General features: G+C 54.1%; 8 long non-coding RNA genes across 11 annotated transcripts; all 8 read right to left on the bottom strand.

Moving 5' to 3' along the window:
- Window positions 1-1,737: 1,737 nt before the first annotated feature.
- LOC136304608 (uncharacterized) lies at window positions 1,738-3,237 on the bottom strand. Of its 2 annotated transcripts, XR_010724700.1 has the most exons (6): window positions 3,189-3,237; window positions 3,053-3,094; window positions 2,911-2,955; window positions 2,765-2,808; window positions 2,639-2,679; window positions 1,738-2,554 (listed from the first exon to the last, which is right to left on the bottom strand). It is a non-coding gene; the product is annotated as an uncharacterized lncRNA (long non-coding RNA). The 2 variants fall into 2 exon arrangements; XR_010724699.1 differs by lacking the exon at window positions 3,189-3,237 and having other exon boundaries at window positions 3,053-3,176.
- Window positions 3,238-3,521: 284 nt separating this feature from the next.
- Window positions 3,522-4,873, bottom strand: LOC136304609 (uncharacterized). The gene is made up of 3 exons (XR_010724701.1): window positions 4,772-4,873; window positions 4,593-4,672; window positions 3,522-4,515 (listed from the first exon to the last, which is right to left on the bottom strand). It is a non-coding gene; the product is annotated as an uncharacterized lncRNA (long non-coding RNA).
- Window positions 4,874-6,325: 1,452 nt separating this feature from the next.
- On the bottom strand, window positions 6,326-7,678 carry LOC136304606 (uncharacterized). The gene is made up of 9 exons (XR_010724696.1): window positions 7,614-7,678; window positions 7,494-7,535; window positions 7,350-7,394; window positions 7,214-7,255; window positions 7,070-7,118; window positions 6,938-6,979; window positions 6,713-6,847; window positions 6,526-6,605; window positions 6,326-6,448 (listed from the first exon to the last, which is right to left on the bottom strand). It is a non-coding gene; the product is annotated as an uncharacterized lncRNA (long non-coding RNA).
- Window positions 7,679-8,392: 714 nt separating this feature from the next.
- Window positions 8,393-78,443, bottom strand: LOC136304607 (uncharacterized). 2 transcript variants are annotated; one of them, XR_010724697.1, is made up of 3 exons: window positions 78,192-78,443; window positions 9,180-9,308; window positions 8,393-8,794 (listed from the first exon to the last, which is right to left on the bottom strand). It is a non-coding gene; the product is annotated as an uncharacterized lncRNA (long non-coding RNA). The 2 variants fall into 2 exon arrangements; XR_010724698.1 differs by lacking the exon at window positions 78,192-78,443 and adding an exon at window positions 9,521-9,534.
- Window positions 78,444-96,122: 17,679 nt separating this feature from the next.
- Window positions 96,123-97,397, bottom strand: LOC136304605 (uncharacterized). The gene is made up of 3 exons (XR_010724695.1): window positions 97,096-97,397; window positions 96,810-96,961; window positions 96,123-96,695 (listed from the first exon to the last, which is right to left on the bottom strand). It is a non-coding gene; the product is annotated as an uncharacterized lncRNA (long non-coding RNA).
- Window positions 97,398-99,468: 2,071 nt separating this feature from the next.
- On the bottom strand, window positions 99,469-100,851 carry LOC136304602 (uncharacterized). Its single transcript, XR_010724689.1, has 2 exons — window positions 100,783-100,851; window positions 99,469-99,717 (listed from the first exon to the last, which is right to left on the bottom strand). It is a non-coding gene; the product is annotated as an uncharacterized lncRNA (long non-coding RNA).
- Window positions 100,852-116,191: 15,340 nt separating this feature from the next.
- On the bottom strand, window positions 116,192-118,563 carry LOC136304604 (uncharacterized). Of its 2 annotated transcripts, none has more exons than XR_010724694.1 (4): window positions 118,262-118,563; window positions 117,976-118,127; window positions 117,269-117,404; window positions 116,192-116,459 (listed from the first exon to the last, which is right to left on the bottom strand). It is a non-coding gene; the product is annotated as an uncharacterized lncRNA (long non-coding RNA). The 2 variants fall into 2 exon arrangements; XR_010724693.1 differs by having other exon boundaries at window positions 117,269-117,861.
- Window positions 118,564-120,634: 2,071 nt separating this feature from the next.
- On the bottom strand, window positions 120,635-122,017 carry LOC136304600 (uncharacterized). The gene is made up of 2 exons (XR_010724687.1): window positions 121,949-122,017; window positions 120,635-120,883 (listed from the first exon to the last, which is right to left on the bottom strand). It is a non-coding gene; the product is annotated as an uncharacterized lncRNA (long non-coding RNA).
- Between the last annotated feature and the right edge of the window lie 20,610 nt (window positions 122,018-142,627).

Below are 142,627 nucleotides of genomic sequence, written 5' to 3' on the forward strand. Positions count from 1 at the left end.
AACACTCATTATATCTTGTTTTATTGTTACAGGAAACCCAAAACAAAAGCAGCACACATAAAACATAACAATCGTCCACCGCACACACCTCCTTCAGCATGCGCACCGTGCACCCTCTCTCGCCTCTCAATCCCCTACCGTCAGCACACACTCGCAACGCTCCTCGGGAACGTGGTTCCCGGGAGCCCTGAAAAAATCAGCCTGCCTGACGAAAACCCCGGTCCCTAGGCCGTCGGCACCCAAACTTTGGCGATGAAGGTCGCCTCGCAGACCGGCCGGGACCGAGGAAAAAAAAACCCAGCCGGGGGGAAAAAAAAAAAAACCCCCCCGGCTGGGGATTTTTTATTCTAAGTTTAAAATGTGTTGAAAAACCTGGAAGGCAAAAGTCACACACACAAGGTTAGAACCAGTCAACATGCACACAAACCCACCCTCTCTCACCTCTCAATCCCCTACCATCAGCACACACTCGCACCGCTCCTCGGGAACGTGGTTCCCGGGAGCCCTGAAAAAATCAGCCTGCCTGACGAAAACCCCGGTCCCTAGGCCGTCGGCGCCCAAACTTTGGCGATGAACGTCGCCTCGCAGACCGGCCGGGACCGAGGAAAAAAAAACCCAGCCGGGGGGAAAAAAAAAAAAACCCCCCCGGCTGGGGATTTTTTATTCTAAATTTAAAATGTGTTGAAAAACCTGGAAGGCAAAAGTCACACACACAAGGTTAGAACCAGTCAGCACACACACTCGCACAGGCAAACCCAAGCAGACAGACAAGTCTCAGACATACACAGTCACTCTTCAGCTTACCCAGTAGATTCCAAGAGACTCCGTAGCATCAGCAACCACAGAGAGACTAATCCTGCCCGGAGACCTGCAAGACAACGACAGGTGGTCAACAAGTGCTTACCTGACAGCTAGGCATCATCCCCCCTCAGGGCCCATACCTTCTCTACCCAAAACTCCACAGAAAAAAGATGAACTGCAAAGCCCTACAACTCTTCTACCTAACTGTGACTGTGCCAGGGCAGGGCAGCTCAAGCATAAGTCATACAGTAGGATACAGCAACATCATGACTTAGAGTGCAATACAAACACAGTCACTTTCAATACAATACAAGCACAGTGACTTTGAGTGCAATACAAGCACAGTGACTTAGAGTGCAATACAAACAGTCACTTGCAACGCAAACAGAGTCACTGGCAGTGCAATGCAAACAGAGTCACTTGCAATACAAACAGAGTCACTGGCAATACAATACAATACAGAGTCACTGGCAATACAATACAATACAGAGTCACTTGCAATACAATACAATACAGAGTCACTTGCAATACAATACAATACAGAGTCACTTGCAATACAATACAATACAGAGTCACTTGCAATACAATACAATACAGAGTCACTTGCAATACAATACAATACAGAGTCACTTGCAATACAATACAAACACAGTCACTTGCAATACAATACAAACACAGTCACTTGCAATACAATACAGAGTCACTGGCAATACAATACAAACAGAGTCACTTGCAATACAATACAAACAGAGTCACTTGCAATACAAACAGAGTCACTGGCAGTGCAATACAAACAGAGTCACATGCAATACAATACAAACACAGTCACTTGCAATACAATACAAACACAGTCACATGCAAGACAATACAGAGTCACTGGCAATGCAAGACAATACAGAGTCACTGGCAATGCAAGACAATACAGAGTCACTGGCAATGCAATACAATACAGAGTCACTGGCAATGCAATACAATACAGAGTCACTGGCAATACAAACAGAGTCACTGGCAGTGCAATACAAACAGAGTCACAGGCAATACAATACAAACAGAGTCACAGGCAATACAATACAAACAGAGTCACTGGCAATACAATACAAACAGAGTCACTGGCAATACAATACAGAGTCACTGGCAATGCAATACAATACAGAGTCACTGGCAATGCAATACAATACAGAGTCACTGGCAATGCAATACAAACATAGTCACTGGCAATACAAAACAAACATAGTCACTTGCAATACAAAACAAACATAGTCACTTCCAAGACAAACATAGTCAGTTCCAAGTCAATACAAACAAAACTGCTCACTAGACTAAGTGCCTAAGCTGTTAAGAGGACGCTCCAGAAGCTCGGGAAGCCGAGTGAAGAAAGCGATGACTGCCGGGTGACCGTGGCGATGCCTCCGGATGAAAGGCAACCTCGTCGGGTGAACACGTCCGCTACGCCGCCGAGACTCAAAGACTGCTGACGACGCAAAACACGCTAGAATGCTGAACTGCCCTGCCTGGCAAATGCTCCGGCGAGACCGAGTGGAAACCCTCTCCCATTACTTCAGAGGGACCCAACCCACTAGGGCCCTCTCTTCTAAGCTAATGTGAAATTGCCTCCCACTTCCAAAGTTTTTTCCCCTGCACCCAAACACAAACCCCAACACTTATCTTTTGGAAGACGAGCGGACAAAATCCATCCTCCGAGGACTTCGGCGCTGCCGTATCCAAACTTAGGCTCTGCACCTCCTCTCAATACCTAAGACAACAAAGTACAAACTGTGAAAATTGTGTGACAGGAAACTAATCCCCAGGCTTTCCAAGCACCTCTGCCCCAACTCACCTCAGATACTGATTTGGCTCCACAGTCTACCCAGAGGGTACCTGCAAAAGGAAAAGGTACACATTTAGCATGCTGCTACACACCCCATGCCTATGGATCACCCCTAATGCCTAAAAGCCAACTTACCCGCTTGCCCCTAATCCTTGGCATGTGTAGGACAGTAGCAGCACCTGCAAAGACACAAAGAAAACAGCAGGCTGAGTCACTGAGAAAACACAATCACCACAATCTAACAGAACTCAGTAATACATAAAGCTCAAGCTGATACCCACCAAGTCACTGGCATCCAGGACCAGGAAATCTTGCAAGTGGACCACCTAAAATGAAAGTAAATTAAACAGTGGATGTTAGAGTTACACCAGAAATTGAGACCTGAGCAATGACAGCAGCTTCCATCCACCAGTTAATGCTCACCTAGGCAGCTGATCCTGGACTGCCAAGCTCCCGCTTTACCTCCTAAAAATAAAAACAAAAAACAAGGCTGTAGCAGAGTCACAATGTACATCCCCCTGGCAAAACCAAACTGGGACTGACTTAAACTCACACCCACCTGGCCGCTGCCAGCCTGAGCCACGACAACCTCACAAGCAGACCACCTGAAATAAAACAAAAATCAACAGTGGATGGTTAGACTTGAGGCAGAAATGGAGAGCGGAGCAACAACAACAGCTGCTGTCCACCAGTGAATGCTCACCTGGCCCGCTTCTCCTGGACTGCCAATATCCTGCATAAGCTCCTAAAAACAAAGACAAAGGTCAGGGCTGTATCAGAGCCACCATTTACACCTCCCCTGCAAAGACCGACAGGGACTGACCTTCTCGGGGGAACCGACGCCACCCATAGGGGCTGCTCTGCCACAGGTTTAATCAGTCTGCATCTGAAAGAAAGTTAGGACAAGAGTCAAAGGGCTGCAGGATAACTTGACAGCTCCACACATCTTGGGTCAATCTACAGATCCCACCTAGAAGCCAATGCACCCTGCATTTCAAATTTGTCCTATTACCCCTACACCCAGCTGTGCGGCAGGGCAGAGCAGCTCCGGGCCAAATACACACCCACACCCGTGACACAAGACGCAACAAACAAAGGGACGCGACAGGGAAAGAAAACTCTCGATGAGAGGAATGACCCTGAGGACCGAGAGAACTCGGGAGCAGATGACCGAGGTAAGCTGAAAGGAGAGCTGACCGGGCTCAGAGAAACCTGCAGGAAAAAAGATGCTAAGGGGATGACTTATCCCAAGAACCGCAAAGATGAACACTCGAGAATGCTCCGGTCACACTCTGCTACCTAGCTATGCATTCTTACAAGTCCTAATCCACCGGAATGGATGCTGGTGGTGCTCGGCTGTCAGTACAGCTCAGAACAAGACCTGGAAAGACATTGGACTGGATGCTTCTGAAGAGAGATACGATGCCCATGCCTGCCCGAGCTCCCGAGTCGATGGTCCGAGGGCATCGGCACCTGGCCGAGGAACTGAGAGTCCTGAGAGGCTAAGAGGGATGCCAGGGTTTTTGGTAGGCCCCTTGAAGGGCTAAGGCAAAAGACATGAAACAAAGAGTGCGCAACAAACGAGGGACACGACAAGCACCGGGACTGCTCTGCCCTGCACACCTCAGTGGAGAGATCAAAAGGGAGACTTTCCCTGTAGGAAGCCTAAGGGGCCGCTTCCTGGACAACCCCAGCTCCAAACCCAACTCAAAAACCACTCCCGGTTGAAAGCCGACCCGGCCCCCCACTTTCGTCCCCTCCGTGGCTCGGAGCCCTCCACTTATCTCTCAGACATCTGGAGATGCAGAGTCCAGGCAGGTGAAAAGGAAGGCTGGCTCTCCCTCAGGGAAATTCCTGCTAACACCAGGCTGCTCACTCTTAATCAGCTGCAATAAAGAAAAGCAAACATCACTGTGTGATCTTAGCAGCACAGCACCCAAACCCCAACAATTCTGCTACTCACCATCTCTTGAGAACGCCCAGGCCCTCAAGCCCGCTGCCTCGGCCGTGCTTGGAGAGTCATGCCATCGTCCTGGGGTAGGCCTGGATTAAGAACACACAGGGGATTTGACAGTGCTGAAACTTGACAGGACCCTCTCTCCTCCCTGCCTCCCCAACTCCTCAGCTGTTATCAAAGCCTACCTGGAAAGCAGCTTCAAACAGAGAAATTGAGGCTTGATCACACAGTCCTGTAATGCTTCTGAAGGGCTCCCAAAAAAAGGTGCCCAAGTTCATGATCTCATGGCAGAGGGTACTTCAGCAGAAGAAGAGTGGACCACCTAAAACACAATAATAGAAGCTTAGAGGTGCACCAGAAATTGAGACCTGAGCAATTACAGCCACTTCCATCCACCAGTCAATGCTCACCTAGGCAGCTGGTCCTGGACTGCCAAGATCCCACTTTACCTCCTAAAAATAAAAACAAAAAACAAGGCTGTAGCAGAGTCACAATGTACACCTCCCCAGCAAAACCAAACTGGGACTGACTTAAACTCACACCCACCTGGCCGCTGCCAGCCTGAGCCACGACAGCCTCACAAGCAGACCACCTGAAATAAAACAAAAATCAACAGTGGATGGTTAGACTTGAGCCAGAAATTCAGACGGGAGCAATAACAACTGCTTCTGTCCACCGGTCGATGCTCACCTGGCGCACTTCACCTGGACTGCCAATATCCTGCATAAGCTCCTAAAAACAAAGACAAAGGTCAGGGCTGTATCAGAGCCACCATTTACACCTCCCCTGCAAAGACCGACAGGGACTGACCTTCTCGGGGGAACCGATGAATCCCACAGGGGCTGCTCTGCCACAGGTTTAATCAGTCTGCATCTGAAAGAAAGTTAGGACAAGAGTCAAAGGGCTGCAGGATAACTTGACAGCTCCACACATCTTGGGTCAATCTACAGATCCCACCTAGAAGCCAATGCACCCTGCATTTCAAATTTGTCCTATTACCCCTACACCCAGCTGTGCTGCAGGGCAGAGCAGCTCCGGGCCAAATACACACCCACACCCGTGACACAAGACGCAACAAACAAAGGGACGCGACAGGGAAAGAAAACTCTCGATGAGAGGAATGACCCTGAGGACCGAGAGAACTCGGGAGCAGATGACCGAGGTAAGCTGAAAGGAGAGCTGACCGGGCTCAGAGAAACCTGCAGGAAAAAAAGATGCTAAGGGGATGACTTATCCCAAGAACTGCAAAGATGAACACTCGAGAATGCTCCGGTCACACTCTGCTACCTAGCTATGCATTCTTACAAGTCCTAATCCACCGGAATGGATGCTGGTGGTGCTCGGCTGTCAGTACAGCTCAGAACAAGACCTGGAAAGACATTGGACTGGATGCTTCTGAAGAGAGATACGATGCCCATGCCTGCCCGAGCTCCCGAGTCGATGGTCCGAGGGCATCGGCACCTGGCCGAGGAACTGAGAGTCCAGAGAGGCTAAGAGGGATACCAGGGTTTTTGGTAGGCCCCTTGAAGGGCTAAGGCAAAAGACATGAAACAAAGAGTGCGCAACAAACGAGGGACACGACGAGCACCGGGACTGCTCTGCCCTGCACACCTCAGTGGAGAGATCAAAAGGGAGACTTTCCCTGTAGGAAGCCTAAGGGGCCGCTTCTTGGATGGCCCCGTCTCCAAACCCCCGCCCGGTGGAAAGCCGACCCCGCCCCCCGCTTTCGTCCCCTCCGTGGCTCGGAGCCCTCCACTTATCTCTCAGACATCTGGAGATGCAGAATCCTGGCAGGTGAAAAGGAAGGCCGCCTCTCCCTCAGGGAAATTCCTGCTAACACCAGGTTGCTCTCTCTTAGTCAGCTGCAATAAAGAAAAGCAAACATCACTGTGTGGTCTTAGCACCGCATCGCCCAAAACCGAACAATTCTGCTACCCACCGCCTCTTGAGAACGCCTGGGTGCTCGGGCCCGCTGCCTCGGCCGTGCTTGGAGGGTGATGGCATCGTCAGGGGGTAGGTCTGGATTAAGAGCAGACAAGGGATTTGACATTGCTGATACTTGAGAGGACGCTCGCTCCTCCTCTCCTCCCTGCCTCCCCGACTCCTCGGCCATTATCAAAGACTACCTGGAAAGCAGCTTCAAACGGAGAAATCGAGGCTTGATCACACAGTCCTGTAATGCTTCTGAAGGGCTCCAAAGAGAGGGACCCGGTCCATCACCTCATTGGAGAAGGGACTTCAGCATAATGACAGCAGACTGCCTAAAACAGACAAAAATACAACCTTAGAGTTGCACCAGATATTGAGACCTGAGTGATAACAGCTGCTTCCATCCACCGGACAATGCTCACCTGGGCCGCTTCACCTGGACTGCCAATATCCCTCTTTACCTCCTAAAAAAAAAGACAAAAAACAACGCTGTAACACAGTCATCATTTACACTGCCCCGGCAAAGGCAAACTGGGACTGACTTAAGCACATACCCTCTTGGCTGCTGGTATCCACGACCGGGACATTTCACAAGCGGGCCACCTAAAAATAAGAAAACAAACAGCAGATATTAGATTTTCACCAGAAACTGAGACCTGAGCAACAGCAACCGGTTCTGTCCGCAGATCAATGCTCACCTTGCACGCTTCACCTTCACCGCCAACATCCTGCTTTACCTCCTAAAAATAGAGACAAAGAAACAGGCAGTAACAAGGGCACCAATTACACTGGCCCTGCAAAGACAAACTGCAACTGACGTAAGCTGACACCTACCTGGCCGCTGGAATCCACAAACAGGACATCTCAAAACCAGACCACCTGAAAAAAAAAAAAAACCCAACAGTGAATGGTTACAGTTGCACAAGAAATTGACACCGGAGAAATAACAACTGCTTCTGTTCACCGGTCCATGCTCACCTTGCCCGCTTCTTCTGGACTGCCAATATCCTGCATTAGCTCCTAAAAACAAAGACAAAGGTCAGGGCTGTAACAGAGGCACCATTTACACCTCCCCTGCAAAGACCGACTCAGACTGACCTTCTCGGGAGAACCGACTCCACCGATAGGGGCTGCTCTGCCACAGGTTTAATCAGTCTGCATCTGAAAGAAAGTTAGGACAAAAGTCAAAGGGCGGAAGGATAACTTGACAGCACCAGGCATCTTGTGTCAATCTACAGATAGAACCTAGAAGCCAATAGACCCTGCACTTCAAATTTGTCCTATTACCCCTACACCCAGCTGTGCTACAGGGCAGGGCAGAGCAGCGCTGGGCCAAATACACACCCACACCCGTGACACAAGACGCAACAAACGAGGAGACACGACAGGGAAAGAAAAAATCTCGAAGAGAGGAATGACGCTGAGGACCGAGAGAACTCGGGAGGAGATGATCGAGGTAAGACGGATGGAGAGCTGACCGGGCTCAGAGAAACCTGCAGGAAAAAAGACGCTAAGGGGATGACTTATCCCAAGAACTGCAAAGATGGACGCTCGAGAATGCTCCGGTCAGAATCCTCTCCCTAGCTTTGCATCCTTACAAGTCCTAATCCACCGGAATGGATCGTGGTGGTGCTTGGCTGTCAGTACAGCTCAGAACAAGACCTGAAAAGACAGTAAACTGGATGCTTCTGAAAATAAATGCGATTCCCATGCTGGCCTGAGCTCCCGAGTCGATGGTTTGATGGTATCAGCGCCTGGCCGAGGAACTGAGGGACCAGAGATGCTAAAAATGATGCCGGGATTTTGATGGCCCCTTGAAAAGCCACAGAAAATGACATGAAATACAAGACACTCAAAAGACACAGTGTGCACAACAGACAACTGACAGGACATGCACCGGGACTGGACTGCCCTGCACCACAGCATTGGGATCAAAATTAATGCTTCCCCTTGACAGCTAACGGGATCGCTGAGTGGGGCTGGACGACGCTGCGCGCCGGACCGCACGATGCGGACGGGGACCGTTCTGCCTTGCGTGCCCCGTAGTTACTATTGAAGTATAGCCGTTCCCTTCGGCTGTCCTAAGTGGCCCCTTAAGGGACACCCCTGTCCCCTCTGGTAGCTGTTAAACCGGACCCATAAATTTCTGACACCCCTGTCGTCCTATCTCGAGGCCGTGGCCCCTGACTTATCTTTGAGATGACCGGTAAGGTGAATCCACGTTGGACTGGAAATAAGTCTGTCTCAGAAGGCCCTCCAATCGCCGATTAGCCTCTTAGCTAAGAAAAAGAAAAATTAAAATCGATGCACTAATTTAGCGGCACGTGCGCCGAATCCCGAGGAGGCGGCCGCTCGCCCTCGCCTAAGCGTGCCCGGGTCCTCGAGTCTGTGGCTTCGTCCCGCATCTAAGCCTAGGGCTGTTACAATGTCCGGTACCTGAGTTAGCAGGGGGCAAAACTGTAGGGCAGGTCTGTGAGCAAAACTTAGGTGCTCACATTTACGTATCTTAGGTGCTCTTCTGTGCTATAAGACGCATAAATGCAGCTGCTATTACTTGCAAAAAAGCCTTGGGGGAGGCCCTCAAATGCAGGTCGTTCCTCATTTTGCTGCCTTCAAAACCTGCTAACTCTCAACCGGGTACCCTGAACGTGGTCCTCGCCTTACCGATCGGAAGCCTGGATCTCGGTCGTTGCCTCTGACGTGTACAGTAGCCCTTTTGAGGTGACAAATCTTCTGAAAGAATCTGGAAGATCGTGCTGGATGTGACCTATAACTTCAGGAGTAGTGCTCCTCCTAAAAGAAAATGAGAACAAACCCAGAAATTACAAAAGCGCCTTTCCTCCCCTGAAGGTGCAAACAAAACCCCTGAACTTAAATACTCCCTGTATTTGATAGCATCTTCTTTGTAGTGTCCTCAAAGCTCCTGTTATTTGTAGGTGCCCAAAAACACCTAACAAAAATAAGCTAATAGAGCCTCTTCGCTGAAATGAGAGGAGAGCTCTTACCCTGGCTGATTCCCAGGAGGGAATGAAGCCCCTTGGCAAAAGCTGGGGTTAATATACCCCTGATTGGGCCCGCCCCTCGTTCCCAGAATGCCCGGGAAAAGGGAGGAGGCAACTCCCACGGGGTATAAAAGCTCTCGAAGGAGCTGCAGCTGTTTGGCTCCTCTGACTCAAATGCAAGGTAAGTACAGGGCTCGATAGAGAAAAAAACTCCTTGGGGTAATAAGGCTATTTTTCTGTTTTGGCTGTAATGACTTCAGGCTAGAGGGCAAAAATAAAACTTAGTGTTTTAGTAACATAGCAAGATAGTAATTTGGGTAATTTGCTGTTGACGGGGGTAATTATTCCTGGGTGACTGCAATTAGTATTCCACAAGTGACTAAGTAGGATGACAAAGAACAGTAAGATTATGAATGGTGTAAGGCTCATTAGCACCTCTAAGTAAGGATATCAATGTATTAATTACAAAGGAGAAAAAGAATAAACTCCCAGGTGGTGTTAAGCTTATATATACGCCTGGATAGCTCCCGTCTGAGATAGGTGTTACCGGGGTACCCGTTCGAGTGCAACTGAAGTCCAATTTTAAATCCTTAAAATGCTGAAAAAGGCACGGGTTCCTTCAATTTAAAATTAGCATATGGGCAGTTACCTCTGCTTAAACTGTGACATGGAAAATAAATGGCTTGTGCCCCTTAACTTAATCTCCTAAAATTTTTGAAAAAGAGGAGTTTCCTTCAGTTTAACTCTCTCCAGGGAGGAGAAAAAAGGGGAGCGTTCCCTAAAATTCAAGCCCTTAAAAAGCAGAGACAGCTAGGCCCCTCTGAACTAGCACCTCCCCGCAGGGGTGTGCCCAGGAAACCCTCTGAAGACAGGGGGCATTGTGGGATGAGGTCGAGAAAGGTCCCGCAGATTGTTCGTTCCCCTGCGTGACCCTTCGTCTGCCTGTGAAACGCTGGGGTGCTAGGCTTCCGTTCTGTGGAAGAGAACTGTTCTTCTTGTGGCCGGTGGCCAAGATGGAAGTTCTATCCCCAGAATTCCCTATGTCCTAATTTTGTAATTATTTAGGAAATTTTTCCCAGACTGTAAGCAATTACCAGAAATATTTACTTAGAAATCCTTACTGAATTGTGTATCTGTTGAGGTCTTCTACGTGTCCCTTAAGGAGCTAGGGGAGTTGCCAGGTGACTTATGTCTAATCCTGACCGGCCCGGAGCAAACCGGAGTCCTGCTGCCGGTGGCTGGTCCACCCTAAATTACAGTAAGATATTAATGTAATTTATAAAAATTCCCTTTGCCTACTAAACAAATTTTCCAGGATGATCCAGGGAAGAGATCTGATGCATCCTTAGTTTGGCAAATGCCAGTTCTCAGATCCATCTAGGCAGAAAAGTACTACAAGTATTTGCTTGTTTTTTACTACATCTAGCTGTATGATGAAAATAGATGAATGGTCATTAGGTAAAAACTTTTCAGAGGGCAAAATATTTCACACAGATCCCATTTTGACAGTATGGCAGTTTTGGGGATTAGGAATCCCATCCATAGAAGACATGAAAGAAATGATACTTTGCAACTTGATATTTAGAAATTGTCTTAGAGATGTTATAACTTAATATTCTAACATTATGAAATAGAATGGTTTTGGCATGTTGAAACTGGGTGATTCTGGTATTCCGGAACCCATCCCGTATTTTGCAATGGAGACTTTAAAACGTACATGTTTAATACTTTGAAACCTGGTGAACACCTATATGAAATCCAGGCAGAGTAATGTTTCTGAATCTAGATGGAGAGAGATGAGGGTTGTAGCAATGTTGCAAGCAGATTGACGGACATCTTATAAAAACGACATGTAACTGCTTTCAAATTAGGGGAGTTACTTTTTTCAATCTAGGGCAGGCAGGATTTTTAGGGTCAGAGGAGAAGTATCCCTGCAAAAATTACCGATAGAAGAATATTTCACCCAAACCCAATAAACCAAAAGTAGGATTCAGGGAGGGTACATACTACCAGTGGACTATAAAAACAGACATCAGGACCCTAAGGGGGTGACTTAACTTTCCCACAAAAGGAACGTCCAGTCAGGTCTAAGGCCTTCTACATGGAACTAGACTTCTAGAAAATAGAATTCTGAATGCATCAGCATTGCACCAAGACCCATGCTACTAGAAGCAGAATGCCAGACTGGCCGTGGAGTGCCAAACACCTCCTAAAAACTGAAATCAGGAATGTGATAGGGTGAGTCCAGCTTGCCACACAAAAGGGCCACTGATGTTGAACAGAGCGCTATGCCCAGGAGTGGACTTATGCCATCTACAAATCTAAACATAGCTACACTTCTCCCAGAGCCAAGGTGCCAGAAGCTGGAACCCTAACTGTCCTTCGAGTGCCAAATCTCTCCTACAACCGAACATTACGAACTTCTAGGAGTGAGTTTCTGTTCAATCAGAAGAGAACCACCGTTCCTGCACAGAACTCTCTGCCACGGAGTGGGCTGCCAAATGATAAAATTAACTTCAGCACAGGACATCTGCCAGATCCAAACTGCCAGAAGCTGGAACCCTTACTGTCCTTGGAGTGCCAAATCTATCCTATGAACTGACATCAGGAACCTGATGGGGAGAGTTTAGGTTCCCACGAAAGAGCCACCTTTCCTTCAGTGAGCTCTGTGCCCCAGACTGGGCTTCTGCCTCTTAGAATTCTGAACAACACACTTACTCCCAGATCCACGCTGTCAGTACCTGGAAGCCTGGCTCCCCTGAGACTGCCAAATGGCTCCTTAAAACGAACAATCTGAACCAGGGGGTTTGTTTAGTTTCCCCAGAAAAAGGGACACCATTCCTGCACAGAGCTCTGAGCCCAGAAGTGAGCTTCTGCCACTTACAATTCTGAACACTGCTGCACTTCTCCCATGGCCAAGCTGCCAGAATCTGGAGCCCTAACTGTCCTTCGAGTGGCAAATGTCTCCTACCACCTGATATGAGGAACCTGGTGCGGGCAGTTTAGCTTCCCACCGAACAGAGCCACCACGGCAGCACAGAACTCCCTGCCCCAGAGGGGGCTTCTGCCTCCTAAAAATAAGTTAAGCACAGGATATCTGCCAGACCCAAGCTGCCAGATGCTGGAACCCTAACTGTCCTTGGAGGACAAAATGTCTCCTACAACCTGAAATGAAGGACTTGGAGGAGTGAGTTTAGCTTCCCACAGAAGAGAGCCACCGTTGCTGCACAGAACTCTCTGGAGCCAAATTGGGGTTCTGCCTGCTAAACATAAAGTCACCACAGGACACCTGCCAGATCAAAGCTTTCAAAAGTTGGAAATCTAACTGTCCTTGGAGTGCCCAATGTCTCCTACAACCTGACATTAGGAACGTGGAGAGGTGAGTTTAGCTTCCCACAGAAAACAGCCACCATTCCTGTACAGAACTCTCTGCCCCAGACTGGGCTGCTAACTCATAAAATTAAGTTCAGCACAGGACTGCTACCAGATCCAAGCTCCCAGACGCTGGAACCCTTACTGTCCTTGGAGTGCCAAATCGATCCTATAAATTGAAATCTGGAACCTGATGGGGTGAGTCCAGATTCCCACAGAAAAGGGGCGACACTTCCTGCACAGAGCCCTCTGACCCAGAGAGGACTACTGCCTGCTAAAAATAAATCCACACAGGATATCAGCCAAATCCAAGCTCCCAGAGACTGGAACTCTAACTGTCCTTGGAGTGCCCAATATCTACTACAACCTGACATCAGGAACTTGGAGGGGTGAGTTTAGCTTCCCAGAGAAGAGAGCCACTATTCCTGCACAGAACTCTCTGCCACAGAGTGGGCTACTAACTGATAAAAATAAGTATAGTACAAAACTTCTGCCAGATCCAACCTTAGAGAAGCTGGAACCCTTACAGTCCTTGGAGTGTCCAATGTCTCCTACAACCTGACATTAGAAACTTAGGGGGTGAGTATAGCGTCCCACAGAAGAGAGCCACTGTTCCTGCACAGAGCTCTGTGCCCGGGACTGGGCTTCTGCCACTTAGAATTCTGAACAGTGTACTTACTCCACAACCAAGCTGCCATGAAGCTGAAACCCTAGCTGCCCTTAGACTGCCAAACACCCCCTGCAAACTGACATCAGGAATTTGGAGGGGTAAGTTTAGCTTTCCACAGAAAAGACCCACCGTTCCTGCACAGAACTCTCGGCCACGGAGTGGGCTGCGAACTGAAAAAAATCAGTTCTGCACAGGACTTCTGCCAGATCCAAGCATCCAAAAGCTGGAACCCTAACTGTCCTGCGAGTGCCCAATGTCTCCTACAACCTGACATTAGGAACTTAGTCGGTGAGTATAGCTTCCCACAGAAGAGAGCCACTGTTCCTGCACAGAGCTCTGTGCCACGGAGTGGGCTTCTGCCACTTAGAATTCTGAACAGTGTACTTACTCCCACAACCAAGCTGCCATGAAGCTGAAACCCTAGCTACCCTTAGACTGCCAAACACCCCCTGCAAACTTACATCAGGAACTTGGAGGGGTGAGTTTAGCTTTCCACAGAAAAGACGCACCGTTCCTGCAAAGAACTCTCGGCCACGGAGTGGGCTGCTAACTGAAAAAATAAGTTCTGCACAGGACTTCTGCCAGATCCAAGCATCCAAAAGCTGGAACCCTAACTGTCCTGCGAGTGCCCAATGTCTCCTACAACCTGACATTAGGAACTTAGTCGGTGAGTATAGCTTCCCACAGAAGAGAGCCACTGTTCCTGCACAGAGCTCTGTGCCCGGGAGTGGGCTTCTGCCACTTAGAATTCTGAACACTGCTGCACTTCTCCCATAGTCAAGCTCCCAGAAGCTGGAACCCTAACTGTCCTGCGAGTGCCCAATGTCTCCTACAACCTGACATTAGGAACTTCAGGGGGTGAGTTTAGCTTCCCACAGAAGAGACCCACAGTTCCTGCACAGAACTCTCGGCCACGGAGTGGGCTGCTAACTGATAAAAATAAGTTCAGCACAGGACTTCTGCCAGATCCAAGCATCCAGAAGCTGGAACCCTTACTGGCCTTGGAGCGCCAAATGTCTCCTACAGCCTGACATCAGGAACCTGCTGGGGTGACTTTAGTTTCCCACAGAAAAGACCCACAGTTCCTGCACAGAGCTCTGTGTCCCGGAGTGGGCTTCTGCCACTTAGAATTCTGAACAGTGCACATTACTCCCAGAAGCAAGCTGTCAGAAGCTGGAACCCTAACTGCCCTTGGAGTGCCCAATGTCTCCTACAACCTGACATTAGGAACTTAGTCGGTGAGTATAGCTTCCCACAGAAGAGAGCCACTGTTCCTGCACAGAGCTCTGTGCCCGGGACTGGGCTTCTGCCACTTAGAATTCTGAACAGTGTACTTACTGCCACAACCAAGCTGCCATGAAGCTGAAACCCTAGCTGCCCTTAGACTGCCAAACACCTCCTGCAAACCGACATCAGGAACTTGGAGGAGTGACTTTAACTTCCCACAGAAGAGATCCACCGTTCCTGCACAGAGCTCTGTGCCCGGGAGTGGGCTTCTGCCACTTGCAATTCAGAACACTGCTGCGCTTCTCCCATAACCAATCTCCCAGAAGCTGGAACCCTTACTGGCCTTGGAGTGCCAAATGTCTCCTACAGCCTGACATCAGGAACCTGCTGGGGTGAGTTTACTTTCCCACAGAAAAGACCCACAGTTCCTGCACAGAGCCCTCTGCCCCAGAGTGGGCTTCTGCCACTTAGAATTCTGAACACTGCACATTACTCCCAAAACCAAGCTGTCAGAAGCTGGAACCCTAACTGTCCTTGGAGTGCCCAATGTCTCCTACAAACTGACATTAGGAACTTAGTCGGTGAGTATAGCTTCCCACAGAAGAGAGCCACTGTTCCTGCACAGAGCTCTGTGCCCGGGAGTGGGCTTCTGCCACTTAGAATTCTGAACACTGCTGCACTTCTCCCATAGCCAAGCTCCCAGAAGCTGGAACCCTAGCTGTCCTTGGAGTGCCCAATGTCTCCTACAACCTGACATTAGGAACTTAGTCGGTGAGTATAGCTTCCCACAGAAAAGACCCACCGTTCCTTCACAGAACTCTCGGCCACGGAGTGGGCTGCTACCTGATAAAAATAAGTTCAGCACAGGACTTCTGCCAGACCCAAGCATCCAGAAGCTGGAACCCTAACTGGCCTTGGAGCGCCAAATGTCTCCTACAGCCTGACATTAGGAACTTCGGGGGGTGAGTTTAGTTTCCCACAGAAGAGACCCACAGTTCCTGCACAGAGCTCTGTGCCCGGGAGTGGGCTTCTGCCACTTACAATTCTGAACACTGCTGCACTTCTCCCATATCCCAGCTCCCAGAAGCTGGAACGCTAAGTGTCCTGCGAGTGCCCAATGTCTCCTACAACCTGACATTAGGAACTTAGTCGGTGAGTATAGCTTCCCACAGAAAAGACCCACCGTTCCTGCACAGAGCTCTGTGTCCAGGAGTGGGCTTCTGCCACTTAGAATTCTGAACAGTGTACTTACTCCCACAACCAAGCTGCCATGAAGCTGAAACCCTAGCTGCCCTTAGACTGCCAAACACCCCCTGCAAACTGACATCAGGAACTTGGAGGGGTGAGTTTAGCTTCCCACAGAAAAGACCCACCGTTCCTGCACAGAACTCTCGGCCACGGAGTGCGCTGCTAACTGATAAAAATAAGTTCAGCACAGGACTTCTGCCAGATCCAAGCATCCAGAAGCTGGAACCCTTACTGGCCTTGGAGTGCCAAATGTCTCCTACAGCCTGACATCAGGAACCTGCTGGGGTGAGTTTAGTTTCCCACAGAAAAGACCCACAGTTCCTACACAGAGCTCTGTGCCCCGGAGTGGGCTTCTGCCACTTAGAATTCTGAACAGTGCACATTACTCCCACAACCAAGCTGTCAGAAGCTGGAACCCTAACTGTCCTTGGAGTGCCCAATGTCTCCTACAACCTGACATTAGGAACTTAGTCGGTGAGTATAGCTTTCCACAGAACAGACCCACCGTTCCTGCACAGAACTCTCGGCCACGGAGTGCGCTGCTAACTGATAAAAATAAGTTCAGCACAGGACTTCTGCCAGATCCAAGCATCCAGAAGCTGGAACCCTAACTGGCCTTGGAGCGCCAAATGTCTCCTACAGCCTGACATCAGGAACCTGCTGGGGTGAGTTTTGTTTCCCACAGAAAAGACCCACAGTTCCTGCACAGAGCTCTGTGCCCGGGAGTGGGCTTCTGCCACTTAGAATTCTGAACAGTGCACATTACTCCCAGAACCAAGCTGTAAGAAGTTGGAACGCTAACTGTCCTTGGAGTGCCCAATGTCTCCTAAAACCTGCCATTAGGAACTTAGGGGGTGAGTATAGCTTCCCACAGAAGAGAGCCACTGTTCCTGCACAGAGTTCTGTGCCCGGGAGTGGGCTTCAACCACTTAGAATTCTGAACACTGCTGCACTTCTCCCATAGCCAAGCTCCCAGAAGCTGGAACCCTAACTGTCCTGCGAGTGCCCAATGTCTCCTACAACCTGACATTAGGAACTTCAGGGGGTGAGTTTAGCTTCCCACAGAAGAGACCCACAGCTCCTGCACAGAGCTCTGTGTCCCGGAGTGGGCTTCTGCCACTTAGAATTCTGAACAGTGTACTTACTCCCACAACCAAGCTGCCATGAAGCTGAAACCCTAGCTGCCCTTAGACTGCCAAACACCCCGTGCAAACTGACATCAGGAACTTGGAGGGGTGAGTTTAGCTTTCCACAGAAAAGACCCACCGTTCCTGCACAGAACTCTCGGCCACGGAGTGGGCTGCGAACTGAAAAAAATAAGTTCTGCACAGGACTTCTGCCAGATCCAAGCATCCAAAAGCTCGAACCCTAACTGTCCTGCGAGTGCCCAATGTCTCCTACAACCTGACATTAGGAACTTAGTCGGTGAGTATAGCTTCCCACAGAAGAGAGCCACTGTTCCTGCACAGAGCTCTGTACCCGGGAGTGGGCTTCTGCCACTTAGAATTCTGAACAGTGTACTCACTCCCACAACCAAGCTGCCAGGAAGCTGAAACCCTAGCTGCCCTTAGACTGCCAAACACCCCCTGAAAACCGACATCAGGAACTTGGAGGGGTGAGTTTAGCTTTCCACAGAAAAGACCCACCGTTCCTGCACAGAACTCTCGGCCACGGAGTGCGCTGCTAACTGATAAAAATAAGTTCAGCACAGGACTTCTGCCAGATCCAAGCATCCAGAAGCTGGAACCCTAACTGGCCTTGGAGCGCCAAATGTCTCCTACAGCCTGACATCACGAACTTAGTCGGTGAGTATAGCTTCCCACAGAAGAGAGCCACTGTTCCTGCACAGAGCTCTGTGCCCGGGAGTGGGCTTCTGCCACTTAGAATTCTGAACAGTGTACTTACTCCCACAACCAAGCTGCCATGAAGCTGAAACCCTAGCTGCCCTTAGACTGCCAAACACCCCCTGCAAACTGACATCAGGAACTTGGAGGGGTGAGTTTTGCTTCCCACAGAAAAGACCCACCGTTCCTGCACAGAACTCTCGGCCACGGAGTGGGCTGCTAACTGATAAAAATAAGTTCAGCACAGGACTTCTGCCAGATCCAAGCATCCAGAAGCTGGAACCCTTACTGGCCTTGGAGTGCCCAATGTCTCCTACAGCCTGACATTAGGAACTTAGTCGGTGAGTATAGCTTCCCACAGAAGAGAGCCACTGTTCCTGCACAGAGCTCTGTGCCCGGGACTGGGCTTCTGCCACTTAGAATTCTGAACAGTGTACTTACTGCCACAACCAAGCTGCCATGAAGCTGAAACCCTAGCTGCCCTTAGACTGCCAAACACCTCCTGCAAACCGACATCAGGAACTTGGAGGAGTGACTTTAACTTCCCACAGAAGAGATCCACCGTTCCTGCACAGAGCTCTGTGCCCCGGAGTGGGCTTCTGCCACTTAGAATTCTGAACAGTGTACTTACTGCCACAACCAAGCTGCCATGAAGCTGAAACCCTAGCTGCCCTTAGACTGCCAAACACCCCCTGCAAACTGACATCAGGAACTTGGAGGGGTGAGTTTAGCTTCCCACAGAAGAGAGCCAATGTTCCTGCACAGAACTCTCGGCCACGGAGTGGGCTGCTAACTGATAAAAATAAGTTCAGCACAGGACTTCTGCCAGATGCAAGCATCCAGAAGCTGGAACCCTAACTGGCCTTGGAGCGCCAAATGTCTCCTACAGCCTGACATCAGGAACCTGCTGGGGGGAGTTTAGTTTCCCACAGAAAAGACCCACAGTTCCTGCACAGAGCTCTGTGCCCTGGAGTGGGATTCTGCCACTTAGAATTCTGAACAGTGCACATTACTCCCACAACCAAGCTGTCAGAAGCTGGAACCCTAACTGTCCTTGGAGTGCCCAATGTCTCCTACAACCTGACATTAGGAACTTAGTCGGTGAGTATAGCTTCCCACATAAAAGACCCACCGTTCCTGCACAGAACTCTCGGCCACGGAGTGGGCTGCTACCTGATAAAAATAAGTTCAGCACAGGACTTCTGCCAGATCCAAGCATCCAGAAGCTGGAACCCTAACTGGCCTTGGAGCGCCAAATGTCTCCTACAGCCTGACATCAGGAACCTGCTGGGGGGAGTTTAGTTTCCCACAGAAGAGACCCACAGTTCCTGCACAGAGCTCTGTGCCCTGGAGTGGGCTTCTGCCACTTAGAATTCTGAACAGTGCACATTACTCCCAGAACCAAGCTGTCAGAAGCTGGAACCCTAACTGTCCTGCGAGTGCCCAATGTCTCCTACAACCTGACATTAGGAACTTAGTCGGTGAGTATAGCTTCCCACAGAAAAGACCCACCGTTCCTGCACAGAGCTCTGTACCCGGGAGTGGGCTTCTGCCACTTAGAATTCTGAACAGTGTACTCACTCCCACAACCAAGCTGCCAGGAAGCTGAAACCCTAGCTGCCCTTAGACTGCCAAACACCTCCTGCAAACCGACATCAGGAACTTGGAGGGGTGAGTTTAGCTTTCCACAGAAAAGACCCACCGTTCCTGCACAGAACTCTCGGCCACGGAGTGCGCTGCTAACTGATAAAAATAAGTTCAGCACAGGACTTCTCCCAGATCCAAGCATCCAAAAGCTGGAACCCTTACTGGCCTTGGAGTGGCAAATGTCTCCTACAACCTGACATCAGGAACCTGCTGGGGTGAGTTTAGTTTCCCACAGAAAAGACCCACAGTTCCTGCACAGAGCTCTGTGTCCCGGAGTGGGCTTCTGCCACTTAGAATTCTGAACAGTGCACATTACTCCCAGAAGCAAGCTGTCAGAAGCTGGAACCCTAACTGTCCTTGGAGTGCCCAATGTCTCCTACAACCTGACATTAGGAACTTAGTCGGTAAGTATAGCTTCCCACAGAAAAGACCCACCGTTCCTGCACAGAACTCTCGGCCACGGAGTGGGCTGCTAACTGATAAAAATAAGTTCAGCACAGGACTTCTGCCAAATCCAAGCATCCAGAAGCTGGAACCCTAACTGTCCTTGGAGTGCCCAATGTCTCCTACAACCTGACATTAGGAACTTAGTCGGTGAGTATAGCTTCCCACAGAAGAGAGCCACTGTTCCTGCACAGAGTTCTGTGCCCGGAAGTGGGCTTCTGCCACTTAGAATTCTGAACAGTGTACTTACTCCCACAACCAAGCTGCCATGAAGCTGAAACCCTAGCTGCCCTTAGACTGCCAAACACCTTCTGCAAACTGACATCAGGAACTTGGAGGGGTGAGTTTAGCTTTCCACAGAAAAGACCCACCGTTCCTGCACAGAACTCTCGGCCACGGAGTGGGCTGCGAACTGAAAAAAATAAGTTCTGCACAGGACTTCTGCCAGATCCAAGCATCCAAAAGCTGGAACCCTAACTGTCCTGCGAGTGCCCAATGTCTCCTACAACCTGACATTAGGAACTTAGTCGGTGAGCATAGCTTCCCACAGAAGAGAGCCACTGTTCCTGCACAGAGCTCTGTACCCGGGAGTGGGCTTCTGCCACTTAGAATTCTGAACAGTGTACTCACTCCCACAACCAAGCTGCCATGAAGCTGAAACCCTAGCTGCCCTTAGACTGCCAAACACCCCCCGCAAACTGACATCAGGAACTTGGAGGGGTGAGTTTAGCTTTCCACAGAAAAGACCCACCGTTCCTGCACAGAACTCTCAGCCACGGAGTGCGCTGCTAACTGATAAAAATAAGTTCAGCACAGGACTTCTGCCAGATCCAAGCATCCAGAAGATGGAACCCTTACTGGCCTTGGAGTGCCAAATGTCTCCTAGAGCCTGACATCAGGAACCTGCTGGGGTGAGTTTAGTTTCCCACAGAAAAAACCCACAGTTCCTGCACAGAGCTCTGTGTCCCAGAGTGGGCTTCTGCCACTTAGAATTCTGAACAGTGCACATTACTCCCAGAACCAAGCTGTCAGAAGCTGGAACCCTAACTGTCCTTGGAGTGCCCAATGTCTCCTAAAACCTGCCATTAGGAACTTAGGGGGTGAGTATAGCTTCCCACAGAAGAGAGCCACTGTTCCTGCACAGAGCTCTGTGCCCGGGAGTGGGCTTCTGCCACTTAGAATTCTGAACACTGCTTCACTTCTCCCATAGCCAAGCTCCCAGAAGCTGGAACCCAAACTGTCCTTGGAGTGCCCAATGTCTCCTACAACCTGACATTAGGACCTTCGGGGGGTGAGTTTAGCTTCCCACAGAAGAGAGCCACTGTTCCTGCACAGAGCTCTGTGCCCGGGACTGGGCTTCTGCCACTTAGAATTCTGAACAGTGTACTTACTGCCACAACCAAGCTGCCATGAAGCTGAAACTCTAGCTGCCCTTAGACTGCCAAACACCTCCTGCAAACCGACATCAGGAACTTGGAGGAGTGACTTTAACTTCCCACAGAAGAGATCCACCGTTCCTGCACAGAGCTCTGTGCCCGGGAGTGGGCTTCTGCCACTTGCAATTCAGAACACTGCTGCGCTTCTCCCATAACCAATCTCCCAGAAGCTGGAACCCTTACTGGCCTTGGAGTGCCAAATGGCTCCTACAGCCTGACATCAGGAACCTGCTGGGGTGAGTTAAGTTTCCCACAGAAAAGACCCACAGTTCCTGCACAGAGCCCTGTGCCCCAGAGTGGGCTTCTGCCACTTAGAATTCTGAACAGTGCACATTACTCCCAGAACCAAGCTGTCAGAAGCTGGAACCCTAACTGTCCTTGGAGTGCCCAATGTCTCCTAACACCTGACATTAGGAACTTAGTCGGTGAGTATAGCTTCCCACAAAAGAGAGCCACTGTTCCTGCACAGAGCTCTGTGCCCGGGAGTGGGCTTCTGCCACTTAGAATTCTGAACACTGCTGCACTTCTCCCATAGCCAAGCTCCCAGAAGCTGGAACCCAAACTGTCCTGCGAGTGCCCAATGTCTCCTACAACCTGACATTAGGAACTTAGTCGGTGAGTATAGCTTTCCACAGAAAAGACCCACCGTTCCTGCACAGAACTCTCGGCCACGGAGTGCGCTGCTAACTGATAAAAATAAGTTCAGCACAGGACTTCTGCCAGATCCAAGCATCCAGAAGCTGGAACCCTAACTGGCCTTGGAGCGCCAAATGTCTCCTACAGCCTGACATCAGGAACCTGCTGGGGTGAGTTTTGTTTCCCACAGAAAAGACCCACAGTTCCTGCACAGAGCTCTGTGCCCGGGAGTGGGCTTCTGCCACTTAGAATTCTGAACAGTGCACATTACTCCCAGAACCAAGCTGTAAGAAGTTGGAACGCTAACTGTCCTTGGAGTGCCCAATGTCTCCTAAAACCTGCCATTAGGAACTTAGGGGGTGAGTATAGCTTCCCACAGAAGAGAGCCACTGTTCCTGCACAGAGTTCTGTGCCCGGAAGTGGGCTTCTGCCACTTAGAATTCTGAACACTGCTGCACTTCTCCCATAGCCAAGCTCCCAGAAGCTGGAACCCTAACTGTCGTGCGAGTGCCCAATGTCTCCTACAACCTGACATTAGGAACTTCAGGGGGTGAGTTTAGCTTCCCACAGAAGAGACCCACAGCTCCTGCACAGAGCTCTGTGTCCCGGAGTGGGCTTCTGCCACTTAGAATTCTGAACAGTGTACTTACTCCCACAACCAAGCTGCCATGAAGCTGAAACCCTAGCTGCCCTTAGACTGCCAAACACCCCCTGCAAACTGACATCAGGAACTTGGAGGGGTGAGTTTAGCTTTCCACAGAAAAGACCCACCGTTCCTGCACAGAACTCTCGGCCACGGAGTGGGCTGCGAACTGAAAAAAATAAGTTCTGCACAGGACTTCTGCCAGATCCAAGCATCCAAAAGCTCGAACCCTAACTGTCCTGCGAGTGCCCAATGTCTCCTACAACCTGACATTAGGAACTTAGTCGGTGAGTATAGCTTCCCACAGAAGAGAGCCACTGTTCCTGCACAGAGCTCTGTACCCGGGAGTGGGCTTCTGCCACTTAGAATTCTGAACAGTGTACTCACTCCCACAACCAAGCTGCCAGGAAGCTGAAACCCTAGCTGCCCTTAGACTGCCAAACACCCCCTGCAAACTGACATCAGGAACTTGGAGGGGTGAGTTTAGCTTTCCACAGAAAAGACCCACCGTTCCTGCACAGAACTCTCGGCCACGGAGTGCGCTGCTAACTGATAAAAATAAGTTCAGCACAGGACTTCTGCCAGATCCAAGCATCCAGAAGCTGGAACCCTAACTGGCCTTGGAGCGCCAAATGTCTCCTACAGCCTGACATCACGAACTTAGTCGGTGAGTATAGCTTCCCACAGAAGAGAGCCACTGTTCCTGCACAGAGCTCTGTGCCCGGGACTGGGCTTCTGCCACTTAGAATTCTGAACAGTGTACTTACTCCCACAACCAAGCTGTCAGAAGCTGGAACCCTAACTGTCCTGCGAGTGCCCAATGTCTCCTACAACCTGACATTAGGAACTTAGTCGGTGAGTATAGCTTTCCACAGAAAAGACCCACCGTTCCTGCACAGAACTCTCGGCCAAGGAGTGCGCTGCTAACTGATAAAAATAAGTTCAGCACAGGACTTCTGCCAGATCCAAGCATCCAGAAGCTGGAACCATTACTGGCCTTGGAGGGCCAAATGTCTCCTACAGCCTGACATCAGGAACCTGCTGGGGTGAGTTTTGTTTCCCACAGAAAAGACCCACAGTTCCTGCACAGAGCTCTGTGCCCGGGAGTGGGCTTCTGCCACTTAGAATTCTGAACAGTGCACATTACTCCCAGAACCAAGCTGTAAGAAGTTGGAACGCTAACTGTCCTTGGAGTGCCCAATGTCTCCTAAAACCTGCCATTAGGAACTTAGGGGGTGAGTATAGCTTCCCACAGAAGAGAGCCACTGTTCCTGCACAGAGTTCTGTGCCCGGAAGTGGGCTTCTGCCACTTAGAATTCTGAACACTGCTGCACTTCTCCCATAGCCAAGCTCCCAGAAGCTGGAACCCTAACTGTCCTGCGAGTGCCCAATGTCTCCTATAACCTGACATTAGGAACTTCAGGGGGTGAGTTTAGCTTCCCACAGAAGAGACCCACAGCTCCTGCACAGAGCTCTGTGTCCCGGAGTGGGCTTCTGCCACGTAGAATTCTGAACAGTGTACTTACTCCCACAACCAAGCTGCCATGAAGCTGAAACCCTAGCTGCCCTTAGACTGCCAAACACCCCCTGCAAACTGACATCATGAACTTGGAGGGGTGAGTTTAGCTTTCCACAGAAAAGACCCACCGTTCCTGCACAGAACTCTCGGCCACGGAGTGGGCTGCGAACTGAAAAACATAAGTTCTGCACAGGACTTCTGCCAGATCCAAGCATCCAAAAGCTCGAACCCTAACTGTCCTGCGAGTGCCCAATGTCTCCTACAGCCTGACATTAGGAACTTAGTCGGTGAGTATAGCTTCCAACAGAAGAGAGCCACTGTTCCTGCACAGAGCTCTGTACCCGGGAGTGGGCTTCTGCCACTTAGAATTCTGAACAGTGTACTCACTCCCACAACCAAGCTGCCAGGAAGCTGAAACCCTAGCTGCCCTTAGACTGCCAAACACCCCCTGCAAACTGACATCAGGAACTTGGAGGGGTGAGTTTAGCTTTCCACAGAAAAGACCCACCGTTCCTGCACAGAACTCTCGGCCACGGAGTGCGCTGCTAACTGATAAAAATAAGTTCAGCACAGGACTTCTGCCAGATCCAAGCATCCAGAAGCTGGAACCCTTACTGGCCTTGGAGTGCCAAATGTCTCCTACAGCCTGACATCAGGAACCTGCTGGGGTGAGTTTAGTTTCCCACAGAAAAGACCCACAGTTCCTACACAGAGCTCTGTGCCCCGGAGTGGGCTTCTGCCACTTAGAATTTGAACAGTGCACATTACTCCCACAACCAAGCTGTCAGAAGCTGAAACCCTAACTGTCCTTGGAGTGCCCAATGTCTCCTACAACCTGACATTAGGAACTTAGTCGGTGAGTATAGCTTTCCACAGAACAGACCCACCGTTCCTGCACAGAACTCTCGGCCACGGAGTGCGCTGCTAACTGATAAAAATAAGTTCAGCACAGGACTTCTGCCAGATCCAAGCATCCAGAAGCTGGAACCCTAACTGGCCTTGGAGCGCCAAATGTCTCCTACAGCCTGACATCAGGAACCTGCTGGGGTGAGTTTTGTTTCCCACAGAAAAGACCCACAGTTCCTGCACAGAGCTCTGTGCCCGGGAGTGGGCTTCTGCCACTTAGAATTCTGAACAGTGCACATTACTCCCAGAACCAAGCTGTAAGAAGTTGGAACGCTAACTGTCCTTGGAGTGCCCAATGTCTCCTAAAACCTGCCATTAGGAACTTAGGGGGTGAGTATAGCTTCCCACAGAAGAGAGCCACTGTTCCTGCACAGAGTTCTGTGCCCGGAAGTGGGCTTCTGACACTTAGAATTCTGAACACTGCTGCACTTCTCCCATAGCCAAGCTCCCAGAAGCTGGAACCCTAACTGTCCTGCGAGTGCCCAATGTCTCCTACAACCTGACATTAGGAACTTCAGGGGGTGAGTTTAGCTTCCCACAGAAGAGACCCACAGCTCCTGCACAGAGCTCTGTGTCCCGGAGTGGGCTTCTGCCACTTAGAATTCTGAACAGTGTACTTACTCCCACAACCAAGCTGCCATGAAGCTGAAACCCTAGCTGCCCTTAGACTGCCAAACACCCCGTGCAAACTGACATCAGGAACTTGGAGGGGTGAGTTTAGCTTTCCACAGAAAAGACCCACCGTTCCTGCACAGAACTCTCGGCCACGGAGTGGGCTGCGAACTGAAAAAAATAAGTTCTGCACAGGACTTCTGCCAGATCCAAGCATCCAAAAGCTCGAACCCTAACTGTCCTGCGAGTGCCCAATGTCTCCTACAACCTGACATTAGGAACTTAGTCGGTGAGTATAGCTTCCCACAGAAGAGAGCCACTGTTCCTGCACAGAGCTCTGTACCCGGGAGTGGGCTTCTGCCACTTAGAATTCTGAACAGTGTACTCACTCCCACAACCAAGCTGCCAGGAAGCTGAAACCCTAGCTGCCCTTAGACTGCCAAACACCCCCTGAAAACCGACATCAGGAACTTGGAGGGGTGAGTTTAGCTTTCCACAGAAAAGACCCACCGTTCCTGCACAGAACTCTCGGCCACGGAGTGCGCTGCTAACTGATAAAAATAAGTTCAGCACAGGACTTCTGCCAGATCCAAGCATCCAGAAGCTGGAACCCTAACTGGCCTTGGAGCGCCAAATGTCTCCTACAGCCTGACATCACGAACTTAGTCGGTGAGTATAGCTTCCCACAGAAGAGAGCCACTGTTCCTGCACAGAGCTCTGTGCCCGGGAGTGGGCTTCTGCCACTTAGAATTCTGAACAGTGTACTTACTCCCACAACCAAGCTGCCATGAAGCTGAAACCCTAGCTGCCCTTAGACTGCCAAACACCCCCTGCAAACTGACATCAGGAACTTGGAGGGGTGAGTTTTGCTTCCCACAGAAAAGACCCACCGTTCCTGCACAGAACTCTCGGCCACGGAGTGGGCTGCTAACTGATAAAAATAAGTTCAGCACAGGACTTCTGCCAGATCCAAGCATCCAGAAGCTGGAACCCTTACTGGCCTTGGAGTGCCCAATGTCTCCTACAGCCTGACATTAGGAACTTAGTCGGTGAGTATAGCTTCCCACAGAAGAGAGCCACTGTTCCTGCACAGAGCTCTGTGCCCGGGACTGGGCTTCTGCCACTTAGAATTCTGAACAGTGTACTTACTGCCACAACCAAGCTGCCATGAAGCTGAAACCCTAGCTGCCCTTAGACTGCCAAACACCTCCTGCAAACCGACATCAGGAACTTGGAGGAGTGACTTTAACTTCCCACAGAAGAGATCCACCGTTCCTGCACAGAGCTCTGTGCCCCGGAGTGGGCTTCTGCCACTTAGAATTCTGAACAGTGTACTTACTGCCACAACCAAGCTGCCATGAAGCTGAAACCCTAGCTGCCCTTAGACTGCCAAACACCCCCTGCAAACTGACATCAGGAACTTGGAGGGGTGAGTTTAGCTTCCCACAGAAGAGAGCCAATGTTCCTGCACAGAACTCTCGGCCACGGAGTGGGCTGCTAACTGATAAAAATAAGTTCAGCACAGGACTTCTGCCAGATGCAAGCATCCAGAAGCTGGAACCCTAACTGGCCTTGGAGCGCCAAATGTCTCCTACAGCCTGACATCAGGAACCTGCTGGGGGGAGTTTAGTTTCCCACAGAAAAGACCCACAGTTCCTGCACAGAGCTCTGTGCCCTGGAGTGGGATTCTGCCACTTAGAATTCTGAACAGTGCACATTACTCCCACAACCAAGCTGTCAGAAGCTGGAACCCTAACTGTCCTTGGAGTGCCCAATGTCTCCTACAACCTGACATTAGGAACTTAGTCGGTGAGTATAGCTTCCCACATAAAAGACCCACCGTTCCTGCACAGAACTCTCGGCCACGGAGTGGGCTGCTAACTGATAAAAATAAGTTCAGCACAGGACTTCTGCCAGATCCAAGCATCCAGAAACTGGAACCCTAACTGGCCTTGGAGCGCCAAATGTCTCCTACAGCCTGACATCAGGAACCTGCTGGGGGGAGTTTAGTTTCCCACAGAAGAGACCCACAGTTCCTGCACAGAGCTCTGTGCCCTGGAGTGGGCTTCTGCCACTTAGAATTCTGAACAGTGCACATTACTCCCAGAACCAAGCTGTCAGAAGCTGGAACCCTAACTGTCCTGCGAGTGCCCAATGTCTCCTACAACCTGACATTAGGAACTTAGTCGGTGAGTATAGCTTCCCACAGAAAAGACCCACCGTTCCTGCACAGAGCTCTGTACCCGGGAGTGGGCTTCTGCCACTTAGAATTCTGAACAGTGTACTCACTCCCACAACCAAGCTGCCAGGAAGCTGAAACCCTAGCTGCCCTTAGACTGCCAAACACCTCCTGCAAACCGACATCAGGAACTTGGAGGGGTGAGTTTAGCTTTCCACAGAAAAGACCCACCGTTCCTGCACAGAACTCTCGGCCACGGAGTGCGCTGCTAACTGATAAAAATAAGTTCAGCACAGGACTTCTCCCAGATCCAAGCATCCAAAAGCTGGAACCCTTACTGGCCTTGGAGTGGCAAATGTCTCCTACAACCTGACATCAGGAACCTGCTGGGGTGAGTTTAGTTTCCCACAGAAAAGACCCACAGTTCCTGCACAGAGCTCTGTGTCCCGGAGTGGGCTTCTGCCACTTAGAATTCTGAACAGTGCACATTACTCCCAGAAGCAAGCTGTCAGAAGCTGGAACCCTAACTGTCCTTGGAGTGCCCAATGTCTCCTACAACCTGACATTAGGAACTTAGTCGGTAAGTATAGCTTCCCACAGAAAAGACCCACCGTTCCTGCACAGAACTCTCGGCCACGGAGTGGGCTGCTAACTGATAAAAATAAGTTCAGCACAGGACTTCTGCCAAATCCAAGCATCCAGAAGCTGGAACCCTAACTGTCCTTGGAGTGCCCAATGTCTCCTACAACCTGACATTAGGAACTTAGTCGGTGAGTATAGCTTCCCACAGAAGAGAGCCACTGTTCCTGCACAGAGTTCTGTGCCCGGAAGTGGGCTTCTGCCACTTAGAATTCTGAACAGTGTACTTACTCCCACAACCAAGCTGCCATGAAGCTGAAACCCTAGCTGCCCTTAGACTGCCAAACACCTTCTGCAAACTGACATCAGGAACTTGGAGGGGTGAGTTTAGCTTTCCACAGAAAAGACCCACCGTTCCTGCACAGAACTCTCGGCCACGGAGTGGGCTGCGAACTGAAAAAAATAAGTTCTGCACAGGACTTCTGCCAGATCCAAGCATCCAAAAGCTGGAACCCTAACTGTCCTGCGAGTGCCCAATGTCTCCTACAACCTGACATTAGGAACTTAGTCGGTGAGTATAGCTTCCCACAGAAGAGAGCCACTGTTCCTGCACAGAGCTCTGTACCCGGGAGTGGGCTTCTGCCACTTAGAATTCTGAACAGTGTACTCACTCCCACAACCAAGCTGCCATGAAGCTGAAACCCTAGCTGCCCTTAGACTGCCAAACACCCCCCGCAAACTGACATCAGGAACTTGGAGGGGTGAGTTTAGCTTTCCACAGAAAAGACCCACCATTCCTGCACAGAACTCTCAGCCACGGAGTGCGCTGCTAACTGATAAAAATAAGTTCAGCACAGGACTTCTGCCAGATCCAAGCATCCAGAAGATGGAACCCTAACTGTCCTTGGAGTGCCAAATGTCTCCTAGAGCCTGACATCAGGAACCTGCTGGGGTGAGTTTAGTTTCCCACAGAAAAAACCCACAGTTCCTGCACAGAGCTCTGTGTCCCGGAGTGGGCTTCTGCCACTTAGAATTCTGAACAGTGCACATTACTCCCAGAACCAAGCTGTCAGAAGCTGGAACCCTAACTGTCCTTGGAGTGCCCAATGTCTCCTAAAACCTGCCATTAGGAACTTAGGGGGTGAGTATAGCTTCCCACAGAAGAGAGCCACTGTTCCTGCACAGAGCTCTGTGCCCGGGAGTGGGCTTCTGCCACTTAGAATTCTGAACACTGCTTCACTTCTCCCATAGCCAAGCTCCCAGAAGCTGGAACCCAAACTGTCCTTGGAGTGCCCAATGTCTCCTACAACCTGACATTAGGACCTTCGGGGGGTGAGTTTAGCTTCCCACAGAAGAGAGCCACTGTTCCTGCACAGAGCTCTGTGCCCGGGACTGGGCTTCTGCCACTTAGAATTCTGAACAGTGTACTTACTGCCACAACCAAGCTGCCATGAAGCTGAAACTCTAGCTGCCCTTAGACTGCCAAACACCTCCTGCAAACCGACATCAGGAACTTGGAGGAGTGACTTTAACTTCCCACAGAAGAGATCCACCGTTCCTGCACAGAGCTCTGTGCCCGGGAGTGGGCTTCTGCCACTTGCAATTCAGAACACTGCTGCGCTTCTCCCATAACCAATCTCCCAGAAGCTGGAACCCTTACTGGCCTTGGAGTGCCAAATGGCTCCTACAGCCTGACATCAGGAACCTGCTGGGGTGAGTTAAGTTTCCCACAGAAAAGACCCACAGTTCCTGCACAGAGCCCTGTGCCCCAGAGTGGGCTTCTGCCACTTAGAATTCTGAACAGTGCACATTACTCCCAGAACCAAGCTGTCAGAAGCTGGAACCCTAACTGTCCTTGGAGTGCCCAATGTCTCCTAACACCTGACATTAGGAACTTAGTCGGTGAGTATAGCTTCCCACAGAAGAGAGCCACTGTTCCTGCACAGAGCTCTGTGCCCGGGAGTGGGCTTCTGCCACTTAGAATTCTGAACACTGCTGCACTTCTCCCATAGCCAAGCTCCCAGAAGCTGGAACCCAAACTGTCCTGCGAGTGCCCAATGTCTCCTACAACCTGACATTAGGAACTTAGTCGGTGAGTATAGCTTTCCACAGAAAAGACCCACCGTTCCTGCACAGAACTCTCGGCCACGGAGTGCGCTGCTAACTGATAAAAATAAGTTCAGCACAGGACTTCTGCCAGATCCAAGCATCCAGAAGCTGGAACCCTAACTGGCCTTGGAGCGCCAAATGTCTCCTACAGCCTGACATCAGGAACCTGCTGGGGTGAGTTTTGTTTCCCACAGAAAAGACCCACAGTTCCTGCACAGAGCTCTGTGCCCGGGAGTGGGCTTCTGCCACTTAGAATTCTGAACAGTGCACATTACTCCCAGAACCAAGCTGTAAGAAGTTGGAACGCTAACTGTCCTTGGAGTGCCCAATGTCTCCTAAAACCTGCCATTAGGAACTTAGGGGGTGAGTATAGCTTCCCACAGAAGAGAGCCACTGTTCCTGCACAGAGTTCTGTGCCCGGAAGTGGGCTTCTGCCACTTAGAATTCTGAACACTGCTGCACTTCTCCCATAGCCAAGCTCCCAGAAGCTGGAACCCTAACTGTCCTGCGAGTGCCCAATGTCTCCTACAACCTGACATTAGGAACTTCAGGGGGTGAGTTTAGCTTCCCACAGAAGAGACCCACAGCTCCTGCACAGAGCTCTGTGTCCCGGAGTGGGCTTCTGCCACTTAGAATTCTGAACAGTGTACTTACTCCCACAACCAAGCTGCCATGAAGCTGAAACCCTAGCTGCCCTTAGACTGCCAAACACCCCCTGCAAACTGACATCAGGAACTTGGAGGGGTGAGTTTAGCTTTCCACAGAAAAGACCCACCGTTCCTGCACAGAACTCTCGGCCACGGAGTGGGCTGCGAACTGAAAAAAATAAGTTCTGCACAGGACTTCTGCCAGATCCAAGCATCCAAAAGCTCGAACCCTAACTGTCCTGCGAGTGCCCAATGTCTCCTACAACCTGACATTAGGAACTTAGTCGGTGAGTATAGCTTCCCACAGAAGAGAGCCACTGTTCCTGCACAGAGCTCTGTACCCGGGAGTGGGCTTCTGCCACTTAGAATTCTGAACAGTGTACTCACTCCCACAACCAAGCTGCCAGGAAGCTGAAACCCTAGCTGCCCTTAGACTGCCAAACACCCCCTGCAAACTGACATCAGGAACTTGGAGGGGTGAGTTTAGCTTTCCACAGAAAAGACCCACCGTTCCTGCACAGAACTCTCGGCCACGGAGTGCGCTGCTAACTGATAAAAATAAGTTCAGCACAGGACTTCTGCCAGATCCAAGCATCCAGAAGCTGGAACCCTAACTGGCCTTGGAGCGCCAAATGTCTCCTACAGCCTGACATCACGAACTTAGTCGGTGAGTATAGCTTCCCACAGAAGAGAGCCACTGTTCCTGCACAGAGCTCTGTGCCCGGGACTGGGCTTCTGCCACTTAGAATTCTGAACAGTGTACTTACTCCCACAACCAAGCTGTCAGAAGCTGGAACCCAAACTGTCCTGCGAGTGCCCAATGTCTCCTACAACCTGACATTAGGAACTTAGTCGGTGAGTATAGCTTTCCACAGAAAAGACCCACCGTTCCTGCACAGAACTCTCGGCCAAGGAGTGCGCTGCTAACTGATAAAAATAAGTTCAGCACAGGACTTCTGCCAGATCCAAGCATCCAGAAGCTGGAACCATTACTGGCCTTGGAGGGCCAAATGTCTCCTACAGCCTGACATCAGGAACCTGCTGGGGTGAGTTTTGTTTCCCACAGAAAAGACCCACAGTTCCTGCACAGAGCTCTGTGCCCGGGAGTGGGCTTCTGCCACTTAGAATTCTGAACAGTGCACATTACTCCCAGAACCAAGCTGTAAGAAGTTGGAACGCTAACTGTCCTTGGAGTGCCCAATGTCTCCTAAAACCTGCCATTAGGAACTTAGGGGGTGAGTATAGCTTCCCACAGAAGAGAGCCACTGTTCCTGCACAGAGTTCTGTGCCCGGAAGTGGGCTTCTGCCACTTAGAATTCTGAACACTGCTGCACTTCTCCCATAGCCAAGCTCCCAGAAGCTGGAACCCTAACTGTCCTGCGAGTGCCCAATGTCTCCTATAACCTGACATTAGGAACTTCAGGGGGTGAGTTTAGCTTCCCACAGAAGAGACCCACAGCTCCTGCACAGAGCTCTGTGTCCCGGAGTGGGCTTCTGCCACGTAGAATTCTGAACAGTGTACTTACTCCCACAACCAAGCTGCCATGAAGCTGAAACCCTAGCTGCCCTTAGACTGCCAAACACCCCCTGCAAACTGACATCATGAACTTGGAGGGGTGAGTTTAGCTTTCCACAGAAAAGACCCACCGTTCCTGCACAGAACTCTCGGCCACGGAGTGGGCTGCGAACTGAAAAACATAAGTTCTGCACAGGACTTCTGCCAGATCCAAGCATCCAAAAGCTCGAACCCTAACTGTCCTGCGAGTGCCCAATGTCTCCTACAGCCTGACATTAGGAACTTAGTCGGTGAGTATAGCTTCCAACAGAAGAGAGCCACTGTTCCTGCACAGAGCTCTGTACCCGGGAGTGGGCTTCTGCCACTTAGAATTCTGAACAGTGTACTCACTCCCACAACCAAGCTGCCAGGAAGCTGAAACCCTAGCTGCCCTTAGACTGCCAAACACCCCCTGCAAACTGACATCAGGAACTTGGAGGGGTGAGTTTAGCTTTCCACAGAAAAGACCCACCGTTCCTGCACAGAACTCTCGGCCACGGAGTGCGCTGCTAACTGATAAAAATAAGTTCAGCACAGGACTTCTGCCAGATCCAAGCATCCAGAAGCTGGAACCCTAACTGGCCTTGGAGCGCCAAATGTCTCCTACAGCCTGACATCACGAACTTAGTCGGTGAGTATAGCTTCCCACAGAAGAGAGCCACTGTTCCTGCACAGAGCTCTGTGCCCGGGAGTGGGCTTCTGCCACTTAGAATTCTGAACAGTGTACTTACTCCCACAACCAAGCTGCCATGAAGCTGAAACCCTAGCTGCCCTTAGACTGCCAAACACCCCCTGCAAACTGACATCAGGAACTTGGAGGGGTGAGTTTAGCTTTCCACAGAAAAGACCCACCGTTCCTGCACAGAACTCTCGGCCACGGAGTGGGCTGCTAACTGATAAAAATAAGTTCAGCACAGGACTTCTGCCAGATCCAAGCATCCAGAAGCTGGAACCCTAACTGGCCTTGGAGCGCCAAATGTCTCCTACAGCCTGACATCAGGAACCTGCTGGGGTGAGTTTAGTTTCCCACAGAAAAGACCCACAGTTCCTGCACAGAGCTCTGTGCCCGGGAGTGGGCTTCTGCCACTTAGAATTCTGAACAGTGCACATTACTCCCACAACCAAGCTGTCAGAAGCTGGAACCCTAACTGTCCTTGGAGTGCCCAATGTCTCCTACAACCTGACATTAGGAACTTAGTCGGTGAGTATAGCTTCCCACATAAAAGACCCACCGTTCCTGCACAGAACTCTCGGCCACGGAGTGCGCTGCTAACTGATAAAAATAAGTTCAGCACAGGACTTCTGCCAGATCCAAGCATCCAGAAGCTGGAACCCTAACTGGCCTTGGAGCGCCAAATGTCTCCTACAGCCTGACATCAGGAACCTGCTGGGGGGAGTTTAGTTTCCCACAGAAGAGACCCACAGTTCCTGCACAGAGCTCTGTGCCCTGGAGTGGGATTCTGCCACTTAGAATTCTGAACAGTGCACATTACTCCCAGAACCAAGCTGTCAGAAGCTGGAACCCTAACTGTCCTTGGAGTGCCCAATGTCTCCTACAACCTGACATTAGGAACTTAGTCGGTGAGTATAGCTTCCCACAGAAGAGAGCCACTGTTCCTGCACAGAGCTCTGTACCCGGGAGTGGGCTTCTGCCACTTAGAATTCTGAACAGTGTACTCACTCCCACAACCAAGCTGCCAGGAAGCTGAAACCCTAGCTGCCCTTAGACTGCCAAACACCCCCTGCAAACTGACATCAGGAACTTGGAGGGGTGAGTTTAGCTTTCCACAGAAAAGACCCACCGTTCCTGCACAGAACTCTCGGCCACGGAGTGCGCTGCTAACTGATAAAAATAAGTTCAGCACAGGACTTCTGCCAGATCGAAGCATCCAGAAGCTGGAACCCTAACTGGCCTTGGAGCGCCAAATGTCTCCTACAGCCTGACATCACGAACTTAGTCGGTGAGTATAGCTGCCCACAGAAGAGAGCCACTGTTCCTGCACAGAGCTCTGTGCCCGGGAGTGGGCTTCTGCCACTTAGAATTCTGAACAGTGCACATTACTCCCAGAACCAAGCTGTAAGAAGTTGGAACGCTAACTGTCCTTGGAGTGCCCAATGTCTCCTAAAACCTGCCATTAGGAACTTAGGGGGTGAGTATAGCTTCCCACAGAAGAGAGCCACTGTTCCTGCACAGAGTTCTGTGCCCGGAAGTGGGCTTCTGCCACTTAGAATTCTGAACACTGCTGCACTTCTCCCATAGCCAAGCTCCCAGAAGCTGGAACCCTAACTGTCCTGCGAGTGCCCAATGTCTCCTATAACCTGACATTAGGAACTTCAGGGGGTGAGTTTAGCTTCCCACAGAAGAGACCCACAGCTCCTGCACAGAGCTCTGTGTCCCGGAGTGGGCTTCTGCCACGTAGAATTCTGAACAGTGTACTTACTCCCACAACCAAGCTGCCATGAAGCTGAAACCCTAGCTGCCCTTAGACTGCCAAACACCCCCTGCAAACTGACATCATGAACTTGGAGGGGTGAGTTTAGCTTTCCACAGAAAAGACCCACCGTTCCTGCACAGAACTCTCGGCCACGGAGTGGGCTGCGAACTGAAAAACATAAGTTCTGCACAGGACTTCTGCCAGATCCAAGCATCCAAAAGCTCGAACCCTAACTGTCCTGCGAGTGCCCAATGTCTCCTACAGCCTGACATTAGGAACTTAGTCGGTGAGTATAGCTTCCAACAGAAGAGAGCCACTGTTCCTGCACAGAGCTCTGTACCCGGGAGTGGGCTTCTGCCACTTAGAATTCTGAACAGTGTACTCACTCCCACAACCAAGCTGCCAGGAAGCTGAAACCCTAGCTGCCCTTAGACTGCCAAACACCCCCTGCAAACTGACATCAGGAACTTGGAGGGGTGAGTTTAGCTTTCCACAGAAAAGACCCACCGTTCCTGCACAGAACTCTCGGCCACGGAGTGCGCTGCTAACTGATAAAAATAAGTTCAGCACAGGACTTCTGCCAGATCCAAGCATCCAGAAGCTGGAACCCTTACTGGCCTTGGAGTGCCAAATGTCTCCTACAGCCTGACATCAGGAACCTGCTGGGGTGAGTTTAGTTTCCCACAGAAAAGACCCACAGTTCCTACACAGAGCTCTGTGCCCCGGAGTGGGCTTCTGCCACTTAGAATTTGAACAGTGCACATTACTCCCACAACCAAGCTGTCAGAAGCTGAAACCCTAACTGTCCTTGGAGTGCCCAATGTCTCCTACAACCTGACATTAGGAACTTAGTCGGTGAGTATAGCTTTCCACAGAACAGACCCACCGTTCCTGCACAGAACTCTCGGCCACGGAGTGCGCTGCTAACTGATAAAAATAAGTTCAGCACAGGACTTCTGCCAGATCCAAGCATCCAGAAGCTGGAACCCTAACTGGCCTTGGAGCGCCAAATGTCTCCTACAGCCTGACATCAGGAACCTGCTGGGGTGAGTTTTGTTTCCCACAGAAAAGACCCACAGTTCCTGCACAGAGCTCTGTGCCCGGGAGTGGGCTTCTGCCACTTAGAATTCTGAACAGTGCACATTACTCCCAGAACCAAGCTGTAAGAAGTTGGAACGCTAACTGTCCTTGGAGTGCCCAATGTCTCCTAAAACCTGCCATTAGGAACTTAGGGGGTGAGTATAGCTTCCCACAGAAGAGAGCCACTGTTCCTGCACAGAGTTCTGTGCCCGGAAGTGGGCTTCTGACACTTAGAATTCTGAACACTGCTGCACTTCTCCCATAGCCAAGCTCCCAGAAGCTGGAACCCTAACTGTCCTGCGAGTGCCCAATGTCTCCTACAACCTGACATTAGGAACTTCAGGGGGTGAGTTTAGCTTCCCACAGAAGAGACCCACAGCTCCTGCACAGAGCTCTGTGTCCCGGAGTGGGCTTCTGCCACTTAGAATTCTGAACAGTGTACTTACTCCCACAACCAAGCTGCCATGAAGCTGAAACCCTAGCTGCCCTTAGACTGCCAAACACCCCGTGCAAACTGACATCAGGAACTTGGAGGGGTGAGTTTAGCTTTCCACAGAAAAGACCCACCGTTCCTGCACAGAACTCTCGGCCACGGAGTGGGCTGCGAACTGAAAAAAATAAGTTCTGCACAGGACTTCTGCCAGATCCAAGCATCCAAAAGCTCGAACCCTAACTGTCCTGCGAGTGCCCAATGTCTCCTACAACCTGACATTAGGAACTTAGTCGGTGAGTATAGCTTCCCACAGAAGAGAGCCACTGTTCCTGCACAGAGCTCTGTACCCGGGAGTGGGCTTCTGCCACTTAGAATTCTGAACAGTGTACTCACTCCCACAACCAAGCTGCCAGGAAGCTGAAACCCTAGCTGCCCTTAGACTGCCAAACACCCCCTGAAAACCGACATCAGGAACTTGGAGGGGTGAGTTTAGCTTTCCACAGAAAAGACCCACCGTTCCTGCACAGAACTCTCGGCCACGGAGTGCGCTGCTAACTGATAAAAATAAGTTCAGCACAGGACTTCTGCCAGATCCAAGCATCCAGAAGCTGGAACCCTAACTGGCCTTGGAGCGCCAAATGTCTCCTACAGCCTGACATCACGAACTTAGTCGGTGAGTATAGCTTCCCACAGAAGAGAGCCACTGTTCCTGCACAGAGCTCTGTGCCCGGGAGTGGGCTTCTGCCACTTAGAATTCTGAACAGTGTACTTACTCCCACAACCAAGCTGCCATGAAGCTGAAACCCTAGCTGCCCTTAGACTGCCAAACACCCCCTGCAAACTGACATCAGGAACTTGGAGGGGTGAGTTTTGCTTCCCACAGAAAAGACCCACCGTTCCTGCACAGAACTCTCGGCCACGGAGTGGGCTGCTAACTGATAAAAATAAGTTCAGCACAGGACTTCTGCCAGATCCAAGCATCCAGAAGCTGGAACCCTTACTGGCCTTGGAGTGCCCAATGTCTCCTACAGCCTGACATTAGGAACTTAGTCGGTGAGTATAGCTTCCCACAGAAGAGAGCCACTGTTCCTGCACAGAGCTCTGTGCCCGGGACTGGGCTTCTGCCACTTAGAATTCTGAACAGTGTACTTACTGCCACAACCAAGCTGCCATGAAGCTGAAACCCTAGCTGCCCTTAGACTGCCAAACACCTCCTGCAAACCGACATCAGGAACTTGGAGGAGTGACTTTAACTTCCCACAGAAGAGATCCACCGTTCCTGCACAGAGCTCTGTGCCCCGGAGTGGGCTTCTGCCACTTAGAATTCTGAACAGTGTACTTACTGCCACAACCAAGCTGCCATGAAGCTGAAACCCTAGCTGCCCTTAGACTGCCAAACACCCCCTGCAAACTGACATCAGGAACTTGGAGGGGTGAGTTTAGCTTCCCACAGAAGAGAGCCAATGTTCCTGCACAGAACTCTCGGCCACGGAGTGGGCTGCTAACTGATAAAAATAAGTTCAGCACAGGACTTCTGCCAGATGCAAGCATCCAGAAGCTGGAACCCTAACTGGCCTTGGAGCGCCAAATGTCTCCTACAGCCTGACATCAGGAACCTGCTGGGGGGAGTTTAGTTTCCCACAGAAAAGACCCACAGTTCCTGCACAGAGCTCTGTGCCCTGGAGTGGGATTCTGCCACTTAGAATTCTGAACAGTGCACATTACTCCCACAACCAAGCTGTCAGAAGCTGGAACCCTAACTGTCCTTGGAGTGCCCAATGTCTCCTACAACCTGACATTAGGAACTTAGTCGGTGAGTATAGCTTCCCACATAAAAGACCCACCGTTCCTGCACAGAACTCTCGGCCACGGAGTGGGCTGCTAACTGATAAAAATAAGTTCAGCACAGGACTTCTGCCAGATCCAAGCATCCAGAAACTGGAACCCTAACTGGCCTTGGAGCGCCAAATGTCTCCTACAGCCTGACATCAGGAACCTGCTGGGGGGAGTTTAGTTTCCCACAGAAGAGACCCACAGTTCCTGCACAGAGCTCTGTGCCCTGGAGTGGGCTTCTGCCACTTAGAATTCTGAACAGTGCACATTACTCCCAGAACCAAGCTGTCAGAAGCTGGAACCCTAACTGTCCTGCGAGTGCCCAATGTCTCCTACAACCTGACATTAGGAACTTAGTCGGTGAGTATAGCTTCCCACAGAAAAGACCCACCGTTCCTGCACAGAGCTCTGTACCCGGGAGTGGGCTTCTGCCACTTAGAATTCTGAACAGTGTACTCACTCCCACAACCAAGCTGCCAGGAAGCTGAAACCCTAGCTGCCCTTAGACTGCCAAACACCTCCTGCAAACCGACATCAGGAACTTGGAGGGGTGAGTTTAGCTTTCCACAGAAAAGACCCACCGTTCCTGCACAGAACTCTCGGCCACGGAGTGCGCTGCTAACTGATAAAAATAAGTTCAGCACAGGACTTCTCCCAGATCCAAGCATCCAAAAGCTGGAACCCTTACTGGCCTTGGAGTGGCAAATGTCTCCTACAACCTGACATCAGGAACCTGCTGGGGTGAGTTTAGTTTCCCACAGAAAAGACCCACAGTTCCTGCACAGAGCTCTGTGTCCCGGAGTGGGCTTCTGCCACTTAGAATTCTGAACAGTGCACATTACTCCCAGAAGCAAGCTGTCAGAAGCTGGAACCCTAACTGTCCTTGGAGTGCCCAATGTCTCCTACAACCTGACATTAGGAACTTAGTCGGTAAGTATAGCTTCCCACAGAAAAGACCCACCGTTCCTGCACAGAACTCTCGGCCACGGAGTGGGCTGCTAACTGATAAAAATAAGTTCAGCACAGGACTTCTGCCAAATCCAAGCATCCAGAAGCTGGAACCCTAACTGTCCTTGGAGTGCCCAATGTCTCCTACAACCTGACATTAGGAACTTAGTCGGTGAGTATAGCTTCCCACAGAAGAGAGCCACTGTTCCTGCACAGAGTTCTGTGCCCGGAAGTGGGCTTCTGCCACTTAGAATTCTGAACAGTGTACTTACTCCCACAACCAAGCTGCCATGAAGCTGAAACCCTAGCTGCCCTTAGACTGCCAAACACCTTCTGCAAACTGACATCAGGAACTTGGAGGGGTGAGTTTAGCTTTCCACAGAAAAGACCCACCGTTCCTGCACAGAACTCTCGGCCACGGAGTGGGCTGCGAACTGAAAAAAATAAGTTCTGCACAGGACTTCTGCCAGATCCAAGCATCCAAAAGCTGGAACCCTAACTGTCCTGCGAGTGCCCAATGTCTCCTACAACCTGACATTAGGAACTTAGTCGGTGAGTATAGCTTCCCACAGAAGAGAGCCACTGTTCCTGCACAGAGCTCTGTACCCGGGAGTGGGCTTCTGCCACTTAGAATTCTGAACAGTGTACTCACTCCCACAACCAAGCTGCCATGAAGCTGAAACCCTAGCTGCCCTTAGACTGCCAAACACCCCCCGCAAACTGACATCAGGAACTTGGAGGGGTGAGTTTAGCTTTCCACAGAAAAGACCCACCATTCCTGCACAGAACTCTCAGCCACGGAGTGCGCTGCTAACTGATAAAAATAAGTTCAGCACAGGACTTCTGCCAGATCCAAGCATCCAGAAGATGGAACCCTAACTGTCCTTGGAGTGCCAAATGTCTCCTAGAGCCTGACATCAGGAACCTGCTGGGGTGAGTTTAGTTTCCCACAGAAAAAACCCACAGTTCCTGCACAGAGCTCTGTGTCCCGGAGTGGGCTTCTGCCACTTAGAATTCTGAACAGTGCACATTACTCCCAGAACCAAGCTGTCAGAAGCTGGAACCCTAACTGTCCTTGGAGTGCCCAATGTCTCCTAAAACCTGCCATTAGGAACTTAGGGGGTGAGTATAGCTTCCCACAGAAGAGAGCCACTGTTCCTGCACAGAGCTCTGTGCCCGGGAGTGGGCTTCTGCCACTTAGAATTCTGAACACTGCTTCACTTCTCCCATAGCCAAGCTCCCAGAAGCTGGAACCCAAACTGTCCTTGGAGTGCCCAATGTCTCCTACAACCTGACATTAGGACCTTCGGGGGGTGAGTTTAGCTTCCCACAGAAGAGAGCCACTGTTCCTGCACAGAGCTCTGTGCCCGGGACTGGGCTTCTGCCACTTAGAATTCTGAACAGTGTACTTACTGCCACAACCAAGCTGCCATGAAGCTGAAACTCTAGCTGCCCTTAGACTGCCAAACACCTCCTGCAAACCGACATCAGGAACTTGGAGGAGTGACTTTAACTTCCCACAGAAGAGATCCACCGTTCCTGCACAGAGCTCTGTGCCCGGGAGTGGGCTTCTGCCACTTGCAATTCAGAACACTGCTGCGCTTCTCCCATAACCAATCTCCCAGAAGCTGGAACCCTTACTGGCCTTGGAGTGCCAAATGGCTCCTACAGCCTGACATCAGGAACCTGCTGGGGTGAGTTAAGTTTCCCACAGAAAAGACCCACAGTTCCTGCACAGAGCCCTGTGCCCCAGAGTGGGCTTCTGCCACTTAGAATTCTGAACAGTGCACATTACTCCCAGAACCAAGCTGTCAGAAGCTGGAACCCTAACTGTCCTTGGAGTGCCCAATGTCTCCTAACACCTGACATTAGGAACTTAGTCGGTGAGTATAGCTTCCCACAGAAGAGAGCCACTGTTCCTGCACAGAGCTCTGTGCCCGGGAGTGGGCTTCTGCCACTTAGAATTCTGAACACTGCTGCACTTCTCCCATAGCCAAGCTCCCAGAAGCTGGAACCCAAACTGTCCTGCGAGTGCCCAATGTCTCCTACAACCTGACATTAGGAACTTAGTCGGTGAGTATAGCTTTCCACAGAAAAGACCCACCGTTCCTGCACAGAACTCTCGGCCACGGAGTGCGCTGCTAACTGATAAAAATAAGTTCAGCACAGGACTTCTGCCAGATCCAAGCATCCAGAAGCTGGAACCCTAACTGGCCTTGGAGCGCCAAATGTCTCCTACAGCCTGACATCAGGAACCTGCTGGGGTGAGTTTTGTTTCCCACAGAAAAGACCCACAGTTCCTGCACAGAGCTCTGTGCCCGGGAGTGGGCTTCTGCCACTTAGAATTCTGAACAGTGCACATTACTCCCAGAACCAAGCTGTAAGAAGTTGGAACGCTAACTGTCCTTGGAGTGCCCAATGTCTCCTAAAACCTGCCATTAGGAACTTAGGGGGTGAGTATAGCTTCCCACAGAAGAGAGCCACTGTTCCTGCACAGAGTTCTGTGCCCGGAAGTGGGCTTCTGCCACTTAGAATTCTGAACACTGCTGCACTTCTCCCATAGCCAAGCTCCCAGAAGCTGGAACCCTAACTGTCCTGCGAGTGCCCAATGTCTCCTACAACCTGACATTAGGAACTTCAGGGGGTGAGTTTAGCTTCCCACAGAAGAGACCCACAGCTCCTGCACAGAGCTCTGTGTCCCGGAGTGGGCTTCTGCCACTTAGAATTCTGAACAGTGTACTTACTCCCACAACCAAGCTGCCATGAAGCTGAAACCCTAGCTGCCCTTAGACTGCCAAACACCCCCTGCAAACTGACATCAGGAACTTGGAGGGGTGAGTTTAGCTTTCCACAGAAAAGACCCACCGTTCCTGCACAGAACTCTCGGCCACGGAGTGGGCTGCGAACTGAAAAAAATAAGTTCTGCACAGGACTTCTGCCAGATCCAAGCATCCAAAAGCTCGAACCCTAACTGTCCTGCGAGTGCCCAATGTCTCCTACAACCTGACATTAGGAACTTAGTCGGTGAGTATAGCTTCCCACAGAAGAGAGCCACTGTTCCTGCACAGAGCTCTGTACCCGGGAGTGGGCTTCTGCCACTTAGAATTCTGAACAGTGTACTCACTCCCACAACCAAGCTGCCAGGAAGCTGAAACCCTAGCTGCCCTTAGACTGCCAAACACCCCCTGCAAACTGACATCAGGAACTTGGAGGGGTGAGTTTAGCTTTCCACAGAAAAGACCCACCGTTCCTGCACAGAACTCTCGGCCACGGAGTGCGCTGCTAACTGATAAAAATAAGTTCAGCACAGGACTTCTGCCAGATCCAAGCATCCAGAAGCTGGAACCCTAACTGGCCTTGGAGCGCCAAATGTCTCCTACAGCCTGACATCACGAACTTAGTCGGTGAGTATAGCTTCCCACAGAAGAGAGCCACTGTTCCTGCACAGAGCTCTGTGCCCGGGACTGGGCTTCTGCCACTTAGAATTCTGAACAGTGTACTTACTCCCACAACCAAGCTGTCAGAAGCTGGAACCCAAACTGTCCTGCGAGTGCCCAATGTCTCCTACAACCTGACATTAGGAACTTAGTCGGTGAGTATAGCTTTCCACAGAAAAGACCCACCGTTCCTGCACAGAACTCTCGGCCAAGGAGTGCGCTGCTAACTGATAAAAATAAGTTCAGCACAGGACTTCTGCCAGATCCAAGCATCCAGAAGCTGGAACCATTACTGGCCTTGGAGGGCCAAATGTCTCCTACAGCCTGACATCAGGAACCTGCTGGGGTGAGTTTTGTTTCCCACAGAAAAGACCCACAGTTCCTGCACAGAGCTCTGTGCCCGGGAGTGGGCTTCTGCCACTTAGAATTCTGAACAGTGCACATTACTCCCAGAACCAAGCTGTAAGAAGTTGGAACGCTAACTGTCCTTGGAGTGCCCAATGTCTCCTAAAACCTGCCATTAGGAACTTAGGGGGTGAGTATAGCTTCCCACAGAAGAGAGCCACTGTTCCTGCACAGAGTTCTGTGCCCGGAAGTGGGCTTCTGCCACTTAGAATTCTGAACACTGCTGCACTTCTCCCATAGCCAAGCTCCCAGAAGCTGGAACCCTAACTGTCCTGCGAGTGCCCAATGTCTCCTATAACCTGACATTAGGAACTTCAGGGGGTGAGTTTAGCTTCCCACAGAAGAGACCCACAGCTCCTGCACAGAGCTCTGTGTCCCGGAGTGGGCTTCTGCCACGTAGAATTCTGAACAGTGTACTTACTCCCACAACCAAGCTGCCATGAAGCTGAAACCCTAGCTGCCCTTAGACTGCCAAACACCCCCTGCAAACTGACATCATGAACTTGGAGGGGTGAGTTTAGCTTTCCACAGAAAAGACCCACCGTTCCTGCACAGAACTCTCGGCCACGGAGTGGGCTGCGAACTGAAAAACATAAGTTCTGCACAGGACTTCTGCCAGATCCAAGCATCCAAAAGCTCGAACCCTAACTGTCCTGCGAGTGCCCAATGTCTCCTACAGCCTGACATTAGGAACTTAGTCGGTGAGTATAGCTTCCAACAGAAGAGAGCCACTGTTCCTGCACAGAGCTCTGTACCCGGGAGTGGGCTTCTGCCACTTAGAATTCTGAACAGTGTACTCACTCCCACAACCAAGCTGCCAGGAAGCTGAAACCCTAGCTGCCCTTAGACTGCCAAACACCCCCTGCAAACTGACATCAGGAACTTGGAGGGGTGAGTTTAGCTTTCCACAGAAAAGACCCACCGTTCCTGCACAGAACTCTCGGCCACGGAGTGCGCTGCTAACTGATAAAAATAAGTTCAGCACAGGACTTCTGCCAGATCCAAGCATCCAGAAGCTGGAACCCTAACTGGCCTTGGAGCGCCAAATGTCTCCTACAGCCTGACATCACGAACTTAGTCGGTGAGTATAGCTTCCCACAGAAGAGAGCCACTGTTCCTGCACAGAGCTCTGTGCCCGGGAGTGGGCTTCTGCCACTTAGAATTCTGAACAGTGTACTTACTCCCACAACCAAGCTGCCATGAAGCTGAAACCCTAGCTGCCCTTAGACTGCCAAACACCCCCTGCAAACTGACATCAGGAACTTGGAGGGGTGAGTTTAGCTTTCCACAGAAAAGACCCACCGTTCCTGCACAGAACTCTCGGCCACGGAGTGGGCTGCTAACTGATAAAAATAAGTTCAGCACAGGACTTCTGCCAGATCCAAGCATCCAGAAGCTGGAACCCTAACTGGCCTTGGAGCGCCAAATGTCTCCTACAGCCTGACATCAGGAACCTGCTGGGGTGAGTTTAGTTTCCCACAGAAAAGACCCACAGTTCCTGCACAGAGCTCTGTGCCCGGGAGTGGGCTTCTGCCACTTAGAATTCTGAACAGTGCACATTACTCCCACAACCAAGCTGTCAGAAGCTGGAACCCTAACTGTCCTTGGAGTGCCCAATGTCTCCTACAACCTGACATTAGGAACTTAGTCGGTGAGTATAGCTTCCCACATAAAAGACCCACCGTTCCTGCACAGAACTCTCGGCCACGGAGTGCGCTGCTAACTGATAAAAATAAGTTCAGCACAGGACTTCTGCCAGATCCAAGCATCCAGAAGCTGGAACCCTAACTGGCCTTGGAGCGCCAAATGTCTCCTACAGCCTGACATCAGGAACCTGCTGGGGGGAGTTTAGTTTCCCACAGAAGAGACCCACAGTTCCTGCACAGAGCTCTGTGCCCTGGAGTGGGATTCTGCCACTTAGAATTCTGAACAGTGCACATTACTCCCAGAACCAAGCTGTCAGAAGCTGGAACCCTAACTGTCCTTGGAGTGCCCAATGTCTCCTACAACCTGACATTAGGAACTTAGTCGGTGAGTATAGCTTCCCACAGAAGAGAGCCACTGTTCCTGCACAGAGCTCTGTACCCGGGAGTGGGCTTCTGCCACTTAGAATTCTGAACAGTGTACTCACTCCCACAACCAAGCTGCCAGGAAGCTGAAACCCTAGCTGCCCTTAGACTGCCAAACACCCCCTGCAAACTGACATCAGGAACTTGGAGGGGTGAGTTTAGCTTTCCACAGAAAAGACCCACCGTTCCTGCACAGAACTCTCGGCCACGGAGTGCGCTGCTAACTGATAAAAATAAGTTCAGCACAGGACTTCTGCCAGATCGAAGCATCCAGAAGCTGGAACCCTAACTGGCCTTGGAGCGCCAAATGTCTCCTACAGCCTGACATCACGAACTTAGTCGGTGAGTATAGCTGCCCACAGAAGAGAGCCACTGTTCCTGCACAGAGCTCTGTGCTCGGGAGTGGGCTTCTGCCACTTAGAATTCTGAACAGTGTACTTACTCCCACAACCAAGCTGCCATGAAGCTGAAACCCTAGCTGCCCTTAGACTGCCAAACACCCCCTGCAAACTGACATCAGGAACTTGGAGGGGTGAGTTTTGCTTCCCACAGAAAAGACCCACCGTTCCTGGACAGAACTCTCGGCCACGGAGTGGGCTGCTAACTGATAAAAATAAGTTCAGCACAGGACTTCTGCCAGATCCAAGCATCCAGAAGCTGGAACCCTTACTGGCCTTGGAGTGCCCAATGTCTCCTACAGCCTGACATTAGGAACTTAGTCGGTGAGTATAGCTTCCCACAGAAGAGAGCCACTGTTCCTGCACAGAGCTCTGTGCCCGGGACTGGGCTTCTGCCACTTAGAATTCTGAACAGTGTACTTACTGCCACAACCAAGCTGCCATGAAGCTGAAACCCTAGCTGCCCTTAGACTGCCAAACACCTCCTGCAAACCGACATCAGGAACTTGGAGGAGTGACTTTAACTTCCCACAGAAGAGATCCACCGTTCCTGCACAGAGCTCTGTGCCCCGGAGTGGGCTTCTGCCACTTAGAATTCTGAACAGTGTACTCACTCCCACAACCAAGCTGCCAGGAAGCTGAAACCCTAGCTGCCCTTAGACTGCCAAACACCTCCTGCAAACCAACAGCAGGAACTTGGAGGGGTGAGTTTAGCTTTCCACAGAAAAGACCCACCGTTCCTGCACAGAACTCTCGGCCACGGAGTGCGCTGCTAACTGATAAAAATAAGTTCAGCACAGGACTTCTCCCAGATCCAAGCATCCAAAAGCTGGAACCCTTACTGGCCTTGGAGTGCCAAATGTCTCCTACAACCTGACATCAGGAACCTGCTGGGGTGAGTTTAGTTTCCCACAGAAAAGACCCACAGTTCCTGCACAGAGCTCTGTGTCCCGGAGTGGGCTTCTGCCACTTAGAATTCTGAACAGTGCACATTACTCCCAGAAGCAAGCTGTCAGAAGCTGGAACCCTAACTGTCCTTGGAGTGCCCAATGTCTCCTACAACCTGACATTAGGAACTTAGTCGGTAAGTATAGCTTCCCACAGAAAAGACCCACCGTTCCTGCACAGAACTCTCGGCCACGGAGTGGGCTGCTAACTGATAAAAATAAGTTCAGCACAGGACTTCTGCCAAATCCAAGCATCCAGAAGCTGGAACCCTAACTGTCCTTGGAGTGCCCAATGTCTCCTACAACCTGACATTAGGAACTTAGTCGGTGAGTATAGCTTCCCACAGAAGAGAGCCACTGTTCCTGCACAGAGTTCTGTGCCCGGAAGTGGGCTTCTGCCACTTAGAATTCTGAACAGTGTACTTACTCCCACAACCAAGCTGCCATGAAGCTGAAACCCTAGCTGCCCTTAGACTGCCAAACACCTTCTGCAAACTGACATCAGGAACTTGGAGGGGTGAGTTTAGCTTTCCACAGAAAAGACCCACCGTTCCTGCACAGAACTCTCGGCCACGGAGTCGGCTGCGAACTGAAAAAAATAAGTTCTGCACAGGACTTCTGCCAGATCCAAGCATCCAAAAGCTGGAACCCTAACTGTCCTGCGAGTGCCCAATGTCTCCTACAACCTGACATTAGGAACTTAGTCGGTGAGCATAGCTTCCCACAGAAGAGAGCCACTGTTCCTGCACAGAGCTCTGTACCCGGGAGTGGGCTTCTGCCACTTAGAATTCTGAACAGTGTACTCACTCCCACAACCAAGCTGCCATGAAGCTGAAACCCTAGCTGCCCTTAGACTGCCAAACACCCCCCGCAAACTGACATCAGGAACTTGGAGGGGTGAGTTTAGCTTCCCACAGAAGAGAGCCAATGTTCCTGCACAGAACTCTCAGCCACGGAGTGCGCTGCTAACTGATAAAAATAAGTTCAGCACAGGACTTCTGCCAGATCCAAGCATCCAGAAGCTGGAACCATTACTGGCCTTGGAGCGCCAAATGTCTCCTACAGCCTGACATCAGGAACCTGTTGGGGTGAGTTTTGTTTCCCACAGAAAAGACCCACAGTTCCTGCACAGAGCTCTGTGCCCGGGAGTGGGCTTCTGCCACTTAGAATTCTGAACACTGCTGCACTTCTCCCATAGCCAAGCTCCCAGAAGCTGGAACCCTAACTGTCCTGCGAGTGCCCAATGTCTCCTATAACCTGACATTAGGAACTTCAGGGGGTGAGTTTAGCTTCCCACAGAAGAGACCCACAGTCCCTGCACAGGGCTCTGTGCCCGGGAGTGGGCTTCTGCCACTTAGAATTCTGAACAGTGTACTTACTCCCACAACCAAGCTGCCATGAAGCTGAAACCCTAGCTGCCCTTAGACTGCCAAACACCCCCTGCAAACTGACATCAGGAACTTGGAGGGGTGAGTTTAGCTTTCCACAGAAAAGACCCACCGTTCCTGCACAGAACTCTCGGCCACGGAGTGGGCTGCTAACTGATAAAAATAAGTTCAGCACAGGACATATGCCAGATCCAAGCATCCAAAAGCTGGAACCCTTACTGGCCTTGGAGTGCCCAATGTCTCCTACAGCCTGACATTAGGAACTTAGTCGGTGAGTATAGCTTCCCACAGAAGAGAGCCACTGTTCCTGCACAGAGCTCTGTGCCCGGGAGTGGGCTTCTGCCACTTAGAATTCTGAACAGTGTACTTACTCCCACAACCAAGCTGCCATGAAGCTGAAACCCTAGCTGCCCTTAGACTGCCAAACACCCCCTGCAAACTGACATCAGGAACTTGGAGGGGTGAGTTTAGCTTTCCACAGAAAAGACCCACCGTTCCTGCACAGAACTCTCGGCCACGGAGTGCGCTGCTAACTGATAAAAATAAGTTCAGCACAGGACTTCTGCCAGATCCAAGCATCCAGAAGCTGGAACCCTAACTGGCCTTGGAGTGCCCAATGTCTCCTACAGCCTGACATTAGGAACTTAGTCGGTGAGTATAGCTTCCCACAGAAGAGAGCCACTGTTCCTGCACAGAGCTCTGTGCCCGGGACTGGGCTTCTGCCACTTAGAATTCTGAACAGTGTACTTACTGCCACAACCAAGCTGCCATGAAGCTGAAACCCTAGCTGCCCTTAGACTGCCAAACACCCCCTGCAAACTGACATCAGGAACTTGGAGGGGTGAGTTTAGCTTCCCACAGAAGAGAGCCAATGTTCCTGCACAGAACTCTCGGCCACGGAGTGGGCTGCTACCTGATAAAAATAAGTTCAGCACAGGACTTCTGCCAGATCCAAGCATCCAGAAGCTGGAACCCTTACTGGCCTTGGAGTGCCAAATGTCTCCTACAGCCTGACATCAGGAACCTGCTGGGGTGAGTTTAGTTTCCCACAGAAAAGACCCACAGTTCCTGCACAGAGCTCTGTGCCCTGGAGTGGGCTTCTGCCACTTAGAATTCTGAACAGTGCACATTACTCCCACAACCAAGCTGTCAGAAGCTGGAACCCTAACCGTCCTTGGAGTGCCCAATGTCTCCTACAACCTGACATTAGGACCTTCGGGGGGTGAGTTTAGCTTCCCACCGAAGAGAGCCACTGTTCCTGCACAGAGCTCTGTGCCCGGGACTGGGCTTCTGCCACTTAGAATTCTGAACAGTGTACTTACTGCCACAACCAAGCTGCCATGAAGCTGAAACTCTAGCTGCCCTTAGACTGCCAAACACCTCCTGCAAACCGACATCAGGAACTTGGAGGAGTGACTTTAACTTCCCACAGAAGAGATCCACCGTTCCTGCACAGAGCTCTGTGCCCGGGAGTGGGCTTCTGCCACTTGCAATTCAGAACACTGCTGCGCTTCTCCCATAACCAATCTCCCAGAAGCTGGAACCCTTACTGGCCTTGGAGTGCCAAATGGCTCCTACAGCCTGACATCAGGAACCTGCTGGGGTGAGTTTAGTTTCCCACAGAAAAGACCCACAGTTCCTGCACAGAGCCCTGTGCCCCAGAGTGGGCTTCTGCCACTTAGAATTCTGAACAGTGCACATTACTCCCAGAACCAAGCTGTCAGAAGCTGGAACCCTAACTGTCCTTGGAGTGCCCAATGTCTCCTACAACCTGACATTAGGAACTTAGTCGGTGAGTATAGCTTCCCACAGAAGAGAGCCACTGTTCCTGCACAGAGCTCTGTGCCCGGGAGTGGGCTTCAGCCACTTAGAATTCTTAACACTGCTGCACTTCTCCCATAGCCAAGCTCCCAGAAGCTGGAACCCAAACTGTCCTGCGAGTGCCCAATGTCTCCTACAACCTGACATTAGGAACTTCAGGGGGTGAGTTTAGCTTCCCACAGAAGAGACCCACAGCTCCTGCACAGAGCTCTGTGTCCCGGAGTGGGCTTCTGCCACGTAGAATTCTGAACAGTGTACTTACTCCCACAACCAAGCATCCAGAAGCTGAAACCCTAGCTGCCCTTAGACTGCCAAACACCCCCTGCAAACTGACATCAGGAACTTGGAGGGGTGAGTTTAGCTTTCCACAGAAAAGACCCACCGTTCCTGCACAGAACTCTCGGCCACAGAGTGGGCTGCGAACTGATAAAAGTAAGTTCAGCACAGGACTTCTGCCAGATCCAAGCATCCAAAAGCTCGAACCCTTACTGGCTTTGGAGCGCCAAATGTCTCCTACAACCTGACATCAGGAACCTGCTGGGGTGAGTTTAGTTTCCCACAGAAAAGACCCACAGTTCCTGCACAGAGCTCTGTGTCCCGGAGTGGGCTTCTGCCACTTAGAATTCTGAACAGTGCACATTACTCCCAGAAGCAAGCTGTCAGAAGCTGGAACCCTAACTGTCCTTGGAGTGCCCAATGTCTCCTACAACCTGACATTAGGAACTTAGTCGGTGAGTATAGCTTCCCACAGAAGAGAGCCACTGTTCCTGCAAAGAGCTCTGTGCCCGGGACTGGGCTTCTGCCACTTAGAATTCTGAACAGTGTACTTACTGCCACAACCAAGCTGCCATGAAGCTGAAACCCTAGCTGCCCTTAGACTGCCAAACACCTCCTGCAAACCGACATCAGGAACTTGGAGGAGTGACTTTAACTTCCCACACAAGAGATCCACCGTTCCTGCACAGAGCTCTGTGCCCGGGAGTGGGCTTCTGCCACTTAGAATTCTGAACACTGCTGCACTTCTCCCATAACCAAGCTCCCAGAAGCTGGAACCCTAACTGTCCTGCGAGTGCCCAATGTCTCCTACAACCTGACATTAGGAACTTCGGGGGGTGAGTTTAGCTTCCCACAGAAGAGAGCCACTGTTCCTGCACAGAGCTCTGTGCCCGGGACTGGGCTTCTGCCACTTAGAATTCTGAACAGTGTACTTACTGCCACAACCAAGCTGCCATGAAGCTGAAACCCTAGCTGCCCTTAGACTGCCAAACACCTCCTGCAAACCGACATCAGGAACTTGGAGGAGTGACTTTAACTTCCCACAGAAGAGATCCACCGTTCCTGCACAGAGCTCTGTGCCCCGGAGTGGGCTTCTGCCACTTAGAATTCTGAACAGTGCACATTACTCCCACAACCAAGCTGTCAGAAGCTGGAACCCTAACTGTCCTTGGAGTGCCCAATGTCTCCTACAACCTGACATTAGGAACTTAGTCGGTGAGTATAGCTTCCCACAGAAGAGAGCCACTGTTCCTGCACAGAGCTCTGTACCCGGGAGTGGGCTTCTGCCACTTAGAATTCTGAACAGTGTACTCACTCCCACAACCAAGCTGCCAGGAAGCTGAAACCCTAGCTGCCCTTAGACTGCCAAACACCCCCTGCAAACTGACATCAGGAACTTGGAGGGGTGAGTTTAGCTTTCCACAGAAAAGACCCACCGTTCCTGCACAGAACTCTCGGCCACGGAGTGCGCTGCTAACTGATAAAAATAAGTTCAGCACAGGACTTCTGCCAGATCCAAGCATCCAGAAGCTGGAACCCTAACTGGCCTTGGAGCGCCAAATGTCTCCTACAGCCTGACATCACGAACTTAGTCGGTGAGTATAGCTTCCCACAGAAGAGAGCCACTGTTCCTGCACAGAGCTCTGTGCCCGGGAGTGGGCTTCTGCCACTTAGAATTCTGAACAGTGTACTTACTCCCACAACCAAGCTGCCATGAAGCTGAAACCCTAGCTGCCCTTAGACTGCCAAACACCCCCTGCAAACTGACATCAGGAACTTGGAGGGGTGAGTTTTGCTTCCCACAGAAAAGACCCACCGTTCCTGCACAGAACTCTCGGCCACGGAGTGGGCTGCAAACTGATAAAAATAAGTTCAGCACAGGACTTCTGCCAGATCCAAGCATCCAGAAGCTGGAACCCTTACTGGCCTTGGAGTGCCCAATGTCTCCTACAGCCTGACATTAGGAACTTAGTCGGTGAGTATAGCTTCCCACAGAAGAGAGCCACTGTTCCTGCACAGAGCTCTGTGCCCGGGACTGGGCTTCTGCCACTTAGAATTCTGAACAGTGTACTTACTGCCACAACCAAGCTGCCATGAAGCTGAAACCCTAGCTGCCCTTAGACTGCCAAACACCCCCTGCAAACTGACATCAGGAACTTGGAGGGGTGAGTTTAGCTTCCCACAGAAGAGAACCAATGTTCCTGCACAGAACTCTCGGCCACGGAGTGGGCTGCTAACTGATAAAAATAAGTTCAGCACAGGACTTCTGCCAGATCCAAGCATCCAGAAGCTGGAACCCTAACTGGCCTTGGAGCGCCAAATGTCTCCTACAGCCTGACATCAGGAACCTGCTGGGGGGAGTTTAGTTTCCCACAGAAAAGACCCACAGTTCCTGCACAGAGCTCTGTGCCCGGGAGTGGGCTTCTGCCACTTAGAATTCTGAACAGTGCACATTACTCCCACAACCAAGCTGTCAGAAGCTGGAACCCTAACTGTCCTTGGAGTGCCCAATGTCTCCTACAACCTGACATTAGGAACTTAGTCGGTGAGTATAGCTTCCCACATAAAAGACCCACCGTTCCTGCACAGAACTCTCGGCCACGGAGTGGGCTGCTACCTGATAAAAATAAGTTCAGCACAGGACTTCTGCCAGATCCAAGCATCCAGAAGCTGGAACCCTAACTGGCCTTGGAGCGCCAAATGTCTCCTACAGCCTGACATCAGGAACCTGCTGGGGGGAGTTTAGTTTCCCACAGAAGAGACCCACAGTTCCTGCACAGAGCTCTGTGTCCCGGAGTGGGCTTCTGCCACTTAGAATTCTGAACAGTGCACATTACTCCCAGAACCAAGCTGTCAGAAGCTGGAACCCTAACTGTCCTTGGAGTGCCCAATGTCTCCTACAACCTGACATTAGGAACTTAGTCGGTGAGTATAGCTTCCCACAGAAAAGACCCACCGTTCCTGCACAGAGCTCTGTACCCGGGAGTGGGCTTCTGCCACTTAGAATTCTGAACAGTGTACTCACTCCCACAACCAAGCTGCCAGGAAGCTGAAACCCTAGCTGCCCTTAGACTGCCAAACACCCCCTGCAAACCGACATCAGGAACTTGGAGGGGTGAGTTTAGCTTTCCACAGAAAAGACCCACCGTTCCTGCACAGAACTCTCGGCCACGGAGTGCGCTGCTAACTGATAAAAATAAGTTCAGCACAGGACTTCTCCCAGATCCAAGCATCCAAAAGCTGGAACCCTTACTGGCCTTGGAGTGCCAAATGTCTCCTACAACCTGACATCAGGAACCTGCTGGGGTGAGTTTAGTTTCCCACAGAAAAGACCCACAGTTCCTGCACAGAGCTCTGTGTCCCGGAGTGGGCTTCTGCCACTTAGAATTCTGAACAGTGCACATTACTCCCAGAAGCAAGCTGTCAGAAGCTGGAACCCTAACTGTCCTTGGAGTGCCCAATGTCTCCTACAACCTGACATTAGGAACTTAGTCGGTAAGTATAGCTTCCCACAGAAAAGACCCACCGTTCCTGCACAGAACTCTCGGCCACGGAGTGGGCTGCTAACTGATAAAAATAAGTTCAGCACAGGACTTCTGCCAAATCCAAGCATCCAGAAGCTGGAACCCTAACTGTCCTTGGAGTGCCCAATGTCTCCTACAACCTGACATTAGGAACTTAGTCGGTGAGTATAGCTTCCCACAGAAGAGAGCCACTGTTCCTGCACAGAGTTCTGTGCCCGGAAGTGGGCTTCTGCCACTTAGAATTCTGAACAGTGTACTTACTCCCACAACCAAGCTGCCATGAAGCTGAAACCCTAGCTGCCCTTAGACTGCCAAACACCCCCTGCAAACTGACATCAGGAACTTGGAGGGGTGAGTTTAGCTTTCCACAGAAAAGACCCACCGTTCCTGCACAGAACTCTCGGCCACGGAGTGGGCTGCGAACTGAAAAAAATAAGTTCTGCACAGGACTTCTGCCAGATCCAAGCATCCAAAAGCTGGAACCCTAACTGTCCTGCGAGTGCCCAATGTCTCCTACAACCTGACATTAGGAACTTAGTCGGTGACTATAGCTTCCCACAGAAGAGAGCCACTGTTCCTGCACAGAGCTCTGTACCCGGGAGTAAGCTTCTGCCACTTACAATTCTGAACAGTGTACTCACTCCCACAACCAAGCTGCCATGAAGCTGAAACCCTAGCTGCCCTTAGACTGCCAAACACCCCCTGCAAACTGACATCAGGAACTTGGAGGGGTGAGTTTAGCTTTCCACAGAAAAGACCCACCGTTCCTGCACAGAACTCTCGGCCACGGAGTGCGCTGCTAACTGATAAAAATAAGTTCAGCACAGGACTTCTGCCAGATCCAAGCATCCAGAAGCTGGAACCCTTACTGGCCTTGGAGTGCCAAATGGCTCCTACAGCCTGACATCAGGAACCTGCTGGGGTGAGTTTAGTTTCCCACAGAAAAGACCCACAGTTCCTGCACAGAGCTCTGTGTCCCGGAGTGGGCTTCTGCCACTTAGAATTCTGAACAGTGCACATTACTCCCAGAACCAAGCTGTCAGAAGCTGGAACCCTAACTGTCCTTGGAGTGCCCAATGTCTCCTACAACCTGACATTAGGAACTTAGTCGGTGAGTATAGCTTCCCACAGAAAAGACCCACCGTTCCTGCACAGAACTCTCGGCCACGGAGTGGGCTGCTAACTGATAAAAATAAGTTCAGCACAGGACTTCTGCCAGATCCAAGCATCCAGAAGCTGGAACCCTAACTGGCCTTGGAGCGCCAAATGTCTCCTACAGCCTGACATCACGAACTTAGTCGGTGAGTATAGCTTCCCACAGAAGAGAGCCACTGTTCCTGCACAGAGCTCTGTGCCCGGGAGTGGGCTTCTGCCACTTAGAATTCTGAACACTGCTGCACTTCTCCCATAGCCAAGCTCCCAGAAGCTGGAACCCTAACTGTCCTGCGAGTGCCCAATGTCTCCTATAACCTGACATTAGGAACTTCAGGGGGTGAGTTTAGCTTCCCACAGAAGAGACCCACAGTCCCTGCACAGGGCTCTGTGCCCGGGACTGGGCTTCTGCCACTTAGAATTCTGAACAGTGTACTTACTCCCACAACCAAGCTGCCATGAAGCTGAAACCCTAGCTGCCCTTAGACTGCCAAACACCCCCTGCAAACTGACATCAGGAACTTGGAGGGGTGAGTTTAGCTTTCCACAGAAAAGACCCACCGTTCCTGCACAGAACTCTCGGCCACGGAGTGGGCTGCTAACTGATAAAAATAAGTTCAGCACAGGACATATGCCAGATCCAAGCATCCAAAAGCTGGAACCCTTACTGGCCTTGGAGTGCCCAATGTCTCCTACAGCCTGACATTAGGAACTTAGTCGGTGAGTATAGCTTCCCACAGAAGAGAGCCACTGTTCCTGCACAGAGCTCTGTGCCCGGGAGTGGGCTTCTGCCACTTAGAATTCTGAACAGTGTACTTACTGCCACAACCAAGCTGCCATGAAGCTGAAACCCTAGCTGCCCTTAGACTGCCAAACACCCCCTGCAAACTGACATCAGGAACTTGGAGGGGTGAGTTTAGCTTTCCACAGAAAAGACCCACCGTTCCTGCACAGAACTCTCGGCCACGGAGTGCGCTGCTAACTGATAAAAATAAGTTCAGCACAGGACTTCTGCCAGATCCAAGCATCCAGAAGCTGGAACCCTAACTGGCCTTGGAGTGCCCAATGTCTCCTACAGCCTGACATTAGGAACTTAGTCGGTGAGTATAGCTTCCCACAGAAGAGAGCCACTGTTCCTGCACAGAGCTCTGTGCCCGGGACTGGGCTTCTGCCACTTAGAATTCTGAACAGTGTACTTACTGCCACAACCAAGCTGCCATGAAGCTGAAACCCTAGCTGCCCTTAGACTGCCAAACACCCCCTGCAAACTGACATCAGGAACTTGGAGGGGTGAGTTTAGCTTCCCACAGAAGAGAGCCAATGTTCCTGCACAGAACTCTCGGCCACGGAGTGGGCTGCTACCTGATAAAAATAAGTTCAGCACAGGACTTCTGCCAGATCCAAGCATCCAGAAGCTGGAACCCTTACTGGCCTTGGAGTGCCAAATGTCTCCTACAGCCTGACATCAGGAACCTGCTGGGGTGAGTTTAGTTTCCCACAGAAAAGACCCACAGTTCCTGCACAGAGCTCTGTGCCCTGGAGTGGGCTTCTGCCACTTAGAATTCTGAACAGTGCACATTACTCCCACAACCAAGCTGTCAGAAGCTGGAACCCTAACCGTCCTTGGAGTGCCCAATGTCTCCTACAACCTGACATTAGGACCTTCGGGGGGTGAGTTTAGCTTCCCACCGAAGAGAGCCACTGTTCCTGCACAGAGCTCTGTGCCCGGGACTGGGCTTCTGCCACTTAGAATTCTGAACAGTGTACTTACTGCCACAACCAAGCTGCCATGAAGCTGAAACTCTAGCTGCCCTTAGACTGCCAAACACCTCCTGCAAACCGACATCAGGAACTTGGAGGAGTGACTTTAACTTCCCACAGAAGAGATCCACCGTTCCTGCACAGAGCTCTGTGCCCGGGAGTGGGCTTCTGCCACTTGCAATTCAGAACACTGCTGCGCTTCTCCCATAACCAATCTCCCAGAAGCTGGAACCCTTACTGGCCTTGGAGTGCCAAATGGCTCCTACAGCCTGACATCAGGAACCTGCTGGGGTGAGTTTAGTTTCCCACAGAAAAGACCCACAGTTCCTGCACAGAGCCCTGTGCCCCAGAGTGGGCTTCTGCCACTTAGAATTCTGAACAGTGCACATTACTCCCAGAACCAAGCTGTCAGAAGCTGGAACCCTAACTGTCCTTGGAGTGCCCAATGTCTCCTACAACCTGACATTAGGAACTTAGTCGGTGAGTATAGCTTCCCACAGAAGAGAGCCACTGTTCCTGCACAGAGCTCTGTGCCCGGGAGTGGGCTTCAGCCACTTAGAATTCTTAACACTGCTGCACTTCTCCCATAGCCAAGCTCCCAGAAGCTGGAACCCAAACTGTCCTGCGAGTGCCCAATGTCTCCTACAACCTGACATTAGGAACTTCAGGGGGTGAGTTTAGCTTCCCACAGAAGAGACCCACAGCTCCTGCACAGAGCTCTGTGTCCCGGAGTGGGCTTCTGCCACGTAGAATTCTGAACAGTGTACTTACTCCCACAACCAAGCATCCAGAAGCTGAAACCCTAGCTGCCCTTAGACTGCCAAACACCCCGTGCAAACTGACATCAGGAACTTGGAGGGGTGAGTTTAGCTTTCCACAGAAAAGACCCACCGTTCCTGCACAGAACTCTCGGCCACAGAGTGGGCTGCGAACTGATAAAAGTAAGTTCAGCACAGGACTTCTGCCAGATCCAAGCATCCAAAAGCTCGAACCCTTACTGGCTTTGGAGCGCCAAATGTCTCCTACAACCTGACATCAGGAACCTGCTGGGGTGAGTTTAGTTTCCCACAGAAAAGACCCACAGTTCCTGCACAGAGCTCTGTGTCCCGGAGTGGGCTTCTGCCACTTAGAATTCTGAACAGTGCACATTACTCCCAGAAGCAAGCTGTCAGAAGCTGGAACCCTAACTGTCCTTGGAGTGCCCAATGTCTCCTACAACCTGACATTAGGAACTTAGTCGGTGAGTATAGCTTCCCACAGAAGAGAGCCACTGTTCCTGCAAAGAGCTCTGTGCCCGGGACTGGGCTTCTGCCACTTAGAATTCTGAACAGTGTACTTACTGCCACAACCAAGCTGCCATGAAGCTGAAACCCTAGCTGCCCTTAGACTGCCAAACACCTCCTGCAAACCGACATCAGGAACTTGGAGGAGTGACTTTAACTTCCCACACAAGAGATCCACCGTTCCTGCACAGAGCTCTGTGCCCGGGAGTGGGCTTCTGCCACTTAGAATTCTGAACACTGCTGCACTTCTCCCATAACCAAGCTCCCAGAAGCTGGAACCCTAACTGTCCTGCGAGTGCCCAATGTCTCCTACAACCTGACATTAGGAACTTCGGGGGGTGAGTTTAGCTTCCCACAGAAGAGAGCCACTGTTCCTGCACAGAGCTCTGTGCCCGGGACTGGGCTTCTGCCACTTAGAATTCTGAACAGTGTACTTACTGCCACAACCAAGCTGCCATGAAGCTGAAACCCTAGCTGCCCTTAGACTGCCAAACACCTCCTGCAAACCGACATCAGGAACTTGGAGGAGTGACTTTAACTTCCCACAGAAGAGATCCACCGTTCCTGCACAGAGCTCTGTGCCCCGGAGTGGGCTTCTGCCACTTAGAATTCTGAACAGTGCACATTACTCCCACAACCAAGCTGTCAGAAGCTGGAACCCTAACTGTCCTTGGAGTGCCCAATGTCTCCTACAACCTGACATTAGGAACTTAGTCGGTGAGTATAGCTTCCCACATAAAAGACCCACCGTTCCTGCACAGAACTCTCGGCCACGGAGTGGGCTGCTACCTGATAAAAATAAGTTCAGCACAGGACTTCTGCCAGATCCAAGCATCCAGAAGCTGGAACCCTAACTGGCCTTGGAGCGCCAAATGTCTCCTACAGCCTGACATCAGGAACCTGCTGGGGGGAGTTTAGTTTCCCACAGAAGAGACCCACAGTTCCTGCACAGAGCTCTGTGTCCCGGAGTGGGCTTCTGCCACTTAGAATTCTGAACAGTGCACATTACTCCCAGAACCAAGCTGTCAGAAGCTGGAACCCTAACTGTCCTTGGAGTGCCCAATGTCTCCTACAACCTGACATTAGGAACTTAGTCGGTGAGTATAGCTTCCCACAGAAAAGACCCACCGTTCCTGCACAGAGCTCTGTACCCGGGAGTGGGCTTCTGCCACTTAGAATTCTGAACAGTGTACTCACTCCCACAACCAAGCTGCCAGGAAGCTGAAACCCTAGCTGCCCTTAGACTGCCAAACACCCCCTGCAAACCGACATCAGGAACTTGGAGGGGTGAGTTTAGCTTTCCACAGAAAAGACCCACCGTTCCTGCACAGAACTCTCGGCCACGGAGTGCGCTGCTAACTGATAAAAATAAGTTCAGCACAGGACTTCTCCCAGATCCAAGCATCCAAAAGCTGGAACCCTTACTGGCCTTGGAGTGCCAAATGTCTCCTACAACCTGACATCAGGAACCTGCTGGGGTGAGTTTAGTTTCCCACAGAAAAGACCCACAGTTCCTGCACAGAGCTCTGTGTCCCGGAGTGGGCTTCTGCCACTTAGAATTCTGAACAGTGCACATTACTCCCAGAAGCAAGCTGTCAGAAGCTGGAACCCTAACTGTCCTTGGAGTGCCCAATGTCTCCTACAACCTGACATTAGGAACTTAGTCGGTAAGTATAGCTTCCCACAGAAAAGACCCACCGTTCCTGCACAGAACTCTCGGCCACGGAGTGGGCTGCTAACTGATAAAAATAAGTTCAGCACAGGACTTCTGCCAAATCCAAGCATCCAGAAGCTGGAACCCTAACTGTCCTTGGAGTGCCCAATGTCTCCTACAACCTGACATTAGGAACTTAGTCGGTGAGTATAGCTTCCCACAGAAGAGAGCCACTGTTCCTGCACAGAGTTCTGTGCCCGGAAGTGGGCTTCTGCCACTTAGAATTCTGAACAGTGTACTTACTCCCACAACCAAGCTGCCATGAAGCTGAAACCCTAGCTGCCCTTAGACTGCCAAACACCCCCTGCAAACTGACATCAGGAACTTGGAGGGGTGAGTTTAGCTTTCCACAGAAAAGACCCACCGTTCCTGCACAGAACTCTCGGCCACGGAGTGGGCTGCGAACTGAAAAAAATAAGTTCTGCACAGGACTTCTGCCAGATCCAAGCATCCAAAAGCTGGAACCCTAACTGTCCTGCGAGTGCCCAATGTCTCCTACAACCTGACATTAGGAACTTAGTCGGTGACTATAGCTTCCCACAGAAGAGAGCCACTGTTCCTGCACAGAGCTCTGTACCCGGGAGTAAGCTTCTGCCACTTACAATTCTGAACAGTGTACTCACTCCCACAACCAAGCTGCCATGAAGCTGAAACCCTAGCTGCCCTTAGACTGCCAAACACCCCCTGCAAACTGACATCAGGAACTTGGAGGGGTGAGTTTAGCTTTCCACAGAAAAGACCCACCGTTCCTGCACAGAACTCTCGGCCACGGAGTGCGCTGCTAACTGATAAAAATAAGTTCAGCACAGGACTTCTGCCAGATCCAAGCATCCAGAAGCTGGAACCCTTACTGGCCTTGGAGTGCCAAATGGCTCCTACAGCCTGACATCAGGAACCTGCTGGGGTGAGTTTAGTTTCCCACAGAAAAGACCCACAGTTCCTGCACAGAGCTCTGTGTCCCGGAGTGGGCTTCTGCCACTTAGAATTCTGAACAGTGCACATTACTCCCAGAACCAAGCTGTCAGAAGCTGGAACCCTAACTGTCCTTGGAGTGCCCAATGTCTCCTACAACCTGACATTAGGAACTTAGTCGGTGAGTATAGCTTCCCACAGAAAAGACCCACCGTTCCTGCACAGAACTCTCGGCCACGGAGTGGGCTGCTAACTGATAAAAATAAGTTCAGCACAGGACTTCTGCCAGATCCAAGCATCCAGAAGCTGGAACCCTAACTGGCCTTGGAGCGCCAAATGTCTCCTACAGCCTGACATCACGAACTTAGTCGGTGAGTATAGCTTCCCACAGAAGAGAGCCACTGTTCCTGCACAGAGCTCTGTGCCCGGGAGTGGGCTTCTGCCACTTAGAATTCTGAACAGTGTACTTACTCCCACAACCAAGCTGCCATGAAGCTGAAACCCTAGCTGCCCTTAGACTGCCAAACACCCCCTGCCAACTGACATCAGGAACTTGGAGGGGTGAGTTTAGCTTTCCACAGAAAAGACCCACCATTCCTACACAGAGCTCTGGGCCACGCAGTGGGCTGCGAACTGAAAAAAATAAGTTCAGCACAGGACTTCTGCCAGATCCAAGCATCCAGAAGCTGGAACCCTAACTGTCCTTGGAGTGCCCAATGTCTCCTACAGCCTGACATTAGGAACTTAGTCGGTGAGTATAGCTTCCCACAGAAGAGAGCCACTGTTCCTGCACAGAGCTCTGTGCCCGGGACTGGGCTTCTGCCACTTAGAATTCTGAACAGTGTACTTACTGCCACAACCAAGCTGCCATGAAGCTGAAACCCTAGCTGCCCTTAGACTGCCAAACACCTCCTGCAAACCGACATCAAGAACTTGGAGGAGTGACTTTAACTTCCCACAGAAGAGATCCACCGTTCCTGCACAGAGCTCTGTGCCCCGGAGTGGGCTTCTGCCACTTAGAATTCTGAACAGTGCACATTACGCCCAGAACCAAGCTGTCAGAAGCTGGAACCCTAACTGTCCTTGGAGTGCCCAATGTCTCCTACAACCTGACATTAGGAACGTAGTCGGTGAGTATAGCTTCCCACAGAAAAGACCCACCGTTCCTGCACAGAACTCTCGGCCACGGAGTGCGCTGCTAACTGCTAAAAATAAGTTCAGCACAGGACTTCTGCCAGATCCAAGCATCCAGAAGCTGGAACCCTTACTGGCCTTGGAGTGCCAAATGTCTCCTACAGCCTGACATCAGGAACCTGCTGGGGTGAGTTTAGTTTCCCACAGAAAAGACCCACCATTCCTACACAGAGCTCTGTGCCCCGGAGTGGGCTTCTGCCACTTAGAATTCTGAACAGTGCACATTACTCCCACAACAAAGCTGTCAGAAGCTGGAACCCTAACTGTCCTTGGAGTGCCCAATGTCTCCTACAACCTGACATTAGGAACTTAGTCGGTGAGTATAGCTTCCCACAGAAAAGACCCACCGCTCCTGCACAGAGCTCTGTGCCCGGGAGTGGGCTTCTGCCACTTAGAATTCTGAACAGTGTACTTACTCCCACAACCAAGCTGCCATGAAGCTGAAACCCAAGCTGCCCTTAGACTGCCAAACACCCCCTTCAAACTGACATCAGGAATTTGGAGGGGTGAGTTTAGCTTTCCACAGAAATGACCCACCGTTCCTGCACAGAACTCTCGGCCACGGAGTGGGCTGTGAACTGAAAAAAATAAGTTCTGCACAGGACTTCTGCCAGATCCAAGCATCCAAAAGCTGGAACCCTAACTGTCCTGCGAGTGCCCAATGTCTCCTACACCCTGACATTAGGAACTTAGTCGGTGAGTATAGCTTCCCACAGAAGAGAGCCACTGTTCCTGCACAGAGCTCTGTGCCCCGGAGTGGGCTTCTGCCACTTAGAATTCTGAACCGTGTACTTACTCCCACAACCAAGCTGCCATGAAGCTGAAACCCTAGCTGCCCTTAGACTGCCAAACACCCCCTGCAAACTGACATCAGGAACTTGGAGGGGTGAGTTTAGCTTTCCACAGAAAAGACCCACCGTTCCTGCACAGAACTCTCGGCCACGGAGTGCGCTGCTAACTGATAAAAATAAGTTCAGCACAGGACTTCTGCCAGATCCAAGCATCCAGAAGCTGGAACCCTTACTGGCCTTGGAGTGCCAAATGGCTCCTACAGCCTGACATCAGGAACCTGCTGGGGTGAGTTTAGTTTCCCACAGAAAAGACCCACAGTTCCTACACAGAGCTCTCTGCCCCGGAGTGGGCTTCTGCCACTTAGAATTCTGAACAGTGCACATTACTCCCACAACAAAGCTGTCAGAAGCTGGAACCCTAACTGTCCTTGGAGTGCCCAATGTCTCCTACAACCTGACATTAGGAACTTAGTCGGTGAGTATAGCTTCCCACAGAAAAGACCCACCGTTCCTGCACAGAACTCTCGGCCACGGAGTGCGCTGCTAACTGATAAAAATAAGTTCAGCACAGGACTTCTGCCAGATCCAAGCATCCAGAAGCTGGAACCCTTACTGGCCTTGGAGTGCCAAATGTCTCCTACAGCCTGACATCAGGAACCTGCTGGGGTGAGTTTTGTTTCCCACAGAAAAGACCCACAGTTCCTGCACAGAGCTGTGTGCCCGGGAGTGGGCTTCTGCCACTTAGAATTCTGAACAGTGCACATTACGCCCAGAACCAAGCTGTAAGAAGTTGGAACGCTAACTGTCTTGGGAGTGCCCAATGTCTCCTAAAACCTGCCATTAGGAACTTAGGGGGTGAGTATAGCTTCCCACAGAAGAGAGCCACTGTTCCTGCACAGAGTTCTGTGCCCGGAAGTGGGCTTCTGCCACTTAGAATTCTGAACACTGCTGCACTTCTCCCATAGCCAAGCTCCCAGAAGCTGGAACCCTAACTGTCCTTGGAGTGCCCAATGTCTCCTACAACCTGACATTAGGAACTTAGTCGGTGAGTATAGCTTCCCACAGAAGAGAGCCACTGTTCCTGCACAGAGCTCTGTACCCGGGAGTAAGCTTCTGCCACTTAGAATTCTGAACAGTGTACTCACTCCCACAACCAAGCTGCCATGAAGCTGAAACCCTAGCTGCCCTTAGACTGCCAAACACCCCCTGCAAACTGACATCAGGAACTTGGAGGGGTGAGTTTAGCTTTCCACAGAAAAGACCCACCGTTCCTGCACAGAACTCTCGGCCACGGAGTGCGCTGCTAACTGATAAAAATAAGTTCAGCACAGGACTTCTGCCAGATCCAAGCATCCAGAAGCTGGAACCCTTACTGGCCTTGGAGTGCCAAATGTCTCCTACAGCCTGACATCAGGAACCTGCTGGGGTGAGTTTTGTTTCCCACAGAAAAGACCCACAGTTCCTGCACAGAGCTGTGTGCCCGGGAGTGGGCTTCTGCCACTTAGAATTCTGAACAGTGCACATTACGCCCAGAACCAAGCTGTAAGAAGTTGGAACGCTAACTGTCCTTGGAGTGCCCAATGTCTCCTAAAACCTGCCATTAGGAACTTAGGGGGTGAGGATAGCTTCCCACAGAAGAGAGCCACTGTTCCTGCACAGAGTTCTGTGCCCGGAAGTGGGCTTCTGCCACTTAGAATTCTGAACAGTGTACTTACTCCCACAACCAAGCTGCCATGAAGCTGAAACCCTAGCTGCCCTTAGACTGCCAAACACCCCCTGCAAACTGACATCAGGAACTTGGAGGGGTGAGTTTAGCTTTCCACAGAAAAGACCCACCGTTCCTGCACAGAACTCTCGGCCACGGAGTGGGCTGCGAACTGAAAAAAATAAGTTCTGCACAGGACTTCTGCCAGATCCAAGCATCCAAAAGCTGGAACCCTAACTGTCCTTGGAGTGCCCAATGTCTCCTACAACCTGACATTAGGAACTTAGTCGGTGAGTATAGCTTCCCACAGAAGAGAGCCACTGTTCCTGCACAGAGCTCTGTACCCGGGAGAGGGCTTCTGCGACTTAGAATTCTGAACAGTGCACATTACTCCCAGAACCAAGCTGTCAGAAGCTGGAACCCTAACTGTCCTTGGAGTGCCCAATGTCTCCTACAACCTGACATTAGGAACGTAGTCGGTGAGTATAGCTTCCCACAGAAAAGACCCACCGTTCCTGCACAGAACTCTCGGCCACGGAGTGGGCTGCTAACTGATAAAAATAAGTTCAGCACAGGACTTCTGCCAGATCCAAGCATCCAGAAGCTGGAACCCTAACTGGCCTTGGAGCGCCAAATGTCTGCTACAGCCTGACATCACGAACTTAGTCGGTGAGTATAGCTTCCCACAGAAGAGAGCCACTGTTCCTGCACAGAGCTCTGTGCCCGGGAGTGGGCTTCTGCCACTTAGAATTCTGAACAGTGTACTTACTCCCACAACCAAGCTGCCATGAAGCTGAAACCCTAGCTGCCCTTAGACTGCCAAACACCCCCTGCCAACTGACATCAGGAACTTGGAGGGGTGAGTTTAGCTTTCCACAGAAAAGACCCACCATTCCTACACAGAGCTCTGGGCCACGCAGTGGGCTGCGAACTGAAAAAAATAAGTTCAGCACAGGACTTCTGCCAGATCCAAGCATCCAGAAGCTGGAACCCTAACTGTCCTTGGAGTGCCCAATGTCTCCTACAGCCTGACATTAGGAACTTAGTCGGTGAGTATAGCTTCCCACAGAAGAGAGCCACTGTTCCTGCACAGAGCTCTGTGCCCGGGACTGGGCTTCTGCCACTTAGAATTCTGAACAGTGTACTTACTGCCACAACCAAGCTGCCATGAAGCTGAAACCCTAGCTGCCCTTAGACTGCCAAACACCTCCTGCAAACCGACATCAAGAACTTGGAGGAGTGACTTTAACTTCCCACAGAAGAGATCCACCGTTCCTGCACAGAGCTCTGTGCCCCGGAGTGGGCTTCTGCCACTTAGAATTCTGAACAGTGTACTTACTCCCAGAACCAAGCTGCCATGAAGCTGAAACCCTAGCTGCCCTTAGACTGCCAAACACCCCCTGCAAACTGACATCAGGAACTTGGAGAGGTGAGTTTAGCTTCCCACAGAAGAGAGCCAATGTTCCTGCACAGAACTCTTGGCCACGGAGTGCACTGCTAACTGATAAAAATAAGTTCAGCACAGGACTTCTGCCAGATCCAAGCATCCAGAAGCTGGAACCCTTACTGGCCTTGGAGTGCCAAATGGCTCCTACAGCCTGACATCAGGAACCTGCTGGGGTGAGTTTAGTTCCCCACAGAAAAGACCCACCATTCCTACACAGAGCTCTGTGCCCCGGAGTGGGCTTCTGCCACTTAGAATTCTGAACAGTGCACATTACTCCCAGAACCAAGCTGTCAGAAGCTGGAACCCTAACTGTCCTTGGAGTGCCCAATATCTCCTAAAACCTGCCATAAGGAACTTAGGGGGTGAGTATAGCTTCCCACACAAGAGAGCCACTGTTCCTGCACAGAGTTCTGTGTCCGGAAGTGGGCTTCTGCCACTTAGAATTCTGAACACTGCTGCACTTCTCCCATAGCCAAGCTCCCAGAAGCTGGAACCCTAACTGTCCAGCGAGTGCCCAATGTCTCCTACAACCTGACATTAGGAACTTCAGGGGGTGAGTTTAGCTTCCCACAGAAGAGACCCACAGTTCCTGCACAGAACTCTCGGCCACGGAGTGGGCTGCTACCTGATAAAAATAAGTTCAGCACAGGACTTCTGCCAGATCCAAGCATCCAGAAGCTGGAACCCTAACTGGCCTTGGAGTGCCAAATGTCTCCTACAACCTGACATCACGAACTTAGTCGGTGAGTATAGCTTCCCACAGAAGAGAGCCACTGTTCCTGCACAGAGCTGTGTGCCCTGGAGTGGGCTTCTGCCACTTAGAATTCTGAACAGTGTACTTACTCCCACAACCAAGCTGCCATGAAGCTGAAACCCTAGCTGCCCTTAGACTGCCAAACACCCCCTGCAAACTGACATCATGAACTTGGAGGGGTGAGTTTTGCTTCCCACAGAAAAGACCCACCGTTCCTGCACAGAACTCTCGGCCACGGAGTGGGCTGCTAACTGATAAAAATAAGTTCAGCACAGGACTTCTGCCAGATCCAAGCATCCAGAAGCTGGAACCCTTACTGGCCTTGGAGTGCCAAATGGCTCCTACAGCCTGACATCAGGAACCTGCTGGGGGGAGTTTAGCTTCCCACAGAAGAGACCCACAGTTCCTGCACAGAGCTCTGTGCCCGGGAGTGGGCTTCTGCCACTTAGAATTCTGAACAGTGCACATTACTCCCAGAACCAAGCTGTCAGAAGCTGGAACCCTAACTGTCCTTGGAGTGCCCAATGTCTCCTACAATTGACATTAGGAACTTAGTCGGGAAGTATAGCTTCCCACAGAAAAGACCCACCGTTCCTGCACAGAACTCTCGGCCACGGAGTGGGCTGCTAACTGATAAAAATAAGTTCAGCACAGGACTTCTGCCAAATCCAAGCATCCAGAAGCTGGAACCCTAACTGTCCTTGGAGTGCCCAATGTCTCCTACAACCTGACATTAGGAACTTAGTCGGTGAGTATAGCTTCCCACAGAAGAGAGCCACTGTTCCTGCACAGAGCTCTGTACCCGGGAGTGGGCTTCTGCCACTTAGAATTCTGAACACTGCTGCACTTCTCCCATAGCCAAGCTTCCAGAAGCTGGAACCCTAACTGTCCTGCGAGTGCCCAATGTCTCCTACAACCTGACATTAGGAACTTAAGGGGGTGAGTTTAGCTTCCCACAGAAGAGACCCACAGCTCCTGCACAGAGCTCTGTGTCCCGGAGTGGGCTTCTGCCACTTAGAATTCTGAACAGTGTACTTACTCCCACAACCAAGCTGCCATGAAGCTGAAACCCTAGCTGCCCTTAGACTGCCAAACACCCCCTGCAAACTGACATCAGGAACTTGGAGGGGTGAGTTTAGCTTTCCACAGAAAAGACCCACCGTTCCTGCACAGAACTCTCGGCCACGGAGTGGGCTGCGAACTGAAAAAAAATAAGTTCTGCACAGGACTTCTGCCAGATCCAAGCATCCAAAAGCTGGAACCCTAACTGTCCTGCGAGTGCCCAATGTCTCCTACAACCTGACATTAGGAACTTAGTCGGTGAGTTTAGCTTCCCACAGAAGAGAGCCAATGTTCCTGCACAGAACTCTCGGCCACGGAGTGCGCTGCTAACTGATAAAAATAAGTTCAGCACCGGACTTCTGCCAGATCCAAGCATCCAGAAGCTGGAACCCTTACTGGCCTTGGAGTGCCAAATGGCTCCTACAGCCTGACATCAGGAACCTGCTGGGGGGAGTTTAGCTTCCCACAGAAAAGACCCACCTTTCCTACACAGAGCTCTGTGCCCCGGAGTGGGCTTCTGCCACTTAGAATTCTGAACAGTGCACATTACTCCCAGAACCAAGCTGTCAGAAGCTGGAACGCTAACTGTCCTTGGAGTGCCCAATGTCTCCTAAAACCTGCCATTAGGAACTTAGGGGGTGAGTATAGCTTCCCACAGAAGAGAGCCACTGTTCCTGCACAGAGTTCTGTGCCCGGAAGTGGGCTTCTGCCACTTAGAATTCTGAACACTGCTGCACTTCTCCCATAGCCAAGCTCCCAGAAGCTGGAACCCTAACTGTCCTGCGAGTGCCCAATGTCTCCTACAACCTGACATTACGAACTTCAGCGGGTGAGTTTAGCTTCCCACAGAAGAGACCCACAGTTCCTGCACAGAACTCTCAGCCACAGAGTGGGCTGCTACCTGATAAAAATAAGTTCTGCACAGGACTTCTGCCAGATCCAAGCATCCAGAAGCTGGAACCCTAACTGGCCTTGGAGTGCCAAATGTCTCCTACAGCCTGACATCAGGATCCTGCTGGGGTGAGTTTTGTTTCCCACAGAAAAGACCCACAGTTCCTGCACAGAACTCTGGGCCACGCAGTGGGCTGCTAACTGATAAAAATAAGTTCAGCACAGGACTTCTGCCAGATCCAAGCATCCAGAAGCTGGAACCCTAACTGTCCTTGGAGTGCCCAATGTCTCCTACAGCCTGACATTAGGAACTTAGTCGGTGAGTATAGCTTCCCACAGAAGAGAGCCACTGTTCCTGCACAGAGCTCTGTGCCCGGGACTGGGCTTCTGCCACTTAGAATTCTGAACAGTGTACTTACTGCCACAACCAAGCTGCCATGAAGCTGAAACCCTAGCTGCCCTTAGACTGCCAAACACCCCCTGCAAACTGACATCAGGAACTTGGAGAGGTGAGTTTAGCTTCCCACAGAAGAGAGCCAATGTCCCTGCACAGAACTCTCGGCCACGGAGTGCGCTGCTAACTGATAAAAATAAGTTCAGCACAGGACTTCTGCCAGATCCAAGCATCCAGAAGCTGGAACCCTTACTGGCCTTGGAGTGCCAAATGGCTCCTACAGCCTGACATCAGGAACCTGCTGGGGTGAGTTTAGTTTCCCACAGAAAAGACCCACCATTCCTACACAGAGCTCTGTGCCCCGGAGTGGGCTTCTGCCACTTAGAATTCTGAACTGTGCACATTACTCCCAGAACCAAGCTGTCAGAAGCTGGAACGCTAACTGTCCTTGGAGTGCCCAATATCTCCTAAAACCTGCCATAAGGAACTTAGGGGGTGAGTATAGCTTCCCACAGAAGAGAGCCACTGTTCCTGCACAGAGTTCTGTGTCCGGAAGTGGGCTTCTGCCACTTAGAATTCTGAACACTGCTGCACTTCTCCCATAGCCAAGCTCCCAGAAGCTGGAACCCTAACTGTCCTGCGAGTGCCCAATGTCTCCTACAACCTGACATTACGAACTTCAGCGGGTGAGTTTAGCTTCCCACAGAAGAGACCCACAGTTCCTGCACAGAACTCTCGGCCACGGAGTGGGCTGCTACCTGATAAAAATAAGTTCAGCACAGGACTTCTGCCAGATCCAAGCATCCAGAAGCTGGAACCCTAACTGGCCTTGGAGCGCCAAATGTCTCCTACAGCCTGACATCACGAACTTAGTCGGTGAGTATAGCTTCCCACAAAAGAGAGCCACTGTTCCTGCACAGAGCTCTGTACCCGGGACTGGGCTTCTGCCACTTAGAATTCTGAACAGTGTACTTACTGCCACAACCACGCTGCCATGAAGCTGAAACCCTAGCTGCCCTTAGACTGCCAAACACCCCCTGCAAACTGACATCAGGAACTTGGAGGGGTGAGTTTATCTTTCCACAGAAAAGACCCCCCGTTCCTGCACAGAACTATCGGCCACGGAGTGGGCTGCGAACTGAAAAAAATAAGTTCAGCACAGGACATCTGCCAGATCCAAGCATCCAAAAGCTGGAACCCTAACTGTCCTTGGAGTGCCCAATGTCTCCTACAGCCTGACATTAGGAACTTAGTCGGTGAGTATAGCTTCCCACAAAAGAGAGCCACTGTTCCTGCACAGAGCTCTGTACCCGGGACTGGGCTTCTGCCACTTAGAATTCTGAACAGTGTACTTACTGCCACAACCAAGCTGCCATGAAGCTGAAACCCTAGCTGCCCTTAGACTGCCAAACACCCCCTGCAAACTGACATCAGGAACTTGGAGGGGTGAGTTTAACTTCCCACAGAAGAGATCCACCGTTCCTGCACAGAGCTCTGTGCCCGGGAGTGGGCTTCTGCCACTTGCAATTCATAACACTGCTGCGCTTCTCCCATAACCAATCTCCCAGAAGTTGGAACCCTTACTGGCCTTGGAGTGCCAAATGTCTCCTACAGCCTGACATCAGGAACCTGCTGGGGTGAGTTTAGTTTCCCACAGAAAAGACCCACAGTTCCTGCACAGAGCCCTGTGCCCCAGAGTGGGCTTCTGCCACTTAGAATTCTGAACAGTGCACATTACTCCCAGAACCAAGCTGTCAGAAGCTGGAACGCTAACTGTCCTTGGAGTGCCCAATGTCTCCTACAAACTGACATTAGGAATTTAGTCGGTGAGTATAGCTTCCCACAGAAGAGAGCCACTGTTCCTGCACAGAGCTCTGTTCCCGGGAGTGGGCTTCTGCCACTTAGAATTCTGAACACTGCTGCACTTCTCCCATAGCCAAGCTCCCAGAAGCTGGAACCCTAACTGTCCTGCGAGTGCCCAATGTCTCCTACGACCTGACATTAGTAACTTCGGGGGGTGAGTTTAGCTTCCCACAGAAGAGACCCACAGCTCGTGCACAGAGCTCTGTGCCCGGGAGTGGGCTTCTGCCACTTAGAATTCTGAACAGTGTACTCACTCCCACAACCAAGCTGCCATGAAGCTGAAACCCTAGCTGCCCTTAGACTGCCAAACACCCCCTGCAAACTGACATCAGGAACTTGGAGGGGTGAGTTTAGCTTTCCACAGAAAAGACCCACCGTTCCTGCACAGAACTCTTGGCCACGGAGTGGGCTGCTAACTGATAAAAATAAGTTCAGCACAGGACTTCTGCCAGATCCAAGCATCCAGAAGCTGGAACCCCTACTGGCCTTGGAGCGCCAAATGTCTCCTACAGCCTGACATCAGGAACCTGCTGGGGGGAGTTTAGTTTCCCACAGAAAAGACCCACAGTTCCTGCACAGAGCTCTGTGTCCCAGAGTGGGCTTCTGCCACTTAGAATTCTGAACAGTGCACATTACTCCAAGAAGCAAGCTGTCAGAAGCTGGAACCCTAACTGTCCTTGGAGTGCCCAATGTCTCCTACAACCTGACATTAGGAACTTAGTCGGTAAGTATAGCTTCCCACACAAAAGACCCACTGTTCCTGCACAGAACTCTCGGCCACGGAGTGGGCTGCGAACTGTAAAAAATAAGTTCTGCACAGGACTTCTGCCAGATCCAAGCATCCAAAAGCTGGTACCCTAACTGTCCTGCGAGTGCCAAATGTCTCCTACAACCTGACATTAGTAACTTAGTCGGTGAGTATAGCTTCCCACAGAAGAGAGCCACTGTTCCTGCACAGAGCTCTGTGCCCCGGAGTGGGCTTCTGCCACTTAGAATTCTGAACAGTGTACTTACTCCCACAACCAAGCTGCCATGAAGCTGAAACCCTAGCTGCCCTTAGACTGCCAAACACCCCCTGCAAACTGACATCAGGAACTTGGAGGGGTGAGTTTAGCTTTCCACAGAAAAGACCCACCGTTCCTGCACAGAACTCTCGGCCACGGAGTGCGCTGCTAACTGATAAAAATAAGTTCAGCACAGGACTTCGCCAGATCCAAGCATCCAGAAGCTGGAACCCTTACTGGCCTTGGAGCGCCAAATGGCTCCTACAGCCTGACATCAGGAACCTGCTGGGGGGAGTTTAGTTTCCCACAGAAAACACCCACAGTTCCTGCACAGAGCTCTGTGCCCGGGAGTGGGCTTCTGCCACTTAGAATTCTGAACACTGCTGCACTTCTCCCATAGCCAAGCTCCCAGAAGCTGGAACCCTAACTGTCCTGCGAGTGCCCAATGTCTCCTACAACCTGACATTAGGAACTTCGGGGGGTGAGTTTATCTTCCCACAGAAGAGAGCCACTGTTCCTGCACAGAGCTCTGTGCCCGGGAGTGGGCTTCTGCCACTTAGAATTCTGAACAGTGTACTTACTCCCACAACCACGCTGCCATGAAGCTGAAACCCTAGCTGCCCTTAGACTGCCAAACACCCCCTGCAAACTGACATCAGGAACTTGGAGGGGTGAGTTTATCTTTCCACAGAAAAGACCCCCCGTTCCTGCACAGAACTATCGGCCACGGAGTGGGCTGCGAACCGAAAAAAATAAGTTCAGCACAGGACATCTGCCAGATCCAAGCATCCAAAAGCTGGAACCCTAACTGTCCTTGGAGTGCCCAATGTCTCCTACAGCCTGACATTAGGAACTTAGTCGGTGAGTATAGCTTCCCACAAAAGAGAGCCACTGTTCCTGCACAGAGCTCTGTACCCGGGACTGGGCTTCTGCCACTTAGAATTCTGAACAGTGTACTTACTGCCACAACCAAGCTGCCATGAAGCTGAAACCCTAGCTGCCCTTAGACTGCCAAACACCCCCTGCAAACTGACATCAGGAACTTGGAAGGGTGAGTTTAACTTCCCACAGAAGAGATCCACCGTTCCTGCACAGAGCTCTGTGCCCGGGAGTGGGCTTCTGCCACTTGCAATTCAGAACACTGCTGCGCTTCTCCCATAACCAATCTCCCAGAAGTTGGAACCCTTACTGGCCTTGGAGTGCCAAATGTCTCCTACAGCCTGACATCAGGAACCTGCTGGGGTGAGTTTAGTTTCCCACAGAAAAGACCCACAGTTCCTGCACAGAGCTCTGTGTCCCAGAGTGGGCTTCTGCCACTTAGAATTCTGAACAGTGCACATTACTCCCAGAACCAAGCTGTCAGAAGCTGGAACCCTAACTGTCCTTGGAGTGCCCAATGTCTCCTACAACCTGACATTAGGAATTTAGTCGGTGAGTATAGCTTCCCACAGAAGAGAGCCACTGTTCCTGCACAGAGCTCTGTGCCCGGGAGTGGGCTTCTGCCACTTAGAATTCTGAACACTGCTGCACTTCTCCCATAGCCAAGCTCCCAGAAGCTGGAACCCTAACTGTCCTGCGAGTGCCCAATGTCTCCTACAACCTGACATTAGGAACTTAGTCGGTGAGTATAGCTTCTCACAGAAGAGAGCCAATGTTCCTGCACAGACCTCTGTGCCCAGGAGTGGGCTTCTGCCACTTAGAATTCTGAACAGTGTACTTACACCCACAACCAAGCTGCCATGAAGCTGAAACCCTAGCTGCCCTTAGACTGCCAAGCACCGCATGCAAACTGACATCAGGAACTTGGAGGGGTGAGTTTAGCTTCCCACAGAAAAAACCCACAGTTCCTGCACTGAGCTCTGTGCCCGGGAGTGGGCTTCTGCCACTTAGAATTCTGAACACTGCTACACTTCTCCCATATCCAAGCTCCCAGAAGCTGGAACCCTTACTGTCCTTGGAGTGCCAAATGTCTCCTACGACCTGACATTACGAACTTGGAGGGGTGAGTTTAGCTTCCCACAGAAGAGACCCACAGTTCCTGCACAGAGCTCTGTGCCCGGGAGTGGGCTTCTGCCACTTAGAATTCTGAACAGTGCACATTACTCCCAGAACCAAGCTGTCAGAAGCTGGAACCCTAACTGTCCTTGGAGTGCCCAATGTCTCCTACAAACTGACATTAGGAACTTAGTCGGTGAGTATAGCTTCCCACAGAAGAGAGCCACTGTTCCTGCACAGAGCTCTGTGCCCGGGAGTGGGCTTCTGCCACTGAGAATTCTGAATAGTGTACTCACTCCCACAACCAAGCTGCCATGAAGCTGAAACCCTAGCTGCCCTTAGACTGCCAAACACCCCCTGTAAACTGACATCAGGAACTTGGAGGGGTGAGTTTAGCTTTCCACAGAAAAGACCCACCGTTCCTGCACAGAACTATCGGCCACGGAGTGCGCTGCTAACTGATAAAAATAAGTTCAGCACAGGACTTCTGCCAGATCCAAGCATCCAGAAGCTGGAACTCTTACTGTCCTTGGAGTGTCAAATGTCTCCTACAGCCTGACAGAAGGAACCTGCTGGGGTGAGTTTAGCTTCCCACAGAAAAGACCCACCGTTCCTACACAGAGCTCTGTGCCCCGGAGTGGGCTTCTGCCACTTAGAATTCTGAACACTGCTGCACTTCTCCCATAGCCAAGCTCCCAGAAGCTGGAACCCTAACTGTCCTTGGAGTGCCAAATGTCTCCTACAACCTGACATTAGGAACTTAGTCGGTGAGTTTAGCTTCCCACAGAAGAGAGCCAATGTTCCTGCACAGAGCTCTGTGCCCGGGAGTGGGGTTCTGCCACTTAGAATTCTGAACAGTGTACGTACTCCCACAACCAAGCTGCCATGAAGCTGAAACCCTAGCTGCCCTTAGACTGCCAAACACCCCCTGCAAACTGACATCAGGAACTTGGAGGGGTGAGTTTAGCTTTCCACAGAAAAGACCCACCGTTCCTGCACAGAGCACTGTGCCCCGGAGTGGGCTTCTGCCACTTAGAATTCTGAACACTGCTGCACTTCTCCCATATCCAAGCTGTCAGAAGCTGGAACCCTAACTGTGCTGCGAGTGCCAAATGTCTCCTACAACCTGACATTAGGAACTTCGGGGGGTGAGTTTAGCTTCCCACAGAAGAGACCCACAGCTCCTGCACAGAGCTCTGTGCCCGGGAGTGGGTTTCTGCCACTTAGAATTCTGAACAGTGCACATTACTCCCAGAATCAAGCTGTCAGAAGCTGGAACGCTAACTGTCCTTGGAGTGCCCAATGTCTCCTACAACCTGACATTAGGAACTTCGGGGGGTGAGTTTAGCTTCCCACAGAAGAGAGCCACTGTTCCTGCACAGAGCTCTCTACCCCAGAGTGGGCTGCTAACTGATAAAATTAGGTTCAGCACAGGACATCTGCCAGATCCAAGCTCCCAGAAGCTGGAACCCTAACTGTCCTTGGAGTGCCAAATCCATCCCATAAACTGACATCAGGAGACTTATGGGGGGAGTTAAGTTTCCCACAGAAAAGACCCACTGTTCCTGCACAGAGCTCTGTGTTCGGGAGTGGGCTTCTGCCACTTAGAATTCTGAACAGTGCACATTACTCCCAGAACCAAGCTCCCAGAAGCTGGAAGCCTGGCTCCCCTTGGACTGCCAAATGGCTCCTTAAAACTGACAATCTGAACCAGAGAGGTATATTTACTTTCCCCAGAAAAGCGGCCACCGTTCCTGCACAGAGCTCTGTGCCCCGGAGTGGGCTTCTGCCACTTTCAATTCGGAACACTGCTGCACTTCTCCCATATCCAAGCTCCCAGAGGCTGCAACCCTAACTGTCCTTGGAGTGCCAAATGTCTCCTACGACCTGACATTAGGAACTTAGGGGGTGAGTTTAGCTTCCCACAGAAGAGACCCATTGTTCCTACACAGAGCTCTCTGCCCTGGAGTGGGCTGCTACCTGATAAAATTAAGTTCAGCACAGGACATCTGCCAGATCCAAGCTCCCAGATCCTGGAACCCTAACTTTCCTTGGAGTGCCAAATCCATCCCATAAACTGACATCAGGAGCCTGCTGGGGTTAGTTTAGGTTCCCACAGAAAAGACCCACCGTTCCTGCACAGAGCTCTGTGTTCGGGAGTGGGCTTCTGCGACTTACAATTCTGAACAGTGCACATTACTCCCAGAACCAAGCTGCCAGAAGCTGAAACCCTAGCTGCCCTTAGACTGCCAAACACCTTCTGCAAACTGACATCAGGAACTTAGTCGGTGTGTATAGCTTCCCACAGAAGAGACCCACCGTTCCTGCACAGAGCTCTGTGCCCGGGAGTGGGCTTCTGCCACTTGCAATTCTGAACACTGCTGCACTTTACTCCCAGGTCCAAGCTGTCAGTAGCTGCAACCTTGGCTCCCCTTAGACTGCCAAATGACTGCAACCGAGTTGCACATAGTGAACAGCACAGAAAAAAGAAACAACACGGATGTGAACGTCCAGAAAATCTAACTGTTAAGTAAGAACCATCTGTAAGCATCACTGTTTATTAACTATCGCTACCATTGTCTGTATACAGCTGTATGTTGCTTCTATAAAGACATAAGTGTGTGGAATATATGTCTTCCTAGAGTTAGAATTCAATTTGTTTTGGTAAGTTTATGATATGGGGATAAGACATAGAATGCCCTAGGGTGAGTTTATGCCGCTTGTATCCCCAGTCGCTTGTTCTGGACCTTTAAGACTGATTTTGAGAGCTAAGCAAGGAAAGAAAATGGTTGCAGTTTGTTTTAAGAAAACGACTTTCACTCCTCTGAATACCCTCTCTCGTATATTCAGCTCAAGCACAGACAGACTGCAGCACAAAGATGTGCTTTGCTCTTGGTTTCAGCTAGTTAGGGCAGAGAAGTTCCCTCGCTATTTGTTTTCCTTTTTCTTAGGACTGTTTAAACCTGCTGCAGACTGAAAAACCCAGAGCAGCGCCGAGAGCTGGCACCTGCAGCCCACGGGGCCTGCACCTGAGCATTTTATCAACACCAGAACAGCTGATAAGAGACCAAAAGAGCTCAGCTACAGCCCACAGCAAAGACTTTCTGAAGTTACCATCTCGCTTCAAAATAACAAAAAGTTTTATTATTTCATATTATTCATTCTTTATGCTTGCGACCACTTTGTTTGTTAAACAAATAGGTTTTCCCACTTTTCTCCAAAGAAATTCTTTGCAAAAGCAGTTTAAAAGAAAGAGACTGTTTAGGTTTACTTTCCAGAAGAACCCCATTCAAAGGTTTCCTCTCAAATTTACTCTAAACCCCGACAGCAACAAACAAATCAAACTACACAACAAAGAAGTCACAAATAAATTTCAATTAAAAACACCAAAACAAATCATTCCTAACTCAAGAAACCCATAAACCTCAAACCATCAAAACAAAAATACCACTTATAAATACACACAAAACCAAAAAAATTAATGTAACTATAAACAATACCTTTCAAATGATCCATAAGTATAAAACATATACTGCAATCAAACAAGCCAAATAAATTAACCCCTATACTATAATAAACAATAATCCAATTACAAATATTAGGAAACACAAAAAATTACCTACATTCCACTACCTCAACCCACCAAAACAAACACTACATACTCACCATGATAAAAGCCACCGCTAAATAAATAACCTCCCCTATACCTCACCCTACAGCCACTTCCACCATTGTAAACCTTAGAAAACATTTCCTTTAAAAATACAATATCTCACCAAAAAAAAATATTTCAACAATAAAACTCAGTTCAAAAACAATCTGATCTACATGTAAACTAAGAAACCTACCACCAAATAAATAGACCGTATCCCTTAGCATACACCATCTACAAACAAAATAAAACTACACAAAAAATTATTGAAAACCACCTTAAAACAACTAAACAGAAAAAAACTTTTAAAAATATTAAAATTGCATCTAACAAAACCTCCACCGGCCAGGCTGGCCCTAGGTAATCTGAATCCCTACATACAATAAACAAAAACAAAACCCCAATCGCACGTATCAGAAGCCTATTTAAAAAAAAAAAAAAAGTTACTTAAATTAATTCTACCTCAAATACAAACAAACCCATCCATACAGTTACCTTCGCTCAAAAACCAAATTACAGGCAATAAATAATACCAAAAAATAAAACAAAACACTATGTACCACCAAAGAATGCAATATTGAATAAAAGCACCATATAAGTAATAAAGTAATAAAAGCACCGCATAGAAGTACCACTATTTATTAAAATCCCAGGTGAAGGGGGATTCCCCCAGTTTGAACACAGACAATAAAATGAGTTTCTTTCCTCAATTTAAACTCTTTTGTCCTCAAAACCCCCTTTTTTTTTTTCTAGGGACGCCAGGGAAGGATTGGGAAGACAAAATTGAAAGGGAAAAGGAGAAAAGTCCCCCCTACAAATCCACACCGGCTCACCTGCTCCTGCTGCCCGGCACAAAGGTTTGTCCCTCGGCATCTCCTGAAGCAATACTCCATATCCGAGGGTTCCCCCAAACTCTGTAAGACGAGCTCGCCATCATCCCGTAAGACACTCCAGAGAGCCTCGCAGAAGCTGCTCCCTCCGGCAGCTCCACGCTAGACTGAGCTGAGGCTCCCCGCGTAAGCAGCTCGGGCAGGAGCCACCTGCCCCTCATTATCCTTTACAGCTCACGCCTGCGGCTGCTCTGTCCCCTCGTTATCCTAACAGCTCACGCCTGCAGCTGCTGCCAGCCCGAGGGTGAGGGCGGGGCAGAGGGAACTTGCTGCAGACATTTCACTGTTTGCACCGACACACTGGGGCACCGGGCTTTGCTTGCTAGGGATAAGCAAAAATTAAAGAGTTGACTTTTCTTGTTGTCATCATCCTTGAAGAAAGGAAAAATATATCAGGACTCGTGTGACTTCTCTGTGAACACAAAGTGCAAGGAACTTGGGAGGGGGAGGTCTTAAAACAACACCGGTTTCCTATAGCAGCAGCTGCTTTTGGTGCACACTGAAGCTTCTCTAGGCTTGTTTCAACGCTCTGCAGCAGTTAAGAGAGTACCACCTATTTAGGGGATACTGTAAAAGCTTTAGCTTTTCTAGAGATTTTCTCACCCCTTAAAACTGTATTTTATATTTCTATTTTTGTTACTTATATTTTTCTATTTTTGTATTTATTTAATTTGTGTTGACTTGTTTATTTTTTAAACTATATGAATTCATTTACCTAACACATCAGAACCACAATGAATTAAAATTAAATTAGCCTCGTTTTCTAAGGGGTAAAGATTTAATTTTTATTTAATAATGTTGGTATGTTTTCTCTGTCATTGTTTTTTCTTGGGGGGCAGTGTTTGTAGCGGCTTTTGTTTTGGTTTTTGTTTTTCTGTTTGCTTTGTTTTGGAGTTCTTTGTTAATAAACAAAGAGGTTCAGAGAGGCACAAAATAAAATGTCAACTTTGTTTTATTGCTACCTCTGAAATACAACTCGACACCAAGTTATTGCTGGTAATACTGTGTATGGGTAGAATTAGACCTGTTAAGGGGTTGAAAGGAAAAAAGTGGCAGCATGGTGCTGAATAGCTCCTGCTTTACCAACATGAATTTGGTAAATTTCCTTGGAAATGTGCCCTACAATGTACAAAAACTCCAATTAGGATGGAAAACTGGAAAAAAAAAATATATTCTCTTACTAGAATCAGAGAGAGAAAAAACATCAAATAAAAGGAAGAAATAACATCTAAATCCCAGCTTGCCTGGAAAACAAGCTTAGGCATTTCTAACACTGCAAACTTTTGGAACAGTCATCAAGTTGGTGGAAGTTCATGGAACAAATTTAAATCTGCTTCCTCTGCTCTAATTTTAAAGGGAAGTGGAAATTCAACAGGTCCAGCTACTCCTGTCCAAGAATGATCTGTGTTTTGTGGGAGTAACAATGCAAAGAAACTCGAATCTTACTTGTATTTGACATCGGAAACTCTCAGCAGAGTTGGGAAGTTTCAGTGGAACAAAAGCACCACACTTCCTGCGATAACAAAATTGGACTCGGCAAGTCAGGAATTTTATTTACACATCCACGGACAAGGAGGGGGATGACACCAGGAATACACTCCAGCTGAAAGCAAGGATTTATTGGAAAAGGCAGGAAATCAAACTGACAGTCTCTGTCCAGTTATGGCCAGGCAATTATCCAGGAGTCAGAAAGAAAAGTGGGAACCTTGGACTGGGATAAGGCCTTCCAGTGGCTTCACTTCCTACTGGCTCTCTCCTTTTCGCCAACTACCTGCAAGAGGAAAAGCAACAGGAATAAAGTCTCAAACAGGATGGCCTTGGTCCAGGCAGACTGAAATGCAGCTCCCAGGGAGGGAGGCCAGGCTGTGCCTCGGGGAGCTCCGGGAATCTGGGATTGCCCGTGGGATTAAAGGGCTGGAGAAGCACACCCACCTGCCAGGTTCAGTGCTGGGACAGAGCAAGGCCGGGGCTCGGGGGCAGCAGTCAGAGCTGGGACTGCAGGAGAACACCCCAAACCCGGGTTAAACATCCGGCACGACACGCAGCACGCTCCGGGAGAAACTCGGGTGGGAGAAGCCCCGGGATGCTCCACGTTCCTTGCCCTTGGCAGCTGTGCCAGGGCCTCCCTCAGAATGCTGACCTCACCGTGCAGCTCCTACAAAATAGGAGAACTTATGGGAATCGCCCAGCAATCCATGGACTTCCAGTTATTAAGAACCACAGCTGCAGCGAAAGGTGTACAAACTCTACTGCAAACCAGTAGGTCTGAGGAGACGCAGGGATTTATTCCAGAGGTGGCATGTTGGTGTTACTACTTTAAGCTCCTGCCGCTAGAACATATTTGTACAATAAAAACATTATTGAGGCAGCTAAATTAAAATTAGATTTTTTACAGTAAAGTCAGCCAAAAAAGAGAGTCTCAAAATTAAGATATAGGCCGCACAGTTATTTAAAAAAAAAGTTCTCATTCATGAGCATAACCTGCCAGCCTCTCATGTTTTCAGTCCTTACCATTTATTTTTACCAAGGTGATGATTAAAACCGTGTAAAAAGCTCAAAAAAAAAAAAAATCCAGGACAAGGCAGGTGTTTTCCCAAGTACCCCCAGTGTGGAGCTGTGTCAGCCACAAGTGTTTGCTCCCTCAGCCCAGCCCGGAGCAGGCTCCAGCTGCTGCCCAGGGGGGTTACCAAGGGAGTCACCTGTTTCAAGCTGTAAATGCAGGTGGCCTGCACTGGAGTGCCAAAAAATGTGAAATATGTGACTCTCACCTTGAATAGCGATCGATCTTCTCAGGGGAGCCCCTCACCCAGGATGGGGGGCTCTGCCACGGATTTCATCCCTCTGCATCTGAAAGAAAGTTGGGACAAAAGTCAGAGTGCTGCAGGATACCTTGACAGCTCCACACATCTTGTGGCAATCTAGGAATACCCTCTATAGTCTAACTACACCCCACATCACAAATTTCAAGCCCCTGGCACTATTACCCTCGTACCCCTACACCCAGACTAAGCAGCAAGGCAGAGCAGCTCCCGGCCAAACACACACCAACACCCGTGACACAGCACAGGACAAACGAGGGGACACAACAGGGACAGAAAACTCTGGGCAAGAAGAATGACCCTGAGGGTCCAGAGAACTCGGAATGAGATGACCTAGGTAAGATGGAAGGTGAGCTGGCCAGGCTCAGAGAACCCTGCAGGAACAAGATGCCATCGGGATGACTTATCCCAAGAAATGCAGAGATGGATGCCCGAGAATCCTACAGTCAGAATCCTCTACCTGCCTTTGCATTCTCACAAGACCTAACCCGCCGGAATGGATCAGGGCGGTGCACGGCTGTCAGTACAGCTCAGAACAAGACCTGAAAAGGCATCGGACTGGATGCTTGTGAAGAGAGATGGATTCTGATGAGTGTCCGAGCAGCTGAGACAAAGGCACCTGGCTGAGGAGCACAGAGATCAGAAATGCTAAGACTGATGCCAGGGGTTTTGATAGGCCCCTCAAAGGGCTAAATGAAAAGACAGCACACACAAGACACCCAAAGGACAGAGAGCACAACAGACAAGTGACACAACACACACCAGGACTGCTCTGCCCTGCACACCTCGGCACTGTGATCCAGAATGAGACCTTCCCTTGATGTAGCCTAAGGGGTCACATCTTGGACATCCCTGTCACCAAAAATGACTCAAAAAATCCCTCCCACTGGCCCCTGATCCCACACCCCGCTTTCAAGCCCTCCCTGGCTCCGAGCCCTCCACTTATCTCTCGGACGTCTAGGGAGGTGAATCCACGCTGGGTGGCAAAGAAGGCCGCCTCTCCCTCAGGGAAATTCCTGCTGCTGCTGGGCTGTTGTCTCCTACACAGCTACAATAAAGAAAACCAAACATCAAAGCATAATCTTAGCAGCACATCAGCCAGAAACCAGCAATTCTGCTACTCACTGTCTCCTAAGCTTGCCTGTGTCCTCGGCCCCGTGCTTCAGCTGCGCTCAGAGGCCAACGCCGGCGTCGCAGGGTCTGCCTGGGTAAAGAGCAGACAAGGTGACGTGGCAGCGCTGGAACTTGAGGGGACCATCCCTCCTTCTCCTCCCTGACTCACCTCAACTCCTCGCCCGTTATCCAAGCCTACCTGGATGGGGCCTTCACAAGGAGAAGATCAAGGCTCCATCACAGACTCCTGGAATGCTCCCGGAGGGCTCACGGGTGAGGTGACCCGGGTCTGTCGTCCGGTTGGTGAGAGGGGAGCTCGGCCTCCTGCGAGTGGACTCCCTAAAACACACAATAACGGAGGCTTAGAGTTTTGCACCAGCGAGTGAGGCTTGAACAATAGCAACTGCTTCTGTCCACCCATCACTGCTCACCTCGCCCACGTCAGCTTGACTGCTGAGATCCGGCTTTACCACCTAAAAATAAAGACAAAGAACAGAGCTGTAACACAGCCATCATTTACACCTCCCCTGCAAACACAAACAGGGACTGACCTTCTCAGGGGAGCCCCTCACCCAGGATGGGGGGCTCTGCCACGGATTTCATCTCTCTGCATCTGAAAGAAAGTTGGGACAAAAGTCAGAGTGCTGCAGGATACCTTGACAGCTCCACACATCTTGTGCCAATCTAGGAATACCCTCGACAGTCTAACTACACCCCACATCCCCACATCACAAAATGCAAGTCCCCGGGACTCATCCTATTACTTCTACACCCAGACTGAGCAGCAAGGCAGAGCAGCTCCCAGCCAAACACACACCAACACCCATGACACAGCACAGGAAAAACGAGGGGACACAACAGGGACAGAAAACTCTGGGCAAGAAGAATGACCCTGAGGGTCCAGAGAACTCAGAATGAGATGACCTAGGTAAGATGGATGGTGAGCTGGCCAGGCTCAGAGAACCCTGCAGGAACAAGATGCCATCGGGATGACTTATCCCAAGAAACGCAGAGATGGATGCCCGAGAATCCTACGGTCAGAATCCTCTACCTGTCTTTGCATTCTCACAAGACCTAACCCGCCGGAATGGATCAGGGCGGTGCACGGCTGTCAGTACAGCTCAGAACAAGACCTGAAAAGGCATCGGACTGGATGCTTGTGAAGAGATGGATTCTGATGAGTGTCCAAGCAGCTGAGACAAAGGCACCTGGCTGAGGAGCACAGAGATCAGAAATGCTAAGACTGATGCCAGAGGTTTTGACAGGCCCCTCAAAGGACGAAAGGAAAAGACAAGACACCCAAAAGACACAGAGTGCACAAGAGACACAACACACCCTGGGACTGCTCTGCCCTGCACACCTCAGCCCTGTGATTCAGAATGAGACTTTCCCTTCATGTAGCCTAAGGGGTCACATCTGGGACATCCCCATCTCCAAACCCGACTGAAAAAATCCCTCCCGGTGACCCCTGCCCTGGCACCCTGCTTTCATCCCCTCCCTAGTTCCGAGCCCTCCACTTATCTCTCAGACGTCTGGGAAGGTGAATCCACGCTGGGTGCTAAAGAAGGCCGCCTCTCCCTCAGGGAAATTCCTCCTGTCGCTGGGCTGCTGTCTCCTAGTCAGCTACAATAAAGAAAACCAAACATCAAAGCATAATCTTAGCTGCACATCAGCCAAAAACCAGCAGCTCTGCTATTCACCGTCTCTTAAGCAGGACCGGGTCCTCGGGCCCCGTGCGTGCTTCAGCTGAGCTCGGAGGCTGACGCTCGCAGCGCCAAAGCCTTAGAGGCATTACTGGCACTGAGCCCACCCACCGTGGCCTCCATTAGGGGTGTGAGCATCCCCGGTTAGAGCAGGACAGGAACGCAGGGTGGACATCCCCGGTGAACCTCAACCCTGTGGACTCTGCCCCACCACTGTCACTTCCTGCCTGGCCCTAGCTTAGGGTTACTGCCTGCACCTCTCAGGACTTCTGGCATTGTCTAGCATTAAGATTGCTGCCTGCACCTGCTCTCAGGGAAACAGTGTTGGCAGCAGCGCTGTGAGGGCCGGGATACCTGTACTCTGACTTGTATCCTAGGCTATACCCCCGATTTTCACTGTGTGTTCTCTAGACCTCGAGTCCTTTACTTCTCAAGCCCTCCTTCAGCCTCTGTGTGCCACTGTAAACTCCCCCTGCTGAACCCTACTAACCCTACGCCTTGCAACTAGCATTGCTCCTAATCAGGACGCTCCTGGGCCAGGAATCCCCTGCTGCAGCCTAACCCTGTGGACTCTAAAAGAAGGCCAATAATGTGAAGCTCCCTAGAACATGGAGATGGGTCAGAACTGCCCCGCCCAGCAAAGGCTCTGGTGAAGCTGAGGAGAAACCCTCACCCTTTACTTTTGAAGGGACCACCCCACTAGGGCCTTCTCTTCTAAGGTAACTTTAAATCACCTCCCGGGACTGAAAAGGTTTTTTCCCTTCTCCTGACCACCAGCCCCAACACTTAGCTTTTGGAACACGAGTGGAATGTCCGTCCTCGACAGAACGTTCTCAGCATCTCAGACATGTTCTCAGCATCCGCTTTGGGGCTGCCGTATCCAGACTTTGTCTCCGCACCTCCTCGCGCTACCTAGGATCACAAAACAGGAAATGTGACTATCCCCCTCCAGAAGAGTAATCCCCAGGGCTCCTCTGCACTGCTGCCCCAGCTCCCCCTCAGATCTTCACTCCGCTCCAGAGGCTGACAGGAGTGGACCCAGCAAAAGGAAAAAGTAAATGCTGAGCGCATCGCTCACCTATGGGTCACCCTGCCTAAAGGGCAACTCACCGGCTCTCTCTATTCCTTAGCACGCCTGGGACAGCAGTGGCACCTGCAAAGAAACAAAAGAAGCAAAAAATCATGCTGAGTTACTGTGAAACAGCAACCTCCCCAGTCTGACTGAAGCATGCCACAAGTATACCTTAATGCTGCACCCATCTGGCCTCTGGGGCCAGCACATCTGGCAAGGGGACAACCTAAAGTAAAAAAAAAAAAAGAACAGTGAATGCTTAGAGTTGCACCAGCAAGTGAGACTTGAACAATAGCAACTGCTTCTGTCCACCAGTCACTGCTCACCTTGCCCACGTCAGCTTGACTGCTGAGATCCAGCTCCACCTCTGGGAATTCCTTGCTGTCACCAGACTGCTGTCTCTTAGTCAGGTACCGTAGAGAAAACCAAATGCTGATGTACAATCTCAGCAGATCTGTTGGCCGGTCAGTGAGGGGGTCTCCCTGTAATACCAGTGGACCACCTAAAACACACAAACAATAATGGAGGCTTACAGCTGCACCAGAAACACCACTACCCTGACCACACAAATACAAGAATACTAGAAAAGAAAAAACAAAAAATAATGCAGCAAAAAAAGCCAGCTCTTATTACTATAAGTCCAACTACCAAATATAATAAAAATAACCCCCATGTCCAATCCCCTCAAAAAAACTTCAAAATATATACCCGCAACCCCCTCAATCCTAAAACTAAAAGATCCATTCAACTATAAACAGCATCTCCCAAATTTTCCATAATTATAGAACACACCCTAAAACCAAACAAGCTAAATAAATAAATCCCTGTAATACAATAAACAATAATTGAATTATAAATATTAGAAAACCCTAATAAATTAGCTACATCACACTACCCCAAACCCATCAAAACAAATACTACACACTCACCATAATAAAAACCACCACCAAAAAAATAAAAACCTCCTTTACATCTCACACTACAGCCAATTACACCATTGTAAACCTTAGAAAACACACCCTCAAAAAACACTGTATCTCACCAAAAACAATTCAACAGAACTCAGTTCAAAAATACTCTGACCGACATGTAAACTACAAAACCTAACACGAAAAAGAAACCATATCTCTCACCATACACCATCTACAAACAAGATAAAGCTACACAATAAATCATTCAAAGCCACTAAACAGAAAAAATAACCCTACCCAACTTGAATACCTACATATCACACACAAAACCCCAATACCACGTATCAGAAGTCTAGCAAAAAAAGCTACTTAAATTAATTCTACCTCAAATACAAACAACCCCTCCAACAAAGTTATCCTCACTCAAAAACCAAATTACACATAACATCAAAAATCAGACAAAACACTACACGCCACCCAAGAGCATAATACTTAATAAAAACCACATAGAAATACCACAACTCATTAAAAATCCAGGTGGAAAGTTTTCTTCAGTTTGAATACTGACAACCACAGAAGAAGAGTTTCTTCACTGAATTTGAACTCCTTTTCTCTCCATAACTCCTTTTATTTCCTGGGAGCACCACAGAGAAATTAGTAAGACAAAGCTGCAAAGAAAAAAAAATCTCCCCTACAAACCCATGCTGGCTTACCTGCTACTGCTGTCCGGCACAAAGAAACCCCCCACATCCACGTGCTCCTGCAGGCGCTGTAAGAAGCTTTCCCACCACCGCAGAAACCACGCTGAGCTCCTCACGGCCCGATGCCAAAGTGAACTCGGGCTCCTCTATTAAACCGCCCCCGGCTAGAACCGGCCCCTCATTATCCTTTACAGCTCACACTTGTGGCGGCTCTGCTGCCCTCCTCATCCTGACGGTCACACCTGGGGCTGCTCTGTCTCCTCACCATCCTGTGACAGCTCTCACCTGCAGCTGCTGCCAGTCCGAGTGTCGGGGCAGGGGAAGAGGGGACTTGTGCTCATCCCCGGAGAATTCGTTGTCCGCACCTGGCGCGCTGGGGCACCGGGCTTTCCTTGATAGGGATAACGACCCCTCTTCTCCTGCACGTGCCCAAGGCTGAAACTGGGATTCCACCTCCTAAATTCCGTATGTGTGAGGGTCATAATCCCCAAGGAAATCCCCCCGCAATCGTTACCCTCCATTTACAATTTTTCCTTTGGAATCGTTGCTAACTTGTCTTTCTGTGCAAGGGTTCCAAACGTTTATTGGGAGTTCAGTAGCCGAGTTGGCTTTTTTATAACTTAGCTGACAATCCCAGGCTAAATCCAAACACCCAGAGATACAGGGAAATATGGAGACAGTTTATAAATATTGCCCAACCCTTACCCTGAATTCTTCATCACACATCCTCGGAGCAGATTTACTCCATCCTTTCTTCCCAGCAGCACCTCTCCAGCACAAATCTCACTTCTCACAACTGTTTCTTCCCACAAACCAAACAGAAATCTACTACGAGGCGAGGCGGGGAGGGGCGAGGCCGGTCTCGGCGCAGAGCCCCCGGGCCCTCAGGGCGGGCCGGGGGGACCGGAGCAGAGCCCGGGCCGGGTTGGAGCCGGAGCCGGTCTGAGGGCGGAGGCCCCGGGCCCTCAGCGCGGGCCGGGGGGCGGGCGCGATTCCCGGGGCCCGCTGTCCAATCAGCACTGCCGATGCCTCAGCGAGCCCGCCAATCGCGGGGATTCAAAAGGGTGGCGGAAGTAGCTGCTGCTCTATGGGCTCGGTGAGGAACGCCCCGGTGGGGTCCCGGCGCCGTGCACTTGGGACCCGCCCCGCGCCCCTGAAGCCGCGCCCCCGGTACTGCCCGGCCCCGGCTGCCTCCGGGCCCCGCCTCACAGAGCCCCGGCTCCGCCCCGGCTCCGCCCCGACCCCGCCCCGGCTCCGCCCCTGCTCCACCCCGAGCCCGCCCCGGCTCCGCCCCGAGCCCGCCCCGGCTCCGCCCCGGCTCCGCCCCTGCTCCGCCCCGAGCCCGCCCCGGCTCCGCCCCGAGCCCGCCCCGGCTCCGCCCCGAGCCCGCCCCGGCTCCGCCCCGGCTCCGCCCAAAGCCCGCCCCGGCTCTGTCCCGAGCCCGCCCCGGCTCCGCCCCGAGCCCGCCCCGGCTCCGCCCCGGCTCCGCCCCGAGCCCACCCCGCCTCCGCCCCGAGCCCGCCCCGGCTCCGCCCCGAGCCCGCCCCGGCGCCCCGCGCTGCCCGGGATGGGGGCGGGACCATCGCCCGCGGCCCCGCCCCGCCCCTCGAAGCTGAGCCGAGCCGAGGTTGCTCGCGGCCCTGCGAGGAGCCAGGCGGGGCCGGGAATGGGAGCGGGCGTTCTGGTTCGGGTCCTGTCAGTGTCGGCTGCGGCTCCCGAGCGGTGCGGCCCCCCTCGGCGGGCGGGCTGTGGGTCTCGGGGCCTGAGGACCGGGCTGGCGTTGCGGTCGGGATCGGGACCGGGATCGCTGCGGGCGGCAGGAGCCGCTCCTGCTCCGCCTGCAGCCGGAGCTGCGCTGGAGTCCTGGCGGGGCTCTGGGCACGGGAGGACGGCGGCGGCGATTTCCTCTGATAACCTCTGATATCGACCCCCCCACAGCATCATTGATCCCCACCCGAGTGTCACTGACCCCCCCCCATGTCATTGATGCCCCCCCAATATTCCATTGATCTTCCCTCAGCGTCGCTGACCCCCCCCAAAATTCCATTGATCCCCTCCACTTGATCCCGCCCTTTTTCTCCCCTCACGTTTCCCGCCCTTTTTCTCCCCTCACGTTTCCCGCCCTTTTTCGTGGGGAACCACCCCTGAGGGGTCCTGTGGAAGGATTCTGGAGGTCCGAGGGGTGAATTTGGGGTTTGGAGGGAGGTTTTGGGGGGTCCCAGGGATGGATTTGGGGGTTTTTGGGGGTCCAAGGGATGGATTTGGGGGTCCCGGGGTGGATCTGGGGTCCTGGGGAGGTTTTGGGGGGTCCCAGGGGTGGATTTGGGGTTCATGGGGAGGGGTTTGGGGGTTTTTTGGGGCCTCAGGGGTGAATTTGGGGTCCGGGGAGAGGTTTTGGGGTTTTTTTGGGGACCCAGGGGTGAATTTGGGGTCTGGGGAGGGGTTTTTGGGGGTCCCCCACCTGCAGGGCGTCGCAGGGGTGGCAGGGGGAGGGGGCAGCGGGGGGGCCCAGCGCCCACCCCCCCTTGGGCTTCAGGAGGGCGTCGATGAGACCGAAACAGCTCGGGGGGGGGGGTCAAAAACGAGGGGGGGGGGCACGGGCTGGAACCCCCCAGTGCCCCCCAAACCACCCCCAGGGCCCCCCCGACCTCCAGGAGCCCGCAAAACCCTCCTCAGGTTCCTTTGATGCCTCAAATGGGCCGCCCAAACCTCCCGAAGATCCCCCAAAAACACCCAAAGCAGCCCCCAGGACTCCCCCCAGGCCCCCCAAAACCCCCCAAACCCCTCCAGGACAACTCGGGACCCCCAGGACCCCCCAAAATCCGCCCCCCCCTCCCCCTGAGGCCTCATTTGACCCGCTCCACGTTGCGGACAGGCACCAGCTGATCAAGCCACAAGCACCAGCACCTGCGGGACTGGGATGGACTGGGAGCACTGGGAGGGTCATCAGAGAGAACTGGGATGGACGGGGAGTGGACTGGGATGAACTGGCAGGTGTGTGGGGGTCGATGGTGGGCACAAGGTGCCTTACTGGTCTGTACTGGGATGGGTCTATTGGCCCCAGGGGAGGGGGTGTGGCCACACTGGTCCAGACTGGGAGGGGTGTCACCATGGCGCCAGAGGCGGAGTCGATGATCCGGGCGAGGCAGGGACACCTAGGGGACAGCCAGGGCACCCCAGAAACACCTAAGGGACAGCCAGGGCACCCCCAGGGACACCTAAGGGACAACCATGGCACCCCCAGTGACACCTAGGGGTCAGCCAGGGCATCCCCAGGGACACCTATGGGACAGCCAGGGGACCCCCAGAAACACCCAGGGCACCCCCAGGGACACCTAGGGGACAGCCAGGGCACCCCCAGATACAGCCAGGGCCCCCCAGAGGACAGCCAGGGCATCCCAGTGACACCAGAGCACCCCCAGGGACACCTATGAGACAGCCAGGGCACCCCAGGGACAGCCAGGGCCCCCACAGGGACACCTATGGGACAGCCAGGGCCCCCGCAGGGACACCCAGGGAACCCCCAGGGACACCTAGGGGACAGCCACGGCCTCCCCAGGGACAGCCAGGGCACCCCCAGGGATACCTAGGGGACAGCCAGGGCACCACCACGGACACCTAAAGGACAGCCTGGGCACCCCAGGGACAGCCAGGGCACCATAGGGACACCTAGAAGACAGCCAGGGCCCCCACAGGGACAGCCAGGGACCCCCAAGGGACAGAGAAGGCACCCCCAGGGACACGTAGGGTACAGCCAGGGCAACCCCAGGGACAGCCACGGCCACACCAGGGGCAGCCAGGGCCGCCCCAGGGAGAGCCAGAGCATCCCCAGGGCACCGCCACGGACACCAAGGAAACCCCCAGGGACAGATAGAGGACACCCAGGTAACCCCAGGGACACCTAGGGGATAGCCAGGGCACCCTAGGGACTCCCTGGCCACGCCAGGGACAGCCAGGGCACCCCCAGAGACACCAGGGCTCCCCCAGGGACACCTAGAGGACAGCCAGGGCACCCCCAGGGACACCTAGGGCACCCCAAGGGACACCTAGGAGGCAGCCAGGGCACCCCCAGGGACACCCAGGGCACCCCCTAGGGACACCTAGAGGACACCCAGGGACACGTAGGGGACAGCCAGGGCAGCCCCAAAGACACTTAGGGGACAGCAAGGGCACCCCAGGGTCAGCCAGGGCCCCCACAGGGACACCTAGGGGACAGCCAGGGCCCCCGATGGGACACCCAGGGAACCCCCAGGGACACCGAGGGGACAGCCAGGGCCCCGACAGGGACACCCAGGGCACCCCCAGGGACACCAAGGGGACAGCCAGGGCACCCCCAGGGACACCTAAAGGACAGCCAGGGCACCCCCAGGGACAGCCAGGGCCCCCCAAGGGACAGACAAGGCACCCCCAGGGACACGTAGGGTACAGCCAGGGCACCCCCAGGGACAGACAAGGCACCCCTACGGACACCTAAGGGACAGCCAGGGCACCCCCAGGGACACCTAGGGGACAGCCATGGCACCCCCAGGGAAAGACAAGGGACCCCCAGGGACACCTAGGGTATAGCCAGGGCCGCCCAGGGACAGCCAGGGCCCCGCAGGGGACAGCCAGGGCACCCCCAGGGAGACCTAAGGGACAGCCAGGGCACCCCAGTGACTCCAGAGCACCCCCAGTGACACCTATGGAACAGCCAGGGCACCCCAGGGACAGCCAGAGCCCCCACAGGGACACCCAGGGAACCCCCAGGGACAACTAGGGGACAGCCTCGGCCCCCTCAGGGACAGCCAGGGCACCCCCAGGGACACCTAGGGGACAGCCAGAGTACCCCCAGGGACACCTAGGGGACAGCCACGGCACCCTAGGGATACCTAGGGGACAGCAAGGCACCCCAGGGACAGTCAGGGCCCCCGCAGGGACACCCAGGGAACCCCCAGGGTCACCTAGGGGACAGCCACGGCCCCCCCAGGGACAGACAAGGCACCCCCAAGGACAGACAAGGCACACCCAGGGACACCTAGGGGACAGCCAGGGCACCCCAGGGACACCAGAGCACCCCCAGGGACACTTAGGGGACAGCCAGGGCCCTCCCAGGGACACCAGGGTACCCCCAGGGCCCTCCCAGGGACAGACAAGGCACCCCTAGGGACACCTATGGGACAGCCAGGGACCCCCAGGGACAGACAGGGCACCCCCAGGGACACCTAGGGGACAGCCAGGGCACCCCAGGGACGCCTTGGGGACAGCAAGGCACCCCAAGGACACCTAGGGGACAGCCAGGGCACCCCAGGGACACCTAGGGGACAGCCAGGGACCCCCAGGGACAGCCAGGGCACCCCCAGGGACAGCCAGGGCACCCCCAGGGACACCTAGGGGACAGCCAGGGCACCCCCAGGTACAGCCAGGGGACAGCCAGGGCCCCCCCAGAGGTTGAAGGGGCCCCCCCCGCTCCAAACCCAGCACGGCTGCCTGCGTTGCGGCCCCCCAAAAACCCATGGCCTCCCCCCGAGCTGATATCGACCCCCCCACAGCATCATTGATCCCCACCCGAGTGTCACTGACCCCCCCAATGTCATTGATGCCCCCCCAATATTCCATTGATCCTTCCTCAGCGTCGCTGACCCCCCCCAAAATTCCATTGATCCCCTCCACTTGATCCCGCCCTTTTTCTCCCCTCACGTTTCCCGCACTTTTTCGTGGGGAACGACCCCTGAGGGGTCCTGTGGAAGGATTCTGGAGGTCCGAGGGGTGAATTTGGGGTTTGGAGGGAGGTTTTGGGGGGTCCCAGGGATGGATTTGGGGGTTTTTGGGGGTCCAAGGGATGGATTTGGGGGTCCCGGGGTGGATCTGGGGTCCTGGGGAGGTTTTGGGGGGTCCCAGGGGTGGATTTGGGGTTCATGGGGAGGGGTTTTTGGGGGTTTTTTGGGGCCTCAGGGCTGAATTTGGGGTCCGGGGAGAGGTTTTGGGGGTTTTTTGGGGTCCCAGGGGTGAATTTGGGGTCCGGGGAGGGGTTTTTGGGGGTCCCTCACCTGCAGGGCGTCGCGGGGGTGGCAGGGGAGGGGGCAGCGGGGGGGGCCCAGCGCCCACCCCCCCTTGGGCTTCAGGAGGGCGTCGATGAGACCGAAACAGCTCGGGGGGGGGGGGGGGGGGTCAAAAACGGGGGGGGGTCACGGGCTGGAACCCCCCAGTGCCCCCCAAACCACCCCCAGGGCCCCCCCGACCTCCAGGAGCCCGCAAAACCCTCCTCAGGTTCCTTTGATGCCTCAAATGGGCCGCCCAAACCTCCCGAAGCCCCCCCAAAAACACCCACAGCAGCCCCTTGAGACTCCCCGCACACCCCCCAAAACCCCCCAAACCCCTCCAGGACAACTCGGGACCCCCAGGACCCCCCAAAATCCGCCCCCCCCTCCCCCTGAGGCCTCATTTGACCCGCTCCACGTTGCGGACAGGCACCAGCTGATCAAGCCACAAGCACCAGCACCTGCGGGACTGGGATGGACTGGGAGCACTGGGAGGGTGATCAGAGGGAACTGGGATGGACGGGGAGTGGACTGGGACGAACTGGCAGGCGTGTGGGGGTCCATGGTGGGCACACGGTGCCTTACTGGTCTGTACTGGGATGGGTCTAATGGCCCCAGGGGAGAGGGTGTGGCCACACTGGTCCAGACTGGGAGGGGTGTCACCATGGCGCCGGAGGCGGAGTCGAGGATACGAGCGAGGCAGGGACACCTAGGGGACAGCCAGGGCACCCCCAGGGACACCTAAAGGACAGCCAGGGCACCCCAGGGACACCTAGGGGACAGCCAGGGCACCCCCAGGGACACCTATAGGAAAGCCTGGGCACCCCAGGGACAGCCAGGGAACCCCAGGGACACCTAGGGGACAGCCAGGGCCCCCTCAGGGACAGCCAGGGCCCCCCAAGGGACAGCAAGGGCACCTCCAGGGACACCAAAGGGACAGCCAGGGCACCCCAGGGACACCCAGGGCACCGACAGGGACAGCTAGGGGACAGCCAGGGCACCCACAGGGACACCCAGGGCACCCCCAGGGACACCTAGGGGACAGCAAGGCACCCCAGGGACACCCTGGGCACCCCCAGGGACACATAAGGGACAGCCAGGGCTCCCCAAGGAGAGCCAGGGCACCCCCAGGGACATCTAAGGAACAGCCAGGGCACCTCCAGGGACACCTATGGGACTGCCAGGGCACCCCCAGGGACACCAAGGGGACAGCCAGGGCACCTCCAGGGACACCTAGGGGCCAGCAAGGGCACCCCGAGGGACACCAAGGGGACAGCCACGGCACCCCAGGGACACCTAGGGGACAGCCAGGGCGCCCCCAGGGACACATAGGGGACAGCCAGGGTACCCCCAGGGACCCCTAGGTGACAGCCTGGGCACCCCCAGGGACAGCCGGGGCACCCCTAGAGCACCCCAGGGCACCCCCAGGGACACGTAGGGGACAGCTAGGGCACACCAGGGACAGCCAGGGCACCCCCAGGGACACCTAGGGGACAGCCAGGGCACCCCAGGGACACCCAGGGCACCCCCAGGGACAGCTAGGGGACAGCCAGGGCATCCCCAGGGACACCAGAGCACCCCCAGGGACACTTAGGGGACAGCCAGGGCCCTCTCAGGGACACCAGGGTACCCCCAGGGACAGCCAGGGCACCCCCAGGGACAGCCAGGGCCCCCCCAGGGACAGACAAGGTACCCCTAGGGGACAGTCAGGGCACCCCCAGGGACACCTAAAAGACAGCCAGGGCAGCCCTGGGACACCTAGGGGACAGGCAGGGCACCCCCAGGGACACCTAAGAGACAGCCAGGGCACCCCAGGGACAGTCAGGTCCCCCCAAGGGACACCTAGTGGACAGCCCGTGGACCCCAAGGGACACCTAGGGGACAGCCAGGGCATCCCAGGGACAGTCAGGTCCCCCCAAGGGACACCTAGTGGACAGCCCGTGGACCCCAAGGGACACCTAGGGGACAGCCAGGGCACTCCAGGGACACCTAGGGGACAGCCAGGGCAACCCCAGGGACAGCCAGAGCACCCCAGGGACACCTAGGGGACAGCCGGGGCGCCCCCAGGGCCACCTAGGGGAAAGCCAGGGCACCCAGAGCTCCAAGTGCTCTCCAAGGCAGGCTCAAAACCCTTACCAACGATTGGCTTTAATAAAGCAACTCACACAAAGTCACCAGCACCACACGGTTGGTCTGTAACGGCTGCAACAAAATATGCCCTTCTGGAAGCAGTTCAGCACTTACTAATCACTTCTTTGTTTTGGCACTTCCCAGCCAGGGCCTGCGGGGCCTCCTGCAGATGCAGGTCTTCGCTGACAAGGCTCCACTTGTGCAGCAGCAGCAGGATTAGGGGCAGGAGCAGGAGCAGCTCCCTGAAATTTTAGAAAATATTAGAAAAATACAGGCAAAAATCTCACCTCTGTCCTCCCCTAAGAACATCCCTAGGACATCATCCCAGTTTTTCCCAGCTAGGAGCTGCAAGGAATTCAGGCAGGGGAATTGACATCAGGGAACAGCTTTCTAAAGTCAAAGGCAGAAAGAGAAGATCCACCAGCAAAGGGCAGGAAAGGGGAAAGGTTTCTGAAAACATTTCTGCAGTCTAATTAATAATTATTTCTGCTTCCCCAGCGAGAAGAACACAAACTCACAGCCATTCAGGCCTGACAGTCCCCTGCAGCCAGAGCTCAGCACACATCCACAGAAGCAAGTCCAGCATCTGAAAGAAAAAAAAAAAAAAAAAACCACAATCAAACCAAAAGGAAAAGGTGATTTCTTTGGCTTCAAAGTTATTTCAAGTTCTTAAAGCCCAACACAGCTGATAGGAGAAACAGAGTCAGGGCTCTTGGCAGACAGAGGGTGTCTTCCCCCCCAGGGGACTGCAGAGGAATTGTCTGGGACTTGGACTGTCCCTCGGGGTGACACCAGTTGCTGTGACTTCTATCATTCCATATGTTTGACTCCCAAAACTTCCCAGCCCAGGGGCTTGAGCTGACAGGGCAGCACAAAGATTGTTCTCTGTGTGGTGCCCAGATTTGGGGTTCACTGTCACCTTTGCTAGTTTAGATGAATTATACCCACGGCCCCGAATTCCCTGCTCAGTTCCTGCTGCAATAACCTCACAGTGCCTCACAGAGCATGGATATTCCCACGCAGAGCTGCTGCTTGAATGCCAGATGTGTCAGGAACCAGCAGAGCTTCCAAGGAAGCTCAGCAGGATGGGGACAGGATAGGTTTTTATTCCATAGATTTGGTTAATTCTAACCCTCATCCCCTGGGGGTCACCTGTCAGATTTCCCTGGAATTCAGCCACCCCCTGAGCTCGGGCTCCAGGTGATGTTTCAGAGCAGGAGAAGGCACTGGCCGGCCTGTGCTGAGGCAGCCCCTGTGCCCTCGGGAGGACACAGCTCCCTGCAGGAGCTCAGCTCCTTTCCGAGCCCCAGCAGTGGCCTCTGCAAGTGCCTTTCCCTCAGGCAAGGGATGCCCATCCCTGCCTTCAGCACACCTCCAGTGGGACCCACCTGCAAAAGCTTTCCATCACTTCTGCACTCCGGCTGGCTCCCTGGAAAAGTCCAGACTTCATCCAAACGAAACTCCATCCCACTCAAACCTTTGATTTTGAGGCATCTCCGAGGGCCGTTGCTCTGGATTTAATTTCTGTGAGGGAGGAGCACCTTGGCTTTAATGCTGCCGATGGGTGATGTCCTCAGGCTGAAAGGGAGGGGATTTGGGGTGGCCAGGACATCCCTGGCAACTGTGTGGGAGCTCCGGGAGGTGGGAATTGCTGTCTGAGCCCCTCTGCAGACAGCCCGAGCCGCCGTTCCCGGGCAATGCCAGCTGTTCCCTGGGGAGCTCTTGGGCTGTGGGTGCCTCTGTCCGGGCTGCAGCATCTCCCCGTGCCCGGTGGGAGCAGCCCCTGGCCGAGGAGCCGCGGCAGCCCCGGGGCCGTGTCCGTGCCAGCCCCGAGCCCGGCCCCGGGCCCTGCGTTTGGCCGCCGCTGCCACGGGCGGGGCCCCGCAGGCACAGCTCCTCCCCTGCACATCATCCCAGGGCTGCTGGCCCCGCTGGGGCTGCCGGCCTCCTTCCTCCCTGCGCCTCCGGGCACCCGGGACACCTGCAGGAAACCCCGAGGGACACTGCAGGCGGCACGGGGGGGCACCGAGGCCTCCGGCCAGAAAAGCAGCCCCGGCCTCAGCAGCTGCCATCAGTTTGGCCCGGCAACACTCACCTGCAGGAAACGCCCCTGTGCGGGTGGGACCGGCCCTGCCTCTCTCCAGAACTTTGGCCGTGGAAGAAGGGAAGCCTCAGGACTTGTCCTGCTCCTTTCCGCCCAGAAAGAGACTTTGTGTAAGTACTTTTACGGCAGCTGTTGAGTAAATCCTGGAAAGGACAGGAAATCAGCGTCACTGGAAGAGCTTTGTGCTGTCGTGACCTGCCAGCCAGTTCTGCCCTCGAGCCATTCCAGGGGCTGCTGTGTGAAGCAGCTTTGGCAGAGAAGGCGGCACTGCACTTACCTTAGTGGGGCCAAGCGTTGCCATCCTATGGAGGTCCATCCCCATAATGCAGAGATTGGTTCAGCTGCTTGGAGCAGAGTCCGGGTAATGCCAAGGTGCTGAGTTCGATTCTCAAACGGTCCGTCTGCTTGAGAGTCAGATTTTAGGATCCCTCTCAGGCTCAGTATATCCTGTGACCTGGAAATAAGAGGAAAATTCTCGGCTGAGTTTTAATAAAACAGCTTTTGCCATTGCAGGGTGTGAGCTGCACTCGGTGATTTTCGGCCGCGATGAGCCCCACGAGCATTCCGCCCTTCCTTGCCGCCATCTTGGTTGCGTCTGAGGCCACTTCCGGTCCCGCCGGCATCTTTTTTGCGGCACCGCTAAGGCCCCCGGCAGGTGTTTACACAGACGCCTGACTAAATCCACGAATCCGAACCCGGAGGCGGCGCGGATGAGCACATGGCCGGTGTCTGCACACCTGGAAACGCCGCGGAAAATTGCGCCCGGGCGGCGCTGTAGTCGGGGTTTTTGTGCAGGCATCTGCGTAAACGCCTAAAGGGTCCTTATTTTTTCCCGCCCTTTTGGCCGCCCTTTTTGGAAGGTCGGGCGCCTCGCGCCTCGGCGCCATTTTGTGAGGGGCGACGCGTGACTTCCGCTTTTCCTTGCCGCCATCTTGGTTGCTCCTGAGGCCACTTCCGTCCCGGCCGCCATGTTCTTTGTGGCTCGGCATAGGCCTCCGCCAGGTGTTTACACAGACACCTGACTAAATCCACGAATCCGAACGCAAGCGCGTCGCGACTGAGCACACGGCCCGTGTCCCCACACCTGGAAACGCCGCGGAAAATTGCCCCCGGGCGGCGCCGTAGTCGGGGTTTTGTGCAGGCAGCTGCATAAACACCTATAGGGTCCTTATTTTTTCCCGCCCTTTTGGCCGCCCTTTTTAGAAGGTCAGGCGCCTCGCGTCTCGCCGCCATCTTGGTAGTGGAACCCACTAAAATGCCCCCTCGGCCGCTCACACAAGCGCCTGACTCAATGGACTGCCGCCCGCGGCGCCGCTGCGCCCCCATCCCGTGTCCGCACACCCGCAGACGCCGCGGAAAATCGCGCCCGGACGGCTCCGGGGTCCGGGTGGCGCGCGCAGGCAGCCGGCTGCCACGCGCCCGGGCTCCTTGCCTTTTTCCCTCCCTTTCGGCCCCGAGCTGCGGGCGGGCGGGCGGCAGCGCCGCCCCCGAGCTCACAATGCGGGGCTGCCACGCGCGTCGGGGACGGGCGGGGGGGGACAGCTGCACTACCGCTCTTTGCCCACAGGGTGGCAGCACTGCCGCACGGCTCCGGCGGGACGATCGTGGGGGACAGCTGCACTACCGCTCTTTGCCCACAGGGTGGCAGCATTGCCGCACGGCTCCGGCGGGACGGGCGGGAGGGACAGCTGCACTACCGCTCTTTGCCCACACGATGGCAGCATTGCCGCACAGATCAGGCGGGACGGGCGGGAGGGACAGCTGCACTACCGCTGTTTTCCCACACGGTGGCAGCATTGCCGCACAGATCGGGCGGGCCGGGCGGGGGGGAAGCTGCACTACCGCTCTCTGCCCACAGGGTGGCAGCACTGCCGCGCGGCGGCGCGGAGCGGAGCCATAAACGAACGTGCCCAGAAATGCCCTTGCGAACAGCCTCCGGAATAAATGGCCCAAAAGACCCCCGAGCACACCTGCGAGAGCCCTGCCAGCAACCAGACCGAAACAAAAAAGCCTTTCGTTCAGGCTCTATTTCAATATTTTTTATCTTTGTGATTCTGATATTTACATTAATCATTACAATTCAGCTTTTATATTATGTACATTATACATCATGTATTATGTTTATTATACTATTATATTTATTATATATATTAAGTATAGAAAGTTATATATAAAATAATTTATTATTTATTATGTAATGTTATAAATAATAATACATTTCATTGAAATATCATGATTATGTACATTATAGATGTTTATATTATGTATATTATATATATTTATAAAACGTGTAGTATGTAATAATATATTGTGTATTTATTATTTATATTATTTTTCATATCCTATACTTTTTGTTATTTTTCTTTTTCATTATTTTTTAATTCGTTTGTTTATATTTTAAACGATATTTTACACTAGATGAATTCATTAACCTAACACATCAGAAACACAATTAATTTGAATTAAATGAGCCTGGTTTTCTAAGGGGTAAAGTTTTAATCTTTATTCAAATAATATGGGCATGTTTTCTCTTTCTCTATGGTTTTTTTTTGGTGGGTTGCGGGGGAGTTTAGTTTGTGGGTTTTCTTTTTTTGTTCGCTTTGTTTTGGAGTTCTTTGCTAATAAACAAGCAGGGTCGGAGAGTTCAAAATAAAACGTCTACTTTGTTTTTATTGCCCCCTCTGAAATGCGCCTCGACAGCCTGGACAGCAGGCTGCTGCTGGTAACACTGTGCACGGGTAGGAGGAGACCTGGTCGGGGCTGGGAAGGAAAAAACGGCACCACGGTGGTCACAGCTTTCTCCCTTCAGGAGTTTTATGGAGCAGAAAATACAGAGCTTTTGCCAACTGCGCTCTCTATGACATCCCGACGTCCAGCGGGCACGGAGGTCATTTCTCATCTTTCTTGCCAACAGCCAAACCCCCAGGCGCCCGGGGGAAGAAAGAGTATGGGGAAAAAAAAAAGGAACAAAGAAAACATGAAAAAATAAACCAAAACTATAGAAAATAATAAATAAAATTAAAATACCAAAAGAAAAAAATTTCAAAGTAACAAAAAAGTGGAAAAAAAATTTAAACAAAAAATTAAAATAAAAAACTAAAAGTAGTTTTAACAAGTAAATAAATAGCTAAAGAAAAAAATATAAAAATTAAAAAACGGAAGAAAAAGTCTTTGAAAAACCACAAAACGCAACATGAGAAACCACAACAAAAGAGCATAAAAATACAAAAATAACAAGAAATAAAATACAAAATTAAATAAATGCAGCTTTCACCTCCTGCCACTGCCTAAAAAAGCACCATGGCTTTCCTCAATTATGCAGCAATAAGGGAAACAAACCCAGTGCCCCCCAGAACAGAAGGTTTTCTAGACAATTCCCACTTTTGCTTGGAAACAAATTCTATTTTAGTGGGAAGCTCATTTTGGACAAACACCCAAATGTGCCAAGGTAGGAAAGAACCAGCCCCCTGTGTCCAAGGAACAGCAGCTAGGCCTGGATTCAGGTTTTAATGGCATTTATGTAATTAAAAATGCAGTAAATTGAACTTTACAAAGAGATGAATCATGGCAAATAAATACTTCAACGTTTTCTTGGGAATTCACAGAATTTTGTGGAGATGGTGCTGGACAATTCCTGATTTACCAACATTAATTGGGTAAATTTCCTTGGAAATGTGCTCTACAAGGTGCAAAAATTCCAATTAGGATGGAAAATTGGAATAAATAAATATTCCCTTACTAAAATCAGAGAGAAAATCAGAGTTATTCCTTCAAATAAAAGGAAGGAATAACATCTAAATCCAAGCTTGCCTGGAAAACAAGCTCAGGAATTTCTAACATTGAAAACTTTTGCAAGAGTCATGAAGTTGGTGAAAGTTCATGGAATGATGATTTAAAATCTGCTTCCTCTGCTCTAATTTAAAGGGAAGTGGGAATTCAACAGGTCCAGTTACTCCTATCCAACCTTGGACTGGGATAAGGCCTTCCAGTGGCTTCACTTCCTACTGGCTCTCTCCTTTTTGCCCACAACCTGGAAGAGGAAAAGCAACAGGAATAAAGTCTCAAACAGGATGGCCTTGGTCCAGGCAGACTGAAATGCAGCTCCCAGGGAGGGAGGCCAGGCTGTGCCTCGGGGAGCTCCGGGAATCTGGGATTGCCCGTGGGATTCAAGGGCTGGAAAAGCACACCCACCTGCCAGGTTCAGTGCTGGGACCGAGCAAGGCCGGGGCTCGGGGGCAGCAGTCAGAGCTGGGACTGCAGGAGAACACCCCAAACCCGGGTTAAACATCCGGCACGACACGCAGCACGCTCCGGGAGAAACTCGGGTGGGAGAAGCCCCGGGATGCTCCACGTTCCTTGCCCTTGGCAGCTGTGCCAGGGCCTCCCTCAGAATGCTGACCTCACCGTGCAGCTCCTACAAAATAGGAGAACTTATGGGAATCGCCCAGCAATCCATGGACTTCCAGTTATTAAGAACCACAGCTGCAGCGAAAGGTGCCCAAACTCTACTGCAAACCAGCAGGTCTGAGGAGACGCAGGGATTTATTCCTGAGGGGACACAAGGATCCCTCAGCCAGCCAGGATTTCTCCCAGGCTCTTCCCACTGCTCTCTGAGGACACAAACAGCAGTTTTTCCCTGGAGTTCCCCTTTCCAACAATGCCAAGACTCATGTTCTCCTCCAACCCCAGGTTCAGGAAGGAAAGTAGGAATATTATCACTGCACAGACTGTCCAGGAGGGTGTGACTGAGGCAGCAGCACCAGCTCCCACTCCACTGCTGCTCTGGATTCCTGAGCAGCTCCTTTCCATCCTGCCCTTCCCAGCACCATTCCCTGGGTGCCATGTCCACAGACACCTTCTCCATGCAGCTTAAAACCCACAGACACCAACAGAAAGGAGATCAAAAATCAATTCACATGCTGCTAGTCAGAGAGAATGGGAGAGGCCTAAAAATCTGCATTTATTTTAGAACACTAGAGCAATTTCTTCATGACCCTGACTATCAGTGATGGGCAGATAAACACCTTCTTTAACTTACTACCTGCAAAAACATCAAGTTTCAAGTTTAGTAAAGATAAAATTTTGCTGCAAAAATAAAAGAGGTGGGATGTTGGTGTTAGTGCTTTAACCTTCGGACATTAGCAGGTATTTGTAAAACAAATTCATTATTGAAGCAGCTAACTTGAAAATAAGGGGGTTTTACAATAAAGTTGACCAAAAAAGAGTCTCAAAATTAAGATATAGGTTGCACAAATATTTAAGAAAAAAAAAGTTGTCTTTCGTGCATATAACCTGCCAGCCTCTCATGTCTTCAGTCCTTACCATTTATTTTTACCAAGGTGATGACTAAAACCTTGTCAAAAGCTCAAAAAAAAAAACAATCCAGGACAAGGCAGGTGTTTTCCCAAGTACCCCCAGTGTGGAGCTGTGTCAGCCACAAGTGTTTGCTCCCTCAGCCCAGCCCGGAGCAGGCTCCAGCTGCTGCCCAGGGGGGTTACCAAGGGACTCACCTGTTTCAAGCTGTAAATGCAGGTGGCCTGCACTGGAGTGCCAAAAAATGTGAAATATGTGACTCTCACCTTGAATAGCGATCGATCTTCTCAGGGGAGCCCCTCACCCAGGATGGGGGGCTCTGCCACGGATTTCATCCCTCTGCATCTGAAAGAAAGTTGGGACAAAAGTCAGAGTGCTGCAGGATACCTTGACAGCTCCACACATCTTGTGGCAATCTAGGAATACCCTCTACAGTCTAACTACACCCCACATCACAAATTTCAAGCCCCCAGCACTATTATCCTATTACCCCCACACCCACACTGAGCATCAAGGCAGAGCAGCTCCCGGCCAAACACACACCAACACCCGTGACACAGCACAGGACAAACGAGGGGACACAACAGGGACAGAAAACTCTGGCAAGAAGAATGACCCTGAGGCTCCAGAGAACTCGGAATGAGATGACCGAGGTAAGATGGAAGGTGAGCTGGCCAGGCTCAGAGAACCCTGCAGGAACAAGATGCCATCGGGATGACTTATCCCAAGAAATGCAGAGATGGATGCCCGAGAACCCTACGGTCAGAATCCTCGACCTGTCTTTGCATTCTCACAAGACCTAACCCGCCGAATGGATCAGGGCGGTGCACGGCTGTCAGTACAGCTCAGAACAAGACCTGAAAAGGCATCGGACTGGATGCTTGTGAAGAGAGATGGATTCTGATGAGTGTCCGAGCAGCTGAGACAAAGGCACCTGGCTGAGGAGCACAGAGATCAGAAATGCTAAGACTGATGCCAGAGGTTTTGACAGGCCCCTGAAGGGCTAAGGGAAAAGACAGCACACACAAGACACCCAAGACACAGAGTGCACAACAGACACAACACACACCAGGACTGCTCTGCCCTGCACACCTCGGCACTGTGATCCAGAATGAGACTCTCCCTGGATGAAACCTAAGGGGTCACAGCTTAGACATCCCTGTCTTCAAACCTGACTCAAAAAACCTTGCTAGTGACCCCACACTCTTCTTTCATGCCCTCTACGGCTCTGAGCTCTCCACTTATCTCTCAGATGTCTGGGGAGGTGCATCCACGCCGGGTCCCAAAGAAGGCTGCCTCTCCCTCGGGGAAATTCCTGCTGTGACCAGGCTGGTGTCTCCTCGTCAGCTACAATAAAGAGAACTAAACGTGACCCTGTGCTCTTAGCAGCACATCAGCCAGAAACCAGCAATTCTGCTACTCACAGTCTCCTAAGCTTGCCTGTGTCCTCGGCCCTGTGCTTCAGCTGCGCTCAGAGGCCAACGCCGGCGTCGCAGGGTCTGGTCTAAAAATAAAGACAAAGAACAGAGCTGTAACACGGCCACCATTTACACCTCCCCTGCAAATCAAAACAGTGACCGACCTTCTCAGGGGAGCCCCCTCACCCAGGATGGGGGGCTCTGCCACAGATTTCATCCACCTGCATCTGAAAGAAAGTCAGAACAACAGTCAGAGTGCGGCAGGATACCTTGACAGCTCCACATATCTTGTGGCAATCTAGGAATACCCTCGACAGCCCTGCTACACTCCACATCACAAATTTCAAGCCCCCAGCACTATTATCCTATTACCCCTACACCCAGACTGAGCATCAAGGCAGAGCAGCTCCCGGCCAAACACACACCAACACCCGTGACACAGCACAGGACAAACGAGGGGACACAACAGGGACAGAAAACTCTGGGCAAGAAGAATGACCCTGAGGGTCCAGAGAACTCGGAATGAGATGACCGAGGTGAGACTGAAGGTGTGCTGGCCAGGCTCAGAGAACCCTGCAGGAACAAGATGCCATCGGGATGACTTATCCCAAGAAATGCAGAGATGGATGCCCGAGAATCCTACAGTCAGAATCCTCTACCTGCCTTTGCATTCTCACAAGACCTAACCCGCCGGAATGGATCAGGGCGGTGCACGGCTGTCAGTACAGCTCAGAACAAGACCTGAAAAGGCATCGGACTGGATGCTTGTGAAGAGAGATGGATTCTGATGAGTGTCCGAGCAGCTGAGACAAAGGCACCTGGCTGAGGAGCACAGAGATCAGAAATGCTAAGACTGATGCCAGGGGTTTTGATAGGCCCCTCAAAGGACAAAAGGAAAAGACAAGACACCAAACAGACAGAGTGCACAACAGACAAGTGACACAACACACACCAGGACTGCTCTGCCCGGCACACCTCGGCACTCTGATCCAGAATGAGACTTTCTGTAGCCTAAGCGGTCACTTCTTGGACATCCCTGTCACCAAAAATGACTCAAAAAATCCCTCCCGGTGGCCCCTGATCCCACACCCCGCTTTCAAGCCCTCCCTGGCTCCGAGGCCTCCACTTATCTCTCGGACGTCTAGGGAGGTGAATCCACGCTGGGTGGCAAAGAAGGCCGCCTCTCCCTCAGGGAAATTCCTGCTGTTGCTGGGCTGTTGTCTCCTACACAGCTACAATAAAGAAAACCAAACATCAAAGCATAATCTTGGCAGCCCATCACCCAAAACCCGACAATTCTGCTACTCACTGTCTCCTAAGCTTGCCTGTGTCCTCGGCCCCGTGCTTCAGCTGCGCTCAGAGGCCAACGCCGGCGTCGCAGGGTCTGCCTGGGTAAAGAGCAGACAAGGTGACGTGGCAGCGCTGGAACTTGAGGGGACCATCCCTCCTTCTCCTCCCTGACTCACCTCAACTCCTCGCCCGTTATCCAAGCCTACCTGGATGGGGCCTTCACAAGGAGAAGATCAAGGCTCCATCACAGACTCCTGGAATGCTCCCGGAGGGCTCACGGGTGAGGTGACCCGGGTCTGTCGTCCGGTTGGTGAGAGGGGAGCTCGGCCTCCTGCGAGTGGACTCCCTAAAACACACAATAACGGAGGCTTAGAGTTGCACCAGCGAGTGAGGCTTGAACAATAGCAACTGCTTCTGTCCACCCATCGCTGCTCACCTCGCCCACGTCAGCTTGACTGCTGAGATCCGGCTTTACCACCTAAAAATAAAGACAAAGAACAGAGATGTAACACAGCCATCATTTACACCTCCCCTGCAAATCAAAACAGTGACTGACCTTCTCAGGGGAGCCCCTCACCCAGACTGGGGGGCTCTGCCACAGATTTCATCCCTCTGCATCTGAAAGAAAGTTCGGACAAAAGTCAGAGTGCTGCAGGATACCTTGACAGCTCCACACATCTTGTGGCAATCTAGGAATACCCTCTACAGTCTAACTACACCCCACATCACAAATTTCAAGCCCCCGGCACTATTACCCTCGTACCCCTACACCCAGACTGAGCATCAAGGCAGAGCAGCTCCCGGCCAAACACACACCAACACCCGTGACACAGCACAGGACAAACGAGGGGATGCAACAGGGACAGAAAACTCTGGGCAAGAAGAATGACCCTGAGGGTCCAGAGAACTCGGAATGAGATGACCGAGGTGAGAAGGAAGGTGAGCTGGCCAGGCTCAGAGAACCCTGCAGGAACAAGATGCCATCGGGATGACTTATCCCAAGAAATGCAGAGATGGATGCCCGAGAACCCTACGGTCAGAATCCTCGACCTGTCTTTGCATTCTCACAAGACCTAACCCGCCGGAATGGATCAGGGCGGTGCACGGCTGTCAGTACAGCTCAGAACAAGACCTGAAAAGGCATCGGACTGGATGCTTGTGAAGAGAGATGGATTCTGATGAGTGTCCGAGCAGCTGAGACAAAGGCACCTGGCTGAGGAGCACAGAGATCAGAAATGCTAAGACTGATGCCAGAGGTTTTGACAGGCGCCTGAAAAGACTAAAGGAAAAGACAAGACACCCAAAAGACACAAAGTGCACAACAGACACAACACACCCTGGGACTGCTCTGCCCTGCACACCTCAGCACTGTGATCCAGAATGAGACTTTCCCTTATTGTAGCCTAAGGGGTCACATCTGGGACATCCCCATCTCCAAACCCGACTCAAAAAATCCCTCCCGCTGACCCCTGCCCTGGCACCCCGCTTTCATCCTCTCCCTAGTTCCGAGCCCTCCACTTATCTCTCAGATGTCTGGGGAGGTGAATCCACGCTGGGTCCCAAAGAAGGCCGCCTCTCCCTCTGGGAAATTCCTCCTGTCACTTGCCTGCTGTCTCCTAGTCAGCTACAATAAAGAAAACCAAACATCAAAGCATAATCTTAGCTGCACATCAGGCAAAAACCAGCAGCTCTGCTACTCACCGTCTCTTAAGCAGGACCGGGTCCTCGGGCCCCGTGTGTGCTTCAGCTGAGCTCGGAGGCTGACGCTCGCAGCGCCAAAGCCTTAGAGGCATTACTGGCACTGAGCCCACCCACCGTGGCCTCCATTAGGGCTGTGAGCATCCCCAGTTAGAGCAGGACAGGAACGCAGGGTGGACATCCCCGGTGAACCTCAACCCTGTGGACTCGGCCCCACCACTGTCACTTCCTGCCTGGCCCTAGCTTAGGGTTACTGCCTGCACCTCTCAGGACTTCTGGCATTGCCTTGCCATTAGGATTGCTGCCTGCACCTGCTCTCAGGGAAACAGTGTTGGAAGCAGCACTGTGAGGACCGGGATACCTGTACTCTGACTTGTATCCTAGGCTGTACCCCTGATTTTCACTGTGTGTTCTCTAGTCCTTCAGTCCTTTACCTCAGCCTCTGTGTGCATCACTGTAACCTCCCCCCTTCTGAACCCTGCTTCTTCAGAGCCCTAGACCTTGCAGCCGGGGACGCTCTGCACCGTTAGGGTCCCAAGAGCTGTCCCGCACGCAGGACAGGTACATCCACAGTTGTTCCCTGCCTACCCTAAGAAACGTGGCCCTGAGACAGGGCAGAGGCTGACAGAGCCGAACTCTTTGCGGTGGCAAAAGGCACGAAGCCTTACCAACCGCCGCCTCGAGAGGGAAATCAGGAGCACTTCCACCGGCTGCGGAGAGACAGGGAATCCCAGGGTGGGTGGGGCGGGAAACCCCCGTTATCCCCAGCCCTGCTGGATCCTGCTCCCCACTATCGCTTCCTGCCTGGCCCTAGCCTGACAGTGTCTGCACAGGTCAGAGCTTCTGGTGTGTTCCTGCACTAGGGCTGCTGCCTGCACCTGCTCTCAGGGGAAGTGTGCTGGTAGCAGTGCTGTGAGGGCCGCTACACCTGTACTCTGACTTGTATCCTAGCCTGTTCCCCTGGTTTTCACCGTGTGTCCTCTAGTCCTTGAGTCCTTTACCTCAGCCTCTGTGTGTGTGGCTACACCTCCCCCCTTCTAAACCCAACTTCTTTAGAGCCCTACACCTCGCAGCCAGGCCTTCTGGCATTGTCCTGCATAAGGGCTCCTGCCTGTACCCGCACTCAGGGAAACGGGCATGTCTTTAGGGCTACTCCTTCGGGTTTGGGTCGGGCTGGTACACCTGTACTCTCAATTGGCACATCTTGGACATCCCTATCTCCAAACCTGACTCAAAAACCCCTCCTGACAAGTCCTGACCCAGCACTCCACTTTCATCCCCTCTGTGGCTCTGAACCCTCCACTTATCTCTTGGACGTCTGGGGATGAGAATCCATGTCGGGTGCCACAGAAGGCCGCCTCGCCCTCTGGGAATTTCCTGCTGTCACCGGGCTGCTGTCTCTTATTCGGCTACAAGAAATAAAACAAACATCGATGTATGACCTCAGCAGATCTGTTGGCCAATCGGTCAGGGCGTAAGACAAGTGGACCACCTCAAACACACAAACAATAACATAAGCTGAAGAGTTACACCGGAAACACCACTACACTTAACTGCATAAATACATAAATTTTCAAACAGACAACCCCAAAAAAAATTCCAGCAAAAAAAGCCAACTCTTATCACCCCCAGTCAAACTACTGAATATAATAAAAACAACCCCACGTCCAATCCCCTCAATAATACTCCAGAACATATACCCAGAGCGCCCCCAAAGTTAAAGACCTCCCGCTAGCCAAATAAAAAGGAAAAAGCCCATGTCTTGCAACCTATATTAATTCATTAACTTAAAGCTTTAAAAATAAACATTAAAGTTTAAACCTTTAGATAACACTAGCACACCATAGACGCCAATCCCATCACTACATGCCAAACCAAAACTTATTTCAACCTTTTGTGCTGCTGCTGCTCGGCACAAAGGTCTGTCCCTCAGCACCTCCTGAAGTAATGTTCCACGCCCAAGGCCTCCCCCAGCCCCTGTGAGATGAACTCACCATCCTTCCATGAGCCTCACCTGGGAGCCCAGCATAAACCCCTCTCCTCCCGCAGCTCCGTGCCAAACTGAGCTCGGGCTCCCCTCTTAAAGCAGTGCTGGCAGGACCCGCCCCCTCGTTATCCTTTACAGCTTACACCTGTCCCCTCATCAGTGTGACAGCTCTCACCTGGGGCTGCTCTGTCCCCTCAATCAGCCTGTGACAGCTCTCACCTGGGGCTGCTCTGTCCCCTCAATCAGCCTGTGACAGCTCTCACCTGCAGCTGCTGCCAGTCCCTGCTGCTCATTTCCTGGACATTGCACTGTGTGCACTGACACGCTGGGGCACCGGGCTTTCCTTGCTGTGAATAAGGATCCCTCTTCTCCTGCACGTGCCCAAGGCTGAAACTGGGATTCCACCTCCTAAATTCCGTTTGTGTGAGGTTCACAATTCCTAAGGAAATTTCCCAGCAATCGTTACCCTTCATTTACATTTTCTCCTTTGGAATCATTACTACCTTGTCTTTCTGTGCAAGGGTTTCCAAACGTTCATTGGGAGTTCAGTAGCCGGGTTGGCTTGTTTATAACATAGCTGACAATCCCAGGCTCAATCCAAACACCCAGAGATACAGGGAAATATGGAGACAGTTTATAAATACTGCCCACCTCTGACCCTGAATTCTTCATCGCACATCCTTGGAGCAGATTTACTCCATCCTTTCTTCCCAGCAGCACCTCTCCAGCACAAATCTCACTTCTCACACCTGTTTCTTCCCACAAACCAAACAGAAATCTACTACAGGGCGAGGCGGGGAGGGGCAAGGCCGGTCTCGGCGCAGAGCCCCCGGGCCCTCAGGGCGGGCCGGGGGGACCGGAGCAGAGCCCGGGCCGGGTTGGAGCCGGAGCCGGTCTGAGGGCGGAGGCCCCGGGCCCTCAGCGCGGGCCGGGGGGCGGGGGCGGTTCCCGGGGCCCGCTGTCCAATCAGCACTGCCGATGCCTCAGCGAGCCCGCCAATCGCGGGGATTCAAAAGGGTGGCGGAAGTAGCTGCTGCTCTATGGGCTCGGTGAGGAACGCCCCGGTGGGGTCCCGGCGCCGTGCACTTGGGACCCGCCCCGCGCCCCTGAAGCCGCGCCCCCGGTACTGCCCGGCCCCGGCTGCCTCCGGGCCCCGCCTCACAGAGCCCCGGCTCCGCCCCGGCCCCGCCCCGAGCCCGCCCCGGCTCTGCCCCTGCTCCGCCCCGAGCCCACCCCGAGCCCGCCCCGGCTCCGCCCCGAGCCCGCCCCGGCTCCGCCCAGAGCCCGCCCCGGCTCCGCCCCGAGCCCGCCTCGGCTCCGCCCCGAGCCCGCCCCGGATCCGCTCCGGATCCGCCCCGAGCCCGCCCCGGATCCGCCCCGAGCCCGCCCCGGCTCCGCCCCGAGCCCGCCCCGGCTCCGCCCCGAGCACGCCCCGGCTTGGGGGCGGGACCATCGCCCGCGACCCCGCCCCGCCCCTCGCAGCTGAGCCGAGCCGAGCCGAGCCGAGGTTGCTCGCGGCCCTGCGCGGAGCCAGGCGGGGCCGGGAATGGGAGCGGGCGTTCTGGTTCGGGTCCTGTCAATGTCGGCTGCGGCTCCCGAGAGGTGCGGCCCCCCCCGGCGGGCGGGTTGTGGGTCTCGGGGCCTGAGGCCCAAGCTGGCGTTGCGGTCGGGATCGGGACCGGGATCGCTGCGGGCGGCAGGAGCCGCTCCTGCTCCGCCTGCAGCCGGAGCTGCGCTGGGGTCCTGCCGGGGCTCTGGGCACGGGAGGACGGCGGCGGCGATTTCCTCTGATAACCTCTGATATCGACCCCCCCACAGCATCATTGATCCCCACCCGAGTGTCACTGACCCCCCCAATGTCATTGATGCCCCCCCAATATTCCATTGATCTTCCCTCAGCGTCACTGACCCCCCCCAATATTCCACTGATCTCCCCACTTGATCCCGCCCTTTTTCTCCCCTCACGTTTCCCGCCCTTTTTCTCCCCTCACGTTTCCCGCCCTTTTTCTCCCCTCACGTTTCCCGCACTTTTTCGTGGGGAACGACCCCTGAGGGGTCCTGTGGAAGGATTCTGGAGGTCCGAGGGGTGAATTTGGGGTTTGGAGGGAGGTTTTGGGGGGTCCCAGGGATGGATTTGGGGGTTTTTGGGGGTCCAAGGGATGGATTTGGGGGTCCCGGGGTGGATCTGGGGTCCTGGGGAGGTTTTGGGGGGTCCCAGGGGTGGATTTGGGGTTCATGGGGAGGGGTTTGGGGGTTTTTTGGGGCCTCAGGGGTGAATTTGGGGTCCGGGGAGAGGTTTGGGGGGTTTTTCGGGGTCCCAGGGGTGAATTTGGGGTCTGGGGAGGGGTTTTTGGGGGTCCCTCACCTGCAGGGCGTCGCGGGGGTGGCAGGGGAGGGGGCAGCAGGGGGGGCCCAGCGCCCACCCCCCCTTGGGCTTCAGGAGGGCGTCGATGAGACCGAAACAGCTCGGGGGGGGGGGTCAAAAACGGGGGGGGTCACGGGCTGGAACCCCCCAGTGCCCCCCAAACCACCCCCAGGGCCCCCCCGACCTCCAGGAGCCCGCAAAACCCTCCTCAGGTTCCTTTGATGCCTCAAATGGGCTGCCCAAACCTCCCGAAGATTCCCCAAAAACACCCAAAGCAGCCCCCAGGACTCCCCCCAGACCCCCCAAAACCCCCCAAACCCCTCCAGGACAACTCGGGACCCCCAGGACCCCCCAAAATCCGCCCCCCCCCTCCCCCTGAGGCCTCGTTTGACCCGCTCCACGTTGCGGACAGGCACCAGCTGATCAAGCCACAAGCACCAGCACCTGCGGGACTGGGATGGACTGGGAGCACTGGGAGGGTGATCAGAGAGAACTGGGATGGACGGGGAGTGGACTAGGATGAACTGGCAGGCGTGTGGGGGTCGATGGTGGGCACACGGTGCCTTACTGGTCTATACTGGGATGGGTCCAATGGCCCCAGGGGAGGGGGTGTGGCCACACCGGTCCAGACTGGGAGGGGTGTCACCATGGCGCCGGAGGCGGAGTCGAGGATACGAGCGAGGCAGGGACACCTAGGGGACAGCCAGGGCACACCCAGGGACACCTCGGGGACAGCCATGGCACCCCCCAGGGACACCAAGGGGACAGCCAGAGCACCCCAAGGACAGCCAGGGCGCCCCCAGGGACACCTAGGGGACAGCCAGGGCACCCCCAGGGACACCTAGGGGACAGCCAGGGCACCCCAGGGCACCCCCAGGGACAGCTAGGGGACAGCCTGGGCACCCTAGGGACACCTAGGGGAAAGCCAGGGCACCCCCAGGGACACCAAGGGGATAGCCAGGGCACATCCACGGACACCTAGGGCACAGCCAGGGCACCCCAGGGAATGTCAGGGCACCCCCAGGGACACCTAGGGGACAGCCAGGGCACCCCAGGGACAGCCAGGGCACCCCCAGGGACACCTAGGGGACAGCCAGGGCACCCCAGGGAATGCCAGGGCACCCCCAGGGACACCAAGGGGACACCCAGGGCACCTCCAGGGACACCTAGGGGACAGCCAGGGCACCACCAGGGACACATAGGGGACAGCCAGGGCACCCCAGGGACACCTAGGGGACAGCCAGGGCACCCCAGGGACAGCCAGGGTACCCCCAGGGACCCCTAGGGGACAGCCTGGGCACCCCCAGGGACAGCCGGGGCACCCCTAGAGCACCTCAGGGACACCCAGGGCACCCCCAGGGACACGTAGGGGACAGCTAGGGCACACCAGGGACACCAGAGCACCCCCAGGGACACTTAGGGGACAGCCAGGGCCCTCCCAGGGACACCAGGGTACACCCAGGGCCCCCCCAGGGACAGACAAGGCACCCCTAGGGACACCTATGGGACAGCCAGGGACCCCCAGGGACAGCCAGGGCACCCCCAGGGACACCTAGGGGACAGCCAGGGCACCCCCAGGGACACCTATAGGAAAGTCTGGGCACCCCAGGGACAGCCAGGGAACCCCAGGGACACCTAAGGGACAGCCAGGGCACCCCCAGGGACACCTAAGGAACAGCCAGGGCACCCCCAGGGACACCTATGGGACAGCCAGGGCAGCCCTGGGACACCTAGGGGACAGCCAGGGCACCCCCAGGGACACCTATAGGAAAGCCTGGGCACCCCAGGGACAGCCAGGGAACCCCAGGGACACCTAGGGGACAGCCAGGGCCCCCCAGGGACACCTAGAAGACAGCCAGGGCACCACAGGAACAGCCAGGGCACCCCCGGGGACACCCAGGGGACCCCAGGGACACCTAGGGGACAGCCAGGGCACCCAGAGGGACACCCAGGGCACCCCCAGGGACACCTAGGGGACAGCCAGGGCACTCCCAGGGACACCTAGGGGACAGGCAGGGCACCCTTGGGACAGCCAGGGCTCCCCCAGGGACAACTAGGGGACAGCCAGGGACCCCCAGGGACACCTAGGTGACAGCCAGGGCACTCCCAGGGACACCTAGGGGACAGGCAGGGCACCCTAGGGTCAGCCAGGGCTCCCCCAGGGACAACTAGGGGACAGCCAGGGCACCCCCAGGGACACCTCGGGGAAAGGCAGGGCACCCCCAGGGACACCTAGGGGACAGCAAGGCACCCCAGGGACACCCTGGGCACCCCCAGGGACACATAAGGGACAGCCAGGGTACCCCAGGGACACCAAGGGGACAGCCAGGGACACTTAGGGGACAGCCAGGGCCCTCCCAGGGACACCAGGGTACACCCAGGGCCCCCCCAGGGACAGACAAGGCACCCCTAGGGACACCTATGGGACAGCCAGGGACCCCCAGGGACAGCCAGGGCACCCCCAGGGACACCTAGGGGACAGCCAGGGACCCCCAGGGACAGCCAGGGCACCCCCAGGGACTCCAGGGCATCCCCAGGGACACCTAGGGGACAGGCAGGGCACCCCCAGGTACAGCCAGGGGACAGCCAGGGCCCCCCCAGAGGTTGAAGGGGCCCCCCCGCTCCAAACCCAGCACGGATGCCTGCGTTGCGGCCCCCCAAAAACCCATGGCCGCCCCTCGAGCTGATATCGACCCCCCCCACAGCATCATTGATCCCCACCCGAGTGTCACTGACCCCCCCAATGTCATTGATGCCCCCCCAATATTCCATTGATCCTTCCTCAGCGTCGCTGACCCCCCCCAAAATTCCATTGATCCCCTCCACTTGATCCCGCCCTTTTTCTCCCCTCACGTTTCCCGCCCTTTTTCTCCCCTCACGTTTCCCGCACTTTTTCGTGGGGAACGACCCCTGAGGGGTCCTGTGGAAGGATTCTGGAGGTCCGAGGGGTGAATTTGGGGTTTGAAGGGAGGTTTTGGGGGGTCCCAGGGATGGATTTGGGGGTTTTTGGGGGTCCAAGGGATGGATTTGGGGGTCCCGGGGTGGATCTGGGGTCCTGGGGAGGTTTTGGGGGGTCCCAGGGGTGGATTTGGGGTTCATGGGGAGGGGTTTGGGGGTTTTTTGGGGCCTCAGGGGTGAATTTGGGGTCCGGGGAGAGGTTTTGGGGGTTTTTTGGGGTCCCAGGGGTGAATTTGGGGTCTGGGGAGGGGTTTTTGGGGGTCCCTCACCTGCAGGGCGTCGCGAGGGTGGCAGGGGAGGGGGCAGCGGGGGGGGCCCAGCGCCCACCCCCCCTTGGGCTTCAGGAGGGCGTCGATGAGACCAAAACAGCTCGGGGGGGGGGGGGGGGTCAAAAACGGGGGGGGGTCACGGGCTGGAACCCCCCAGTGCCCCCCAAACCACCCCCAGGGCCCCCCCGACCTCCAGGAGCCCGCAAAACCCTCCTCAGGTTCCTTTGATGCCTCAAATGGGCCGCCCAAACCTCCCGAAGATCTCCGAAAAACACCCACAGCAGCCCCTTGAGACTCCCCGCAGACCCCCCAAACCCCTCCAGGACAACTCGGGACCCCCAGGACCCCCCAAAATCCGCCCCCCCCTCCCCCTGAGGCCTCATTTGACCCGCTCCACGTTGCGGACAGGCACCAGCTGATCAAGCCACAAGCACCAGCACCTGCGGGACTGGGATGGACTGGGAGCACTGGGAGGGTGATCAGAGAGAAATGGGATGGACGGGGAGTGGACTGGGACGAACTGGCAGGCGTGTGGGGGTCCATGGTGGGCACACGGTGCCTTACTGGTCTGTACTGGGATGGGTCTAATGGCCCCAGGGGAGGGGGTGTGGCCACACCGGTCCAGACTGGGAGGGGTGTCACCATGGCGCCGGAGGCGGAGTCGAGGATACGAGCGAGGCAGGGACACCTAGGGGACAGCCAGGGCACACCCAGGGACACCTAAAGGACAACCAGGGCACCCCAGGGACACCTAGGGGACAGCCAGGGCACCCACAGGGACACTCAGGGCACCCCAGGGACACCTAGGGGACATCAAGGGCACCCCAGAGGCAGCCACGGCACCCCACAGATAGCCAGGGAACCCCCAGGGACACCTAAGGGACAGCCAGGGCACCCCCAGGGACACCTAAGGAACAGCCAGGGCACCCCCAGGGACACCTATGGGACAGCCAGGGCAGCCCTGGGACACCTACGGGACAGCCAGGGCACCCCCAGGGCACCCCAGGGACACCCAGGGCACCCCCAGGGACACCTAGGGGACACCCAGGGCACCCCCAGGGACACCGAGGGGACAGCCAGGGCACCCCAGGGACACCTAGGGGACAGGGAAGGCAACCCCAGGGACAGCCAGGGCACCCCAGGGACGCCTTGGGGACAGCAAGGCACCCCAAGGACATCTAGGGGACAGCCAGGGCCCCCCAGGGACACCTAGGAAGACAGCCAGGGCCCCCCCAGGGACAGACAAGGTACCCCTAGGGGACAGTCAGGGCACCCCCAGGGACACCTAAAAGACAGCCAGGGCAGCCCTGGGACACCTAGGGGACAGCCAGGGCACCCCCAGGGACACCTAAGAGACAGCCAGGGCACCCCCGGGACAACTAGGGGACAGCCAGGGCACCCCCAGGGACACCTAGGGGACAGCCAGGGCATCCCAGGGACAGTCAGGTCCCCCCAAGGGACACCTGGTGGACAGCCCGTGGACCCCAAGGGACACCTAGGGGACAGCCAGGGCATCCCAGGGACAGTCAGGTCCCCCCAAGGGACACCTAGTGGACAGCCCGTGGACCCCAAGGGACACCTAGGGGACAGCCAGGGCACTCCAGGGACACCTAGGGGACAGCCAGGGCAACCCCAGGGACAGCCAGAGCACCCCAGGGACACCTAGGGGACAGCCGGGGCGCCCCCAGGGCCACCTAGGGGAAAGCCAGGGCACCCAGAGCTCCAAGTGCTCTCCAAGGCAGGCTCAAAACCCTTACCAACGATTGGCTTTAATAAAGCAACTCACACAAAGTCACCAGCACCACACGGTTGGTCTGTAACGGCTGCAACAAAATATGCCCTCCTGGAAGCAGTTCAGCACTTACTGATCACTTCTTTGTTTTGGCACTTCCCAGCCAGGGCCTGCGGGGCCTCCTGCAGATGCAGGTCTTCGCTGACAAGGCTCCACTTGTGCAGCAGCAGCAGGATTAGGGGCAGGAGCAGGAGCAGGAGCAGCTCCCTGAAATTTTAGAAAATATTAGAAAAATACAGGCAAAAATCTCACCTCTGTCCTCCCCTAAGAACATCCCTAGGACATCATCCCAGTTTTTCCCAGCTAGGAGCTGCAAGGAATTCAGGCAGGGGAATTGACATCAGGGAACAGCTTTGTAAAGTCAAAGGCAGAAAGAGAAGATCCACCAGCAAAGGGCAGGAAAGGGGAAAGGTTTCTGAAAACATTTCTGCAGTCTAATTAATAATTATTTCTGCTTCCCCAGCGAGAAGAACACAAACTCACAGCCATTCAGGCCTGACAGTCCCCTGCAGCCAGAGCTCAGCACACATCCACAGAAGCAAGTCCAGCACCTGAAAGAAAAAAAAAAAAAAACAACAAAAAAACACAATCAAACCAGAAGGAAAAGGTGATTTCTTTGGCTTCAAAGTTATTTCAAGTTCTTAAAGCCCAACACAGCTGATAGGAGAAGCAGAGTCAGGGCTCCTGGCAGACAGAGGGTGTTTTCCCCCCCAGGGGACTGCAGAGGAATTGTCTGGGACTTGGACTGTCCCTCGGGGTGACACCAGTTGCTGTGACTTCTATCATTCCATATGTTTGACTCCCAAAACTTCCCAGCCCAGGGGCTTGAGCTGACAGGGCAGCACAAAGATTGTTCTCTGTGTGGTGCCCAGATTTGGGGTTCACTGTCACCTTTGCTAGTTTAGATGAATTATACCCACGGCCCCGAATTCCCTGCTCAGTTCCTGCTGCAATAACCTCACAGTGCCTCACAGAGCATGGATATTCCCACGCAGAGCTGCTGCTTGAATGCCAGACGTGTCAGGAACTAGCAGAGCTTCCAAGGAAGCACAGCAGGATAGGGACAGGATAGGTTTCTATTCCATAGATTTGGTTAATTCTAACCCTCATCCCCTGGGGGTCACCTGTCAGATTTCCCTGGAATTCAGCCACCCCCTGAGCTCGGGCTCCAGGTGATGTTTCAGAGCAGGAGAAGGCACTGGCCGGCCTGTGCTGAGGCAGCCCCTGTGCCCTCGGGAGGACACAGCTCCCTGCAGGAGCTCAGCTCCTTTCCGAGCCCCAGCAGTGGCCTCTGCAAGTGCCTTTCCCTCAGGCAAGGGATGCCCATCCCTGCCTTCAGCACACCTCCAGTGGGACCCACCTGCAAAAGCTTTCCATCACTTCTGCACTCCGGCTGGCTCCCTGGAAAAGTCCAGACTTCATCCAAACGAAACTCCATCCCACTCAAACCTTTGATTTTGAGGCATCTCCGAGGGCCGTTGCTCTGGATTTAATTTCTGTGAGGGAGGAGCACCTTGGCTTTAATGCTGCCGATGGGTGATGTCCTCAGGCTGAAAGGGAGGGGATTTGGGGTGGCCAGGACATCCCTGGCAACTGTGTGGGAGCTCCGGGAGGTGGGAATTGCTGTCTGAGCCCCTCTGCAGACAGCCCGAGCCGCCGTTCCCGGGCAATGCCAGCTGTTCCCTGGGGAGCTCTTGGGCTGTGGGTGCCTCTGTCCGGGCTGCAGCATCTCCCCGTGCCCGGTGGGAGCAGCCCCTGGCCGAGGAGCCGCGGCAGCCCCGGGGCCGTGTCCGTGCCAGCCCCGAGCCCGGCCCCGGGCCCTGCGTTTGGCCGCCGCTGCCACGGGCGGGGCCCCGCAGGCACAGCTCCTCCCCTGCACATCATCCCAGGGCTGCTGGCCCCGCTGGGGCTGCCGGCCTCCTTCCTCCCTGCGCCTCCGGGCACCCGGGACACCTGCAGGAAACCCCGAGGGACACTGCAGGCGGCACGGGGGGGCACCGAGGCCTCCGGCCAGAAAAGCAGCCCCGGCCTCAGCAGCTGCCATCAGTTTGGCCCGGCAACACTCACCTGCAGGAAACGCCCCTGTGCGGGTGGGACCGGCCCTGCCTCTCTCCAGAACTTTGGCCGTGGAAGAAGGGAAGCCTCAGGACTTGTCCTGCTCCTTTCCGCCCAGAAAGAGACTTTGTGTAAGTACTTTTACGGCAGCTGTTGAGTAAATCCTGGAAAGGACAGGAAATCAGCGTCACTGGAAGAGCTTTGTGCTGTCGTGACCTGCCAGCCAGTTCTGCCCTCGAGCCATTCCAGGGGCTGCTGTGTGAAGCAGCTTTGGCAGAGAAGGCGGCACTGCACTTACCTTAGTGGGGCCAAGCGTTGCCATCCTATGGAGGTCCATCCCCATAATGCAGAGATTGGTTCAGCTGCTTGGAGCAGAGTCCGGGTAATGCCAAGGTGCTGAGTTCGATTCTCAAACGGTCCGTCTGCTTGAGAGTCAGATTTTAGGATCCCTCTCAGGCTCAGTATATCCTGTGACCTGGAAATAAGAGGAAAATTCTCGGCTGAGTTTTAATAAAACAGCTTTTGCCATTGCAGGGTGTGAGCTGCACTCGGTGATTTTCGGCCGCGATGAGCCCCACGAGCATTCCGCCCTTCCTTGCCGCCATCTTGGTTGCGTCTGAGGCCACTTCCGGTCCCGCCGGCATCTTTTTTGCGGCACCGCTAAGGCCCCCGGCAGGTGTTTACACAGACGCCTGACTAAATCCACGAATCCGAACCCGGAGGCGGCGCGGATGAGCACATGGCCGGTGTCTGCACACCTGGAAACGCCGCGGAAAATTGCGCCCGGGCGGCGCTGTAGTCGGGGTTTTTGTGCAGGCATCTGCGTAAACGCCTAAAGGGTCCTTATTTTTTCCCGCCCTTTTGGCCGCCCTTTTTGGAAGGTCGGGCGCCTCGCGCCTCGGCGCCATTTTGTGAGGGGCGACGCGTGACTTCCGCTTTTCCTTGCCGCCATCTTGGTTGCTCCTGAGGCCACTTCCGTCCCGGCCGCCATGTTCTTTGTGGCTCGGCATAGGCCTCCGCCAGGTGTTTACACAGACACCTGACTAAATCCACGAATCCGAACGCAAGCGCGTCGCGACTGAGCACACGGCCCGTGTCCCCACACCTGGAAACGCCGCGGAAAATTGCCCCCGGGCGGCGCCGTAGTCGGGGTTTTGTGCAGGCAGCTGCATAAACACCTATAGGGTCCTTATTTTTTCCCGCCCTTTTGGCCGCCCTTTTTAGAAGGTCAGGCGCCTCGCGTCTCGCCGCCATCTTGGTAGTGGAACCCACTAAAATGCCCCCTCGGCCGCTCACACAAGCGCCTGACTCAATGGACTGCCGCCCGCGGCGCCGCTGCGCCCCCATCCCGTGTCCGCACACCCGCAGACGCCGCGGAAAATCGCGCCCGGACGGCTCCGGGGTCCGGGTGGCGCGCGCAGGCAGCCGGCTGCCACGCGCCCGGGCTCCTTGCCTTTTTCCCTCCCTTTCGGCCCCGAGCTGCGGGCGGGCGGGCGGCAGCGCCGCCCCCGAGCTCACAATGCGGGGCTGCCACGCGCGTCGGGGACGGGCGGGGGGGGACAGCTGCACTACCGCTCTTTGCCCACAGGGTGGCAGCACTGCCGCACGGCTCCGGCGGGACGATCGTGGGGGACAGCTGCACTACCGCTCTTTGCCCACAGGGTGGCAGCATTGCCGCACGGCTCCGGCGGGACGGGCGGGAGGGACAGCTGCACTACCGCTCTTTGCCCACACGATGGCAGCATTGCCGCACAGATCAGGCGGGACGGGCGGGAGGGACAGCTGCACTACCGCTGTTTTCCCACACGGTGGCAGCATTGCCGCACAGATCGGGCGGGCCGGGCGGGGGGGAAGCTGCACTACCGCTCTCTGCCCACAGGGTGGCAGCACTGCCGCGCGGCGGCGCGGAGCGGAGCCATAAACGAACGTGCCCAGAAATGCCCTTGCGAACAGCCTCCGGAATAAATGGCCCAAAAGACCCCCGAGCACACCTGCGAGAGCCCTGCCAGCAACCAGACCGAACCAAAACAGCCTTTCGTTCAGGCTCTATTTCAATATTTTTTATCTTTGTGATTCTGATATTTACATTAATCATTACAATTCAGCTTTTATATTATGTACATTATACATCATGTATTATGTTTATTATACTATTATATTTATTATATATATTAAGTATAGAAAGTTATATATAAAATAATTTATTATTTATTATGTAATGTTATAAATAATAATACATTTCATTGAAATATCATGATTATGTACATTATAGATGTTTATATTATGTATATTATATATATTTATAAAACGTGTAGTATGTAATAATATATTGTGTATTTATTATTTATATTATTTTTCATATCCTATACTTTTTGTTATTTTTCTTTTTCATTATTTTTTAATTCGTTTGTTTATATTTTAAACGATATTTTACACTAGATGAATTCATTAACCTAACACATCAGAAACACAATTAATTTGAATTAAATGAGCCTGGTTTTCTAAGGGGTAAAGTTTTAATCTTTATTCAAATAATATGGGCATGTTTTCTCTTTCTCTATGGTTTTTTTTTGGTGGGTTGCGGGGGAGTTTAGTTTGTGGGTTTTCTTTTTTTGTTCGCTTTGTTTTGGAGTTCTTTGCTAATAAACAAGCAGGGTCGGAGAGTTCAAAATAAAACGTCTACTTTGTTTTTATTGCCCCCTCTGAAATGCGCCTCGACAGCCTGGACAGCAGGCTGCTGCTGGTAACACTGTGCACGGGTAGGAGGAGACCTGGTCGGGGCTGGGAAGGAAAAAACGGCACCACGGTGGTCACAGCTTTCTCCCTTCAGGAGTTTTATGGAGCAGAAAATACAGAGCTTTTGCCAACTGCGCTCTCTATGACATCCCGACGTCCAGCGGGCACGGAGGTCATTTCTCATCTTTCTTGCCAACAGCCAAACCCCCAGGCGCCCGGGGGAAGAAAGAGTATGGGGAAAAAAAAAAGGAACAAAGAAAACATGAAAAAATAAACCAAAACTATAGAAAATAATAAATAAAATTAAAATACCAAAAGAAAAAAATTTCAAAGTAACAAAAAAGTGGAAAAAAAATTTAAACAAAAAATTAAAATAAAAAACTAAAAGTAGTTTTAACAAGTAAATAAATAGCTAAAGAAAAAAATATAAAAATTAAAAAACGGAAGAAAAAGTCTTTGAAAAACCACAAAACGCAACATGAGAAACCACAACAAAAGAGCATAAAAATACAAAAATAACAAGAAATAAAATACAAAATTAAATAAATGCAGCTTTCACCTCCTGCCACTGCCTAAAAAAGCACCATGGCTTTCCTCAATTATGCAGCAATAAGGGAAACAAACCCAGTGCCCCCCAGAACAGAAGGTTTTCTAGACAATTCCCACTTTTGCTTGGAAACAAATTCTATTTTAGTGGGAAGCTCATTTTGGACAAACACCCAAATGTGCCAAGGTAGGAAAGAACCAGCCCCCTGTGTCCAAGGAACAGCAGCTAGGCCTGGATTCAGGTTTTAATGGCATTTATGTAATTAAAAATGCAGTAAATTGAACTTTACAAAGAGATGAATCATGGCAAATAAATACTTCAACGTTTTCTTGGGAATTCACAGAATTTTGTGGAGATGGTGCTGGACAATTCCTGATTTACCAACATTAATTGGGTAAATTTCCTTGGAAATGTGCTCTACAAGGTGCAAAAATTCCAATTAGGATGGAAAATTGGAATAAATAAATATTCCCTTACTAAAATCAGAGAGAAAATCAGAGTTATTCCTTCAAATAAAAGGAAGGAATAACATCTAAATCCAAGCTTGCCTGGAAAACAAGCTCAGGAATTTCTAACATTGAAAACTTTTGCAAGAGTCATGAAGCTGGTGAAAGTTCATGGAATGATGATTTAAAATCTGCTTCCTCTGCTCTAATTTAAAGGGAAGTGGGAATTCAACAGGTCCAGTTACTCCTATCCAACCTTGGACTGGGATAAGGCCTTCCAGTGGCTTCACTTCCTACTGGCTCTCTCCTTTTTGCCCACAACCTGGAAGAGGAAAAGCAACAGGAATAAAGTCTCAAACAGGATGGCCTTGGTCCAGGCAGACTGAAATGCAGCTCCCAGGGAGGGAGGCCAGGCTGTGCCTCGGGGAGCTCCGGGAATCTGGGACTGCCCGTGGGATTCAAGGGCTGGAAAAGCACACCCACCTGCCAGGTTCAGTGCTGGGACCGAGCAAGGCCGGGGCTCGGGGGCAGCAGTCAGAGCTGGGACTGCAGGAGAACACCCCAAACCCGGGTTAAACATCCGGCACGACACGCAGCACGCTCCGGGAGAAACTCGGGTGGGAGAAGCCCCGGGATGCTCCACGTTCCTTGCCCTTGGCAGCTGTGCCAGGGCCTCCCTCAGAATGCTGACCTCACCGTGCAGCTCCTACAAAATAGGAGAACTTATGGGAATCGCCCAGCAATCCATGGACTTCCAGTTATTAAGAACCACAGCTGCAGCGAAAGGTGCCCAAACTCTACTGCAAACCAGCAGGTCTGAGGAGACGCAGGGATTTATTCCTGAGGGGACACAAGGATCCCTCAGCCAGCCAGGATTTCTCCCAGGCTCTTCCCACTGCTCTCTGAGGACACAAACAGCAGTTTTTCCCTGGAGTTCCCCTTTCCAACAATGCCAAGACTCATGTTCTCCTCCAACCCCAGGTTCAGGAAGGAAAGTAGGAATATTATCACTGCACAGACTGTCCAGGAGGGTGTGACTGAGGCAGCAGCACCAGCTCCCACTCCACTGCTGCTCTGGATTCCTGAGCAGCTCCTTTCCATCCTGCCCTTCCCAGCACCATTCCCTGGGTGCCATGTCCACAGACACCTTCTCCATGCAGCTTAAAACCCACAGACACCAACAGAAAGGAGATCAAAAATCAATTCACATGCTGCTAGTCAGAGAGAATGGGAGAGGCCTAAAAATCTGCATTTATTTTAGAACACTAGAGCAATTTCTTCATGACCCTGACTATCAGTGATGGGCAGATAAACACCTTCTTTAACTTACTACCTGCAAAAACATCAAGTTTCAAGTTTAGTAAAGATAAAATTTTGCTGCAAAAATAAAAGAGGTGGGATGTTGGTGTTAGTGCTTTAACCTTCGGACATTAGCAGGTATTTGTAAAACAAATTCATTATTGAAGCAGCTAACTTGAAAATAAGGGGGTTTTACAATAAAGTTGACCAAAAAAGAGTCTCAAAATTAAGATATAGGTTGCACAAATATTTAAGAAAAAAAAAGTTGTCTTTCGTGCATATAACCTGCCAGCCTCTCATGTCTTCAGTCCTTACCATTTATTTTTACCAAGGTGATGACTAAAACCTTGTCAAAAGCTCAAAAAAAAAAACAATCCAGGACAAGGCAGGTGTTTTCCCAAGTACCCCCAGTGTGGAGCTGTGTCAGCCACAAGTGTTTGCTCCCTCAGCCCAGCCCGGAGCAGGCTCCAGCTGCTGCCCAGGGGGGTTACCAAGGGACTCACCTGTTTCAAGCTGTAAATGCAGGTGGCCTGCACTGGAGTGCCAAAAAATGTGAAATATGTGACTCTCACCTTGAATAGCGATCGATCTTCTCAGGGGAGCCCCTCACCCAGGATGGGGGGCTCTGCCACGGATTTCATCCCTCTGCATCTGAAAGAAAGTTGGGACAAAAGTCAGAGTGCTGCAGGATACCTTGACAGCTCCACACATCTTGTGGCAATCTAGGAATACCCTCTACAGTCTAACTACACCCCACATCACAAATTTCAAGCCCCCAGCACTATTATCCTATTACCCCCACACCCACACTGAGCATCAAGGCAGAGCAGCTCCCGGCCAAACACACACCAACACCCGTGACACAGCACAGGACAAACGAGGGGACACAACAGGGACAGAAAACTCTGGCAAGAAGAATGACCCTGAGGCTCCAGAGAACTCGGAATGAGATGACCGAGGTAAGATGGAAGGTGAGCTGGCCAGGCTCAGAGAACCCTGCAGGAACAAGATGCCATCGGGATGACTTATCCCAAGAAATGCAGAGATGGATGCCCGAGAACCCTACGGTCAGAATCCTCGACCTGTCTTTGCATTCTCACAAGACCTAACCCGCCGAATGGATCAGGGCGGTGCACGGCTGTCAGTACAGCTCAGAACAAGACCTGAAAAGGCATCGGACTGGATGCTTGTGAAGAGAGATGGATTCTGATGAGTGTCCGAGCAGCTGAGACAAAGGCACCTGGCTGAGGAGCACAGAGATCAGAAATGCTAAGACTGATGCCAGAGGTTTTGACAGGCCCCTGAAGGGCTAAGGGAAAAGACAGCACACACAAGACACCCAAGACACAGAGTGCACAACAGACACAACACACACCAGGACTGCTCTGCCCTGCACACCTCGGCACTGTGATCCAGAATGAGACTCTCCCTGGATGAAACCTAAGGGGTCACAGCTTAGACATCCCTGTCTTCAAACCTGACTCAAAAAACCTTGCTAGTGACCCCACACTCTTCTTTCATGCCCTCTACGGCTCTGAGCTCTCCACTTATCTCTCAGATGTCTGGGGAGGTGCATCCACGCCGGGTCCCAAAGAAGGCTGCCTCTCCCTCGGGGAAATTCCTGCTGTGACCAGGCTGGTGTCTCCTCGTCAGCTACAATAAAGAGAACTAAACGTGACCCTGTGCTCTTAGCAGCACATCAGCCAGAAACCAGCAATTCTGCTACTCACAGTCTCCTAAGCTTGCCTGTGTCCTCGGCCCTGTGCTTCAGCTGCGCTCAGAGGCCAACGCCGGCGTCGCAGGGTCTGGTCTAAAAATAAAGACAAAGAACAGAGCTGTAACACGGCCACCATTTACACCTCCCCTGCAAATCAAAACAGTGACCGACCTTCTCAGGGGAGCCCCCTCACCCAGGATGGGGGGCTCTGCCACAGATTTCATCCACCTGCATCTGAAAGAAAGTCAGAACAACAGTCAGAGTGCGGCAGGATACCTTGACAGCTCCACATATCTTGTGGCAATCTAGGAATACCCTCGACAGCCCTGCTACACTCCACATCACAAATTTCAAGCCCCCAGCACTATTATCCTATTACCCCTACACCCAGACTGAGCATCAAGGCAGAGCAGCTCCCGGCCAAACACACACCAACACCCGTGACACAGCACAGGACAAACGAGGGGACACAACAGGGACAGAAAACTCTGGGCAAGAAGAATGACCCTGAGGGTCCAGAGAACTCGGAATGAGATGACCGAGGTGAGACTGAAGGTGTGCTGGCCAGGCTCAGAGAACCCTGCAGGAACAAGATGCCATCGGGATGACTTATCCCAAGAAATGCAGAGATGGATGCCCGAGAATCCTACAGTCAGAATCCTCTACCTGCCTTTGCATTCTCACAAGACCTAACCCGCCGGAATGGATCAGGGCGGTGCACGGCTGTCAGTACAGCTCAGAACAAGACCTGAAAAGGCATCGGACTGGATGCTTGTGAAGAGAGATGGATTCTGATGAGTGTCCGAGCAGCTGAGACAAAGGCACCTGGCTGAGGAGCACAGAGATCAGAAATGCTAAGACTGATGCCAGGGGTTTTGATAGGCCCCTCAAAGGACAAAAGGAAAAGACAAGACACCAAACAGACAGAGTGCACAACAGACAAGTGACACAACACACACCAGGACTGCTCTGCCCGGCACACCTCGGCACTCTGATCCAGAATGAGACTTTCTGTAGCCTAAGCGGTCACTTCTTGGACATCCCTGTCACCAAAAATGACTCAAAAAATCCCTCCCGGTGGCCCCTGATCCCACACCCCGCTTTCAAGCCCTCCCTGGCTCCGAGGCCTCCACTTATCTCTCGGACGTCTAGGGAGGTGAATCCACGCTGGGTGGCAAAGAAGGCCGCCTCTCCCTCAGGGAAATTCCTGCTGTTGCTGGGCTGTTGTCTCCTACACAGCTACAATAAAGAAAACCAAACATCAAAGCATAATCTTGGCAGCCCATCACCCAAAACCCGACAATTCTGCTACTCACTGTCTCCTAAGCTTGCCTGTGTCCTCGGCCCCGTGCTTCAGCTGCGCTCAGAGGCCAACGCCGGCGTCGCAGGGTCTGCCTGGGTAAAGAGCAGACAAGGTGACGTGGCAGCGCTGGAACTTGAGGGGACCATCCCTCCTTCTCCTCCCTGACTCACCTCAACTCCTCGCCCGTTATCCAAGCCTACCTGGATGGGGCCTTCACAAGGAGAAGATCAAGGCTCCATCACAGACTCCTGGAATGCTCCCGGAGGGCTCACGGGTGAGGTGACCCGGGTCTGTCGTCCGGTTGGTGAGAGGGGAGCTCGGCCTCCTGCGAGTGGACTCCCTAAAACACACAATAACGGAGGCTTAGAGTTGCACCAGCGAGTGAGGCTTGAACAATAGCAACTGCTTCTGTCCACCCATCGCTGCTCACCTCGCCCACGTCAGCTTGACTGCTGAGATCCGGCTTTACCACCTAAAAATAAAGACAAAGAACAGAGATGTAACACAGCCATCATTTACACCTCCCCTGCAAATCAAAACAGTGACTGACCTTCTCAGGGGAGCCCCTCACCCAGACTGGGGGGCTCTGCCACAGATTTCATCCCTCTGCATCTGAAAGAAAGTTCGGACAAAAGTCAGAGTGCTGCAGGATACCTTGACAGCTCCACACATCTTGTGGCAATCTAGGAATACCCTCTACAGTCTAACTACACCCCACATCACAAATTTCAAGCCCCCGGCACTATTACCCTCGTACCCCTACACCCAGACTGAGCATCAAGGCAGAGCAGCTCCCGGCCAAACACACACCAACACCCGTGACACAGCACAGGACAAACGAGGGGATGCAACAGGGACAGAAAACTCTGGGCAAGAAGAATGACCCTGAGGGTCCAGAGAACTCGGAATGAGATGACCGAGGTGAGAAGGAAGGTGAGCTGGCCAGGCTCAGAGAACCCTGCAGGAACAAGATGCCATCGGGATGACTTATCCCAAGAAATGCAGAGATGGATGCCCGAGAACCCTACGGTCAGAATCCTCGACCTGTCTTTGCATTCTCACAAGACCTAACCCGCCGGAATGGATCAGGGCGGTGCACGGCTGTCAGTACAGCTCAGAACAAGACCTGAAAAGGCATCGGACTGGATGCTTGTGAAGAGAGATGGATTCTGATGAGTGTCCGAGCAGCTGAGACAAAGGCACCTGGCTGAGGAGCACAGAGATCAGAAATGCTAAGACTGATGCCAGAGGTTTTGACAGGCGCCTGAAAAGACTAAAGGAAAAGACAAGACACCCAAAAGACACAAAGTGCACAACAGACACAACACACCCTGGGACTGCTCTGCCCTGCACACCTCAGCACTGTGATCCAGAATGAGACTTTCCCTTATTGTAGCCTAAGGGGTCACATCTGGGACATCCCCATCTCCAAACCCGACTCAAAAAATCCCTCCCGCTGACCCCTGCTCTGGCACCCCGCTTTCATCCTCTCCCTAGTTCCGAGCCCTCCACTTATCTCTCAGATGTCTGGGGAGGTGAATCCACGCTGGGTCCCAAAGAAGGCCGCCTCTCCCTCTGGGAAATTCCTCCTGTCACTTGCCTGCTGTCTCCTAGTCAGCTACAATAAAGAAAACCAAACATCAAAGCATAATCTTAGCTGCACATCAGGCAAAAACCAGCAGCTCTGCTACTCACCGTCTCTTAAGCAGGACCGGGTCCTCGGGCCCCGTGTGTGCTTCAGCTGAGCTCGGAGGCTGACGCTCGCAGCGCCAAAGCCTTAGAGGCATTACTGGCACTGAGCCCACCCACCGTGGCCTCCATTAGGGCTGTGAGCATCCCCAGTTAGAGCAGGACAGGAACGCAGGGTGGACATCCCCGGTGAACCTCAACCCTGTGGACTCGGCCCCACCACTGTCACTTCCTGCCTGGCCCTAGCTTAGGGTTACTGCCTGCACCTCTCAGGACTTCTGGCATTGCCTTGCCATTAGGATTGCTGCCTGCACCTGCTCTCAGGGAAACAGTGTTGGAAGCAGCACTGTGAGGACCGGGATACCTGTACTCTGACTTGTATCCTAGGCTGTACCCCTGATTTTCACTGTGTGTTCTCTAGTCCTTCAGTCCTTTACCTCAGCCTCTGTGTGCATCACTGTAACCTCCCCCCTTCTGAACCCTGCTTCTTCAGAGCCCTAGACCTTGCAGCCGGGGACGCTCTGCACCGTTAGGGTCCCAAGAGCTGTCCCGCACGCAGGACAGGTACATCCACAGTTGTTCCCTGCCTACCCTAAGAAACGTGGCCCTGAGACAGGGCAGAGGCTGACAGAGCCGAACTCTTTGCGGTGGCAAAAGGCACGAAGCCTTACCAACCGCCGCCTCGAGAGGGAAATCAGGAGCACTTCCACCGGCTGCGGAGAGACAGGGAATCCCAGGGTGGGTGGGGCGGGAAACCCCCGTTATCCCCAGCCCTGCTGGATCCTGCTCCCCACTATCGCTTCCTGCCTGGCCCTAGCCTGACAGTGTCTGCACAGGTCAGAGCTTCTGGTGTGTTCCTGCACTAGGGCTGCTGCCTGCACCTGCTCTCAGGGGAAGTGTGCTGGTAGCAGTGCTGTGAGGGCCGCTACACCTGTACTCTGACTTGTATCCTAGCCTGTTCCCCTGGTTTTCACCGTGTGTCCTCTAGTCCTTGAGTCCTTTACCTCAGCCTCTGTGTGTGTGGCTACACCTCCCCCCTTCTAAACCCAACTTCTTTAGAGCCCTACACCTCGCAGCCAGGCCTTCTGGCATTGTCCTGCATAAGGGCTCCTGCCTGTACCCGCACTCAGGGAAACGGGCATGTCTTTAGGGCTACTCCTTCGGGTTTGGGTCGGGCTGGTACACCTGTACTCTCAATTGGCACATCTTGGACATCCCTATCTCCAAACCTGACTCAAAAACCCCTCCTGACAAGTCCTGACCCAGCACTCCACTTTCATCCCCTCTGTGGCTCTGAACCCTCCACTTATCTCTTGGACGTCTGGGGATGAGAATCCATGTCGGGTGCCACAGAAGGCCGCCTCGCCCTCTGGGAATTTCCTGCTGTCACCGGGCTGCTGTCTCTTATTCGGCTACAAGAAATAAAACAAACATCGATGTATGACCTCAGCAGATCTGTTGGCCAATCGGTCAGGGCGTAAGACAAGTGGACCACCTCAAACACACAAACAATAACATAAGCTGAAGAGTTACACCGGAAACACCACTACACTTAACTGCATAAATACATAAATTTTCAAACAGACAACCCCAAAAAAAATTCCAGCAAAAAAAGCCAACTCTTATCACCCCCAGTCAAACTACTGAATATAATAAAAACAACCCCACGTCCAATCCCCTCAATAATACTCCAGAACATATACCCAGAGCGCCCCCAAAGTTAAAGACCTCCCGCTAGCCAAATAAAAAGGAAAAAGCCCATGTCTTGCAACCTATATTAATTCATTAACTTAAAGCTTTAAAAATAAACATTAAAGTTTAAACCTTTAGATAACACTAGCACACCATAGACGCCAATCCCATCACTACATGCCAAACCAAAACTTATTTCAACCTTTTGTGCTGCTGCTGCTCGGCACAAAGGTCTGTCCCTCAGCACCTCCTGAAGTAATGTTCCACGCCCAAGGCCTCCCCCAGCCCCTGTGAGATGAACTCACCATCCTTCCATGAGCCTCACCTGGGAGCCCAGCATAAACCCCTCTCCTCCCGCAGCTCCGTGCCAAACTGAGCTCGGGCTCCCCTCTTAAAGCAGTGCTGGCAGGACCCGCCCCCTCGTTATCCTTTACAGCTTACACCTGTCCCCTCATCAGTGTGACAGCTCTCACCTGGGGCTGCTCTGTCCCCTCAATCAGCCTGTGACAGCTCTCACCTGGGGCTGCTCTGTCCCCTCAATCAGCCTGTGACAGCTCTCACCTGCAGCTGCTGCCAGTCCCTGCTGCTCATTTCCTGGACATTGCACTGTGTGCACTGACACGCTGGGGCACCGGGCTTTCCTTGCTGTGAATAAGGATCCCTCTTCTCCTGCACGTGCCCAAGGCTGAAACTGGGATTCCACCTCCTAAATTCCGTTTGTGTGAGGTTCACAATTCCTAAGGAAATTTCCCAGCAATCGTTACCCTTCATTTACATTTTCTCCTTTGGAATCATTACTACCTTGTCTTTCTGTGCAAGGGTTTCCAAACGTTCATTGGGAGTTCAGTAGCCGGGTTGGCTTGTTTATAACATAGCTGACAATCCCAGGCTCAATCCAAACACCCAGAGATACAGGGAAATATGGAGACAGTTTATAAATACTGCCCACCTCTGACCCTGAATTCTTCATCGCACATCCTTGGAGCAGATTTACTCCATCCTTTCTTCCCAGCAGCACCTCTCCAGCACAAATCTCACTTCTCACACCTGTTTCTTCCCACAAACCAAACAGAAATCTACTACAGGGCGAGGCGGGGAGGGGCAAGGCCGGTCTCGGCGCAGAGCCCCCGGGCCCTCAGGGCGGGCCGGGGGGACCGGAGCAGAGCCCGGGCCGGGTTGGAGCCGGAGCCGGTCTGAGGGCGGAGGCCCCGGGCCCTCAGCGCGGGCCGGGGGGCGGGGGCGGTTCCCGGGGCCCGCTGTCCAATCAGCACTGCCGATGCCTCAGCGAGCCCGCCAATCGCGGGGATTCAAAAGGGTGGCGGAAGTAGCTGCTGCTCTATGGGCTCGGTGAGGAACGCCCCGGTGGGGTCCCGGCGCCGTGCACTTGGGACCCGCCCCGCGCCCCTGAAGCCGCGCCCCCGGTACTGCCCGGCCCCGGCTGCCTCCGGGCCCCGCCTCACAGAGCCCCGGCTCCGCCCCGGCCCCGCCCCGAGCCCGCCCCGGCTCTGCCCCTGCTCCGCCCCGAGCCCACCCCGAGCCCGCCCCGGCTCCGCCCCGAGCCCGCCCCGGCTCCGCCCAGAGCCCGCCCCGGCTCCGCCCCGAGCCCGCCTCGGCTCCGCCCCGAGCCCGCCCCGGATCCGCTCCGGATCCGCCCCGAGCCCGCCCCGGATCCGCCCCGAGCCCGCCCCGGCTCCGCCCCGAGCCCGCCCCGGCTCCGCCCCGAGCACGCCCCGGCTTGGGGGCGGGACCATCGCCCGCGACCCCGCCCCGCCCCTCGCAGCTGAGCCGAGCCGAGCCGAGCCGAGGTTGCTCGCGGCCCTGCGCGGAGCCAGGCGGGGCCGGGAATGGGAGCGGGCGTTCTGGTTCGGGTCCTGTCAATGTCGGCTGCGGCTCCCGAGAGGTGCGGCCCCCCCCGGCGGGCGGGTTGTGGGTCTCGGGGCCTGAGGCCCAAGCTGGCGTTGCGGTCGGGATCGGGACCGGGATCGCTGCGGGCGGCAGGAGCCGCTCCTGCTCCGCCTGCAGCCGGAGCTGCGCTGGGGTCCTGCCGGGGCTCTGGGCACGGGAGGACGGCGGCGGCGATTTCCTCTGATAACCTCTGATATCGACCCCCCCACAGCATCATTGATCCCCACCCGAGTGTCACTGACCCCCCCAATGTCATTGATGCCCCCCCAATATTCCATTGATCTTCCCTCAGCGTCACTGACCCCCCCCAATATTCCACTGATCTCCCCACTTGATCCCGCCCTTTTTCTCCCCTCACGTTTCCCGCCCTTTTTCTCCCCTCACGTTTCCCGCCCTTTTTCTCCCCTCACGTTTCCCGCACTTTTTCGTGGGGAACGACCCCTGAGGGGTCCTGTGGAAGGATTCTGGAGGTCCGAGGGGTGAATTTGGGGTTTGGAGGGAGGTTTTGGGGGGTCCCAGGGATGGATTTGGGGGTTTTTGGGGGTCCAAGGGATGGATTTGGGGGTCCCGGGGTGGATCTGGGGTCCTGGGGAGGTTTTGGGGGGTCCCAGGGGTGGATTTGGGGTTCATGGGGAGGGGTTTGGGGGTTTTTTGGGGCCTCAGGGGTGAATTTGGGGTCCGGGGAGAGGTTTGGGGGGTTTTTCGGGGTCCCAGGGGTGAATTTGGGGTCTGGGGAGGGGTTTTTGGGGGTCCCTCACCTGCAGGGCGTCGCGGGGGTGGCAGGGGAGGGGGCAGCAGGGGGGGCCCAGCGCCCACCCCCCCTTGGGCTTCAGGAGGGCGTCGATGAGACCGAAACAGCTCGGGGGGGGGGTCAAAAACGGGGGGGGTCACGGGCTGGAACCCCCCAGTGCCCCCCAAACCACCCCCAGGGCCCCCCCGACCTCCAGGAGCCCGCAAAACCCTCCTCAGGTTCCTTTGATGCCTCAAATGGGCTGCCCAAACCTCCCGAAGATTCCCCAAAAACACCCAAAGCAGCCCCCAGGACTCCCCCCAGACCCCCCAAAACCCCCCAAACCCCTCCAGGACAACTCGGGACCCCCAGGACCCCCCAAAATCCGCCCCCCCCTCCCCCTGAGGCCTCGTTTGACCCGCTCCACGTTGCGGACAGGCACCAGCTGATCAAGCCACAAGCACCAGCACCTGCGGGACTGGGATGGACTGGGAGCACTGGGAGGGTGATCAGAGAGAACTGGGATGGACGGGGAGTGGACTAGGATGAACTGGCAGGCGTGTGGGGGTCGATGGTGGGCACACGGTGCCTTACTGGTCTATACTGGGATGGGTCCAATGGCCCCAGGGGAGGGGGTGTGGCCACACCGGTCCAGACTGGGAGGGGTGTCACCATGGCGCCGGAGGCGGAGTCGAGGATACGAGCGAGGCAGGGACACCTAGGGGACAGCCAGGGCACACCCAGGGACACCTCGGGGACAGCCATGGCACCCCCCAGGGACACCAAGGGGACAGCCAGAGCACCCCAAGGACAGCCAGGGCGCCCCCAGGGACACCTAGGGGACAGCCAGGGCACCCCCAGGGACACCTAGGGGACAGCCAGGGCACCCCAGGGCACCCCCAGGGACAGCTAGGGGACAGCCTGGGCACCCTAGGGACACCTAGGGGAAAGCCAGGGCACCCCCAGGGACACCAAGGGGATAGCCAGGGCACATCCACGGACACCTAGGGCACAGCCAGGGCACCCCAGGGAATGTCAGGGCACCCCCAGGGACACCTAGGGGACAGCCAGGGCACCCCAGGGACAGCCAGGGCACCCCCAGGGACACCTAGGGGACAGCCAGGGCACCCCAGGGAATGCCAGGGCACCCCCAGGGACACCAAGGGGACACCCAGGGCACCTCCAGGGACACCTAGGGGACAGCCAGGGCACCACCAGGGACACATAGGGGACAGCCAGGGCACCCCAGGGACAGCCAGAGCACCCCAGCGACACATAGGGGACAGCCAGGGTACCCCCAGGGACACCTAGGGGACAGCCACGGCACCCCAGGGACACGTAGGGGACAGCCAGGGCACCCCAGGGACAGCCAGTGCACCCCAGGGACACATAGGGGACAGCCAGGGTACCCCCAGGGGCACCTAGGGGACAGCCTGGGCACCCCCAGGGACAGCCGGGGCACCCCTAGGGCACCCCAGGGACACCCAGGGCACCCCCAGGGACACGTAGGGGACAGCCAGGGCACCCCCAGGGACACCTAGGGGACAGCCAGGGCACCCCAGGGACACCCAGGGCACCCCCAGGGACAGCTAGGGGACAGCCTGGGCACCCTAGAGACACCTAGGGGAAAGCCAGGGCACCCCCAGGGACACCAAGCGGATAGCCAGGGCACATCCAGGGACACATAGGGGACAGCCAGGGCACCCCAGGGACACCTAGGGGACAGCCAGGGCACCCCGGGAAACCCAGGGCACCCCCAGGGACACGTAGGGGACAGCCAGGGCACACCAGGGACAGCCAGGGCACCCCCAGGGACACCTAGGGGACGGCCAGGGCACCCAAGGGACACCCAGGGCACCCCCAGGGACAGCTAGGGGACAGCCAGGGCATCCCCAGGGACACCAGAGCACCCCCAGGGACACTTAGGGGACAGCCAGGGCCCTCCCAGGGACACCAGGGTACACCCAGGGCCCCCCCAGGGACAGACAAGGCACCCCTAGGGACACCTATGGGACAGCCAGGGACCCCCAGGGACAGCCAGGGCACCCCCAGGGACACCTAGGGGACAGCCAGGGCACCCCAGGGACGCCTTGGGGACAGCAAGGCACCCCAAGGACACCTAGGGGACAGCCAGGGCACCCCAGGGAAAGCCAGGGCACCCCAGGGACACCTAGGGGACAGCCAGGGACCCCCAGGGACAGCCAGGGCACCCCCAGGGACTCCAGGGCATCCCCAGGGACACCTAGGGGACAGGCAGGGCACCCCCAGGTACAGCCAGGGGACAGCCAGGGCCCCCCCAGAGGTTGAAGGGGCCCCCCCGCTCCAAACCCAGCACGGATGCCTGCGTTGCGGCCCCCCAAAAACCCATGGCCGCCCCTCGAGCTGATATCGACCCCCCCACAGCATCATTGATCCCCACCCGAGTGTCACTGACCCCCCCAATGTCATTGATGCCCCCCCAATATTCCATTGATCCTTCCTCAGCGTCGCTGACCCCCCCCAAAATTCCATTGATCCCCTCCACTTGATCCCGCCCTTTTTCTCCCCTCACGTTTCCCGCCCTTTTTCTCCCCTCACGTTTCCCGCACTTTTTCGTGGGGAACGACCCCTGAGGGGTCCTGTGGAAGGATTCTGGAGGTCCGAGGGGTGAATTTGGGGTTTGAAGGGAGGTTTTGGGGGGTCCCAGGGATGGATTTGGGGGTTTTTGGGGGTCCAAGGGATGGATTTGGGGGTCCTGGGGTGGATCTGGGGTCCTGGGGAGGTTTTGGGGGGTCCCAGGGGTGGATTTGGGGTTCATGGGGAGGGGTTTGGGGGTTTTTTGGGGCCTCAGGGGTGAATTTGGGGTCCGGGGAGAGGTTTTGGGGGTTTTTTGGGGTCCCAGGGGTGAATTTGGGGTCTGGGGAGGGGTTTTTGGGGGTCCCTCACCTGCAGGGCATCGCGGGGGTGGCAGGGGAGGGGGCAGCGGGGGGGGCCCAGCGCCCACCCCCCCTTGGGCTTCAGGAGGGCGTCGATGAGACCAAAACAGCTCGGGGGGGGGGGGGTCAAAAACGGGGGGGGGTCACGGGCTGGAACCCCCCAGTGCCCCCCAAACCACCCCCAGGGCCCCCCCGACCTCCAGGAGCCCGCAAAACCCTCCTCAGGTTCCTTTGATGCCTCAAATGGGCCGCCCAAACCTCCCGAAGATCCCCGAAAAACACCCACAGCAGCCCCTTGAGACTCCCCGTACACCCCCCAAACCCCTCCAGGACAACTCGGGACCCCCAGGACCCCCCAAAATCCGCCCCCCCCTCCCCCTGAGGCCTCATTTGACCCGCTCCACGTTGCGGACAGGCACCAGCTGATCAAGCCACAAGCACCAGCACCTGCGGGACTGGGATGGACTGGGAGCACTGGGAGGGTGATCAGAGAGAACTGGGATGGACGGGGAGTGGACTGGGACGAACTGGCAGGCGTGTGGGGGTCCATGGTGGGCACACGGTGCCTTACTGGTCTGTACTGGGATGGGTCCAATGGCCCCAGGGGAGGGGGTGTGGCCACACTGGTCCAGACTGGGAGGGGTGTCACCATGGCGCCGGAGGCGGAGTCGAGGATACGAGCGAGGCAGGGACACCTAGGGGACAGGCAGGGCACCCCCGGGGACACCTAGGGGACAGCCAGGGCACACCCAGGGACACCTAAAGGACAGCCAGGGCACCCCAGGGACACCTAGGGGACAGCCAGGGCACCCACAGGGACACTCAGGGCACCCCAGGGACACCTAGGGGACATGAAGGGCACCTCAGAGGCAGCCACGGCACCCCACAGATAGCCAGGGAACCCCCAGGGACACCTAAGGGACAGCCAGGGCACCCCCAGGGACACCTAAGGAACAGCCAGGGCACCCCCAGGGACACCTATGGGACAGCCAGGGCAGCGCTGGGACACCTACGGGACAGCCAGGGCACCCCCAGGGCACCCCAGGGACACCCAGGGCACCCCCAGGGACACCTAGGGGACACCCAGGGCACCCCCAGGGACACCGAGGGGACAGCCAGGGCCCCCCAGGGACACCTAGAAGACAGCCAGGGCACCACAGGAACAGCCAGAGCACACCCGGGGACACCCAGGGGACCCCAGGGACACCTAGGGGACAGCCAGGGCACCCCAGGGACACCCAGGGCACCCCCAGGGACACCTAGGGGACAGCCAGGGCACCCCAGGGACACTCAGGGCATCCCAGGGACACCTAGGGGACATCAAGGGCACCCCAGAGGCAGCCACGGCACCCCACAGATATCCAGGGAACCCCCAGGGACACATCAGGGACAGCCAGGGTACCCCAGGGACACCAAGGGGACAGCCAGGGCACCCCCAGGGACACCTAGGGGACAGCTAGGGCACCCCAGGGACAGCCAGGGCCCCCCCAGGGATAGCCAGGGCATCCCCGGGGACACCTAGGGGACAGCCAGGGCACCCCAGGGACACCCAGGGCACCCCCAGGGACACCAAGGGGACAGCCAGGGCACCTCCAGGGACACCTATGGGACAGCCAGGGCACCCCCAGGGACACCAAGGGGACAGCCAGGGCACCTCCAGGGACACCTAGGGGACAGGCAGGTCACCCCCAGGGACACCAAGGGGACAGCCACGGCACCCCAGGGACACCTAGGGGACAGCCAGGGCACCCCAGGGACAGCCAGGGTACCCCCAGGGACCCCTAGGGGACAGCCTGGGCACCCCCAGGGACAGCCGGGGCACCCCTAGAGCACCTCAGGGACACCCAGGGCACCCCCAGGGACACGAAGGGGACAGCTAGGGCACACCAGGGACAGCCAGGGCACCCCCAGGGACACCAAGGGGACAGCCAGGGCACCCCAGGGACACCCAGGGCACCCCCAGGGACAGCTAGGGGACAGCCAGGGCATCCCCAGGGACACCAGAGCACCCCCAGGGACACTTAGGGGACAGCCAGGGCCCTCCCAGGGACACCAGGGTACACCCAGGGCCCCCCCAGGGACAGACAAGGCACCCCTAGGGACACCTATGGGACAGCCAGGGACCCCCAGGGACACCTATAGGAAAGTCTGGGCACCCCAGGGACAGCCAGGGAACCCCAGGGACACCTAGGGGACAGCCAGGGCACCCACAGGGACACTCAGGGCACCCCACGGACACCTAGGGGACATCAAGGGCACCCCAGAGGCAGCCACGGCACCCCACAGATAGCCAGGGAACCCCCAGGGACACCTAAGGGACAGCCAGGGCACCCCCAGGGGCGCCTAAGGAACAGCCAGGGCACCCCCAGGGACACCTATGGGACAGCCAGGGCAGCCCTGGGACACCTAGGGGACAGCCAGGGCACCCCCAGGGACACCTATAGGAAAGCCTGGGCACCCCAGGGACAGCCAGGGCACCCCAGGGACACCTAGGGGACAGCCAGGGCCCCCCAGGGACACCTAGAAGACAGCCAGGGCACCACAGGAACAGCCAGGGCCCCCCCGGGGACACCCAGGGGACCCCAGGGACACCTAGGGGACAGCCAGGGCACCCAGAGGGACACCCAGGGCACCCCCAGGGACACCTAGGGGACAGCCAGGGCACTCCCAGGGACACCTAGGGGACAGGCAGGGCACCCTTGGGACAGCCAGGGCTCCCCCAGGGACAACTAGGGGACAGGCAGGGCACCCTAGGGTCAGCCAGGGCTCCCCCAGGGACAACTAGGGGACAGCCAGGGAACCCCCAGGGACACCTAGGGGACAGGCAGGGCACCCTAGGGTCAGCCAGGGCTCCCCCAGGGACAACTAGGGGACAGCCAGGGAACCCCCAGGGACACCTAGGGGACAGTCAGGGCACTCCAGGGACACCTAGGGGACAGCCAGAGCACCCCAAGGACAGCCAGGGCACCCCCAGGGACACCTCGGGGAAAGGCAGGGCACCCCCAGGGACACCTAGGGGACAGCAAGGCACCCCAGGGACACCCTGGGCACCCCCAGGGACACATAAGGGACAGCCAGGGTACCCCAGGGACACCAAGGGGACAGCCAGGGCACCCCCAGGGACACCTAGGGGACAGCTAGGGCACCCCAGGGACAGCCAGTGACCCCCAGGGATAGCCAGGGCATCCCCGGGGACACCTAGGGGACAGCCAGGGCACCCCAGGGACACCCAGGGCACCCCCAGGGACACCAAGGGGACAGCCAGGGCACCTCCAGGGACACCTATGGGACAGCCAGGGCACCCCCAGGGACACCAAGGGGACAGCCAGGGCACCTCCAGGGACACCTAGGGGACAGGCAGGTCACCCCCAGGGACACCTAGGGGACAGCCAGGGCACCCCAGGGACAGCCAGGGTACCCCCAGGGACCCCTAGGGGACAGCCAGGGTACCCCCAGGGACAGCCGGGGCACCCCTAGAGCACCTCAGGGACACCCAGGGCACCCCCAGGGACATGTAGGGGACAGCTAGGGCACACCAGGGACAGCCAGGGCACCCCAAGGGACACTTAGGGGACAGCCAGGGTACCCCCAGGGGCACCTAGGGGACAGCCTGGGCACCCCCAGGGACACCTAGGGGACAGCCAGGGCACCCCAGGGACACCCAGGGCACCCCCAGGGACAGCTAGGGGACAGCCTGGGCACCCCGGGAAACCCAGGGCACCCCCAGGGACACCTAGGGGACAGCCAGGGCACCCCCAGGGACACCAAGCGGATAGCCAGGGCACATCCAGGGACACATAGGGGACAGCCAGGGCACCCCAGGGACACCTAGGGGACAGCCAGGGCACCCCGGGAAACCCAGGGCACCCCCAGGGACACCTAGGGGACAGCCAGGGCACACCAGGGACAGCCAGGGCACCCCCAGGAACACCTAGGGGACGGCCAGGGCACCCAAGGGACACCCAGGGCACCCCCAGGGACAGCTAGGGGACAGCCAGGGCATCCCCAGGGACACCAGAGCACCCCCAGGGACACTTAGGGGACAGCCAGGGCCCTCCCAGGGACACCAGGGTACACCCAGGGCCCCCCCAGGGACAGACAAGGCACCCCTAGGGACACCTATGGGACAGCCAGGGACCCCCAGGGACAGCCAGGGCACCCCCAGGGACACCTAGGGGACAGCCAGGGCACCCCAGGGACGCCTTGGGGACAGCAAGGCACCCCAAGGACACCTAGGGGACAGCCAGGGCACCCCAGGGAAAGCCAGGGCACCCCAGGGACACCTAGGGGGCAGCCAGGGACCCCCAGGGACAGCCAGGGCACCCCCAGGGACAGCCAGGGCATCCCCAGGGACACCTAGGGGACAGCCAGGGCCCCCCAGGGACACCTAGAAGACAGCCAGGGCACCACAGGAACAGCCAGGGCACCCCCGGGGACACCCAGGGGACCCCAGGGACACCTAGGGGACAGCCAGGGCACCCAGAGGGACACCCAGGGCACCCCCAGGGACACCTAGGGGACAGCCAGGGCCTCCCAGGGACACCTAGGGGACAGGCAGGGCACCCTTGGGACAGCCAGGGCTCCCCCAGGGACAACTAGGGGACAGCCAGGGAACCCCCAGGGACACCTAGGGGACAGCCAGGGCACCCCCAGGGACACCTCGGGGACAGACAGGGCACCCCCAGGGACACCTAGGGGACAGGCAGGGCATTCCCAGGGACACCTAGGGGACAGCAAGGCACCCCAGGGACACCCTGGGCACCCCCAGGGACACATAAGGGACAGCCAGGGTACCCCAGGGACACCAAGGGGACACCCAGGGCACCCCCAGGGACACCTAGGGGACAGCTAGGGCACCCCAGGGACAGCCAGGGCCCCCCCAGGGATAGCCAGGGCATCCCCGGGGACACCTAGGGGACAGCCAGGGCACCCCAGGGACACCAAGGGGACAGCCAGGGCACCTCCAGGGACACCTATGGGACAGCCAGGGCACCTCCAGGGACACCTAGGGGACAGGCAGGTCACCCCCAGGGACACCAAGGGGACAGCCACGGCACCCCAGGGACACCTAGGGGACAGCCAGGGCACCCCAGGGACAGCCAGGGTACCCCCATGGACCCCTAGGAGACAGCCTGGGCACGCCCAGGGACAGCTGGGGCACCCCTAGAGCACCTCAGGGACACCCAGGGCACCCCCAGGGACACGTAGGGGACAGCTAGGGAACACCAGGGACAGCCAGGGCACCCCCAGGGACACCTAGGGGACAGCCAGGGCACCCCAGGGACAGCTAGGGGACAGCCAGGGCATCCCCAGGGACACCAGAGCACCCCCAGGGACACTTAGGGGACAGCCAGGGCCCTCCCAGGGACACCAGGGTACACCCAGGGCCCCCCCAGGGACAGACAAGGCACCCCTAGGGACACCTAGGGGACAGCCAGGGACCCCCAGGGACAGCCAGGGCACCCCCAGGGACACCTATGGGACAGCCAGGGCACCCCAGGGAAAGCCAGGGCACCCCAGGGACACCTAGGGGACAGCCAGGGACAGCCAGGGCACCCCCAGGGACTCCAGGGCATCCCCAGGGACACCTAGGGGACAGGCAGGGCACCCCCAGGTACAGCCAGGGGACAGCCAGGGCCCCCCCAGAGGTTGAAGGGGCCCCCCCGCTCCAAACCCAGCACGGATGCCTGCGTTGCGGCCCCCCAAAAACCCATGGCCGCCCCTCGAGCTGATATCGACCCCCCCACAGCATCATTGATCCCCACCCGAGTGTCACTGACCCCCCCAATATCATTGATGCCCCCCCAATATTCCATTGATCCTTCCTCAGCGTCGCTGACCCCCCCCAAAATTCCATTGATCCCCTCCACTTGATCCCGCCCTTTTTCTCCCCTCACGTTTCCCGCCCTTTTTCTCCCCTCACGTTTCCCGCACTTTTTCGTGGGGAACGACCCCTGAGGGGTCCTGTGGAAGGATTCTGGAGGTCCGAGGGGTGAATTTGGGGTTTGAAGGGAGGTTTTGGGGGGTCCCAGGGATGGATTTGGGGGTTTTTGGGGGTCCAAGGGATGGATTTGGGGGTCCCGGGGTGGATCTGGGGTCCTGGGGAGGTTTTGGGGGGTCCCAGGGGTGGATTTGGGGTTCATGGGGAGGGGTTTGGGGGTTTTTTGGGGCCTCAGGGGTGAATTTGGGGTCCGGGGAGAGGTTTTGGGGGTTTTTTGGGGTCCCAGGGGTGAATTTGGGGTCTGGGGAGGGGTTTTTGGGGGTCCCCCACCTGCAGGGCGTCGCGGGGGTGGCAGGGGGAGGGGGCAGCGGGGGGGGCCCAGCGCCCACCCCCCCTTGGGCTTCAGGAGGGCGTCGATGAGACCAAAACAGCTCGGGGGGGGGGGGGGGTCAAAAACGGGGGGGGGGTCACGGGCTGGAACCCCCCAGTGCCCCCCAAACCACCCCCAGGGCCCCCCCGACCTCCAGGAGCCCGCAAAACCCTCCTCAGGTTCCTTTGATGCCTCAAATGGGCCGCCCAAACCTCCCGAAGATCCCCGAAAAACACCCACAGCAGCCCCTTGAGACTCCCCGCACACCCACCAAACCCCTCCAGGACAACTCGGGACCCCCAGGACCCCCCAAAATCCGCCCCCCCCCTCCCCCTGAGGCCTCATTTGACCCGCTCCACGTTGCGGACAGGCACCAGCTGATCAAGCCACAAGCACCAGCACCTGCGGGACTGGGATGGACTGGGAGCACTGGGAGGGTGATCAGAGAGAACTGGGATGGACGGGGAGTGGACTGGGACGAACTGGCAGGCGTGTGGGGGTCCATGGTGGGCACACGGTGCCTTACTGGTCTGTACTGGGATGGGTCTAATGGCCCCAGGGGAGGGGGTGTGGCCACACTGGTCCAGACTGGGAGGGGTGTCACCATGGCGCCGGAGGCGGAGTCGAGGATACGAGCGAGGCAGGGACACCTAGGGGACAGCCAGGGCACACCCAGGGACACATAAAGGACAGCCAGGGCACCCCAGGGACACCTAGGGGACAGCCAGGGCACCCACAGGGACACTCAGGGCACCCCAGGGACACCTAGGGGACATCAAGGGCACCCCAGAGGCAGCCACGGCACCCCACAGATAGCCAGGGAACCCCCAGGGACACCTAAGGGACAGGCAGGGCACCCCCAGGGACACCTAAGGAACAGCCAGGGCACCCCCAGGGACACCTATGGGACAGCCAGGGCAGCCCTGGGACACCTACGGGACAGCCAGGGCACCCCCAGGGCACCCCAGGGACACCCAGGGCACCCCCAGGGACACCTAGGGGACACCCAAAGCACCCCCAGGGACACCGAGGGGACAGCCAGGGCCCCCCAGGGACACCTAGAAGACAGCCACGGCACCACAGGAACAGCCAGGGCACCCCCGGGGACACCCAGGGGACCCCAGGGACACCTAGGGGACAGCCAGGGCACCCAGAGGGACACCCAGGGCACACCCAGGGACACCTAGGGGACAGCCAGGGCACTCCCAGGGACACCTACGGGACAGCTAGGGCACCCCAGGGACAGCCAGGGCCCCCCCAGGGATAGCCAGGGCATCCCCGGGGACACCTAGGGGACAGCCAGGGCACCCCAGGGACACCAAGGGCACCCCCAGGGACACCAAGGGGACAGCCAGGGCACCTCCAGGGACACCT

Source organism: Chamaea fasciata, unplaced genomic scaffold (assembly GCF_029207755.1).
Source record: "Chamaea fasciata isolate MVZ Bird 193981 ecotype frontalis unplaced genomic scaffold, bChaFas1.0.hap1 SCAF_133, whole genome shotgun sequence".
Classification (NCBI taxonomy): domain Eukaryota; kingdom Metazoa; phylum Chordata; class Aves; order Passeriformes; family Sylviidae; genus Chamaea; species Chamaea fasciata.